The sequence below is a fragment of the Lytechinus variegatus genome, chromosome 16, assembly GCF_018143015.1.
Source record: "Lytechinus variegatus isolate NC3 chromosome 16, Lvar_3.0, whole genome shotgun sequence".
Lineage (NCBI taxonomy): Eukaryota > Metazoa > Echinodermata > Echinoidea > Temnopleuroida > Toxopneustidae > Lytechinus > Lytechinus variegatus.
Window position 1 is genome coordinate 17,834,959 of NC_054755.1, and position 113,065 is coordinate 17,948,023.

A 113,065-nucleotide genomic window follows, 5' to 3' on the forward strand; every position below is an offset into this window, starting at 1 on the left:
CACACTAGACAGTGCTGTTTAACAATGTATTCTACGCATTCTACGGATGTAAATAAAATGAAATATTCTATTTAAGTAAATTTAACATGAACTTAGTTTCTCAAATCTTATAACTAAGTGTGGAAAACGTACGTAGAATTACGACCCTCTTTCGGGATATCCCCTTTCTAAGGGGGGGGGGGTGCACTCTTAGAAAAGGGGCTCATAGGGCGTTCTATAGTTTGCGTTTCCCTTATATTTAAAACCTATAAAGGTTCCCTAAAAGATTCTAAATTTACCTAATACAGCCACTTAGGAAGACTTTCAGGAGCCGATTGCACGAAAGGGTCTTTCCAAGGACCGTCTTTTGTGTCGCCCATCTTTTATGATACGCTATAGGCGGGGTGTTTCTGAAATTTATGATAAAGAATAAGATTCGTTAGTTTGCTCTTAAATCAAATTTTATACAATTTCATGATATATCACATCATTTTATAAACAAATATTTTGTTTAATTTAACTGACGAATGAAATATGTAGGTAGATGATTATTTAAAATTTCGTTTCACATGGCGCATCATAAAAGATGGGCGACACGAAAGACAGTCCTTCCAAAGACCCTTTCGTGCAATCGGCTCCCGGTACTTTACAAAACCATTTAAGGTCCTTAGACATGAAAATAACCTTTTTGGTAATCTGTTTCCTCGAGGGTTCCAATATGGGACAAAAGGGTTCTAATTCGCACCTTTATTAATGTGGTTTGATTACCCTTCTATTCATTCGTTCATTAAACATGTAGTTACATAACATTTCATTAAAATGTCAAATGTCCTAAACATCATCATTGCAATTCAGCATATCAAGATTATTAACTTTAAATTTAATAAAAAGTGTTATGGACTGCTGAAAAATGGGGGAAATAGTTCATTGAAAATATTTATATCCATAGCTTCAGACAGATTGGATTGATTACTTATGAGATCATAATTTCAATTCTCCCAAGTCTCAGAAGTCCAGCGATCATCGAGCTAGGCCACGCCCACCTTATAAACACGCGAATTCAACATCCAGCGAAGAGGCATTATACCACCGCTCCGCGGCTGAATTTACGTGTGAAGTGTATGGCGTAGCTCAGGAAGCTAGCTCTGTGCGATTTTGTCATCCATTTGAGGAGCCCCTGATGCCTAGCGAGCCGGCCAGAAGTGCTCGGTTGGAACGCTAATGTTCGTTAGGCCTGTGCAGGCCACACTGAATAGATTCATCAGATAGGTTCTACAGTTTGTGTAGTATCATCTTCTTTTCTAAAAAGCAGTCCGTCATCGTTTTTGTGCTCTTTCATCGCCATCAATGAATCGGTTGTCGAGGGGCTGAGCGTGTGCCGCACGGGGATTTTACCCGGGAAGTTTGGTCGAAATTGTCGTCGAGAACACCCCGAGCGGGTGCAATATACCGGTGGAAAATGTCATATTTTAGTTCTTCGCTAAGAAGTCTATGGAGGTGGTAAGTACGCCATTTCGATTTTGCATCAATATTGAAGGAATTTTCAACGTAATATGTGCCAATTTACACCAAAATACAGTTTTACTATTTCGGATTCGGGATCGATCGTAAACTAAACTAAACAGTGAACTAAAGAATTGTTGAAAATTTTTAGCCCGCGCGAGCCTGGTTTGAAAGTCACTTCCAATTGCCTGGGTTTTCAAATAAAAGTTTGTATTACTGAAATACCGAAGTCGTGATTTTATTGGAGAGTTTATTCGATGCCTGATACTAAGTTAATTGATGGTCATGTTGAAAAGTCTACTGATGTAGATGGGTAGATATTTTGGGGCATTGATATCTGCACAATTAAACTTAATTCTCAAGTGCAATTAGACTAGAGTAATGTATTGAGAAACTATAATATCATGCTTTAATACTTCAGTACTCAGTTCTCTATAATCTTAACTAAGAAATGGTTGAAGATTCTTAAAAAAGGAGATTTTGCAGGAAAATTTTTGATGGCAAATGAATGAATTCAGTACCAATATATTGCTTTTCTATCATGTTTTATTAAAGTGGAGCAAAAAGAATAAAAGTGCTATTATATTTTAACTTTTTGTCAACAGGTCGGTGTGTGTATTATTCCTCCTAGTTATAGTTCAGTCTAGTATAGCACAAGAGGTGAGTCCATTTTTCTTACATTTCAACCAGAAAATTTCCTTAAAATATTTCACCATATGCATGCTAATTTGATAAGGGAGATTTGACAAGAGTATATAGTAAACAGAAAGGGGTCTGAAAGTGGTCTGAACCTAGACTACATGTGCTAATAAGCCCCGCCTACATGTGGGATGTGAATATGCAAATATGTTAATCTAGGTCGTTGTCAAGAGGATGGGCAGAATTGACAGCTATCTCCAGGGAGGGGTATGAATTATTCAGTGGACAAAACTTTAGGAACGCCCACATACCAGCTGATTTCATGCAAAGGAGTGGCTCTATGATGGTATGTGTGATATATCTATGCTGAATGGTTTTATCCCAGAATCAGATTGATGTAGAATTTAGTATTGTAATTTTAGCAGATTGTTACTGTAATGAAAAAGGTTGGAATCTTAATTCATTTGTTTATTTTTATTTCATTGTAATTATTTATTTTTTTAATTTATTTTTTATCAATATTATTATTACTATTATTATTTTTTTCTTGGGGGGGGGGGGGTAAATTTGGCTATTTATGTATATATTTTTTACACATAGGCCTAATTCACATTTCATTTGTTTAATGATAATGGATAGGCTGCTGACATTAAATATGATTATTAAAGGTTTATATTTTCTATTTATTGAAATTCATGAATGATTTTATCTATCCTCCTTCCCCAAACCGTTCCTTTACTGTAGTTTATGGCCTATGTATATGCAATATTATTATAAATTTCACCATTGTTATGTAGGCTATATGTACATTGATGAATACAACTATATACATATTCCATAGTTTTGTTGATAGAGGGATCAGTAATCATCCTTTTCCCCTTTTCATTGATTTTGAAAGAAAAAAGAAAACAGAGACAGTAGTTGAAAGAAGAAAAAGAAGAGGAAGAAGCTAGTAGGAGTTGGCATTTACATTTAGCTCCTGGGGAAGTATGAGTTGATTTACATAATGAGAGCAGGAAATCCAATTTTATCCCAGTGGCACTGCCCCTTGTCTTTTTGATAATCTCAGTAGTTTATTTATACCAAAGTGCTCATGTCCTGTGATTAGCACACACATGAATGAAGATCAAGATTAAGGTCCTGATGGTAACATTTGCATTGAGATCATTGTGTGTGTGAATCAGAACCTTTGTTCTGAGTCACGTGAAAGAGGTCCAGTTTATTAACACAGCTTCCCCTTTGCAGGTGACTAGGGCATGTTTCATAAAACTAAAGGATTAATGAGAAATGCTACAGTTTGATGACAACTTTTCTCTTGTCCAGTCGAATTGCACCATTTCAGTAGCTTGTAACTTTTTTTTCTGAAAAAATGTCTTGGGACAGGTTATTGTCATAAGCAAAACATGTATAAGGGATTATTTGTTCCTGTGGATGGTGAACAAAAAAAAATCTGAAACATTTAACAGCATTTTAAGACTTTTAAAGCATGTTCTAGCTTCTTCCCAAGAGTTTACTGCATGCAAATTAAAAATCAAAACACTACCGAAACAAAATTAGCCGCTCTTAACAAAAAAAGAAGGAAATTTTAAATTCCCATATATCTGGGTCGTTTTAAACCAAATTTGTACTAGCAGCTAGCAGGGAAGAGGGAGTCCCTGTTGCATAGTTCAAACTAGTCCACTTAATTTTGGCATTTTTGGCATTTTGAGGGGTCAAATTTAGGGGTCAAATTTAGAGGTCAGAGACTAATCAAACAGAAATATCCACCTGTGCTATATGTTTAAGGAGGATTAAAGGATTTAGCAGCCTGTAAAAATTGTTGGTATACAGATTTTTCCACAATAGGTGGTTTCAGACCGCCTCGAAGTTCGTCAGTTCCAGGTATCCTCTGATTGGGAAATTTACCCCGATCAGAAAATACCAGGTATTTTGGCAATGTGAAAGCAAACTACGCATAATTTCCCCGAAAGAAAATACCTGCTAAATAGTGGGTTCTATGCGAAATTACGAGAACTTTCGCGGGGATTTTTCCAAGGTCGCAGGTATTTTGGCAATGTGAAAGCAATTTACGGGAAATTTAGCGTAGCGTGTCGTTGGGGGTGGGAGCTATGGGTGGCTGCCGGGCTAGTGATGTTTAATCTCGCCTTGCCTGCTTATCAGACCATACTGTGCATGCTCATAACTTCGGGAACTTATCTTGAAGGTTATGTTTCGGGGCGGTGTGAATGCATTAATAATTAATGGGTATTTGTTAGCCTAAAAAAGTTTTCGTAATTTAATAGGGATTCTTGTGATCGAGGCGGTTTGAAACCAACTGACTGCCTTTTATCCAAGTGGGGAATGATATTGCACATTTTGCTATGATCTTTACAATTGTTCTTTTCAGCCTTTTTTGTATTTAACCTTTTCCTTGCTTTTTGAAAATGTTGGAGTGATTTCTATCCTTTTCTTCTCCTGTTTCTTAGATTTTTATTTTCACACATTACCAGAGTACTAGACCTGTATTCTTGGTACGTAGGAAAGTATAGGCCTAGATGTGGTATCATGTTATCGTGTATAATGATCTACAATCTGTACAATGATCTAATGTCATGGATTGTTCATAAGAGTAAATAGTGCACATAATAGCCCCAATCAATTTCCTCTTTCCATTTCCTGTAGCATCAATCTGTCATGAACTTGTGCATTGATTTCAAAGTTTGAAAGGTTACATTGTATTTGTACATTGTATTTTTTTGTAAGTTTATTGGGTGTATGCAAGTTTAGTGCTAAAATATCCATGTCTCATTGAACATGGAGGCAGTTTCAATTTATCGCCTTACCATGGATGAAATTAAAGAAATGTTTAGGCCTTCACTTTTTAAACAACATGCTTCATTTAATGTAGGAACCTAATTTTGTCAAAAGAATCTTTGAACCATACATTCGGCAAAACCTGCCCTCTTGTGCTTTTCAAAGTGAAGAATTCTCAGTAAGATTTTAACAAAACAGCACCTACTCATTTTGGTGATCTGGGGAGCGTTTCATCAATATTTTCATCCAAAAAGTTGTCAGATCTGACATCTTTCCTTGATTCCGATTGGCTGAGAGGCACTGTTCCTATGGTAACTGTCGGATAAACTGGTACTTGTCGGATAAAATGTCCGACAAGTCCTTTCATGAAACGCCCCCCTGGTTTAAGAATCCCATCAGAACTTCATTTTTCAAAATTGTTGCAGATTTGTCAAATATAGGGGACCTTTAAGTTGGGGGGTATAATTGCTCAATGGAAGTTGAGTGTCGGGTCCCACCTGTCTTGCTAATTATCAAATGACTAACGGACCACTCACTAATTGGTCAGCTTAACGGGAGTCGCCTTTGAAAGCTGATTTGTCTTCAAGTGTGATGGGCGAGATCGAGAAGATGAATAAACATGAAAATGAACATAAGCAGTTGAGAACAGTTGCTCCTTCTGAAAAATCATCTCCTTTTTTTAACACCTGTTTCAGTCGGCTCTAAGTCATTGACTACCAACTTCTGTAACTCCTATTTGTTTTGTACAGGGAGAGTCTGGTTCCAGTGGCCAGAGGGTTAAAGTTTCAACTAAATGTCACATGAAACACTTTGCCAAAGGTGCGAGTTTGCACCGCATTTTAAGTCCATGGTGATCAACTTTTGCCTGGGAATAATGTCTCTCATGGTTAAAGGGCTGAAAATTTGGCATGAACAGATAAAGTAAAACAAACACAAAAAACTGACAATTTCAATGATTAAAAGTATTGGACAAGGAATAACAATGACATTTTGAATTTTGCCAATATTTTTTTGTGAAATAGTTCTATGCTTGTCTTCATAAATACACAATGATCAAGCCGATTATGTCAATATCCCCACTTGTTATTTTGTAGACATATATCAAATTATATTCAAATTCAAATTTTGTCCACCATGATTTAAAAATATTGGATTGACTACAGATTGAATTTTGATATAGACATTACAAGGATACCGCACCTAATGCATATTTGTGAGGAAATAACTTTTTTTATACAAATTATTGCTTTTTTTATTTAATTATTTGTTATCAGATTGTGATGAAACTTTCAGCAATTTGCTCCTTGAATTTTACTCCATTTATTTAGATAGACCTAGTTATTTTCAGCCCACAGTACCCCCTCTTAAAAACTGCAGTACCCCACCCCTACCATATGGGAATTGTAGGCCCCTACATGTAGGTCATACCTACCAGTACAAATTCATGTGACACATTTGAGGAAGAGATTAAGCAGATTAGTTGAGACAAATACATTGACACTGACATGAAGTAATGAATGGATCCCCAGATTTCTATTATAAGCTTAACAAGCAGTCCTATAGAACAATGAACAAACAAGGGATATAACATTTTGGGGATACAAAGGACTTTGTTAAAGTTTGTTAAGAGCATAATTTGAGCTGGATTATATGTGTCCTGTGAGAACTAAAAAGGTTAGGCTTACAACATGCTATGTTGTTATCAAAGGCCTATAAATTTGTTTATGAGATTGTCCAATTGATTCATCTATTTGATTTTGTGATTTTGCCTACAGCATGATATGTTGTTATCAAAGGCCTATAATTTTTTGTTAGATTGTCCAGTTGATTCATCTATTTGATTTTGTGATTATGCTGACAACATGCTATGTTGTTATCAAAGTCCTATAAATTTGTTTATGAGATTGTCCAATTGATTCATCTATTTGATTTTGTGATTTTGCCTACAGCATGATATGTTGTTATCAAAGGCCTATATTTTTTGTTAGATTGTCCAGTTGATTCATCTATTTGATTTTGTGGTCTAGGTCTATTCGTAAAGTAGAGTTTGTGATTATTTCATGCTTTTTAACAGATATTTGGTACTATGTGAATGCTCATCATGGAATTCTCATCATCATGGAATTGACAAGATTTTTTGTAAAATTTCTTATTTTGTTTGTTTATTTATTAAATCATTTATTCATTCATTCATTCATTCTTTCATTAATTCATTAATTCATTCATTTATTTATTTATTTATCTATTTATTCATTCATTCATTTATTTATTCATTTATTATTTATTTGCGCTTTCTTTAAAAGACAGGGTTGTCCCATTCAAGCCACATGGCCTGCTTTACAAGGGGGCCCTGTCAAAATGTACATAAATAATAAACATAGACATATACAGAAATAAAAACAGTGAATGAGAATAAAGACGACCGTTTCTTTGAAAAGAAATGCAGGTAAAAAAAAAGAAAAAAAGAAAGAATCTCTTGAAAGTAGAAAATCCTTTAAACAGGGTCCATGCTTTGAGTAAGAGCATGGAAGAAAATATTCATTTTCCCTTTAGGATATTCATTAGGTGGTTTCAAACCGCCTCGATCACAAGAATCCCCGTTAAATTGCGAGAACTTTATTAGGCTAAAAATACCCATTAATTTGTTCCTGCATTCACACCGCCCTGAACCATACCCTTCGGGATAAGTTCCTGAAGTTACGAGCATGCGCAGTATGGTCTGATAAACAGACAAGGCACGAGATTCAAAAGCACTAGCCCAGCAGTCACCCACAGCTCCCGCGCCCAATGACACGCTGGGCTAAAAGTTCCCGTAATTTGCTTTCACATCGCCAAAATACCTGCGACCTTGGAAAAATCCCCGCGAAAGTTCTCGTAATTTCGCCAAGTACCTACTATTTAGAGGGTATTTTCTTTCGGGGAAATTACGTGTAGTTTGCTTTCACATTACCAAAATACCTGGTATTATCTGATAGGGGTAAATTTCCCGATCAGAGAATACTTGGAACTGACGAACTTCGAGGCGGTCTGAAACCACCTATTTATTGCAGAGTGTAGACTGTGCTTCATGCTCTTGACGTTTGTCAACAAATGGGCAATTTCAGGACCACTGCCACTCACTCCTTCCCTGGTAAAAACAAAGAATTATTAAAAGACTAAATGTCCCCCTGCAGTTACAGACACCCACAAACCACAAACCACAAAGATCTCCTGGAAAGAAGGATAGTCTTCAGTGATCATTTCATTGTCCTCTAATGCTCTGGAGTCCTGATTTAACTTAAAGATCAAGTCCACCCCACGAAAAATGTTGTTTTGAATAAATACAGAAAAATCAAACCAGCATAACGCTGAAAATTTCATCAAAATCAGATGTAAAATAACAAAGTTATGACATTTTAAAGATTCGCTTATTTCTCACTAAACCTATATGCACTACTCAGTGATATGCAAATGAGAGAGTTGATGATGTCACTCACTATTTCTTTTGTTTCTTATAGTTTGAATTATACAACATTAATTTTTTTACAGATTTGACAACAAGAACCAACTTGACCGAACCATATGTTATTAAACAATGCTCATTCCACGTGTTCAGGGAGGAATTAATCACTGTTTCACTTGACAATGAGGAGGATTGAGGAATATTTTATATTTCATTACATGAAATACAAAAGAAAAAGTGAGTGGATGACGTTATCAGTCTACTCATTTGCTAGTGACCAGGATGTGCATATAATTGTTTTGTGAAATTTAGCAAAACTTTAAAATTTCATAACTTTCTCATTTTACATCTGATTTTGATGAATTTTTTAGTGTTAAGCTTGTTGGATCTTTCTCATTTTATTCAAAATAAACTTTGCGTTTGGATGGACTTGTCCTTTAAACTGTGGATTGAAAGGCAAAGTCCACCCCCCCTGGCCCCCCATCATGTAATCAAATAGGCCTAAATAAAGAAAAATCAAATATGCATTATGCTGAGAATTTTATCAAAACTGGATATAGAATAGGAAGGTTATGACATTTTAGTGGTTTATTAATTGAAATTTCACATTAGATTTTCAGATTTTGATTTTCAGTTTTTCGATGTTTGAATTTGAATGCTCAATGAAGGAAATCATAAGAGTTTTTTGTTTTTTCAAAGCATAACATCTATAGGCCCTTTCTTGAAACCTGTTGACTGCTTAGTACTACTGTACTATAAAGGCCTACTTCTTTATCACTGAAGAATACAGGGATGCATTGGTCTACACTCGTTGGTTAACCTACATTACATCCAACGTCTCTTGTGTATTCACCCGATAGCTACTCTGTATGTCTGGTGGTATGTTCCCATGCCAAACTTTCATTTCATAAACTAGAGCACAGATGCAGAAAGCCTTGAACATTCTCATGTCAAACATACTATGGCAACATCGCAGATGCGCATGAAATCACATTGAAAGTGCAGCCAACATTATTCACCCTCCCATTTCGGGGCCTGATCTAATCTCCATATATCCGCACATGGTGAACTTTGTCCTCACCTCCTCCAGGTAATAGAATCTGACATGGTGGAGGTCAGAGGTCGCATTCTTCTGTAAGAGCTCCATTAGGGCGTGTCCCCTGTCAGAAACCGGTGTCTGAGACTGGCTTGACAATCAGTGCATGGACCTTCTAGGGCATAAACCCTCCAAAATCTGAGATTGATGTGTAACAAGTGTGCAATAGATTTAGCAGGGAACTCAAGGAATTAGGCAAACTACCCTATGATATGTAATATTTTTTATCATTTCTTATCAAGATGACAGTTTATTCAACAGAAGACATTGGTCATGTCCAGTGTCCAGCTTTTCTATGGCCCTCAAAAATTAAGATTAAGTACTTACTAAAGTTCAAGGATCTTACCAAAATAACTTACCCTGAGGTAGGGATTTTGCCGACCTCAGGTTATTATATGAAAGAGTAATTTCCATGTTGTTCTACAAAGTACAAGAATGAAATTGTTCAAGCAAGATAGGATATGGGTAGGCCTTTAAATTTTATTGGCTGAATAAAATTCCCCGTCCACAATATTGCTATTCAAAAAAATATAATACAACAAGTTCTCAAAATTTTAGGCTTTTGAATGATTTTCTTGAATACACACAAATGACATCTTGCATGATTTTCACAAAGTCCGATAGGCTTTCACAGACATCTGTTCAAATCCAATGGTCCCATAATATCCAATAGTTGCTTTCAGACTGACTCGATCAACAAAATACCTGTATCTAGATACGTTTTTAATAGAACTTTTTCAGGCCTCAAAATACCAGATACCCTAATCATTGTCTGCTTTCACACCTATCCAAATAGGATACTTTTGAGATAGATTCTGGAGGTGTGAACATGCATGTTATGGTCTGAGCATGTCTGATAGTAGCTCTGTGGTCTGAGTAGCCGACAAGGCCCTTGATTCAAAATCGTCAGCTCCACAAGCTTGCAACCCAAGCACTGCAACGTGTCCGCAACTAACCTCAATGGGATTTGAAAGATCTCATTCAATGAGGCAAGAAAGTTAGATATATCCCTGCAAATTTTATACTTTTTTAGCAGGTATTCCCTTCCCTTCCAATCCGATGGGGTAATCATTTGATATAAGGCATTTTTCTATTGGTGACAGAGTGCTGTGCACACACTACTCTTTCCCGAATTTTCAAGTTAAATTGCTTTCTCGCTGGCACATATTTCTGATTTCTTCTGGATCCAGTAACTCAAACATAAGCGATTACCCCGGTAATCATACTCTTTATTTTCACATTTGATTGTACATTGTAGTCAATGCAATTAATAGTAAAATCTGTTCTACAATGATTGCTACGCTTTCCCAATCAGAGAATACCTGGTATTTTGGGTTTTTTTTAGTCAGTCTGAAAGCATCTATGGTGACAGTAGGCTATGAACAACTACGATTTTGAAACTCGAAATCATCGGCAGATTAGGTGGATAGTGCTCTAACCTTTCAATATTCTCATCGTACCCTCCCCCTCCTCCACAAGTATTTTTTCCTTTCAAAATTGAATTTATAATGTGAAAGCCGAATCAATTGGACAGTATTATCTTTGTGAACTGCTTATTAAAGGGGCACACTGGGCTGAAATTTTCACCAAAATCTGACTTCAAAAAATTGATTTAAAAAATTGTTGTGAAAATGTTAAATGTATATGCCAATCATAATGAATACCGTATTCATCAGATGGGCTAATGATGTCATGTTTCTACTTTCTTTCCTCTATGTTATTACATGAAATCATATATCATACATCATATGTGTATGATATGTCTCCCTTATAATGAAATAATTTGCAGCAATGACTATCCAATGCATTAAATCAATTGCCTATCTATTTTTCAAATCTTTGGTGGATTAAATTTGAATAAATATGATTTCATACGATAAAATACAAAAGAACAAACAAAAATGTGACAAATTTGTTTATTGAGAAGTCAGACATGATCTGTTTAATTGAAGTAATGCAAAGCTTTGAATTATCAGAATTTTGTTATTCCTTGTCTGATTTTGATCACATTTTCAGTGTTTTTTGGGGGGTGATTTTTTAAACATCTGTAACTTCAAATCACATTATTTTCACACTAGAGTACCCCTTTAAAGGAAAAAGGAACTCTTGGAATCTAGTTGAGCTGTGTAGAACAGAAAATTCAAATAAACAGATCAGAGAAAGACGAAAAAATGTGAGCATTAGATTGTTGAGATATCACTGATGTTATGGAGATCCTCTGATTGGCGATGCGACCAAGATTTATGAGGTCGCTATTGACAACTTCCCAATTACTTTTGTATTTCACTTAAATTGTCACTTTTATAATTTATATCAGGTTTTCCTTTTTATGATGGGACATGTTGAACAATTTTCACTATGACACCATTCTCTTTACCTTCATAAAACTAGTTTACTGGAAACAAGTTTCAAGTGTAGTAAGAACGGTCGAAGCGATCATGGAAGCAATCTTCCAAACCGGTTCAGAAAACCACCTCGCAATGTAGTTTTCAAGATCGCTTTGCCTCGTTAAACTGGTTCCAGCGTGAGGACACAACCGTTCTTCGGGAAGCGATCATCGCACATTTTGAGTGTGCTACTCCACACGACAGGTCTAGATTGCCTACACTGGGGTTTTGAATATCACACAAAACATATCATCCCACTGAGAGTTTTCCATAGCATTTTTATTCACAAAACTTTTCTCCAGAAATCCCACTGCTGCCACTATATTAATATTCATACAGTTAATCCCACTGCTTCCATCACATTTGAAATCGATACAACCAATCCCACTGCTGCCACCGCATTGAAATCGATACAATCATCCCACTGCTGCCACTCCTACCACCACATTGAAATCGATATAAATCAATGTGGCTGCTGCCACCGCATTGGGATTGATAATCAATCCCACTGCTGCTACCACATTGGTATGGGTACATCAATCCCACTGCTGCCACTGCATCGAAATTGATACAATCAATCCCACTGCTGCCACCGCATTGAAATCGATACAATCAATCACACTGCTGCCACCGCATTGAAATCGATACAATCAATCCCACTCCTACCACCACATTGAAATCGATACAATCAATCCTGCTGCTGCCTCGCATTGGGATTGATAATTAATCCCACTGCTGCTACCACATTGGAATGGGTACCACCAATTCCACTGCTACCACCACATTGAAATTGAAACGTCAGTCCCACTGCTGCCACCATATTGAAAATAAAATGCAGTCATGCCTCTTCTCATCATCATAAAACACATGTTCTATCAGAAATGTTTGAACATACATTTTCAGACTCTCAAGTTTCAAATTCAGTGAGTTGCTGTTATCTTCTGTTTGATTCATATGGTTATTGATATATCGTAATTGTCTGTTTTGTCCATCTTTATTCATGTCTGTATATGGATGTTTGCCCATGTAAGTTATTAGAACCTTTTCTTTCATAGTCAAGAAAAACCACAATCACGCAGTGTTGTTTTAACAGGAACTGAGCTGTTCCACAAGAGATATATAAATTAATTGTGGTTTAGAATAAACATTATATCCATTTTAGTTATTACGTTGAGCTTTAATTGTTTTTTTTTTGTTCTTGTATCTTCACAGAGACGATGTGATGAAACATGTAGACGGTGTAACTGCAAAGGAAGAAAAGGATCAAGGGTAAGTTGTTAGCCAAGTAAAGCAAATTTGTGTCCCCTGTTGTATTTTTTCTTTCAGTTCATGTATTTTAATCCGATCATTGCACCTCAGTGGTAACTGATATTATTTGTTCTTAATATGATAATGACATCTAGCACCCACAATAGTGTCATCTATTGCATTGAACATGCAGTAACACTAACAACAGATGTGTAGATACATGTAACTGCGTTGTTGCAGAACTATCATCAAGGAGAAATCATGTTCAGCTCCTCTGATTGGAAATGATTTATCTTCTTTTTCAATCGTGAGTGCTGCTTCAAGGTGCTGAAGATAAACTGAAGATCACGAGCAACAAGCAACATTGTTCAATTCTTATGAGGTTGTGAAAGGTGACCAAATAGAACGAAATGATTACTGCCAGATTAGTAATTTTGGAAATTGATGAATTTGTAAATTAATAATAATAATGATCTGCTTTTATATACCGCTTAATACATCGGAATGATGTCTCTATACTGTTACCCCGGTCATTGGATCCTGGCATGCCTGCATGCCGTGTATGCACTTTCTCCTCTCCCTGGGGAGCATTCCAACAAGAGTTCAAAGACCTAATTGCGAGGCATATTACATATGCTTTCGCATCCTACCGGGTACCCATTTATAACTCCTGGGTGGAGAGTGGCAAAGTGTGGATTAACGCCTTGCCAAAGGATGCTAGGCCATGGTGGGATTCGAATACAAGACCCTCTGATTGCAAGGGGAGAGTCAGAACAGCTAAGCCATGATGCTTCCACATACTCATGGGTTTATGATATCTGTCTCAAAAATGAGATTGTGCTTTTAGACGAGCACCATTTGCTTGTCTTTGTTGCATCCTTCTGTCTCACTACAAATCGTGGATATATGGACTGCTCAATATTGACAAATCAGTGGAAACCCACCCCCACCTGAAGAGTAAAGACCATTGCCAAAAAATAATTCCTTTTCATTCATAGGGTCTCCTTCACTAATCATCTGGTGATCAAGTTCATTCAGGAAAGTGGGCAGACGTCCAAGTTTAGAATCCATTCTCAAGACTTCTCTTAGGTGGGTGGTGGCAGATGAGTGGTAATAGGGTATCAGATTCACCTTTGACCAACAAAGTTCCCCCAAAATTTTGATGGCTTCAGTCCAAATGTCTAGAGAGCGTTGATTGTTTTGGAAGTGGTCTGCATATTTGCTCAATTTGTGGTTTGTCCAATTGAGGCAGACACTTAGCCAAGGCCAATTTCATGCTGGTTCTTAATTATTCATGAAAGAATCACTTGCAGATACTGCAAGTAGATGTTTTCTTTCACATAATAGAATCCTTGGATCGAGTTGAAATTAAATGTTGTAGTAGTTCTGTGGTTGGATGACACAAAAATTCAGAGATTGTTTTCAATCAAAGAGGAAGTCATTACATCACATATATATTTTTTGCAATTGGCCCACATTTGAACTGTGACTTGTGGTTGTGTCGGTCTCGACAGGAAGAGAGAGGAAGAAAAGGAGACTGGTTTGTTGCGACTGAGACCAGCAGCGGGGTTTGGCGACTGAGGTTGCAGCTGGTCTCACTAGTTATGGTCACTGTGGGAGTGTAATCAGGTGGTCACCTAGCATAGCTGGACCCTGACCCTGACCAACTCTGCCCTGTCTGGACTCCTGTACTCTCCTCAACTGACAAGTGCAATGGGAAGAGATACATCTTCTCTCAAATGTAAATTTTGTCAGGATGGATTTTAGAAACATTTGAGATTGCCGAACCTAAATATGAAGCTTTTAGTAACCCTACAAACAACAGAACTGATTGTAATATTAAACGTAGAACTATTAGTATGCATAGTCCTCTACAAAGATTGGATCTAGGGATTGTAACCTATTCCTCAGGTTTCTTTTATGCATATTATTCATTAGAAATTTACTTTAGAGGAGTAGGTATATGAAGTTTCATTATATTCTATTTCACTCATGCGTTGAGAATCAGGAGCTAGGCTGTCTTCTGAAGATGTGAAGTTCTTATTGTTTATTGAACAACTATGCTGTTAAAAGACAAACCATTAGAAAAAAATCAATCCCACTGCTGCCACCAAATTGAAATCAATAATTCAATCCTAGTGCTGCTTTTTCATTTGAATTTTTTCAAGAAATCTCACCAATGCAATAGAATTGATGAACCGAGTCTCACTGCTTCCACAACTTTTGAACTTCAACCATCAAACACTTTTTCCTTATCTTTTAACATTTCCCTGAATTTTTATATACATTTTATTTGAAAGATTATAGGTTATTGTGTGTTGGTGCTTTCTATACTTGTTTGCAATTAGGGCCTTGAAGAGAATTCTAATTTGACTGACTTATTGTTGGTTATTTAGTTTGGCAAGGAAGTTTCTAATGCCACTTGTCACAAGGAGAGTAAGAGAGAGCTGTTGAATTGTTAGTCAAAGAGGGACTATTGAGGTCATGGTGATCATAAAGAAGAATCTTTCTGTGAACTAAGCTGTATGAATTATGAGAATTGGTTTGTCTGGGCTGCATTTTGATTTTAGCCAGTCTGTAAAGTCATCTGGATTCTGAAATACTTTTGAAACAAATCAGACGTCATTCCAATTCACCTGAAGATGATCGACGATTCTGGTCTGATGCGGAAACCACAATTGACCACCAGCCCCATTCCATCGGAGTGTCACATCTGGTGGAAATATCATACATCACTGTCTTGTCTGCGTATTATAATCAAGATAAAATAACAGGTGTTAAATTGTTGTTTTGAACTTGATATCCCATTGGTTGTATAAGAGACAAAAAGGTCTCTGTTAGTCCAAGTCTGCTTTAGGAATCAAATCAGATCAGCATCTCCGACTGAAATTAGACAATATGTACAATGGGAGCAATTACTTAAGAGAAAAGGTTGATATGTCACACTGGACTTGGCTGAAACAACTTTAATATACAAGAATAATACTTAATAATAATAATAATAATAAATATTTATAACACTCTTTTCCCAAATGACCCAAAGCGCTCACAATTTCAATTAACATATTTATACAAACAAAAATCAGAATGATATATTATTATAATGAAGGCAATTGCCTAGAACAAGAGAGTTTTAAGGGACTTCTTAAAGGACTTGATTGTTGGGAATTGTCTTATTGCGAGAGGGAGCTTGTTCCATTCCATTCAGGATGCAATGGTGAATGTCTGTTTTCTTTTTGATGGATATGTTAATTTAAGTGGGTCTTCAGAGGATCTAATTCTTCTACCTGGGACATAAATTTCTAAACAATCAGACAAGTATTTTGGGGCTTGGTTATAGAGTGATTTGTATACAAGGAGTAGTAACTTAAAAATAATATGTTGTCTAATTGGGAGCCATTGTAAATTATATAACAGGGGTTCAGGAGGTGTGTCACGGCGGACTTCGAAAATAATACGGGCAGCCCCATTCTGGAGGTGCTGGAGACGATTGATGTGAGCCAATGGTATTGAAGGAAGAATATGCACTAGTCTATATTTGGTAGACACCAACAGTTCCCACCGTGCCAGGAAATTGTCTCAAATTTTGGGTTTAAGGTGCATTAAGGAAGAATCCTGGTATGTGACATGATGCTGAATGCTGATCAATGTATTAAAGGAGAATGAAACCATTGGAACAAGATAGCTTGTGTGAAAACAAAAAAATCAAAGAAACAGATCAACAAAAGTTTGAGAAAAATCGGACGAATAATGAGAAAGTTATGAGCATTTGAATATTGCGATCACTATTGCTATGGAGATAGCAAATTGGCAATGCGACAAAGATGTGTGATGTCACTTGTGAACAACTCTCCCCATTACTTTAGTACATATTTCATTTGAATTGCCTCTTTTATCACATCTATCCATAGATCATGTGTTCTTTCTACATGAGGGCATGTAATACATATTTTTTAAGAATACATCATGGATAAAGAGTTTGTATCATCATAAGAAAAAGCAAAAAGAGACATTTTGAGGGTATTTTAGAGTCCACCAAAGGGAAAGTTATTCATCAGTGACATCACACATCCTTGTCGCATTGCCAATGGGAGGATCTCCATAGCATTAGTGATTGCAATATTCAAATGCTCATAACTTTCTCATTATTTGTCCGATATTTCTCAAACTTTCTTTATTCTTATTCTTTGATTTTTCTGTTTCTACACACGCCTATTTGTTCCAAAGGTTTCATTCCCCTTTAAACTCAGCATTCTCCTCCCTGATTACTGATACTGACTTCACTTGGCACCATTGTTTTCTTCTTCATCTATCAAACACCTTAATACTTCTTAAATGCTCTTATTCATCTAAGCATTTAATACTTCTATTTATTCAAGCACTTCATACTTATATAGTAGTTGATTTTTTCTGATGATTCAGCCACAATCTGAATCCAAAGATGTCAGATTACTTGACCCAAGACCAGAAAGTTTGGTATCAAGTTGTGTGAACTCGACCTCCTTCTGTCAAAAGCAGAAACCAAGTCCGTTTATGATCTCTAAACCATTTTGTAAACACTCAACTGCCAGACCATATGGTCAGTTATTGTCTGATATCATGTCCTTTGAGGGAGCTGTATTTAGTACCCTGTTCGATCCAAATTTCAGAGAATTTCTAAGAACGTTTGATATGAACATTCCAACTGATGCAATCTTAGTAATCACAATTCAGAATAGTGGAAGGACAATTGAAGATAAAATTCAGTCTAGGACGAGCCTCGCTGTTAGAAACAAAGTTTATTCAAGATCATAATGACGTCATCATCTGCTTCGACTTGTACTTCATTTGTACTTTACTTAAACCACAGGGCTTGTGGCATACCAAAATTAAAATCTATTATTCCTTACGTTTTGCCGAACTTCAAAATAAAGTAATTTTACTTCTTGGAACTTACACATTAATGCAAAGTGCAATTTATTGAAAATTTTTGTTATATTTCATTGCATGGAGTGTGCTGGGCTTAAAGCGACCTTTCATTAACAAATCATGGGGAAATCAAGGCTAATTTCAGAACGTAGAAGGGATTCAAGTCTTTAATAATAATTATACTTGCTTATAGTTTACTCTGTCAGAAGTCTCTAAGCTCTCTACAGTATATGGAACCAATTGGTTTTACATTAATGTTTTTTTCTACTGAAAATACAAGTTATTCACTGCAACAACATAAAAAACATGCAAAACTGGGAATGGGTTTAAACAATTATCAGGGAATTTTTAAACTTCATCAGGGAAAAATCAGGGAATGTTGTTTTCTTGAAAAGCTGGGAACCCTGGGATGCAAACATAAAACAGTTGGAAATATTGCGTGACTTCTGCTTAAAAAAAGTACGATGGCCAGTTGATCTTTATAAAAAAACAGGAATGCATGAAAGTGACCTGTAATCCCATGTTCCTTGACAAAATATTGTGGTTCGAATATTGTAAAGACTAGCGGAAATCTATTTGTTATCATTCTATTGGGTACATGATCAAAATGTTGCATAAGGAATCAGTGATTTTATAGGTCTGTATTTGAACTTTTTTCAAAGTGGCTGTAGGACTGTATTCTTGGATGTTCAAAAGGAGGCTCTAAACTCATGAGTTAAAAGTGGAAGTTGACCTGATGATAAGTTGGGTTTAGTGAAAGGAGAAGCATTACAGAACATATTGGTGAACTTTTCATAAAAAATTCATATGCAAGCAGCAAGCACCTCTCCTAGATATGTGACAAAATTCCAGATAAATTCCAGTTTGTTTGTGGAACATGATAATGACATGACGATTCATAGAAAAGGGTTTGAAATGATGTGTCTCCACCCACCCCCATGCAAAATAATCACTTAATTATTTTGGAAGAAAATGGCATTTTATAAACTTGATATCACATGACATATAGAGGAGGTACTCATCTGTGATGTCACAAAATGAAAATTTCAAACGTCAGGACTACAATTTTTTTTACCAATTTTTATCAAACCTCCAATTTTTTTCTCTAATTTGCTTTTATTAAAACCACTATGTCATCAATGCCACGAGGGTGAACCTAGGATTCCATGACATTTGCTCTGGCGACAATTGCTCCGCTCTAAATTCCATACACTAAATCAAATACCCAACTTCAACCCTGGGTTTAAAGATAAATTCCAGTTTTGGTAATGATCTCAAAATGACTTTTTACAGAATCTAATATAATGACCACCCAAGTGTCTGTTTGTATGAATAAAAAGTATGTGCCAAAGGATTCTGGAAGAAATTGTGTAATTGCTGAGAAATGGGCAAAATAAGCGCGGATTCGGTCACTTCCGTTGGGTCTTTATTCCAGCAATAATAATGCACTGTCCCACGTGTGCCTATCTGTGTTGGTGATCTTCAGTGGGAACATTTTTCAGCGTAGATTTCAAGATTTCACAAAGTTCAGTTTATGTAACTTTACCAGATCTAGATCCTCGATACACTGACAATTAAGCCTGGTTTTACAGACTTTCTCATGAAATCAGTGTTTACTGCAACTACTGGCATTTCTCTTTAACACTATAAAACCTATCCCTAAACCTAACATAAACCCTATTGCAAGTCTAAACCTAACCCTACATTTTAGACAAAATTAAGCCCGGAGCAATTGTCACAGGACACATTTCGTCAAACCTAACCTCCCCTAGATGTCTGTTGGTTACTGTTTTTTCTGAACAGTCCGTCTTGTGTTTTGGGATTGGGTAAAATTAATTTGAAAATGACAAATGCAAGGTTTCTCAATAGTTCACAGTCCTGTAACATTCATCTTAACATTAGGAGAATCTGCCTTCCAGACAATCAGCAGTCAGATGACATTGATTGGAATTTTCAATCACTGAATTTCGCCTTCAGGTATTAGATAGACATTGCATTCAGGGTTTTAGCCTTGCTATTGGCATACCCATATGAAGTATTTCCACACTACTTCCAGTTTATATAATTATAAAGTTTTAATGAAGAAACAGATTCTTGATCTGCTATGCCAGCTGAAGGTCGTCAGACGTTACCATATTTTTCGGTATGATTTTATCTTGTTTTAATTGATTGCCTTTAGGTTGTTTTCTTGGCAAGACATGATCTAAAGCCTAGTTTAACCAGGATGTACATGTTATGTCTAAAATCAAGTCGATATGACCTGCAATAACCTTATGTTGCTATGTCATTAAGAGATGCTATATATTAATCCAGTTTACATGTTTAAAACATAATCATTATGAGCTAGATCAAGTAGGGAGTAAAATGAATGGTAAAAGAGAAAGACTTTGTATCATAATGGTAGAACATTTGGAAATTATGTATTTATAATTTTGATGACAACATAAATGATTTTGGTACGATTTTAAAATGTAGGAAAATGTGTTAAATCTGCCTGTTTTGGTTTTCACTTTTTCAGCAAATTTTCCATAGCATTAACTCTAGTAAATGCTATGGAAAGTTTGTTCTACGACATGGCTTAGAACAATTGTTTTTGATGTGTTGGCCTACCAGAACCAGACTGACCTTTATGTAATGATAGTAATTATAAAGCTCTTAATACTTTGTGTTTCTAAGCACTTTTATTACCCCGGTCATCGGATATTTCCATGCCCGCAAACCGTGTATGCACTTTCTCCAATCCCTGGGGAGCATTCAAACAAGAGGTTAAGACTCAATTGCTGAAATACTACATAGGCTTTCACATCTTACTTGAGAGTGGCAAAGTGTGGATTGAGGCCTTGCCAAAAGACCCTAGGCTGCGGTGGGATGTGAACACACAAAAACCGTCTGTAATGAATAGTGATATTCATATTCATGTTGAGTTTTGGCTGATTCAGGGAATAACTTGAAATGATGTATGTGGTTAGAATTTATTAGCAGCCACTACTAGCATGCTACTAGGAAGGAGTTTTCTTGCGCCTCACCGCTGGTAGAAGGGCAAGCAGTAGGGCTACTTCCTTGACAACCACTCAAAAGTAGTTTTGTAATGGATGGAAAGAATACCACAACAGATGGGATGTCTTTCACCAGGTCTCCTTGTTTGCGGTCTTTGTAGGGGTTTCTATCCAGTTTCAGTCCTCCATGACATTGATGTTGTTTTTGAGAGACAAACAAGAAGATGGACCAGTGTGGCCCACCGTCATAGGTGGGTTTCCATTAGCCTTGACTTTCCTGAAACTAAGAGTTTCAGGAAAGTTCTTAGCCCAAGGTACAGTAACCTACTTGAGAATAGAAACGTGAGTCTTTAGAATCCCTTTTCATGAATAATCCACATTTTTAGCACTGCGTTCAGGAGTAGGCCTACTTGATCAAATTTTGAATAAAAAGTTGGTATGAACGAGCCCTGATTTAGCCTTTTGACAATGCTTCATTACTTGACTATATTCCTGGTCAAGTAGTGGCTGAGACGAGTCTGGTGATCGACAAAGAGTGTTGGCGAGACCCGGTTGAATGTGCGATCGAGCAAAGTCGCGAGGCATTTCTGATTCTGGCAGAGATGTGAAGGTATGATTATTCATGAGCATGTTGATGTGCCAAAACTGCCAATCCTCAAGTCTGTCAAATGCTAATGACGTCATCTGGTATGTTCGCTTCTGTTGTACAGGGTTCATTGATGCGATATGCTTGCAGATCAGCCGCTACCTCTCAGGTAGTGCTCATGAGTCGGAAATAATGGCTTAAAACATAAGAAATCCAAGGTAGGTTCCCAGTGGCTCTGTATATGGCAGAGTTCTCCTTCACCCGAGACTTTCTGTATTAGTCTTTTTTCAGTCGGTAGACATTTGATATGAACAACAGACAGGAGCCTTGATTAAAGGCTAGATGGATGGTAGTTCCTCTTGTAAAGAGGAGTTGGTTTGAAAAAACTGTTCTGATGGAAACTGCCCCCAGTCTCATGTCTACCTCTATGGGAGGTAAGCAGGGCCTTGTTTAGATTGACCTTTGACCTTGGTAGTAAATCGAGAGTGGAGTAAACCACAAGACCTCCTTTACATCTTTGTATTGTCATGTCTCTCATCCCTGTCATTATACCATGGATCTTTAATAGCTCCATTATCATACATCAAAGGTCATGAACTGACGTTCATACTACTTGTTTCATAAATGCAATATAGGACAATAAGAAACAAAATAGGAATGGGAATGATATGTAATTACAAAAAATAGATTTCATTTCATTTTTACTGAAATAGGATGTTATTGTCTGTATCTGGAAAAAAACCATGATCTATCATCCTTTTTAATGTTGGTCTCGAGAGAATTCAAAGAGAGTGGGTCTAGAGAGAATTCAAATTCCATAATCTAAGAGATCATTATGATGACATACTTCAAGAATATCTGAAAACAAATATCAAGGCACAATGACGAGCAGTTTAATATTCAGAAACTTCAACAGGTAATTCCCCCTTTCCACTTACAACATCCCTTCAAGGTCTTGGGGATTTGGTAATAAGGATGGTATAAGAATATTGGTAAGCAACTAAGCATGTCGTGAAGTACGAATTTACATATTGCTCATCATTAATTTTAAGCAAAACAAAATAAATATAGTGGCATGGAGAGGCAGAATTTGTTCCCCTTTGAGATGTGGATTGTGGTTTGGTTTAGTGGGCATGCCAGGATCTGAAAACTAAGTAAAGCGTTAAGCACATTATAAAATGTTACTATTGTTTTTATTATTTCAGGCGAAGTGTCTTCAAGTCTTAATCTTAAGCACACCCCATCTTGTCTTTTTCAGTGAAATAAAATGTGTTTTTTTAATTTGATTACCAAATATTCTCAATTTTGGAAAAACTAGTATGTTAGGGATTGCCTAGTAGCTCCTCGACAGTAGCGATTCTCAATTCTGGATGAATAATACGTAAAGGGATTGCCTAGTACTGGTAGCACCAAGACAGTGGTGAGACTATGGTTCTCTTACTTGTGCTGTCATACTGGGCAGGCAGTCTGTGTGGTAGCTGTTGAGGGGTGATGGCATCCCTACGGATTGGATACCAAATGGACAATGATGACAGAGATCTACCAATTGAGGAAATCCCTGACATATTATTTTCTTACTTCTGTAGATTGCCGCTTTCAAACTTCCGATGTCATGGCAAGTTGAGACAGATTACTTTTGAGAAGTTATTTGTTGCAACGACTCACAAAATATCACAGTGAAGTAAACTGAAAAAAGCTAAACAGCTGCTTAAATTTTAAATTTCAGCCTGTCACTGTAAAAACAAGTTGTTTAAACTTTTGTACGATTGTTAAAACTTAAAAAAAATATTTTTAAAACATTTTAAAACAACTTTTAAAGAACTGAATAATATTTGTTAGAGCGAATGGGCGTGAACAACATGCTAAAATTTTTAAACAGTGTTTTTTACAGTGTATTGGCTCTGCACTTCATCAATCATAAACTAGAGTGGTTTACATAGGAAAACAAGTAGACCCCTTTCTCAGAAAGGATCATGGAATCAAGTCTTAAATCTTGATGATTATTTTTGTTTTGTTGACATTGCACATTCTCATTTATTATTCATCTTTGACTGATAAAAAGGAATCTGTATAAATATAAAATGATTAGACCACCTTCATGCAGATGTTCAGAATGTCATATTTGCTGTTGTAGCATCACCACACATGGCTTAGTTACACTCTCATTACAACTACAGGATTGTCCTAGTGTATGTCTTAATATATTTGTAGTATTTCTAGAGCTCCCTGGAGAATCAATGGCGTCTATTTGGAAAAATGAAAATAAAAACAGAAAAATAAAATTTTCTACTGTCTACAGTCATGCTCTTTCCCCAAACGGAATATTTTCATGACATGTATTTATTTGCTAGCCTCTATTTTTCTGTTTTTACTCTCTTTTTGCTATGTATTTATCTATGTAATTCAATGCGAGATGTTTCTTCATCCCACTTCTCCCTGTCTATGAAAGTCTAATCAAAGTAGACCCCCACAGAGAGAATGTCAAGTCAAACTCGTCTTGAATTCATTCATGTTACAAGAACAGTCAGGCTTTCATGAGTTTCTCCAGCATACCAACACGACCTGACCCTCTCTGGAGGTCAGAGGTGAAATATTCAGGGCTAGATTGTTAGAATAGCAGGTTCCTGGACTGGTGAATTACTCCATTGTTCAGAAGTTTTTTTGGTGATTTACATGTGCTTGTAACAGTACAGCAATCTCTTTGGAGGTGTGGACTCCGGTATAGATTGTAAACAGACTTTCTCTATCATTATTTATATATTTATGCCACCATCCACCATAGGTGGTTGGTGACTTGGTTTTGGAGTGGACGTTCATCCATCCATTTTTGGATTCCTACTAAAGAACAGTGTCAGTGTTGGAGATATCAACTTCAAACTTGGTCCAAGTATGCATGTAGGAGTGGCTTGTCAAAAGCCTGTGCCACTCAAATCGCAGTGGTCATTATAATACCCGAAAATATCTTGATCTCAGTGATAACTGAATAACAGTTTTAGGTTTCAACTTCAAACTTGGTTGAGGAGTTTTGGAGAGATGATGATCTAATAAGATTTTAGGGTCATGTGGGCATGCATGTAGGTGAAAAGGTCTCAAGAGGTCATATACATTGTAATATACCTATCTCTTCATTTAGTAAAAAAAAATAGTGATTAACTTCAACCTTGATTCATGTATAGGCAACTGCTGGCTGAACAATGATCTGATTATATTTGTGGGTCATTAAGTCACTTGCCAGAAGTTAATATGTCATTAATGTGTGCAGTCAAGTATCCATCTACTTTTAAATGAATGTTAGGAATTAACTGTTTTCCTTAGAAGTATTACTGTAAGTTGACAAGATAGGCCTATTAAGCAGGTGATATTCACCCTCATACCTGCACACACTCTTCTTCCTCACATTTCATACCCCACACCACCATACCTGCACACACACACACACTTCTTCCCCATTCTTCTTCCCCCACGTGCTGATACCTTCACACACACTTCTTCCCACACTTCATACCCCACACCACCTTACCTGCACACACACACTTCTTCCCACACTTCATACCCCACACCCCCTCATACCTGCACACACACTTCTTTCCCACACTTCATACCCCACACCCCCTCATACCTGCACACACACTTCTTTCCCACACTTCATACCCCACACCATCATACCTGCACACACACTTGTTTCCACACTTCATACCCCACACCCTCACACACACTTCTTCCCCACACTTCATACCCCACACCCTCATACCTGGACACACACTTCTTACCTCACACTTCAAACCCCACACCCTCATACTCGCACGCACCCTCATAGCCACACTCACCCAAACCCCACAACCTCATACCCGCACTCGCACCCACACCCAAACCCCACACCATCATATCCTCACTCACATTGCACACCCACACTTACAAACAAACCCACACCCTCACGCTCACCCGCACAAGGTAGAACACAAACCTATACTATTCCAAGTCTCACAAAAGTTGGGAACTTTGGGATGTGTTGGTCTCTACTGTCTTGCTCTTTGTGCGCTGATGTTGCACATTCGTACAATTAAATTAAACAATCATAATAATTAAATTTCTCCCGTACCTTCAAATTAGAGAAGCTAAGAAAAGTAAATTGTTCTTGTATATTATTTATACAGTAATCATGAGTATCAATGGTGCCATATGAAAATCTTGAATGAAAGAAAATTAAAAAGAAACAAATGTTATTATTATCCCCCAAAACTAATTCAGCGTGTGAAGAGCTAGACATGAAAATTCACTACCATTGGATGGATTAGGCCTAACAACTCATATGTAAAGAAATTTGGATTAAATATAGAAAACAGATTGGGAAGTGATCTTGACTTTTCTGAAACAAGTGAGTGTACTTTTTTTCTGGCAGTCATTTGCTCAGAATAGAAATTTATGCATTGTTGGTTTTATACATTCAACAAAATCTGTAAAGATCTCTTGTCATCCGGAGTTCATGACCAGAATGCTAACTGCAGGAGGTGATAGGTAGGCCTACATTAGGTTGGTTGAAAACATTTGTTTCCTTAAAGGGGACTGAAACCTTTGGAATAAGTAGGCTTGTGTCAAAATACAAAAATAAAAGAATAAGAACAAAGAAAGTTTGAGGAAAATCGGACAAATAATGAGAAAGTTATGAATGAGCATTTGAATATTGCAATCACTAATGCTATGGAGATCCTCCAATTGGCAATGCAACAAGGATGTGTGATGTCACATGTCAACAACTTTCCCTTTGATAGACTGTAAATACCCTCAAAATGTCTCTTTCTGCTTCTTCTTATGGTGATACAAACTTTATCCACTTAAAATCTGTATTACATGCCCTCCTATAAAAAGAAAACATGATCTACTCATAGATGTGATAAAAAGTATACTAAAATAATGGGAAAATTTGTTCACAAGTGACATCACACATCTTTGTTGCATTGCCAATGTGTGGATATTTATAGCATTAGTGATTGCAATATTCAAATACTCATGACTTTCTTATTATTTGTCCGATTTTTTCTCAAACTTTCATTGATCTGTTTCTTTGATTTTTCTGTTTACACACAAGCTATCTTGTTCCAAAGGTTTCATTCTCCTTTTTAAAGGAAGCAGAAATGTAAAAAAGGTAATGAAAGTTATGGAAAGGCATCTCGTTTGGTTCAGGTTCATGCAAAACTTTAATTAAATTAACTAAAATTATGCAACACAACAATGAAGTTGTCATTGTGTCTGGCTATGTCAACCTCAAAACAATCCTCAATACAGCTTTCTTGTGACATTTCCAATATCTTTAAAAGATTAATAAGATATCAATTTGGGATCGGGAAGCAGATTTAATTTGGTCTGCGTACTGATACTATCTAGTTTGTTAGAGGAGATATTAAAATTAAAAAACAAAATCCAAACCAAATCCCCCCCCTAAAAAAAATATTGACTACATTGCACTTCTTTTAACCTCGGAACTTGTCAAGCACACCTAAAAACTAAAGAACTTTTGAACAGGGAATGAAGACTAGATCCGTCTTATGGGGCAGGTTGGGAGTGGCATGTCATCACGCACTGAAACCAACCCTGTTTTGTTATGGTATCCCACTGGCAATGGTACAGTGGCACACCCAATAATAACTTAAAGGTATTATTTAACTTTGTGAGCAGCCGATTTAAAAAATTCTCAATCCAAGATGAAACATGTGTACAAGTGCATGTATTAGAACTAATAAACCCTGAAAACAACCATTATTGAGAATGAAAAGCTAAAACTAAGGGGCAAACCCCGATTTTGTAAATAGGCGTCTTATAGACACCTAAATAGTACACATAAGTGTACGGGATGAAATTAAGATGGTGTTTCCGGTCACTTTATATTTCAATTTTTTAAGCACTAAATAATCATTTTCGAACGCAATTTTTTCTGGGCTTCATTTTTGGAACAAATCACAGACACAGGTGACAAGAGTGACCCTCTAGCTCAGATTTTTTAAAAGTCAAACCAATGTTAACCAATCACTTTAAAGGTAGTGTATGGGTCATGTCTCTGTGATTGCTCTGTACAGACTAGATAAACATACAATTGATGTTGAAAATTGACCATATCTTTTTGTAAATGGTTTGCCATAAAAGTGTAAAACCACTGAAGTCTAATTGTAAAACTGATATATCTTTCACTTAATGGTGCCAAGGACGGGAGCTGTCCTTGAAAAGTATTTATTGTTCTTTGATGTAATTCTACTTGGTTGATTGTTTGATTTTGTTTTAAATGTCGGGGGATATTGAATTTGCAAATTTTAAAATATAATAACATAGCTTATATTTGACATATTTTGGAATTTCCTCATGTCATATGGAAATAATGTTCTGGAATAGGCCTACATGTAGTCTTTTAGCAATCATGGAATTGATTTTGTAAAACAATTAAGACTTGAATAGGTGGTACTTACAAAAAGAGATTCAGCCTTTCTGTCTAGCTAAGTTGAATCCACATGTAAGAATAAAGCCTTCCTATTTGGTTTCAATTTCGTGATTGCTTGTCATTGAAACTGTGTGGTAAAAAATTTGCCTAGATATTTCAATTCTAATGAAAATGGGAACATCTTTGTAGGGGGTTCTTTTTGTGGTATTTCTTTTGATGATGATGGGACAACGCCACAACAACAAACATCTCATGTTCCGTTGCATTTTCCCTAAAAATCCCAACTTTTTCTTTAAATTACTACGTGTAAGTGAGATGTGTGGGTGGAGGAACCCTCAAATGTTGATCATTCTCAGACGTTTTCATCATTTTACAGACTTAGAAAGCATGAGTCATTGTTTGGTTCTATTAAAATGGAACAGTTTGAACATGATCTTATGTCTCCTCTCAAAGGAAATTCCCTGGAATGTCAGTCACGCAGGTCCTATATTAGCCAATTTTGTGGGGGGGGGGGTGGATGCTGAAAAGGTAACAGGTGATTGTAAAAAAAATGCATCCATTAAACTTGTGAAAAAAAGTAAAGCCAAGTTGGACAGGAAACAATGAAAGGTCAATATAATGCAGATGGAGCGTTGTGGCCCAGTGGATTAGTCTCCCGACTTTGAAACAGAGGGTCGTGGGTGCAAATCCCAGCCACATTTTGGCATAAATTCCTTCGGCAAGAAATTTATCCACATTGTACTGCACTCGACCCAGGTGAGGTGAATGTGTACTTGTAGGATTTATTCTTTGAATGCTTTAGCGCCTATTTAATATGGCGGCTCAGCGACAGTCGGGGGTGATAATATGATACCAAGTATCAAAGCGTAGGCCTACTTGTTTAAGAGATGTGATGATGAAGATGGGGGATCTTTTTTATATTGTTTTCTTTATGTGGCAGTTATTTTGCAGTAACAAAGAAATACGAAAAAGGGATTGAGGTTGATATAAGCAGTGTTAGCTCCATGGGACAATATTGAACAGGGAAGCACCACATAACTTATCCACTCATTCACGTACAGATTTCACATTAGTTTCAATGGGCCACACTTCCTATAAACTTTTCATGCCCTTTACAGTACTTACTACCTGTACATACATGTAGATAGTATGAATAGAAAAAAAGTTTAAATAATCAGGTGATTGTATCCAAGAGAGATAATGTAAAGTGGGTCACAAAGTTGATAAAGGACAGACCCTATAATTGACCAGTAATGATACAGGAAATCATTAACGAGTATTAGCGTAGGTCAAGCTGACCATATTATTCTAACCTGGGTATTGTTAGGCAGTATACATTTGTTTGATAAAGTATCCAAGGAACATGCAGTTGAACTTCATCATAAAAGTTTAACAATCAAATAATAGATGTCTTTCCCTAAATAAATATAAGGTCTAGTAAATTAAATGACTGGACAATAATCTCGGTTGAGTTGACAACGTCAATATTAAATTGGATTACGCTGATATTCCCTTCAGAAACCAGTTTTCGATAAACCGACAAGATGAACAAAAGTAAACAAAATGAGGTAAAAAAAAACCCGCCTTCTCCCCTTCTTGACCACCACCCCTTGTTGAAACTTAAAGGACAAGTCCACTCCAACAAAAAATTGATTGAATGAAAAGAGAAAAATCAAACAAACATAACACTGAAACTTTCATCAAAATCAAATGTAAAATAAGAAAGTTATGGCATTTTAAAGTTTTGCTTAATTTCACAAAATAGTTATATGCAGATCCTGGTTGGAATGCAAATGAGGAGACTGATGAACATCATCCACTCACCATTTCTTTTGCATTTCATTATATGAAATAGGGAATATTCTATTTTTCTCCTCCTTGTCAAGTGAACAACAATTAATTCTTCCCTGAACATGTGGAATGAGCATTGTTTCATACTATATGATTCAGTCAAGTTGGTCCTTTTTGTCAAATCTATAAAAAAAATGAAAAATTGTAAAATACAAACAATAAAAAACAAAAGACGTACTGAGTGAGGGTCCTGAGGGACATCATCAACTTTCTCATTTGAGTTGTGCATATCACTGTTTTGTTAAAAATAAGCAAAACTTTTAAATGTCATAATTTTCTTATATAACATCCGATTTTGATGAAATTTTCAGCGTTTGCTAGTTTGATTTTTCTCTATTTATTCAAATCAACATTTTTCTGGGGTGGACTTGACCTTTAAAATAGTTCATCACCTGTCCTTAAATATCTCCATGATAAAACACTGTATACCTGAACTTTTTATGACCAGTTTAGCAGTGAGAGTAATAAATCTTTGAGAAAATAATCATACTTGTATTCCCTTAATTTCTATGAGGAAAAAAAAAAGCAGATCGGGGTCACAGAATATGGAAATTTATGGCATGCCAAATTGTAGATGATTAAAAATCAGGGTTTGGTCATTTGAAATATGGAATTCCTTTTGGAACTATCAAGTCTATATTTTTTAATAGTCCATTTCAACTCCTAATCCCCTGGCTAATATTGGCATATTGCAGAAAGATTACAGGTAGGCTCATATTATTTTGCATATAATTCTAATATTAATATACCAACTCACGTAGGATTTTGTCCAAGAGGGATGTTTGATATTTGATTGAACAGGCAAGTTTGAATTGAAAGCGAATGATCAAGTGTATTCTCTGCACAGCAAAATTTGGTTGTGAATATCCATTAAAAGAAAAACAGGAACAAAAAGTAAGAAAAGATTGTTTATGAGGCCGTTCTCATTACGCTTTCTAAAACTAATTTACTGAAAGCCGATTCAGGAAACCAGTTTGGAAGGTCGCTATGCTAGCGTTCCCATTTGATCACACAAAGTGGTTTTCAAAATCAATTCACGTAAAGCGCTCTTGTTGCTATGGAAACGCTCTCAGTAGGGTGACACGTTTCGCGCGAAATCCGAAACCGCAGCATAGGCATTCTACACCTGTCGTGTGGAGTAGCGCGCTCGAAATGTGCGAAGATCGCACAAGAACGGTTGTGTCCTCACTTACACTAAAACCAGTTTAACGAGGCAAAGCGATCTTGAAAACTACATCGCAAGGTGGTTTTCCAAACTGGTTTGGAAGATCGCTTCCAAGACCACTTTGATCGTTCTCACTATGCGTTAAACTAGTTTCCACTAAATTGGTTTCCACTAAACTAGTTTTAGGAACGTAGTGAGAACAGCCAGTAAGACACTTTCATAGAGGATCTACATCTATCAATATTTCACTTAATTTCACACCCAGATGGTCCAATTCAATTTGTTTGTATTCACCAATTAGTCTAATCGCTTCTTAGCCCATCAGTCATTTTGACTAATTTTAATTCCTATTTAGGCTATACCCATTTAGTCTAATATCCACCTGTTATTAGGCAATTCCAAAAAAGCAAACTGTACGAAGTGGGAAAAGACCATCCTAGGCATTAGACCTAGGCCTATATCACTATGACGGACTAAGGCTGCGTTTATGCGACCTCGACCCAGAATCATGATTTGAATCACCATTTGAATCATGATTCAAAACAGCAGCATGAATCACGATCCGACAGAATCAGCGTTTATACGACCATCTTTCTAACGCTGTTTCTCCCTGAATTCGGGCCGATCCAGTGCGCATCACAGTGCGCAGTTTGACCCAGGAAGTATAGGTCAACATTTTCGCACGTGTTTCTAACTTCACGTCGGCTGCTAGATTTTTGCTAACGCGTGATCGTTTGTGCAAGTGCAACGCTTACTCGGCTTCCGAAAAATAAATCTTTTACTTCCAGAATTTCGCGTATTGTACCTCGTATTGTTTTTGATCGGGAACCAGAAGGGGTCATCATCCTCCCTCCCACCTCCCGATCGATTTTTCTTGTCTATGATGGTCCTGTACTGGGCACGAATTCTGTTAATTTTGTCTCGACAGGCAGTGCCACATCTCCGTTGAAATCCCTCCCTCGCAAGCGCCGCTGAAAGGGATCGTCTTATTTCTGTGAATCCCGGTAAGGGTTGCTTGTGCTTCAGGCTGAGCCCAAAGCACAAGCAGAGCCCTGAGTTCATCGTCAGTCCAATTTGTGCCTTTGGAACTTGAAGAAATGATGGATGAAAACAATGAAATATACAAATGACGCTACAGTACAACCCTGGGGGTACAATACACAGAATGATAATTCCTAAATGCTGGCAATACTGCTACACGAAAATTAACCTGCACGAAACACAGCGCGCGCCTTTGAGTCAAACCCGGAAGAAGCACGACACAATGACGTCATAGAATCATGATTCAAATCACGATATCGTTCATACGACCTTTTTCGTTCGTGATTCTACAGAAACGTCTTTCCAAACGCCCCTTTTTTCGTGTTTCATGTTTGTGATTCTAATCATGATTATATTCAATTTCGACTAAACGCAATCGTGATTCTGCAGAATCGTGATTTGAATCATGATTCTAATGATGATTCTAGGGTAAAAAAGTGTCGAATAAACGCACCCTTAGTCAGCATTTGACCAAGTGGAAATTGGGCCAAGTTGATAGTAGACCAAATGTGTTTATCCCAATGATGTTAGATAATTGAATCCTCTTTCGATGTGAATGCCCATGGCTTCTGGTGAGGAATCATACTTTTGTTTGTCTGTTTACATGTATTGTTTGCCATGTTTTGATGTTTTCGCATCCATGTGTTTCATGTATATTTGTACTGCTGGTGGAAAGCACATTTCCATGAACTTGGACTACGATGAATATGAACTTATAATAAACTTATATAGACCAACAAATTGTAGTTGCACAGCAGTTTACCAAGTTTCAACCAAATTGTTGATTATTACTGTCTTTTAATATTATACGAGCTCAATGATAAATACTGAAAAGTAAGAAAATAAACACATACTTTCGGTCCCTATCGATGACATGGTGTATACATGTGTAAGACTCCTGATACCGTCTACCTATTCGCTTTAGGGAGAGGAAGGAGGCAAGGTGGAGGTCATAGGACCACCTACGCGGATAGCTACAGTTGGTACCTAATTATTATAACAATCACAGTGGAAGCCAATAGGTCAATAACCTCACCAATTATTCCATTTCTAAGTGATCCGCTCCATTTATTTGTTTGGACGTCAGATACAGTTGTTATAGACTGCATGCTTCTGATCTTGTTTGGAAGTTTCACAAAGATACATGTAGATGGAAAATGTGGAGTGAATTATTTTCCTTTATTTCTGGAGAACTATTATGTTGATTGTATTTGTATTTTTCCCAAGTAGCTGGATTGAATTTGTGGGACACGGTGCCCTTGATTAGAACCAAATCTATAACAGCTAGTCACCTGCATATAAAATCACCTTTTTTCTCTCTTTTGGGTGATCTTTTTATAGGACTAGGCCCTAAAGATTTCACAGTTATCAAGACTTCATTGAAAAGAATGCTCTAGTTGTAGCTAAAGAAATATAAATAAGCTATTGAAGGATGTAGGCCTACCATTGACTTTCCGCAGAAAAAGAATTGGTGGGAGAAAAAAAGTGAAAATATGAGATTGACAAATTGCCTGCCTTGTTAGAATGACTGGAGTATGATCAGAAAGATTTCCTGTATAATCTTGAGTCAAGGGTTGTTTTTTCTCCCTCTCTCACCTGTTTTAGGATTTATTTTTGAAGATAGAATGTGGGCGATGTAGGCTCATATGGCTAATATTTTTTTTTATTCTGTTAAATCTAAAAGAGTTGCTTATTCATTTGTTGTAAAATCTTTTCATCTGATAATACATACTTCATTCAGGGATGGAGTGCCTTTTGAAGCAGATGTTTCGTAGATAGCTGGCATCCATTTATCATCCATATGGAACTTTTAGCTAATTTTGGGACAGGTTTTACATATTAAATGGTCTATACATTTTGTAGTTATGGCAATTTTATTTTGTATATATAGAGCTTTTTAATAGGAAAGTATTTGTTTTTTATTGTTGGTTAATTTGCCAAAGACAACTACGGCACCATGATTTTTTTTCAGCTAAGTCAGCTCTTCCTAGTGTCATTTTTGACAGGATACAGCCACTCTGTTATTTCACCTGTCTCGTTCAAATCTATTGGCACGAGAGGAAAAGACTCAAAGCTAAAACGATTGTACAGATCATCTGAACAGCCTTCTATCTTTGTTGTGATTGACAGAGGACTAATTTTTATGTGTTGGTGTTTTTGTCTAGTTTGATCACATCGGCCTCCTTTTCATTTTCAGCCTTGGTGTGGTCACTGTGATGAGTTTTCAGTGTACAAGGTCCTTTTTTTTTTTGGGGGGGGGTGTCTATTGGGTGCCATGTAAAAATGGCAGAGGTAAAAATGGCAAAGGTAGTGATAGCAGAGGTATTAATGGCAAAGGTAAAAATGGCAGAGGTAAAAATAGCAAAGGTAGTATAGCAGAGGTATTAATGGGAGAGGTAAAAATGGGAGTGGTAAAAATGGCAGAGGTAATAATTGTAGAGGTAAAAATAGCAAAGGTAGTAATGGCAGAGGTATTAATGACAGAGGTAAAAATGGCAGAGGTAATAATGGCCGAGGTAAAAATGGCAGAGGTAAAAATGGCAGAGGTATTAATGGCAGAGGTAAAAATGACGGAGTTAAAACTGGCAGATCAAGGTGAAGGTGGCAGGGGCAAAGTGACAGAGGTAAAGATCATGACATGCTAAAAAAATCTTTCAGGAGCAGATGTGAAATTATATTTATGTTGATATACTGATAAGGTACAACAAAAAATTTTCATTTTTATTTTATTACTCCATGTATGGGAAAAATTGCTCGCAAATGACGTCACCGTTGAAATATAAACTTCGAATAGCTTTTTAAATCTTTTATGGATTCCCTAAACCCTCACCAATATTTATGCCTCTGCCGTTATTACCTCTGCCATTTTCCCCTATACAGAAATTTAAGCGTGCCGCATGCTAGTAACTAGCATGCGACTAGCAGGGCGCTCGCTTAATAAGCAAGTGCACGCTAGCGAACAGTCCCTGCTCGCTAAAAGATCGCGTAACTATTACTCTGCACGCATATTACACGCTTATTAAGCTAGCCGCATGCTAGTTACTAGCATGCCGCAAGCTTGTGCAAGCTTGTTGCACGCTTGCCGCAAGCTTGAAAATTTCTGTGGGGGTTTACCGCTGCCATTTATAGCTCTGCCATTTTTACCGCTGCCATTTATACCTATGCCATTTTTACCCTTGCCATTTTTACCTCTGCAATTTTTACCTTTGACATTTTTACCTCTGCCATTTTTACACCATACCGTCTATTGTTAAATGTCGGACAGTTGCATAGAAAGTGAATTTATTAGCAAGATGAGTAATCATTATGTCAGATTGGCCCTGTATTCTCAACATTTTTCTCTTTTCTTTACACTATCAAATACCCTTTCACCAGCTCCATGCTATAGCCCTAAGTTGCACAATTTTATTGATATACATGTACAATATTAAAGATGAAAACTACAACATCATGTTTTCATGATTGAAGTCAAAGTATTAACACATTGCATCCATAAATCCTGTGGATTGATTAACTGATATTTATTGTCACTCCATACCCATTCACTTTATTTGACTTGTACAAGAATGATGGTTAATTTTGTGTTTCTCTGATCTGGGATCAGTGATGTCTGTCTCTATGTTTCTTAATATTGATAAATATTTATTTCATTCACAAATGAGAAATATATAGATCTAAATGAGGTTGTACCGTCACTTTTACACGTACATACAGCTTTTAAATGTTGAACCTTTTCTGCACCACGTTTTACCCTTGGGGACAATTTATTTGAATATATACCCATCCACTTTGTTACTGAGGTCGCTCTCTCCTCAAAAATATTGTCTCTGAGGTTCAGAGGGGATTGACCTTCAGCCATCCATGTTTTTCTGTCGCATGGGGGAATAGTTTGAACATGGGGTTCGTTGATCGGATACAAAGCTTTTCGGGACCAAACAGGCAAACTGTCATTTACCCTATAGGCCCACAACATTGTTATATCTCTTGCTTAATGTAGCCATTGACAGATGGATAGATGCAATGCTTGTCTTTAAAAGGTATCAGTATGGATCTTCAAGAAATTAAACATGAGACAAATCTCCATTCAGAGCAGTGTAACTTATACCTCTGTCAAATTTACTCTATGGTGGCCGTACGGCTAGTCGAAAACAGTCGTTTTTTTTTTCATTTTTTGCAATAGCTTTACATAGGTGGTTTCAATAAAAATGAATAAAAACCGATGTTTTCGACTCGCCATACAGCCGCCTTATAGTAAATGTGACCATGTGACCGAATTATTTTCTTGGCCATACATGTATAACTGAATAGAGAGTGTTGGCATTAATACCTCAGTCATATTTACTCTACGGCGGCTGTACGGCGAGCCAAAACAGCCGTTTTTTTAAAGTAGTTCAGACCACCGAAATGTAGCTGGTACAAAAAAGTTAAAACGACTGTTTTCGTCTTGCCGTACGGCCTCCGTAGAGCAAATGTGACCGAGGTATTACGGGGAGATTCTCTACAGTGCATCAATTCCTTTGAAAAATGCAATCGAAACCACAATGGAGAGCTGAGAGGCTTGTGTTGATGGTTTATGGACTGGGACAGCAGATCATCCAAAGATTATCACTGGATGGACATCCAATTGCAAATATGTCTCGTCCAGAGTCAAGAGATTCTGATGCTATCCCGGTCCACCAACTCTCCACAAAAGCTTCTGAGCTCTCCATTGTGATTAATTGATTGATTGAATTTATTTCTTCATTTCAAACAAATTGACAAAGTAAGTAGGAACAATACAGAATATGAATAACAGAAATGAAAAAAGGGAACTCACTGGAAAGCTTCGCTTGTTTATGTGAGTCCCCTGAAATAAATTAATTATATTTGTCTAAATGCAAAAAGTCTGGATTGGCTTCCAATGAGTCAGGTGTGCTGCTATGTCAGTGTAGCTTTGTCAAGCATACTTGAAGCATTCTGTAATAGGGAGAAATTACCATATTGGTCTAGAGAAATACAGAGGTATGAATGTAGAGTGTCGCCAACACTGTAATTCTGGTCTGGAGAACAGCACTGTTCTGACAAACGATCCTTTTGATACGATGTATCACAATGTTTCCACAGATCCAAAACAAATTTCCCAAAGTTGAGACATTTCCTGGAATTTACAATTTTGATTTTTAAAGAAAATCGGGCAATAATAGAGTGAGCCTAAATTTGGTCCACGGAATTAAGACATTTTTTGTTCTTGCCCTCTTTAGAAATAGGAATGAAATTATGAAATGCAGAGCATGAGTGAAAAATTTCGAGCTATGTCTGGAGGTAAATAATTCTTTAAATATAACATGAATATTAAAAGTTGATATGTTTCATTGTAATTTTTGGAATTTGCTGAATTCCCTGGAATTTTTTCATTTCTTGAACCTTTAGTGATGTATTATGTACATGTAGGCATGTCTTCCACCCACCCGACATGCAATGTACATGTATACTAGTACAGTGACTATGTGACTTCAGGCTTCATCTTCAGACCTTCAGATTTATTTATGTGGTTCTAGACTAGAGCAACATAAACAGAGGTTGGTCCTTGATAATATTAGTCTAACCCATGTAAAACAATCCAGCCCTTTTGCACTACCTTAATTCTGGATCCCCTGGGTATTTATGTGACTCATAAAGATGGATAAAAATGCCACAGTTTATTATAGTGGTTGAAACTATAAAGTAAAAATCTATAGAGATCTATGAGTTTTTAACTTCAGCCTTCACCCCCCCCCCCCTTGCAGAAAAAGGTTGACTTTGGTTTAGGTAATGTGAACTCAATGCTGGAACATGATGGTCAATAAGCCTTTGTGAAACTGGAAAGTGACACTGGATTTATGAGATTAAAATAGAATATTGAGCTCCTACATGTACATCTTTGACCACAACTATCATGATGTATTTTTTTCATCCAGGGCCCTCCAGGATTCTTAGGAAACAAGGGAAATCCAGGCCCACCTGGTCCAGATGGAGATCAAGGAGTTCCTGGTCTAAAGGGAGATTCAGGATTCCCAGGTGAACCAGGTGCTAGGGGACCCAAAGGAGATCCTGTAAGTACAGTCAAACCTAGGTTGTGTATAAAGTTACAGTAGGCGACTTTTACAAGCTAGAATCACAAACAAAAATCATAAATTCTTAAATCACGGTAACTGCGGAATCAGGGTTTGATGGACCCTTTATCCCTCACTTGAGACCTAGCCTGGGCCCAGTTGACCAGGAATTGTAGGTCAAACTTCAACACAGGTTTAGTTAGTTGCAAATGATATTCACTGTCAATTTTCAATACTTGTGCACCGCGACTGTGTGAAGTAAAAACGAAGAATACCACTGACATGAACACAGAAATAGGCCGACAAAACGTCATAGAAATCATTCAAATCGCGGTTACGTTTTTTCACCCTTTTTCGAATGTGAGTCTACAGAAATGACTTTCCACATGCCCTTTTTCTGTTTTTCATGTTTGTGACTTAAAACAGATTTACATTTACATTCGACTAAATGCAACCGTGATTCAGCAGGTCTAGATGTGTTTCAAATCATGATTCGAGGTTTAAAATGTGGCACGTAAAGGCAACAATAGAACAGTAAAGTATATTTAATGTGAAGAGTAAGTGAGTGTAACTGAAGGCAGTTACAGTCATTTTGTCAAGAATTTACAATCAAAATCATCTTTTAAGCTAGTGTTCAGGATGTAATCATAACTCTCAGACTTTTAAGTTAACACAAAATCGCCTGAAAGTGTTAATCCAGGAAACTGTTGACAATTCACTGGTCAATTTGAGATAAAACTGAGTATCAATCTTTAAACTTGTATCGATCTCATTCTTTGACTAATCTTATCTAATCAAACTAACCATAAATCCTTTTTTCTTTGACTGGATTTCAGGGTCCATTAGGTATACCAGGTTTTTCAGGTCATAAAGGCTACACAGGCACCCCAGGCCCACATGGTGTTCAAGGTACTCCGGGTATCCCAGGATGCAACGGCAGTCAGGTAAGGGTCGTTGTCGTACTCATCTACCTTTTGCCCTGTGAGAGCCCAGATTAAACATCATTTTACCTCAAAGTTGTATTTCTGCATCCTTCGGTATCCAACATTTTCTTTTGATTTAATTTTGGAGTCCTCAGTTTTTTTCATGGTGCAAAAAACTGAAGATGACCATGGAATTCACAGAATTTCATGGAAAAGCAATTTTTCAGCCCCCCCCCCAAAAAACACAAGTGAATTGCCCATATTACAGTGAAAATAATTAATAGTGAATCATAGTGAAGTGCAATAGAAACTGTGCATACAGATGTATGCGAAAATTCTACCTATTGAACTAGTTCACAGTGTTAAGCATATGTTTGCCTAGCTCTATCTGCATGGTGACTTATTTTTTCTGAGATTTTCATTATTTGCATATAATTAGGATTGGAACTAGCCCAACTTAGTTCTCTATTTATTATTTTGCTTTATTTTCTTGAAAATGAAATCTATCTCGTGTGACATGTCTAAAGAAAACAGAAATTCATGATATGTATTTGAATTACTGAGTTTTTAACGCTGTTTGATGGTAGTCAATCAGATGTGGGATGAGAAACAAATTCCACTAACGGGCACTGTCACATGGTATTAGAGTATTCTTTCATCTACTCAATATTTATGATAACCAATGTCTACATGTAATAAATGTCTATAGCTACTAAAATCTTTCAATTGGTTGAGTTAAATCCTTATTAGTATAAACCAGTGAAATATAGATCACATATATTCACTCTAGGTTGAATCCACTCAATGATTTAGTGATCTTCGACCAAGAGGAGTGACAATCGAGTGAAAAGTCACTCCTGTATCACCTCATTTATGTTGGGTCAGGAAGTCTATGACGAGGAGACTCTAGTCTAACTAGGGCAGTCGGAACAATCATTTTTTTGGTGGTTATATAATAACTTGTTTAATTCTCCAATATCCTTTTCCCCTTCCTCTGTTAAATTTCTCCCCAAAGTATTATGTAATGTCATCAGTAAAGCACGTCCCTATTTCCCCTTTCAGTCATTCATTAAATAGATTGCTCCCATATTCATTTGCATAAAGGTCAAATGTTTTGCCTTCATGAACTCTGTCATTCGGTAAAATACTTTTTAGCCACTGGTGGATCCAGTATATATCACTTCACATAATCAAAATAATACATGTATTTTGAACTAAATGTCCTTACATTTTGGGTGAAAAACTTTTATTTTTTTTTTGCTTGTCAAATTTTCAGGCCCTGGTTCCCCCATCCTCTGGGGACAGATTTTTTTTTTCATTTCATTTATTGATTTCTGCAACACTTTTTCATAAACACATTAACAAAGAAAATACAATAATAATACACATATAACTGACAAGCAAAACATAGAAAAAAATGCATTTTCTATTAAAAATTGACCCCCAAAATGCATCAGCTGAGACATAATCAATATGATATAATTGCCCTTTCAAATCCCACCAAATGACTTCCTTTGTAAAACTAAGTCAGGCCTATCAATTATTCATCTTCTATTTTAAAACTTTAATCTTTATCATCAAATGATGATGAATTCAAATTGGATAGATTACACAGGGTACGTAACCTCTGGCATAATACTTTGTCAACGAAGAGCATAAAATAAGTTTGTACACATCTCATGAAACTCCAACAGCTCTTCGATATAGGCGGCAAAATGAAATGTAAATTAAACCCTTCCCATTTAAACCACAAACTCGTTCATTTAGGCCTAGATTCTTTTGTAAGAGTTCATCATGCTCATTATTTATCATCTCTGAGCATTCTCTGCCGTCAAATAATAAATAACGGAATTAAAAATTGAGTTGAATGCATTATGTAAGGCATATATATATTGTTCGGTGAAATGGAGAGCTCAGATTAAAGAAACAACATAGAAATTATAACATTTTCAAATTGACTTGCTATTCTCATTCCCACCTCCCCTTAACAAGATGACACACACGTGACAGTCATCATTTGTAAGTGTGTGCTTCTGTTCACTTAATTATTTCATTTACACCACCTATAGCTCCCCCCCCCCATAGTTTATTTAGGAGGGGTGCATGGAGAGGAAAGGGGGGGGGGGTAACAAATTCAATTAGAAGGGATGCTAATAAGAGGAGATCAAGCAAAAAGATGTAACTTCTATAATAATGTCCCCTTCAAGAGTGGATTCCTCTTAGTGGTATAAATGATAATATTAATGGATATAATTACAAAAAAATGTATAATTATGGATGGCTTATTAGTTTTTACTGTTATTCACTTTGGGAATTAAAAATTCAACCATGAATATAACAATCACTGTTGATCATTAACCCACAATGCTAATTAATTAGGAGGAGCATAGGCATATGTAGCTTTCTATTGTTAAACCAAATTAAAAACAACATGGTTTAATGGGGAAGTTCACCCTGAAGAAAAGTTAGTGGTAAAAATAGCAGAAAAAAGAAGAAACATCTTGGTGAAGTTTTGAGGAAAATCTGTTAAAGATTATCAAGAAAGTTATTGGAATTTTAAGTTTTGGATTCGTTACATCATAAACAAGCAGCTGCCCCTATAACTTATGTAATATAAAATGCATTAATTTCATTTTTTAATGGTTCCTGATGACTTATTTTTGTTTGCTTTTTCATGATTGGGCCTAACATGATTTGTCCATTGATAAACAAAAGAAAAAATAAAACCCATTTTCAATTTGTTGAGAAATGACATTTCATAGATTTTTTACCATTCGCTATGAAGGAATGCTGCTCGCATATGACGTCACAAATCAAAATAATTAAAATTCTAATAACTTTGTAATTCTTTGGTAGATTTTTCTCAAATGTTTGTCAATATATTTTTATTATTTTTTCTGCAATTTTTACAATAAACTAATTGTCAGGGTAAACTTCCCTTTTAACTCAGCTGCCCATAGTTGAAACCACAGGGTTTTTTAAAAGAGAAATACAGCTTAACTCAGTACACCGTTTTGTAAATACATGCCAAGGCAATGGCTTGAGCTTCTCAAGACCTCTGCTCCTTCTATCTGCAATTCCATGTGCATAACCCATTGGCCATTGCACCAATGTGAAGTTGACTGCACAGATGCATCGGCAAACTGCAGTGTGAAAATCCAGATGACAATCATTAATTACACAGTTGATAGCATGACCTCATACTGCAGGCATTCTATCTAATTGGGCCCCTTCCCCTACTTAACCGCACTGTATTTATATAGACATACGATCAAGGCCATTTTCTTCTTAGCGTGTAATGCCGCAAGGATACATACTATGACCTGTCATGTTTAAAGCAAGGGACAGTAACCTCTTCTGCATGATTCCTTCAAGTCATAATGTATTTCTAGAATCTGCTCATGGATGTTCGAATCTGTTCAATCGATTCAGTTAGGTTTATTCATGATACAAATTGAACTTTAATTTCTTGAGTCATTGGGCAACTTTGTACAAAATGATGAGGAAAAAAAGGAAGAATGAAAAATATAAGAGAAGTGTAGCCTATATGAAAGTCTGTAATCCTATATTACCTGTTTTATTCAACTGAAAAAAACGACATAGATCACCTTTTTTCATAGCTTTCCTTGTCCTCCCCCTTCATAAAAAACCCACTCGCCGTTCCTGTCTTTTTTGCAAAATTATGATTTTATTATTCCTAATGCAATGTTGAACTCCAAAATGAAATAAGTTTACTTCTTCACCTTCACATTTAATGCGATTTATTAGAAAATCATGTTGCATGGATCGCAGGGCTTTAGTTATGAGATATTTGCCATTGACAAAAAGATTGGGTGATATAGTGCCCTTCATGTACATTACATTACTACACCCCCACATCTCAGTTGAGCCAATATTTACAATGAAGATAGTGGTTGCCCCCCTCCCGCCCTTCCGGATTATATCAATTGCATATTTCATAAGGGGGTGTCTCCGTTACCTTTAAATCTAAGCATGCACAAGGCGGTAATACTATCACTCTTCGCCCGGTGATAGTTTATACTATTCCCCATGACATACAATCACCTGTAATCTCAATCAGGAAAGGCATTTGTTATCTGTACTGTAATATACATTATATCTCTGTATATATCTATACATCACCACAGCACTGTCAGGTTTTTTTTTATTTGCATATTTTTGAAACCCAGTGGAGATACACACTGACATGTACACTTGAATTTCTAATGGGGCATTGCAAGATACTTATGTTCAGTTCCAAATCAAGGTATTGATTCCTTCTGATTTACATGTAATGCATATTTAAACGGGAATGAAACCTTTGGAAGAAATTGGCTTGTGTAGAAACAGAAAAATCAAAGAATAAGAATAAAGAAAGTTTGAGAAAAATCAGACAAATAGTGAGAAAGTTATGAGCATTTGAATATTGTGCAATGCTATGGAGATCCTCACATTGGCAATGCGACAAGGATGTGTGATGTCACTGATGAACAACTTTCCCTTTGGTGGACTATAAAATACCCGCAAAATGTCTCTTTTTGCTTTTTTTTATGATGATACAAACTCTTTATCCATGATGTATTCTTAAAAAATATGTATTACATGCCCTCATATATAGATAGATGTGATAAAAGAGGCAATTCTAGTGAAATATATACTAAAGTAATGGAAAGAGTTGTTCACAAGTAACATCACACATCTTTGTCGCATTGCCAATTTGCTATCTCCATAGCATTAGTGATCGCAATATTCAAATGCTCATAACTTTCTCATTATTTGTCTGATTTTTCTCAAACTTTCGTTGATCTGTTTCTTTTCTGTTTTGACACAAGCTATCTTGTTCCAATGGTTTCATTCTCCTTTAATTTAACATGCTACTGAACTTTCTTTCTACAGCCATTTTTGTTTGATTTTTGGACTTACCTGAGTATTGCATAATAATTGTTGGTTGAAAATTTGTAGCCAGGGGCATGGGCGGGAATCCCAGGGGGGACAGGGGGACGTGTCCCCCCTATTCAAAATAGAAGGGGGAAACAATATCAAATGTCCTCCTTACTATTTGTGGTCTTTTATGATGGTAAGAAATACATCATTCAAAATCAAAATAAAACCTTATTTTAGGACGAGATGACCTTCCTTTTGGGATTTTTTTTTTTTTTCGCTTGTCAAATTTTCAAGCCTCATGTCCTCCTAGCTTTTTGGATTTCTGCCCCTGGCCAGGGGTCAAAATATAGGCCTAAATGTTTAAAGATACATGTACACCAACAAATACAACAAAATCATAATCATGTGTGAAACTCAAATATTAAGCCAGATGCCATCTGTAAATGAGTATCGTGTCTGATATGTAATAGGGTGCTATATCCACAGTTCACTCATGATAGCTATCAACTTCCAAAATCCCATTTACATTTTTTCCTACCAGTACCATTTAACACATAGTACATTACATTGCGGAGCTACCAAATAGTACGGATTTCCGTATTTAGCACTGAAAAATGAGAAGAATACTGATGGTTTCTTGCAAAAAAATAATTTCTAAAGTTTCAGTTTTATGTGCAGTCCTATGTTATTTCTTTGAAAATACTGATTTCCTCGCCAAAATGCAGATTTTCAGCTTTAAAAATACTGAAATGTTCTTTTTCAAGTTGGTAGCTCCACATTTGTGTACAAGTTATGAATAGGATTTATTTGGTATGTACATATTCCAAATTTGTATTGTCCATGTTTGTTTGTTTTTTGTAAGATAACATTTTCCTAACATTTTTTTGCTCACTAAAATACAGATATTTATAAATACTTTTCTTTTGTTTTCATAGGGAGAACCAGGACCACAGGGTCCAGGACTGATTGGACCTCCAGGAGATAAGGTAAGTAAGGCCTAGACCAGGCCATGCCAGACCAAGACCCACTACTTATGACTTATCATCAATGGTAGCTTTGTCATTGATTGTAGTTGCCATTTAATCTTTGAATTAATGGGTTGGTCCAGGCTGAAAGTATTTATAGCTTAATAAATAGAGTAGAATTCACTTAGCAAAATGCCGAAAATTTCGTCAAAATCTGACATCAAACAGCAAAGTTATTGAATTTTAAAGTTTAGTAATATTTTGTAAAAACGGTCGTCATGAATATTCATTAGGTGGAATGATGATGTCACATCTCCACTTGTTCTTTTGTATTGTATTATATGAAATTAGGTTTATTCAAATTTTTTCCTCCAAGAACTAGAAAAATTGGATTGACAACTGATTTAGTGCATTAGATATTTATTGCTGCAACTTATTTCATCATAAGGGAGACACATTATTCACACAAGTAAGAAATAATGAAAAAAAATATGATTTTATGTAATAACATAAGAAAACAGAAAGTGGAGATGTGACATCATCAGCTCGCCTAATGAATATTCATGACGACTGTTTTCACAAAATATTTTTAAACTTCAATAATTTTATTATTTGTTATCCGATTTTGATGAAATTTTCAGCGTTTTTCTCAGTGAATTCTACTCTGTGAACTAAGATATAGATATTTTCAGCCTGGACCACCCGTTTAATTTGTTGTTGACCCATGTTGCAATGATAAGTCATTATCGTGTATTTATGATCGATTGCGAGTTTATGCAAACGGGTCCAGATCTGACCTAGATCCAAATCATTTAGAGGATCTTTTTATGGAAGGGGGGGGGGGATTAATTTGCAAGAAGATCTTGTTTTGAGGAAAAAAATCCTTTGCTATGAAAAATGGAAATTCCAAAATATTGAATATTGAAATATTGAATTGTTTGGCTGCGATATTGACACAATATGGTTGCATTGTTTCCTCTTTGTGAAATAATTACGTTTTGATAGTAACTAGGTCTTGTCATGATAGCAGCAACAACAATGCAATTTTGTTGATTTTGGGGGCGTTATACCTGTTGCAAGTTTACTGTCACAAAGTATTTTTTATAGAATATTGTATTGACGGGTGGGGAAGTTTTCTTTTTTTCTAACTAAAGGGGGCGCTCTTCCTCATATTTATCCAATGTTCCCCGACTGTGGAGAAATAATCTGCTAAGTGAAGATGAAGATTTTAAATGTCTCTTATCTTAATCATTAATGGTGAATTACTACATTTTGTCTCAGGTGAGGTCTGTTAAAATGTGAAAAATAATTTTGTGGTTAATGAAGTAATTGAATTGTACTTACAAATGAAGAGCATTTGGTCTCCTAAAGAACTTCTAAAGCGAGAAGAAAGAGTAAGGTTATTACTCCTACCGTTTGGGTTTTTTCTCACTGCTTATATATGCTTTTCACACTGTACTTTTTGTCCTAAATTGGTGGGGCTAAGGGGGGGGTCTTAGCCCCACCAATTTCCCGGGGTTAAGCTTAGCCCACTTCGTTTTCACACTACGTTTTAGCAAAGTGGGCTAGCACGGTAAATAGTACGGTATTATCTGGCCCTGCAAAAAAGCAGGGTTAGCCGGCTTATTGTGGTGCTAGCACCACAATTGCGGTGCTAAGAGATGCAGTGTGAAAACAAAACAGGGCTAAGGAAAGTGGGGCTAAGCATTAACCAATCACAGAAGTCGAATTGCACGTTAATCACGCTCTGTATGGTAAAATCATCAGTATTCATGAGCTGAGGGATAGTCCGGGGTTAAGGCATTAACCACGGTTGAGCAGATAGTATGGGGTTAAGAAAGACAGTGTGAATCGAAAAAAAGATAGTATGGGGTTAAGGATAGTCCAGGGTTAAGGATAGTATGGGGTTAAGGAAATGCAATGTGAAAAGCATAATAGAGTGCAGCATTGTTTTAAATTTATAGGCCCGTATTCTGAAGTCGGGTTTAACTAAAACTCGGGTTTAAAGTTGTGGTTTGAGTATGGGAAGCCAAAAGTATAAAATTCCTTTTTAGTTGAATGTTTCTTATTTTTACTGTGTTCTTTCCTGATTCATCAATGGTGAATAAAGTCCGACCTCTCTTATCTGGATCTCTCTATTATCCGGACGCACACTTGCCAAGATTTTTTTTTTCAATTCAATCTAGTACGTGAGGAAATGAGATTTCAGTCTAAACTTAATTCTATATGCAAACTCACTTTGATTACATATATTTTCCCAATATAGTCTACATACAACAACATTATTTTTCGTGAAAATATCTCACCCAAATCACCAAGAGAACTTAGGCAGGATAATTTTCCAGTATATTAGGTCGCAGTGCAAGCATTTCATTACGTTCTCTTTTTGTTTCCCAAGAAAAACAACACATGTCACGTTAGCTTTCATGTTTGAGCCTACAGTTAGTATAACAATGGCTGACATTGTGAAGCTGCGATGATCTAATTGTAAAACTTTGTTTCATTGAGTCATTCTCTTTCTTTCGAGGTATGCTTGATGTATACCTCAACCATTTTAGGAGGTAAATTATTATCCAGCAGTTTTGGTCATCGATCAATTTCATTTCCTTAAAAATATGGCCTATATTTGCTCTGACACTGCAGTGAATACTGTCTGTACGTGCGCCCACTAATGTATCATTTTAGCCAGTATCTTTGTATTTTTTTTTATTGGAACATCATTCTCAAGCTCATAGAGCTTAAGATGCTCCAATCATATATATATAAGCATCTTGGTTTTCCACGTATTGGCAATAATAAGACATCAGGAATGCGAAACAAATTCACGAGTAATGCAGTTTTTGCAATGCCAACAATAAGGTTCTTTATTCACTCTCCAAATTTTCGGTAGACCTCTACCTTCTTCAGGGAAGATTCGTGAATTGTGACAAGTTTGAATGACAGTTTTTTTTTATTAAAGCGTGCGCGATCTCAGCGGGACTAGGGTAACTGCTGCTAGGTGCGCACAATGCTGTTATGAATGTATATTGCGCGCTTTTGGGTAAAAGTCCACAGGTCTGACTGTACAATCATCTATTTATACTTCCTAGACAATTATGAATGATTTGAGAGCCAAATAAGCTGAAGTATGATATCTCCACTGTTATACCCTTTTTACACAGGCTAAAATTTCCTTAACCCTGTACTATAGGTGGGGCTAAATGGCAATTTAGCCCCACCTATAGTACGGGGTTAAGCTTAGTCCACTTTCTTTTTACACAGCATTTTTGTAAAGTGGGCTAACCCCACCTATAGTACGGGATTATTTGGCCCTGCAAAAAAGCAGGGTTAAGATCGCATGTGTAAAACGAAAGTGGGCTAAGCTTAACCCCGTACTATAGGTGGGGCTAAATGGCAATTTGGCCCCACCTATAGTACGGGGTTAAGGAAATTGTAGCGTGTGTAAAAAGTGTACGAGTGAAGTACTTGTACTACGAATAATCGACAAAAACCACTAGTCCGGGGTTAGCGAGTTTCGTGTGTGAAAAGCAAGCATTTCTTATCCGGGGTTAGCAATAACAATTTGGCATGTGTGAAAAGGAAAAAAATAGTACGGGGTTAAGGATAGTACGGGGTTAGCGATAGTCCGGGGTTAAGAAAATCCTGTGTAAAAAGGGCATTAGTGATTCATGTAACAATTGAGTTTCAGTTACACCTGCTATCAGAATACGGGCCCTAATGTTTATTCTGTTTTCTTGGTTCTTAGGGTTTGCCTGGATTCGAAGGAAGGCCTGGCATCCCGGGTCTGTTCACACCGTCACCCAGAGGGGATCCTGGTGAAGACGGTCTACCTGGCCAAGATGGTAGACGTGTAAGTATATGAACACTCCTTAATATGTAAATAGCTTAAAGGACATTCTCCTTAAGATGGTACAGTTATGTCCTTCATCACATTCAGATCAAACCAGGGAAGAAAGTACACAGGGGTGCTCAGGACGATTAAGCCCCTGAAATGTTCCAAAGAGCCCTGGAACTTCCCCACTCACTGCAATGTTAAAGCTTATCCGATAAAGCAGATTTAGGCAGTAAGTAGTGAAAATTAGCAAAAAATTCTTCTTTTTTTTGCCTCTATCAAACCCTCACAGACTGGTTTGGTTTATATCTTAATCTGTTCATTAACTCATGTGTAAAGGACAAGTCCACCCAAACAAAAAGTTGATTTGAATAAAATGAGAAAAATCTAACAAGCATAGCACTGAAAATTTCATCAAAATCGGATGTAAAATAAGAAAGTTTTGACATTTTAAAGTTTTGCTTAATTCAAAAAACATTTATATGCACATCCTGGTCAGTATGCAAATGAGGAGACTGATGACGTCATAAACTCACTATTTCTTTTGTATTTTATTATATGAAAAATGAAATATTCTGATTTTCCTCTTATTATCAAGTGAAACAACGATTAATTCTTCCCTGAACATGTGGAATTAGCATTGATTAATACTACAGGTAAATGGTTCAGTCAAGTTGGTCCTTATTGTCAAATCTGTAAAAACTGAAACATTCATTGTATAATTCAAACAATAAAAAACAAAAGAAATAGTGAGTGATGGACATCATCGACCAACTCATCTGCATGTCACTTTCTTATTCTACATCCAATTTGGATGAAATTTTCAGCGTTCTGCTAGTTTGATTTTTATCTATTTATTCAAATCAGCATTTTTCTGGGGTGGACTTGACCTTTAAGTGTTTGGTGGTGGCTTAAAGTTACTCTCAACTTACGAACTGCTTTATTAAACGGCCCCTGATTTTTGTTTCGCCTGCATAGCAGAGCGAGACTATAGGCGCCACTTTTCCGACGGCGGCGGCGTCAACCTAATCAACTTAAGGTTAAGTTTTTGAAATGACATCATAACTTAAAAAGTATATGGACCTAGTTCATGAAACTTGGATATAAGGTTAATCAAGTAATGCTGAACATCCTGCTTGGGTTGCAGGTGACATGACCAAGGTCAAAGGTCATTTAAGGTCATAGAACTTTGGCCAAGTTGGGGGTATTTGTTGAATTACCATCATAACATTGGAAATTTATGGATCTAGTTCATGAAACTTGGACATTAGGTTAATCAAGTACCACTGAATATCCTGTGCGAGTTTCAGGTCACATGACCATGGTCAATGGTCATTTAAGGTCAATGAACTTTGGCCGTGTTGGGGGTATTTGTTAAATTACCATCCTAACTCTGAAAGTTTATGGATCTAGTTCATAAAACTTGGGATATAAAAGTAATCAAGTATCACTGAACATCCCCTGTGAGTTTCAGGTCACAAAACCAAGGTCAAAGGTCAGTTAAGGTCAATAAACTTAGGCCATGTTGGGGTAATTGTTGAATTGCCATCATAACTTTGAAAGTTTATGGATAGAGTGAATGAAATGTGGACATGGGTGTAGTTGACAAGTCTTAAGTCACCGTTCAAATGTCATTTATGGTCAGTGAACGTCATAGGAATGGTGTTTTGTGAATGATTATTTTATAGTAGTTTTCAAAGTTAGCACTGCTGCTATATTAAATCGCGTAATGCTGGCGAGACTGCCAGAGGCGTTCCACTTGTTAAAGCAATTTCCTGCTAGACAGGATAGATTTATGTAAAAGATATAAGTAGCTTCTTAGTCACATTATCTATGAAGTTCATGGTTGCTTAACAGCTCTAGCATAATAACAGGCAGAATAACAAAACAAATCTGTGTGAGACAATGTTTGAATCTATAGCATGGTGTTGCGATAAGAGGTGTTGCTTTATTTGCCCAGTGATAGTTAACCCGGAAATAGATGTCAGGAATACTTCTATACTGTTATATCTCCCAACCAGGGCCCCCGTTTCATAAAAGTTACTCTTATAGGAACTGCCATGGTAACAATGCTCATTAAATTAAACTCAATGCATATCATTCAAAAGATCATTAAATTCTCTTTAAAATGATACCATGCTTGTTATGATCATGCCATCACAAAAAGAACAGGATTCAATAGTGTTGGATGAGGTCTGAATCGAAAAGCTGCAAAACGAGCAGAAATAGTCTTGAAGGGTCTATACAGAACACGATTTGTTTGTATGTGTCAGTAGAGATGAAAATCCATTCAAATCAAGCCCCTGCTTCTTCATTTGTTATGTTTTGTTGTGGTTTATGTAGTGATGGTTCTGTGAGATAACATGGTTTGAGTCGTGGTTTGAAATACCCATGTATGTTTGGTTGTTTGTTATGTGTTTGCTTGTGTTTGATTCCATGTTAATGTTGATGTTTTTAAAGGTGCATGAAAACAAAAGAAACCACTGAGAAACTTACTCATCACCACAGAAAAACAAGCACAGTGACTTTCAATATTGTATCATTTTGCAACTTTTGAATTTTGACCTTGCCCCACATTTCAAGGCACTGCACCTCTATGTAAAGCATAATCATATCACATAGGGTATCATTTTAAAGAAAATTATATTATCTATTAATTGGTATCAATCACACATTAATATTCATTGAAACAGAGGAGGAATTATCGATCAAAGTCAGATTTCCAAACTTTTTTTGAGGAGTTTATAAAGAATTTACAATGAAACAAAACAAACTTTGAAAGTGAATGCAAAATTGAAAAACATTAAAAGACCAATGCTTTTTTATTGCTGCTATTTCAATATTGTGGGGGGCAAATCCCTTTCACTTCGTCTTTTTTTCATTGCATCATGAAGTATATGATAATCATTTGATTTCTTCTCTTTAATCACAGGGTCCTGATGGTCGTCGAGGAAACCCGGGACCTAAAGGAGAGATGGGGGAAAAGGGACGACAGGTAGGTTAATGTATATGAGAGCTTCTGGGCGCCATTTTGAAACCAGTTACAATTCGTAATTCCGAAGGTTCGTAATTCCGAAACATGTAAATTGCTTATACCTTGATGTTTGTTAATCCGAAAACGTAAAAAGGTTTGTTAATCCGAACATTTGTGGCATTATTCCGAAGGTTTGATAATCTGAAAATGATATAAGGTTTGTTGTTCCGAAGGTTCATTTATCAGAAAACGAAACGAGGTTTGTTGTTCCGAAGGTTCGTTGGTCCGAAAGCGAAATAAGGTTCGTTAATCATTTTGTTTTCGGACTAACAAACCCTCGGAATTACGAACCTCATTTCGTTTTCGGATTAACGAACCTTCGGAATTTCATGTACGTACCTCATTTCGTTTTCCGACTAACGAACCTTCAGATTTAGGAACATTCGGAAATACAAACCTTCGCAATAACAAACCTTTGGAATATCCGAACCTTCGCAAAAACAAAGCTTTGGAATTACAAATATATGCGTTGAAACCTGCCAACCTTTATAAAAAAAAAAGAGTTTTATACCCCATTTAGAGATCTACCAAAAAGCAGATTGACCCAGGAGGTTACCTCAGGTAAAATGTAAAAGAGTGGGTGATGTCAGCAGGTCCCTCATTAGCATAATGACTAGGATGATTGAATAATTGTTCTGTAAGGCTAAGCAAAACTTTAGATATTTATGACTTTGTTTTACATCCAATTACATGAAAAATTCAGCATTATGTTAGTTCAATTTTTCTTTGTTATCCAAGACATCTTTTTAGGGGGGATGGCCTTCCCCATTTTAAAGGGATAATTTAAGGAAACCAAAACCCAAAAAGAGAAGCAATCTTATTGGAAAGAGAAAAATGAAAGGAACAATTATAAAAAATGTCATCAAAATCGCTTATGAAATAAGCAAGTTATGGACGTTTAAAAAGTCGCCTTGTACTTTCTATGGGGATCCTTAAATTGGCAAACATGCTTCAAAATGGCTGATTTTGTAGACAACTTGATCTCCTTTTGTTTTGTACACAAATCTTCAGATTTTCCTCTTTATTTTACATACTTCATATCATCTCCTCCTGACCTTGACATATGTGGTGTGAATTATATTTTCCCATGACATATGTTGTGCTCAGAAGGAGGCAAGATGTAATATGAAAGATATTGAGGAAAATCTGAAAAATTGTGTACAAAGCAAATGGAGAGTTTTTCACAAAATCAGCCATTTTGAAGCTCATTTGCCAATTTTAGGATCCCCATAGAAAGTACAACAAGAGTTTTCAAACTTCTATAACTTGTTTTTTCTATAACCGATTTTGATCAAACAAGTTGTAGATTGCCCCTCTCATTTTATTCTTTCTGATAGGATTGCTTCTCTTCTTGGGTTTTGGTTTCCTTTAAGCCTGGAATTTTACCAGGTCTCATGATTGTTATTCCAAAATGATTAACACCTTGCATCATGAAGTTATCTTTCAAGCTAAATATCTGGTTGCTCGGTCCAAACCAGTTCCACTCACTGTATTCTTTCTACCAGACATACTGGTGCTGATCACGCTTGCAGGCCTGCTCCTCTAGCGTCGCTCGTAATTGTTTTTTTTCCCATATTATAAAGCTACCCGTAAGAATTCAAATTGCACAAGCTTTGGAAAATATGGCAATATTTCATGGCCTTTTGCACGATTATTCTTGTCCATGTATAGAACCCAACCCAAGCACACTCCGAAAATATGCTTTCTTCCTTCATTGACTTCTCGGCTAAATGCCACTTCAAGTAAATGGCACCAGAAATAAGGTATAGAGAAGACTTATCATGTGGATGGAGTCACCCTTATTAAACTGGGGGGTCAAATTGACCCCCCCTCGACAAATTTCATCACTACGCCGTCGTGCAAAGTTTTTTGATCGTGCCGCTCACTTACTTTTTACTTTCAAGTCTTGCGCATCTTTTGAGACCAAAATTGTAACACCCGGGGTTCTGAAATTACGCAACATTTTGTAAGTGCATATCAGACCCGATATTGCTCAAAAACTTGATTCCTTGTAGAAAGTCAATACAAATTGTCTTTTTTAACCAAAAATCATAGATGTATGAGTATTTTTACTTTTGTTGGTTTAAATTGATTTATCTTATGCTATTTATGATTGCAGAAGGGTCCCCGACAAAGTTTGTTGGAAAAAACAATAAAAAACAAAGGTTTGGAAAAACAAAGAATAAAAAAGAATTTAAAAAACAATGAAATACATAAGAAATTAATTATATTTTGTGCAATTTTTTTGTAGATATTTGTTTGAAATGTAATAATTGATACTCCAACCAAAAATTAGCATTCTACTAGTTATATAAATTGAGTTCAAGGCAAAAACATTAAAAAAAACCCCAAAATTTGGGGCAAATTTCATACACTTATTTAATATAAAGAATTAATTTTTAAAAAATTTTACCATACAGTCTTGTATTTTACATCCGGCTCTACGTGCGTGCAAATTTTCGTGGCGATCGCGCGATCAGTGGCCGAGATCTGAGGGGGGGGGATCACCCCAGTATATACTGGTCTGAAATAGCCCAGTTAAGATAGGGTTAAAGGTATGGTCCAGGCTGAAAATATTTATATCTAAATAGAGTAAAATTCACAGAGCAAGATGCTGAAAATTTCATCAAATTCAGATCACAAATAATGAAGGTATTGAATTTTATAATTTATCAATATTTTGTGAAAACAGTTATATGCAGATCGTCAAGAATATTCATAAGGTGGGCTGATGATGTCACGTCCCCACTTTCCTTTTTGTTCTGTTATCACACGAAATCATAAATGTTTCATATTTTCATACATAAATGAAGTGTCTCTATTACCATGAAATAAGTTGTGGCAATAAAAAACTAATGCTTTTAATCAGTCCATTGGCTTTAGTTCTTGGTAGAAACTTTTTTGATAAATCTGATTTTATATGATAAAATACAAAAGAACAAGTGGGGATAAGACATCATCAGCCCACCTAATGAATATTCATAAAGACGTGTTTCACTGGAATAATGCAAACTTTTAGAATTCAATAACCTCGTGATTTGTTATCCACTTTCAATCGAATTTTCAGCATTTTGCTTTGTGAATTTTACTCTATTTATTGAGATATAAATATTTCCAGCCTGGACCGTCCCTATAATGATAATGCTGAAGTATAATTATGTCTCTTTTTTTTCAGGGTATGATTGGAGAATCAGGACAAAAGGGGGAACCTGCCATCTACACAGATGAGGCAAAGGGAGAGAAGGTATGTATAATGGTTGGCTTATTTTCAAAATGATAATGATAGTAGTAATAATAAGAACAATAATAATAATAATGATGATGATGATTTGATAATGATAGCAATAATGATAATGATAATGATTGAAGTGCAGGATTGAAATGAATCCAATGACCGGGGAAATAATATGCTGTAACATGCTTTGAGCCATTCTGGGAAAAGCACATAAAAACTGGCTATTATTATTATAATAATAATGTTAATAATTATAATAATAATAATAATAGTAATGATGATAATGATAATAATGATAATTAATAATGATAATAATAATAATGATAATTATTATAATGATGATGATGATGATGATGATAATGATAATAATGATTATAATAATGAAAATAATAATGTTAATGAAATCTAAGCTGAAAAAAATAATTGCACTTAAGATCACTAACTCAGGTAAGCATAAGTTGGGCAGCATATTATTATTGCTTGGAAAGAGCAATAGTTGACTGGGATGCCCTTCTCATTTTGTCAAATTTCATTTGAACTCTTTGTGGGGCAAAGGTTATCTAGGGGTCAAAGGTCAAATGATACATGTATGAGGTTATGTCCATTCTTTTTAAAAAAAAGTGTTTGGGCAATTTATTCTCATTTCTTTATTTCTACATCAGTTTTTATCACACTTGTTTCGAATGATCATTTGGTAGTACCACATGCATGTTGCTCGATCAGGATGATGGGGTCAAAGGTCATCTAACGGTCAGAAGATCAGACTCCATATCTTATTGATCGCGAAATTCAGGCGAGACTCTCGGTTAGTACACCACCTTGTCTAGATTGTTGCCACAATTGCCATTAATGTTCGACTTTCTTTCTCTAGGGTGATCAAGGAGAGCTGGGTCCTCCAGGTCCAAGATACTTTGAAACAAATCCTCCAGGCGATTCGGTCAAAGGACAAAAAGGAGAGAAAGGATATAAGGTAAAGACAATGTCAGTGTTGAATTTACTTTTTTTACTACTGAAATCTGCAACGGTTGGCTCTGTACTGGACAACATGGCTACAATAGGTGTATGTCGCTGGTTAAACCTTGAATTCTGCAATTCCCTGGAGGCACTGTATGGAATAAGTTACTAATAGGTAGTGGGTTGATCTCCTGTTTACTAGGTACCGAAATCTGCAATGGTTGGCTCTGTACTGGGCCCCATGGCTCCAATAGCTGTATGTCGCAGGTTAAAGAGCGCTGCTATTGACAAATCATGGGAAAATTGAATCATTACGAAATTTGCAAAAGGCCAATTGACCTGCATAATATCCTATAATCCGTCCGTCATGAGCGCCGTCGGACTAATGTGATAAAAGTATGGACAGCAAGAATTTGACTGAACTCACAGTTTACTTCTAGTTGGTTAGTCTACTATTTCTATCCTATAGACATGCTGGCGTCTCTTACATAACACCCCGGCATGCAGCTGAGTGAAAGACTAGAATTCCTCTGTTCTGAGATTAGCCTTAATTTCCCCTGTGATTTGTCACTGAAAGGTCGCTGTAAACCTAAAATTCTGCAATTCCCTGCAGGTGCTATAGGGAATAAGTTTCCAATAGATAGTGGGTTGATCTCCTGTTTACTAGGTAAAGACAACTTCAGTGTTGAATCTAAATTTGTTGACCTCTGAAATCTCCAATGATTGGCTCTGTACTGGACAACATGGTTCCAATAGGTGTATTGTCGCAGGTTAAACCTTGAATTCTTTAATTCCCTGTAGGTGCTGTATGGAATAAGTTTCCAATAGGTAGTGGGTTCATCTCCTGTTTACTAGAAATTTATGATCCCCGTACACAGCTATAAGCCCTCAATTTTTTATACAAGACAGATCTACAGATAAATCCTGATGATTAATGATGTTCTTGTAATTTACTGTAAAAGTGGAAAATTTCGCGGTGTGGACGTTTCCATGGATTTCACGGCAAGATCTGCTAGCGCAAAGTTATTAGCATCTATTTTGATGCAAGTTTTGAACCGCAGTTCAATTGAGTGTATCATTTTGGCAAAGAGACTGCATAGTATGACCTATAGAGGGTGACATTTAGGCAAGCAAGCTTGAGTTCCAAAATCATATGCATCGCGAGAATGTGTTCCAAAGCAATGCGATCATTTTTTCAACAGTCGCAGATTGGTATTTAAATCATGATTTTCGTTGAAATATGAATTGCTTTTGCTGTTTGATTGGTGAGTGTTTAGATCTGTATAGTTTTTAAGATGACGTTGGGTCGATCACCCAGGTTTGTTGATTGATCCCGTGCACTTTGAATAGCCACAATCCCCCCAGTCCTTACCCGGTGCTCGGCGGTCAACTAGGCCAGCAGCGCCTCTGTTATGCCTACCCCGATGTCCGCCCTGCAAAGAAAAGTTGTGTTAAATGTCACAAAAGCTCATGATTGGAACAATGCTGAATCAAGCCGCTTTAGAACTAGAATTATGATCAGAAAATAAAATTTTGTTGCTTATTAACCCTAACAGGACGGGGGGCTGATTCAGCCAACCCCCCTCAACATTTTTCGCGATAAATCCATCACTCGAAATGTTTTGACCGCGTTGCTCTATGACTTTTTACTTTCAAGTCTCGCGCAACTTTTGAGACCAAAATTGTGATTCCCAGGTATGCAGTTCCGAATTAAGCAACATTTCGTAAGTGCATGCAGACCCAAAATTAGTCAAAAACATGAATTTTTGTACAAATCCAATGCAAATAGTGATTTCAGCCAAAATTCATAAAATGTACCATCATATTGCCTTTTACTACTAAAATCAATTAAATTTACCTTGTTTATGGCCAAAATAAAGTCCCCGACAATTTCCTTTGAGAAGACAATAAAAAACAAAAAGTTTAAAAACAAAGAAATACATAAAAAATTTAGAAAACAATACAATACATAAAATAAATGTGATGTTGAAATTTTTGTGAAATAAATTTGATTAGATGCCTATCTAGAGTATGTGGAACAAAAATTAGCATTTTAGGGGCATTATTTTATTAATTAGAGCAAACTTATGATTTTATGCATAATTTGGCATAATTAATAATGAGCAATGAGATTTTTTGCAGAATTTGATATTATACTTTTGTAGATAATGCCATGGGTAATGTGTGTGCCAATTTCCGTCGGGATCGCGCCATCGAAGGCCGAGATCATAAGGGGGGCTGAATCAACCCCCCCCCCCCGAAACTGCTGACAGCCTCAGAAGTCATATAGCAGGGGTTCTCAAACTACGACCCACGGAGCTTCTCAATCTGGCCTGCGAGACTATGCTGGGGTTTTTCTTAATCACTTTTAAGTCACAATATGAAACATAGCTCAGTGTGATTACATTGTGTATCCATGTAGACATAACCATAATAAAAGTAATGGCAGTCAAACTAATTTGACTTTTAAACAAAGTTTAGTGGAGTCTCTTCTGTCTGTTTGATCTACTTTCTTATTAGATGATACCAGCGCTCTTCTCACCATGTTTGGATTTTCATACAGGTGCGAAAGTGCATTTTCCACAATGAACATTTTAAAGAGCTAACTCATACCAAAGTACCTTGACAGGGGCCGCCGAAAGGTTTTCAAAGTGGGGGGCTGGCCATGCAAAAAAATCACAATCATACGGTCGTTTTTACGTTTTTGTACACGGTTTTGGAAAAACCAGCTTTCGCGGCCCCTGCTTGACCAATTAACATTTGCACAAGTGCCTTCGTCTGGCAATTTCATATTTTATGCCAAGGTTCAAGCAACTTGATGCTGACAGACTGTCACTTTTCCCATATTGAAAGTGACATACTTGTTAGAGTCTACAAGAGACATGCTCTATTATTCATTCTACTTGGACTACAAAAAATATTGATTATTCAAGACTTTATCTGTCTCCCCAATACCAGGTATGTATATAGGTACAATCTAGATTCCTTTTAACAAAGTAATACAATTTTGTTATCATTTAATATTGACTCTCGCTGTATTTTGAAATCTTTTATAATTTTGCCTGCGTTCTATATGAAATTATAAATTATTGGATTAAATGCTCCCAAAATAAGGGCCAGATTGCACAAGAGAGCATCTAGGACCCCGACCGCAATGGTCTTTGCACTTCGCGCACATTTTTCTTTCTAAGTATTCACTTCACCCTGGCCCTTTCAGGTTTACTTGAAGTCTCATCTGGCCCTTTAAAGAAAAAGTTTTAAAAAACCCCTGTCATATAGCATAGTTTTGTCATGCAGTCTCTTCATGACTGCAATATGCAGGCGAGACAACGCTTGGTGTTTGCCTTGTTTTTTTAATGAATTGAAACCATGTCCACATTCAAGACCAAACCTTTGTAAGTGTTTTTATCTATTTTGTCAATTCCAATGACAGGGAGAGCCTGGACGCCAAGGCAATTTTGGAATGAGGGGTGAAACGGGAATGGTGGTGAGTATCTTTGATGATCTTTGGCTTATATTCTTAACTTTAATTTATGTACCGTATTCTTAAGTCAGGTTCAACTTTAATGGACCATGGTCTGACTCTGGGCTAAAATTATGGGAAGACAAAAGTGTCAAAAAGTTTTATGTTTCTTATGTTTACTGTGCTCTTTCCTGATTCCTCAATGGTGAAGACAATCATTCTACATGTATACTTCCTAGACAATTATGAATGATTTGAGAGCCAAATGAGCTGAAATATGATATATCTACTGTAAGTGATTTATGTAGCAATTGGCTAGCCATACTTAGACCACAACTTTAAACCTGAGTTTAAAGGATAGGTCCACCCCAACAAAAACGTATTTGAATAAAAAGAGAAAAAATCAACAAGCATAACACTGAAAATTTCATCAAATTCGGATGTAAAATAAGAAAGTTATGGCATTTTAAAGTTTCGCTTCATTTCACAAAACAGTAATATGCACATCTTGGTCGGTTTGCAAATGAGGAACTGATGACATCACTCTGTATTTCTTTTGTATTTTATTATATGAAATATGAAATATTTTTGTTTTCTCGTCATTGTCATGTGAAATGAAGTTTCATTCCTCCCTGAACACATGGAATTCCATTATTTTAACATTTTGTGCTTCAGGCAAGGAGGTCCTAATCGTCAAATTCTAAAAAATTGAAATATTGTATAATTCAAACATTAAAAAACAAAAGAAATAGTGAGTGACATCTTCGACTCTCTCATTTGGATGTAACTGGCCTTCAGAATAACGACTTCAGAATACGGGCCTATGTGTCTAAACTATTGAAAGCCAATGGTTGATTTCAAGTTAGGTGTTGACCTTTTGGTGTTGGTGTTAGGTCAATTTTTACACGATTATAACACCAAACATGAAATGAAGTTGGTCCCGAAAAGTCACTCACTAGTTGTTGAGATATCAATAATGTGATCTGGATCAGTTTTGCAAACTCTGAATAAGTTTTGGAGCAAGGAGAAGCAATCCAAATTTCAACACCAACACCAATGCCAACACCGGACTTGAAATCACCCAATGTCATATGTCAAGAAAGGCTTCAGAGGTAAAAGATTTCCTATCAAAAAGAGAAGAAGCAGAATACCAATTAAGACATCCAGTTTTCGGGAGCAATTCATGGATATGCAATATTATGATTATAAATTTGTTACAGATTTCATTACATTTTACAGCATGTCCGTGTTAAGTGCTTCCAACAAAAAAACGAAATTTGAGATTTATTGATGATTTATCATGCCTTAATTGCAAATATAATAAACAAATGACCTGTCATTGTAAAGTTTAGAATCTTCTCTTTCATTTGGAATAAGTTAAATTATTCCTCATTCATGCATGAGTGAGCAAAAAGCGGTCAAGAAATACATGTAAAAATGATCTGTTTATTTGAAATAAGGTTTGAATTTCAATAATTCATATAATGAAGAGGTTTCACAGTATAGCCTTCAGACTTACTCGACAATCCATTTTGTTGACGATCAGCCATGCATAAAGTCTTTTAATTGTGAGATAGCTTGGGTCTGTAACCCGTGAACTTGTTTGTTTCATGAAAGTACGGAAATACAAGCATTGTTTTGAAGAAAGATAACTTTGTTACTTCTCGACCTTTTTCTGCGATTTAGCTATCAAATTAAAGAGCAGATATTGAACTTTGTAGGCATGTGATTTTATTTCTGAAATTTTGATATCCTCGCCGAATGACTTTTTACTATCTTTTCTTCAAATTATTTTTACTCACTCATGCGTTAATGAGAAATCTTGAATGTTATACCAGCTTACAAAAGAGGTTCTAAGCTTTACAATGGTAGGGCATTTGTCTATTGATTTTGTGATTTAGTTATGATAAATCATCGCTGAATCTCGGTTTCATTTCTTGTGGAACGCATTTACATATAGAATGTTGGTGTCTAATTGATGAAAGTAAATCATCTGATAAGATTGTAGATTTGCCCAGCAAACACAATATGGCGTTCTTCTTTCCCCCATTAGCTACGTAAATGAAAATTTGTTTTGTATTCATCTGCAGGGTAATATTGGATTTCCCGGCGAATTTGGAGAAGGAGGAATACGTGGCATTGGTGGAGACAGGGTGAGTTCAATAATCATGATCGTGCCTACAAAGAGTTACGATTGATCCGATCAACCTCAAGTATATGGAAATCCATCAATGTCAAATTTTTCTTAATAGGAAATTTGCGCAATGTCTTTTAAAAACAAAGAGAAGCATACTGAACTGTCAAGTAAGCAGTGAGTGTATTGAATATACATCATTTCTAGAAAATATTTTGAACAAATTTTTTTACGTTGACGTTGCTGGCTTTCTATAGTTGCGATTAATCGGATTAATCTCAACTCTTTGTGTAAGGAGGGGACCTGATTTCAGGTTTTTCATGAAGTAATCCAGACTATATTTTGACTATATTTGGACGTAAATTGTAACTTCACACGCTTGCACCATGCATTAGGTGTTTAATACTCTTTCTTGCACGTGGTGTTGATTAGTATACAAATAGCGAATAGGCATGAGTGCGATGGTGCGAGATTTTGCATGAGGTGAAAGAAAGATGCTCTATTCAACGAGGCGTTAGCCAAGTTGAATAGAGTGTTTCTTTCACCGAATGCGAAATCTTGCACCATTGCATGAATAAGAATATTCGCTATTTGTGTTGTACAACGCCTCAGACTTTAGCGAAAATATCAGGGAAAAGGGAGTTCTTTCTTGCAGTATCTATGAAAAGGGAGCAAGAAAATTGAAAGCAAAAAGCAAATCCCACAAGCGCACATGACCTCGGGCAGCACTGCGCATGTAGCCAGCAAGCTATCCGCATATTTAACCTTCATTTACTGAGCGCAATGAATTGAATCGTATTGTGACGTCACCTCCCAAAGCCGTGCAACGGTACATTTTAGACGGTACATTTTGGATGGTACGTCTTGCATGCAACGGTACGAATGTTTGACATTCAGCCTCCCATTTGCTTGCGTACAACACGCTAAGTAGGCGTTGTACCAAATTGGGAATACGGTCATAGTGGCATGATGAATCGGGGCAGAGGCGCAATAGGAAAATTGCACTTATTGTGGAAGACGTGTGGTTATTGTGGTCCCTAGTCACGGAGCTGGGACATTGTGACCCATTTTGTGTTGAGTTAATCAATTAGAAAGCCTAATTCAGGTAATATCATCTGACTGATGACCTATCTTTACAGGGATCTCCTGGTTTCCCCGGTAACCCTGGTATTCAAGGTGACAGGGGAATGAAAGGAGCAGACGGACCTCAAGGAAATCAAGGATACGAAGGCTATCCGGTAAGAAAGTTTCCCTGACATTATGGTGGTCATAGGTGATTGTGAGAATGGAGATAATGATGGTGATGATGATGATGATGGATGATGATGATGGTGATGATGGTGATGATGGTAATGATGATGATGGTGATGATGATGGTGATGATGGTGATGATGGTGATGATGGTGATGATGGTAATGATGGTAATGATGATGATGGTGATGATGGTAATGATGATTTTTGGCGATGATGATGATGATGGTGATGATGATGATGATGGTGATGATGATGATGATGGATAATGATGATGATGATAATGGAGATGATGATGATGATGATGGAGATGATGATGATGATAATGGAGATGATGATGATGATGATAATGGAGATGATGATGATAGTGATGATGATGATAATGGAGATGATGGTGATGGTGGTGGAAGCATTGTTTGAGATTGTGATGATTATGATGATGACGATGGCTGCAGAAGAAGTTGTGTTTGTGATTTTGATGTTGATGATTATGATGATAATCCTGATGATGAAAGTAGTCTGAAGAAGTGTTTGTTGTATTTTGGGTGGTGGTTGTGTCTTTGTCAATCAAATGCTTATGATCATGGTGAGTGTGATGGTGATTGAGACAGCCATAGTTGGTAATACATGAAACCTGGGGCCCGTTGCATAAAAGTTTTTACCTGAGAAAACTCTGGTAAAATCTGAAAACTAAGGTTAGTCTGATTTCTGCCATTGAATTTAACACAGGGCAAAAACTCCGGTAAAAAACAACCAGAGTTTTCTCAGGTAAAAAAGTTTTATGCAACAGGCCCCTGATGATTGAGAGGATGTAACATCCAACATTTATAATTTTTCTTGTGAAACAGGGCCCCATAGGAGACTATGGAGAGGATGGTGATCCCGGTCCCATGCCTGAAGTGCCTGACATTGTAAGTATTATCGTTTCATCACCAATGGTTTAAGAGCAATGGGAAGTGAAAATAATAATAATAATAATGAAGCAATATTGACTGGCCTTGGGGCGATGCAACATATATCGTCTGAGTCATATACAAGGGCGATATCAATTTAGTGAGGGCCATATTTGTCCTTTCGCCCCCAGGCCAGTCAATATTGTTATTATTAACCAAATTAGATATCTAGACCAAATGTCGTGAAAATTTAGATATTTTAGAGTTTAAGAATGGGAATCTATTTGTCATGTTGAGCAGACTGGGCTTCTGAACTTTACCATCATAATTAAGATTTCATCGGTTTGTAAATGTGTTTTTCTTTTCTTTTTTTTAACAAGTGCACACCTAGTTACCAATAATGCATATAGCATTTCCATTTATTTGAAAGCAAGATAAAAGAGCATTATAGATTAAATGCGTTGCTCATGGGCATATAGGTGCCGCGGCCGGGGATCGAACCCCCGAAATAGATGTGCTAGCTGGATCAAAATGTATTCAAGTTTTTTGCTAAGAAGTGAAATATTTGAATACATGTAAGTTCAACAACCGGAATAAGTAGTGTAAGATCAGAATGAAATGATGGATAGTATATGTATTTTTGGAATGAAGGTACTGTTTATTTATTTTGTTCCAGTGTGATTCCTTTAAAGGGGAAGTTCACCCTGAAGAAAACTTTGTAGCAAAAATAGCAGAAAAATAGTAAAAGATATTGGTGAAGGTTTGAGGAAAATCCGTTAAAGAGTAAGAAAGTTATTAGAGTTCAAAGTTTTGGATTTGTGACGTCATAAATGAGCAGCTGCCCCATGTGTTATGTAATATAGAATGCATGAATTTCAAATTTTGCATGGTTCCTGATGACTTAATTTTGTTTTCTATTCATGGTCGGGTGTGAAATGATTTGTCTATTGATAGACAAAAGGTACAGTGAAAACCATTTTCAATTTTCTGAGAAAATGACATTTCATTGATTTTTTACCATTCGCTATGTAGGAATGCTGCTCGCATATGACGTCACAAATCAAATGATTGAAATTCTAATAACTTTTTAATTATTTGATGAATTTTCTCAAACCTTCAGCAATGTTTTTTATGATTTTTTTCTACTATTTTTACAATAAAGTTTTTGTCAGGGTAAACTTTCCCTTTAAGTTAACTGGAATTAAGGTGTTTTGTTACAGTGCATTTGGTTATAAAGCTATTCACCTGCACGCAACTATTTTGCATTATACATTTATTGTGTATTCTGTATAATGTATTGAGTATTCATCAGTGAGTGATCAGGATAGACCAAGAGGTTGTTTTAGTAGAACGATTTATTCTGATCTTTATTAGCCGATAGCTGTTGGTCCTCCGGGGGATCCAGGACCACCTGGTAACCCAGGACCTCGGGGCTTTCAAGGGCTAGATGGGAACTTTGGAGATCAGGGGCAGCCTGGTTACCCTGGACCTATGGGAGTTCCAGGGCCACGAGGCCAAGAAGGAATTCCAGGAGATGGACGAGACGGGGAAAAAGGAGAACAAGGAGTACCAGGTAAGTTGGTTTGATTTAGAACAGTTCCATGGACCTGGACTAATGGATGGGCTAGGGCCATTAGGTCTCCAATGATCCCAGGAAATTGTAGAAATAGGGAGCAGGGAGAAAAAAAGAGTAACAATTTTATTTTATTAAGATGTAGTTACGTGAGCCAGGACTAATGGGTGGGCCAGTGCCATTAGGTCTCCGAGATGGTAGAATAGGCAGCAGGGAGAACAAGGAGAACCAGATAATTTCATTGCATTAAGAACAGATACATGGGCCTAGACTAATTGGCGGTCTAGGGCCATTAGGTCTCCAATAATTTTGGAAGATTGAGGAAAGACCAGGGAAGCAGATTAGTCCAACAAGAAGAAGAATACACTACAGTGAAAATTTGTCTCAGATTTTACTAATTTCAATAACGCCGCCTCTTCCTTCAAATCTTAATTAAAGACTTATCTTTTCCAGCTATTGTGTGAAAAATATGAGACATATTGTGGAGCTGGGGCCTTTGAATTCTTTTTACAGATAGATGATGCTATCCAAATTCTGTTCGTCGTTATCTTCATCCTGTTTTCTTTCTTATTTGTGCTGTGTCTTCATAGGTATCCCAGGTTTCCAGGGTGACGTCGGTGACCAGGGACCAGATGGGAACCGAGGAGAGCCTGGCGAGAAGGGCCAAATGGGAGAGTCTATCCCTGGACCACCTGGTATGGATGGGTCAAGAGGACGGCCTGGTCTGAGGGGTGTCAAAGGAGCCCGGGGACCACCCGGAAGGGAAGGTAAGTGCCTTGATTCTTCACAATACTCCCCCCCCCCTCTGTCGCATACGTGGGCTGTAGAATACAGAATTCGTTTACGTTATAGATTGGTTTTGATTTCATATATTGTACCTTTTCTTTGATATATTGAGTTAAAATATGTTATATTTTGGTCTATTTTTTATTCATTTCATCATTTATTTTTATATTCATATAAAACACATTATTACAATATCGATTTAATGTATGCAATTATATACATATTCACACAAGTGAAATACAGAAGTTACAAAATGCCAGACAGTCTTTCAATTAAAAAAAAACATTTTATTACATACGAAATTATCTAGTAGAAGATGACAAAAAAGGAAACTAAATAAGGCCTTGCAGCCCTGTAAAGTTAGTTCCCTTGTATATGCTGTTGAGACATCATCCCTGTGCCCCCTTGATCTACCACAAGACAACAGAAAAATGGTATATTATGGGCTCATAATTTGGCATGCCCTGCCCTAATCCCACCTTATGATGGAAACTATATCTTTGCATTTTGCTGCACTCGCCCCAGGTGAGGTTAATGGGTAAAGGTAGGAAGTAATTCCTTAAAAAGCTGTGTGTGCTATAAACGCCCATCTTAGCTGGGTAATATAGGAGCGCCTTGAGCACCTAACAAGGTGGATATGTGCGCAATATAAATACCCTATGTTATTTATTATCATTTTTTTCATTATAAAATGATTTAGCTTGATTTAAATTGTAATTGAATTTGATGATCTTAAATTTTCAGGACCCGCTGGACCAGCGAGGGCTGGTAATCTGAGTTTTCAAGGAATTCCAGGAGATCCAGGAAATCCTGGATTGAAGGGGTACAAAGGTCTTATAGGACCCCCAGGAAGGGACGGCCGTCCAGGAGGGCAGGGTGAGTAAGAAAAAGAGATTAATGATATGTTACCAGCCATCAGTTGTTTAAATGAACCAAACATTTTCAGGGGGCTAGATACGGTATATTGGGCAAAATTTATTAAAATTTGGGGAAAGCAAATTTTGTCATTTTTATCACAAATTTTGTGATAGATTTTGACATCCATATATGTATGTAATATTTTTCAGAAAATAATATCGTATTTTACTCTTCTCTTTTTCCTTTTCTCTTTTTTTTATATGCCCGTCCTAGACGGGACGTATTATGGTATCACGACCGGTGTCCGTCTGTCCGTCTGTCTGTCTGTCCGTCAACTTTTCCTTGTAAACGCGATAACTTCATTTTAACTTAAACCTAGGCTCATATAATTTGGTTTGTATGATACCAGCATGGATTCCAGGAAGCCTACTGATTTTGGGGTCAAAAGGCAAAGGTTTAGGTCACATATTTTCATCTTTTATCTTTTATTTATCTTTGAACTTTCAACTTTATTGAAAGAACACCTTTTGGCCCCGTGGGGGCAAATAAAGGCTTAGACATATTACATGTACATGTATATTAAGGTTTGACACATTTACAATTATTATACAGGAAATAAAATAAATACAGGTGCCATTACTTCGTGGGCAGTGATTTACAAATGTATCAGCTGGCAGAAGGGAAAGTTTGCAGAAATTCTATTACTGAGATGAAAGCATTTTCCTGAATGGGTACAGAATAAAAAAGTTTAATATCTGGGATGCTATTCTGAAAACGTTCTTATCTTTGTTATCTTTTTCTTATCCCATTGATATATGAAGGCACTATAATCATCGCAAATCGGTATTCTGAAAATCTTTTTAATGCGTTTGTATCTCTGTAAGGACTGCCCTTTTTTTATCCTGGGTCAGACTGGCAATATAACTATTTTTCCCGTGTAGCTTTGCCCCTCGTGGAAAATAGCAATTGCAAGTCCAACCTTGGATAAATCCCACTATACTTTCTCAAAGCCTGATATATTTTTATGTTATACCAGTGGCTGTCAATTTTGAGCAAGAAAGAACGAGGCCATCATGACTTGTAATAACCCTGTAGCTATTGTAAATATTATCCTAAATATCATGAGAGATAAGAAAGATACAAGGTAAGAATGTTCTCAGAATACCATTTATCCACATTCTGTTCTTATCTTTTAGTGCGCGTTGGTAATGTATGCGTGAGTTATAAATTTACCTGCTCAGCATTGGCTGTAAAGCAAGAAAGATAAGGTAAGAACGTTTTCACAATAACCAATTTGAGATCTTGACGTAGATAAGAATGTTTTCTGAATACCACCCTTGGATGCCTTTTGTAATGGTCTAAAATAATTTTTTATTTTTCATCCTTTCTTTATAGGTCAGCTTGGAGGTATTTGCCCCTTCTGTCCCCCAGGGGTCAAAGGTTATCAGGGAGACCAGGGCTTTCCTGGAGATCCTGGTCCTCCAGGGCGGGACGGGGCTCCAGGTGTGGAAGGACTCAAAGGATATGCCGGTGAAGTTGGTTTCCCAGGCTTGGATGGAATCAACGGAAACCCTGTGAGTATATACAGTTTCATAAAACTTGTTATAATAACAAATCGTAACAACAGTTAAAAGCTACTAAAATCCTTGAATCTAATTGGCTGATAGTAATTGTGTTTGAGAAATTGTGCATTTGTTATTACTTGTTTTTTCGTTATATAGTGCCAATTCTGTGTTCTTTGGCAAGCATTATAAACTTCACAATCCACATTCTTCGATTATGTGTTCGCAATATGTAATAAAAAACAATTGTAAATGGTGAATAGATTCAAAATCTTTACTTTCTTTACGATGTAAAACATTGTTTGCCTTCATCAATTTAATGTAACATGTTGATGTTATGTTAATAGATAGTTTCTTTCAACCTTTGTGCAAAATGGAAAGAACCTTTAAAAATTGAAAAAAGAAATCATGCAAAAACACCATTAAAATTACCAAAATAATCTCCAAATCATATCATACTGTTTTGAAATGAATTTAAAATGTTTATTTTAGTAGTAAATAATTCTCATTTGAATGAAAATGATGTGAAACTATAATATTTCCATCCAAAAGATATAAGATTTACACTTGCAAAGTCTCGATCTAACACCAATGTGAGTATGTGGAGACATATAATGGTTTGGTCTTTGGGTCGTTCTACTGACATTTACATCCTGTCGTTAAAAAATACGAATGAATATGATTACCTGTCAATAGTTTTCTATTTTGTGACAGTTCATTAATGAAATAAGTTGCCCAAATAAAAACGCTTTTCAAAAACATTACTTGAAATCAACTTTTTTTCATGCGAGCAGCTATCTTGGAATCTGACATCTTACCATTCAACGTCAAACTTTCCTTCAAGAACTGGAGCGTTCTTTTTCTGTTTGGCTTATAATATCAAAGAATTGAAACGTTTACAAAACAAAAATTTGTTAATTTTTGTGCTTGTGTTAAGGGTCATTCTAATGGTCAGTTTTAAATGTTTTGATTTTAGTAACTAACATAATTTTCTGTTGTTGCACAGGGTCCATTTGGTCCGAGTGGATTTGATGGAATTCCAGGACCTAAGGGTGAAAAAGGCAGAAGAGGAGTTAACACCAGAGGTATATTACCTATATATGTAAATTTATATATATTTGTAAAAGAGACAAAGAGGTAATGCATTGCAGTTCCAACAAAGCTTATTTCCAAGTCCAAATTTTCGACGCAAACCTCACGTCTTCATCAACTCACAGTGACAAGATATTGAAATAATAGATGCATTCATGATTATTGTAGTCATTTAAACGTTCAGGTTAAAAAAGCGTCATCATCATAATAATAAGCATACCTAAGGCACAGGCTGTAAACGTTATTGCGTAAGTGAGGACATTGTTATATCATAATCACGTAATAGTGATGCAACCACAATCATGAATATGCATGAAAAGAATAAGATAATCGATAAAGGCCTATTATGAAACTAATGCACGATAAAAGGAGGTGACAATGAACTCTGCAGAGCTGCCAAGTAGTACGGATTTTCAGTATTTAGTACTGAAAAATGAGAAGAATACTGATGGTTTTATGCAAAATACTGATTTCTCAAGTTTCATTGTTATGTGTTGTCCTATGGTATTTCTTTGCAAATACTGATTTCCTCGCCAAAATACTGATTTTCAGCTTTAAAAATACTGAAATATTCTTGTTCAGGTTGGCAGCTCTGCCTCTGTTTATATGTGTGTAATTGGGAAGAAAAAGTGCAAAAGAGTGAATGTTTGCCTAAGATGGTACCTGATTGCTTATGCTGCTTATTCTTAAAGTGAATTGAAATAAAGAAATTATAAAAATGATGAACATGGATTGTATGAAATAACTGTACTTATTTTTGATATTGTCAGGCTGTCGAGCCATGCAGGTGTGTTTGTGAAGCTAAATCTTACAATGAATAGATATATATATATATATATATATATGAAAAGTCAGTGAGATTACCGTCCTTTTGTTTGAAATTGTCAGGTCGTCAAGGAGATAAAGGAGTTCGAGGACCAAAAGGAGCGACCGGAATACCTGGAGTTATGGGAGATCAGATCCGAACAGTGCCTTTGGGCGTTAATCTGACTGTGAGTCTCTGTCCATTGCTAAGAATGATAATGATGTTCTAAACTTTCTGAAATCCTGAAATCTAAGTTGAAAAACAATCGCACTCTAGACCGCCGACACAGAAAAGCACATGTAGGACAGTGTATTATTATTTGCTTAGAAAAATACTGGACATATGACTTGAATCTCATGCCTTTTTATCTAATGTCCCAGCAATTACACAATTTGTTCAAGAATCGTTTGGAATATATTTTTTCATTTATGCCACCAGACACTTGGGTGGTCATGTTATTGGATTCTCAAGGGTGTGAAAGTTCAGATTTTTAGCTGATTTCACCCTTTTTTTTCAGGTTATTTTGGGCTTTCCACTGTACAAAAAGTATGGGAGCTCTCTCTATTACAGACTTTTTCAACACTCTTCAGTTTTTTTGTAAGATCTTTTTATTTGTGAACACACACCCTTGGATTCTGTACAAAACCCACTTTGAAAAATCATGACACCAACTGGCATTTCAATGTTTCCTTGTCTTTGGTATACCAGGGGCAACCAGGCGATCAAGGTCCACAAGGTCCAAGAGGCAGAGACGGTCTTCCAGGACAGTTAGGGTACCAAGGAGATCCTGGCTTTCAAACAACTGGTCCAAAAGGTGACAGGGGCAGACCAGGAGATCCTGGACCACCTGGTGAAGATGGACCAAAGGGGTACCCAGGACCTAATGGTGAGGACGGACCCCTAGCTTTTGCTTAAAATTTAGTGATTGATTATATGGCAGAATTTCATGGGTGATTGCATTGGACATTGTGGGTTTTCATCTTAGATACAACCATATGATATTGTGTAACTATTCTGTGTAACTAGGCCATGTGCCCTGTGTCAAGAAAAACACAAAATTACAAAGTCTCATATTAAAGAATGTTTGTAGCCTTGGTATGTATTAACTAATATTGATTGTATTCGACTATTGTTCTAACATTCCAATCTTATTAGTGTGCCGAAGTGGCATTTATATTAGTCATGTATTTTATTGTTTGATTCTTTGTGATGATTTGAATTTGATTGTTGACTGGATTAAGTCCCTCCTGTCAATAGTGTTGAATTTTCCTTCTTAGTGAAGGCATTTCAAACACATACCTTTTAGATCATTTGATCATATATCAGAGGGGGATTTATTCCCATATTTCTACCAGTTCATGAAATAAGGGATAAATTGTTTGCTTTAGCAGAAGTTAAAGGGGAAAGGGGAAGTTTACCTGTACTGAAAATTTATTGTATAAATAGCAGAAAAAATATTGTTTAAATATTGTCGAGGTTTTAGAAATATCCTTCAAAGACTTTTTAAAAAGTTATTGAAATTTTAATTATTTGACTTGTGACATCATATGTTAGCGGCTTTCCTACATATCGCATGGTAAAAAAAATCAGTGAAATGTCATTTTCTCAGAAAATTGAAAGTGGTCTATACTGAACCTTCAGTATATCAATAGAAAAATAATTTCACTCCCGTTCCTATAAAATGAGAACAAAATAAGTCATCACGAACCATTAAATAAATTGTGAAATTTATGCATTTTATATTACATAACATATGGGGCTGCTGCTCATTTATGACGTCACAAATCAAACAATTAAATTCTAATAACAGTTCTTAATCTTTGATGGATTTTCCTCAAACCTTCACCAATATTTTCTTAATACATGCTTTAGTTGTGGCAGCAGTGGGATGTATTTTTCATCTAAAAGCGTAATTATGTTTCATCTGCTCATTTCAATGAATAGCAATTCCCCCACTTGAGCCTGATGGATTCCAACCAGGACGGTATGGAGACCCTGGACCTCGTGGACCAGACGGCCCTCCAGGCCGGCAAGGTTTTGATGGAGAGCCAGGACCACCCGGACTTCCAGGATTTGAGGGCTTCCCGGGTAACAGTGGAGATCCTGGTCCAGTAGGACGTTCAACATTTGGCCCTAAAGGTACGCATGAACTGTGTGTGGTCTCTCATTGACTGTGTAATATGAATACATAGTCTTAAAATAAACGTTTTCAGATATCTACTAATACTACAGAGAATAAATTGACCTATAATTGTATTTGTACAGAGAAACTAAAATGTCTGGAGAGGAAAAGTAATTGTTTTGCTACTTGATGACATAATTATTGCGGTATAAATGTATTGAGTAGTTGATTAGCATGTTATCATTCAAATGGGTCTATATTACTTGACTACACTAGCATTATGGGTCAGGAAACTGGCCAGGTATGAGTAGTTGAGGACTCGAGATGGTGCTATTGGTTTGTGTCTGCTTTAAGTTTGCTCATATCCATTGGTCATCCCTGCTAAAAAAAGTCATATAATCGCACATTTACATTTATTCATCTACTATCGGGACTATTTCTGGTATTTCTTCCTCTTCCTCCTCTTCCTACATGTACTTCCATTTTCTTTATCTTCTTCTAGAAGGACCATATCTTTAAATGACGCACCCTCTCTACCATAATCAACCAAACTTATTTGTATGTAGGTGTAATTGCTGAAAGGATCCAACAATACAATAACTCATTTCAATACATCACCATATTATGTTCTTTGTCTTGCTTTACTAGTTCATGCTCCTTCGATAATATTTACAACTGAAAAATCCCAAACAGACAATCCTATCCTGGGCTGAATAATATAAGGCATGAAGTTTAATTAGTTCGGGCATTAAACATTCTTTAACCTTCTGAACCATTTGAAGTTTACACCAGCAGGGCAGAAGACTGCAATTTGCCAGCGTGCTGCTTACAATGAAAAATAAACCTCATTCCCCAACACTTAATAACAAACATATCAACACCTTTCGCAGAAGAGAAACTATATCAAGACCTCTTTCACACTAGAATATTAAACCTCATTTTCTACATTAATTCCATTTCACCATCTGTCACCACCAATGGCGCAAAGGAAAGTTCTTGATTTCTCTATTATATCTCTTTCCTAATCTGTATCATTTTAAGAGAGGCACAATAGTAAATGCAATTCGAATTCGGCTTTGACTTTCTTCCTGCTCTTCTTTTTCTTCTTTATCTACCTCTTCCTCTTCCATTTCATCTTCGTTTTATAAGATAATGCAAGGAATATCCTTCCTGTTCAGGTTTGCTTAATAAATCCCACTCACATGATGTTTCAAAAATTCATTTATTTAAGATTTACAAGATTTTCTTTAATTTTGTGGCCCAGTGGATTAGTCTTCCGACTTTGAAACAGAGGGCTGTGGGTTCGAATCCCAGCCATGGCGTAATTTCCTTCAGCAAAAAACTGATCCACAATGTGCTGCACTCAACCCAGGTGAGGTAAATGGGTACCGGTAGGAAGTAATTCCTCAAGAAGCTGTGTGCGCTGTGAACGCCTAGCTTAGCCGGGTAATATAGGAGCGCCTAGATTACCTAACAAGGTGGATATGTGCGCAATAATAAATATCTTGTATTATTATAACTACAAGTTATTGAGCTACCTTCAGTTTAGATTTAATTGTGATATAACTTCAGTTGATGAATATTAACTGAATTACTTTCATTTGTTTTTTTACTCTTTGTTAATTGATGTGTATCAGGATTCCCGGGTATACGAGGAGACAAAGGACAGGAAGGACCCATCGGACAGATCGGAGACATTGGCCCACCAGGAGTGCCGGGAGCCTACGGGCAGTATGGTCCTAAGGGAGCTCCTGGAGATGCAGGACCCGATGGGTTCTCTGGAACGTCGGGTCCCCAGGGTCTTCCGGGCCCTCCCGGGGTGGCGGGAATACAAGGAGAGAAAGGTCTACCAGGTTCACCAGGTATTTACTAATGAATGCCAGTCGCATCCGACTTCTGTAACTCCTATTTGTTTTGTACAGGGACAGTCTGGTTCCAGTGGCCAGAGGGTTTAAGTTACAACTAAACGTAACATGAAACACTTTGCCAAAGGTGCCAGTTTGCACCGTATTATAAGTCCATGGTGATCAATTTTTGCCTGGGAATAATACCTCTCATGATTAAAGGCTGAAAATTTAGCATGAACAAAAAAAGAAACATCAGATAAACAAAACACTGACAATTTCATTAATATTAATAATATCTCCACTTATTATTTTGTATACAATTACATATATATTCAAATTTTGTCCACCATGAATGAAAGATATTGGATTGACTACTGCTGATTGAATTTTAATATAGACTTTACAAGGATACACACATGCACCTAATGCATATTCTTGAGGAAATAATTGTTTTCACAAATTATTGCTTTTTTTTTTTTTTTACATTCAATAACTTCATTATTTGTTATCCGTATTTGTTCCTCTTTTTTTGCTATAAATACACCAATACTTTTTTATATGATTTGTTACTTTTTTTTAAATTTCTGATCATGGAGTATGTATTATACAGAGCGTGTGACACTAGCGCTGATCCGACAGTCCCAGACCTGTAAAAATCACTATCAGGCTAGTAACCTGTTGCATGAAAAGAACAAGTAAATTCTTGCCTACCAGCACATGTTCAAAATGGTGAATTTTCAGGTTTTCAAGTAAAGTCATTTCACATGTTTTTTCACCAATCTCACTACAAAAGGCTTGCGATTGTTACATTGAGACAAATGTTTAAAAATACTCTTTTTTTTGTCAATTTTTTTTCCCTTAAAGATAAATTCCAGTTTTGGTAACGATCTCAAAATGACTTTTTACAGAATCTAATATAATGACCACCCAAGTGTCTGTTTGTATGAATAAAAAATATGTGCCAAAGGATTCTGGGAGAAATTATGTGAATGGTGAGAAATAAGCAAAATAAGCACTGATTCGGTCACTTCCGTCGGGTCTTTATTCCAGCAATAATAATACACTGTCCCACGTATGCCTATTTGTGTTGGTGATCTTCAGTGTGAACGTTTTTCAGCGTAGATTTCAAGATTTCACAAAGTTCAGTTTATGTAACTGTACCAGATCTAGATCCTCGGTGATATTCTGACGATTAGGCCTGGTTTTACAGACTTTCTCATGAAATCAGCGTTTACTGCAACTACTGGCATTTCTCTTTAATAGAAAACTTTTTTTGGTTGTAGAAGGTTGGCAGGTCTGTGTATTGATCTCAGAATTGGTTTGAACAGAATCCAGTAGAAAATGACCACCAATGTACGTATGATGGAATGATTAATGAAATGAAAAATATGTGCCAAATAGCTCTGGAAGAAAATGTGTAATCACTGAGAAGTGAGCAAATCAATCCATCAAAATATGCTTTCCTTTGTTAGTGGTCTTCAGGGTTTTTCAGTCAAGATTTCATGATTTAACAATATAAATCTGTGATGATATGGAGACAACTAACCTTGATTTGAAAGACCACATGAAATACTTGTTTGCTGCCATTGTCATCTATTACCACTAGTAAAAATGATAATATATAGCATTTATGAGGTGCTCATTTTGTTGCACATTTGTTTAGTACCGATTGCAAGCTCGAAAGTTTTTTTTGTCATGTATTTTGATGATGAAGTGCTGCATGTCTGGATTGGATTGCACCTATTTTCATGAGAAAAATTATTATTGAGAATTGTAACATGTACAAAATTTTTAACAGATTATGTATTATGAAAAGAAACTTTACACAATTTATTTGATGGAAATTTATATTTACAGAGAGTTAAATTGAGTTTGTTTTTCTCAAAGTGGATTTCACACATTTACTTGGCAATTCAAGAATAAGTGTATAATTTACCCCATTATACTGGCTTATAGCTTATATTGTTAAGAGTGTCCACAGCATCCTAGGGTGTTGTTATTTTTTGTGGGAGGGTTCATCCTTCCTCAACCAGAGCTGCCAACTGTTAAGAAAAAGTCATAATTTTTATAATTTTCATTTCAAATTGACATTATTACACTTTTTTTACCTTTATTATGACACTTTTGAGATAGAATAGGTATGTACATTTGATACACACATAATAATACATTGCACATTGGTGAAATTTACTTGACTGACTATGCCAGCTAGTTCCTCACAAAAGCTCTGTAGCACCCTGGATGAATATTCCTGACAACCATCCTGTAGCGTTGACAACACTTGGCATTTAAATGTGAATTGCACATCTGTAATTTGTGTATTACATGTATTACCTCTTTTAAGAAATTTGTAATACCACGGAACACATATAAAATTATGACTTATCTCAGAATTTTGAGCTACTGGATTACTACTTTTTTCTTACAAAGGTTGGTAGCTCTGCTTAACACCTCCAAATGTTTTTCTAGTTAACGGTACACTCTCAGGCCTGCCACCTACTCCTTTTTAAAAGGAGTACTCCTTTTTTCTATTTTGAAATTTTCAATATACATTAGATCACATAAGTAAAGAAAAGAACTATGTACAGTCATGAAAAAATTATGTACAGTCATTTATGGGAAATATGCTGTGACTCCTATTTTTCAAATAAATCACTCCTATCATGTATGTTTAAGGTTGGTAGACCTGCTAACTATCATTAAAGAGAAATTCCAGTAGTTGTAGTAAACACTGATTTCATGAGAAAGTATGTAAAACAAGGCTAAATTGTCAGTATATCATTGAGGATCTAGATCTGGTTCAGTATCATTAACTGAACTTTGTGAATCTTGAAATCTACGCTGAAAAATGTTCACACCGAAGATCCCCAACACAGATAAGCGCACGTGGGACAATGTATAATTATTGCTTAGGGCGTCGGGCCCGACGCTCTACCCGAATCCTGTGCTTATTTGCTGATTTCTCAGCAATTACACAATTTCTTCCAGAATCCTTTGGCACCTGCGGTTAACTTATACAAACAGACACTTTGGTGGTCATTTCATTGGATTCTGTACGAACTCATTATGATAACGTTACCAAAACTAGCATTTACCTTTAACTCTATTTCCATTGTAATTTCTAGGTCAAGTGTTTACTGCTCATGCCTATTTGACTTCCTATATTACTATTATTTTACAGGTATGTCTGGTTTCCCTGGTTTTGATGGACAGCCTGGTGAACGAGGAGATTACGGACCAGATGGAGTCCCTGGAACTCGTGGTGAGAGGGGAGAAAACACCCAAGGTCCCATCGGGTTCCCTGGTGGACCAGGTCCCGATGGCAGGACGGGTCGCAAAGGTAATTTCTTTTTCTATCTGCAAAGCAGCTTTCTGCTGCATCAGCGCCAGCTAGTATGTAACTTATTACGTCTATCGAGGAAGTCGTTTACGGCACACCTTACCGTAAACCCCTGCCGTGATCATACCACCATGAAAATCTTCAAACATTATCTAATTACATCTAAGTTAATGAGTCATAGTGGCTGGCCCTATAGATGACAGAAGTTACTCTTGGGTCCTTTGGTTGAAGTGGAGCTGATTGCCGAGCAGAGATTCAAACCACAACCTCACAGTCATGAGTCCAATGCTCTAACTACTTGACCAAAAGGCGTCTGGAATTATTACATATAATCATTAATCCTGTAACCCATAGAGGCAGGCTTATACTAATCAGTCAGGTCGTGCGTGCAAAATCACTCGGGTTTTGGATTTCGATGTGATTTTTTTCTAACAGTGTCTTTGATGGGACAAACACACTGGGAAAATAAAATGAAGTTGAAATTCAAGTTTTGTCTCAAACCGGCAAATGCCTTCAATAAAATGTACTGGATTGCTGTTTTAACATAACAAACAAGCAAATTTTGACTACTGTTTTAACATAATCACATTCCACATATTAAACCTGATTTCTGTTGAAAATAGTGTACATCCCACATCGTTATCTCCCATCTACTCCAACATGTACTTATCTATCCACACAGTCGATTTTGATTGTGAGGTGCTGAACTGAAGTTATTGGTCACAAACACACTGTACTGAAGGACAGGAAGAGATGTTTGTGGGGATCGAGACTTTTCCAAATACTGGGGCCAGTATTATGCATTGTTTACCCATCTTGGAGTTCACTATGGAATTTGTAAACAAAAAGGGTCTGTTGTATAATGTAATGAATGAGTTGTTGTGGAGCGTCGTGGCCCAGTGGATTAGTCTCCGGACTTTTAAACAGAGGGTCGTGGGTTCAAATCCCAGCCATGGCATAATTTCCTGCAGGAAGGAATTCATCCACAGTGTGCTGCACACGACCCAGGTGAGGTAAATGGGTATCGGCAGGAAGTGAGTCCTCAAAAAGCTGAGTGCACCTGAATAGGTAGCCTAGCTTAGCTGGGTAATAATAATAGCAGGGCGCGCTGGGAGAACAGTTTTTGGAACTGAAGTGGCTACCCTGGGTAAATATACGATTATCATTATTATTGTTGTTATTGTTATTCTTACAGGTCAGCCTGGGCCAGCAGGTCTAAAGGGAGAACAAGGTTTCACAGGAGGTTTTGGCCTTCGTGGAGATTTAGGAGAGCCAGGAGCACCAGGACTTCCAGGAAGGAAGGGATTCAATGCATATGATGGCAGGCCTGGAAGACCAGGTCCTCCAGGACTCCAAGGTCCTCGTGGTAAGTAGTCCTCTAAGATGTTGTCCTTTGGGTGAACTTGTATTGTCATTCTTTCGAACCATAAATATGCTGAATCCAAAGACATATAATTGGAGACCAGGTCCTCATGGAATGAAGTCCTCAAGGATGCTTGCTGTCCTTTGAGTGGACTTGTATTGTTGCGTTCTTGAGAACCATAATTATTCTGAATCCAAACATACTGTAGATGATAGGAAGACCAGGTCGTCCAGGACTCCAAGGTCCTAGTGGTAAGTAGTCCTAGCTCTAGGATGCTGTCCTTTGGGTGGAATTGTGTTGTTACAATCTTGAGAACCATCCAAACATAGATAATGGGGAGTGAGGCCAGGTCCCTCAGGACTCCATGGTCCTCTGGGTGAGTAGTGTTCTGTAGTGTTGTATTTTGGGTGAACTTGTATCTTTGCTTTGTTTACAAACACAAGTATTCTGAATCCAAACATAGATAATTGGAAGACCAGGTCCTCTGGGGCTCAAATGTTCTCATGGTAAGTAGTCCTCTATAGAGTTGTCTTTTGGATCTTTAAATCATTTGAATCTCTGTCATAATTTTCTTTTTTTTTTTTCATTATTAGTGGCAGCAGTGGTATATGAATTGATGTCATTTACAAGTAAATGACCAGGGTCCTTTTACACAGACGTAAGCAATTTAATTGATAGTCTTGATTCTGGTATATTTAGATTGCAAGTCAACATTGTGGTCCATTATTAACTGTTTATTGTGGAAGCATCATGATGTAGCTGTTCTGTCTCTCACCTTGTAATCAGAGGGACGTGCATTAGAATCCCACCATGGCCTAGCATCCTTTGGCAAGTCGTCGATCCAAACTTTGCCACTTTCACCAGGGTGCTAATTGGGTACTGGTAGGAAACAACAGTCATTGTAATTAGTTAAGCAAGTATGCACCTAACAGGCTGCTGAAAAGCTATGAATCCAGTCACCGGGAAATGATAATTGTGAAGCGTTTTAAGCACTCTTAGATTGATATCGCGCTATGTGAAAGCCAGTTATTAATAATTATTGACTTTTCATCAATGTTTTATTTTGGACCTTTAGGTGAGATTGGAGATGCAGGACCAAGCGGAGTGAATGGTCCTCCCGGACCACCAGGAATCATTGGAGTAAGAGGTCTACCTGGAGACGCTGGAGATATAGGACCAAGTGGATTCCCAGGATTTCAAGGAAGACCAGGACAGAATGGTAAGACCAGAAACAAGTTTGGACCAGCGGATGCAATTCTATCCGTTATATCACCTGTCTTTAGAATGTAAAATTTTCAATGTGATAGATTTTGTTGATCATTTTAGTATTTCCTCTTGGACTGGTGTATTCAAGAAAGGAGCTGAACATTTTCTCAATCAAGCATTCAAAACCCAGCTGGAAATGCCACATTTTACATGCACTTTTTATTTCATAATTCAGTGATATCCAATTGATGAAATACATGTATTGTAGGTTAACTATTTTGTTTCTATTTTCTGCCAGAATTATGACGTTTTCCGCAAGAAATGAAAATACTTGGAACTATAACTGAAATGATCAAGTAGATAATACATAATGTTTTTTGTGATCATACCAGGAATGTTTGGAAATCGAGGACCGAGGGGATTTCCCGGAGAACCCGGTGATCCAGGTTTCCCAGGATTCCAAGGAATGCAAGGTGTCCCCGGATTTGATGGAAACCCTGGACCAGAGGGGAACATCGGAAACCCTGGTAAGCACCCTTAGATCTGGGTCCCGTCTTACAAAGAGTTGCAATTGATTCAAAAGTAGATTTTGTCTGGAAGATCGTGGTCGACTGGATAACGCACCTGCCTGGTAACGCTAGGGTCGGTGGTTCAAACCTCACTTGACTCTCTTTTATTTTTCTCAACGGTTTTTCCATGAGGGCTCGCATGCCTCTGGGCAATAGTACTGAATTTTACTTTTGCGAGCCCTGGCCCATGGAAAAAACGTTTTCTTACTCTTTTCTTTTTCATTTCTACTTTATCTATATTTAATTATTCAATTTCAAATTGTATTTATGTATTACATTGTACAATTTTTGTGTTTTTATGGCCAAATAAATAATAATAATAATAATAATCAACCTCATCCCTCTGAGAATCATCAATGTCATTCTGGAAATTTGGACGATGTTCTTTTGTAAACAAAGAGGAGCATACTGAAATGTTTAGAAAAGTTAAGAAAATGATGAATGTATGAATATGCATGTCTAGAAAAGATCTTGAACAAACCTGCATTTATAAGTTTGCATTATTGATCTTCCATAGTCGAGGTTGATCTAAATTAAAAGTAGGCTTCCCATGAATCTACTTAAGTTGTAAAGCATCAGATTTTCTGACACCTAAGTTGAATTGCTACTCTATGCTATTCCGATATTACCGGTTCATTGGGATGGTGTATTGCAACTTTGGTGTTAATATACTTTGGAAATGGTAGCTTCACTTGCAATGAGTGCTACACTGTATGACAGCTAGGATGTGAGGATTATGTGTTCTTTGGTGTATTTAGGGAATTCAATAAATCTGATTTGAGAATCATAAGTGAAATTATAGAGCTGATTAGTGGATACCCGTTGGCCAATTCACCAGATTTGAATATTGGTAATTTATTATTGATTTAAGTGGATTAACTTAGATTAATTGGTACTTTAAATTACTGATCATTAACTTGTCCCTAATTAAGTTTTGTTGTAAAGTTCGGTTGGTGAGCTGAATATGGCTTGAGTAGCGATGGTTTGAGTACCTGCTACTACTCAAACCATCGCTACTCAAGCCGTATTCAGCTCATCTCATCTGGTTTACCGTCCTTTTCAGGACTTCACTCATTTTCAAGAAAATAATGCTTCTATTTTTCTCTTTGCATCCTATCTCGTCCTTACATTGTACTTTTTCTGCCTCTTATTTCCTTCCCTTCATATCACACATGGTGAGCTGTAAACCTTCTCCACGTTAAAAACTCTACCATGTAAACCTACAAAGATCATCAAATTTACTCTTTTTCCCCCGATATCCAGGTCCAAGTGGTCGAGTGGGAGAACCTGGTAATCCTGGACCTGATGGGTTTTCAGGAGGACCAGGTCTGCAAGGAGAAATTGGAGAGAGGGGCCAGATGGGTGGTAATGGATACCTAGGACCTCCTGGATCTGACGGAGATCCAGGACCTAGAGGAGACCTCGGAACACCAGGCTTACCTGTAAGTTATTGGAATGTTCTAATGGAACCGTTTTATAGTTCTCTAGCTTCTTCTGCTCAGGGTTTTGATATCTTTAAAGAAAAAAAATTAAATGATAACCCCGAAAAGAGATTTTTCTTTCTGCGAGTTTGATTTTGTTCTCTGAGTGGCGCTGTGCATTACTGTTGATTTCTACCTGTAGGTGCTGCTCAGACCAAGTAAAATGTGGAATTAGTTTGAAAATCAACCATTATTATGGTACATTCCACCATTCCAATGGCACTTGCACTAGCAAACTCCTGTTTGTTTGATTGGGGATGATAGACATATGTCGGAAATTTATGAGTGAATTCTCAGAAAACATGTTTCCATGGTAGTTACCAAAAGTGTCATTTCTTTATGAAATGGACACGAGAGTGGTAATTTCTCTGGATTTACTTCTGTACCAAACTTAATCTCTAATATCTTATTTTGCAGGGAAACCCTGGTCTTGTTGGACTTCCTGGCAGACGAGGAGAAACTGGTCCAGATGGCCCAGTAGGTATGTAAATCTGAGTCTTTTCAGGGAAGTTTCTTTTTCATAACATCGCTTTAGCTGCAACCTAATCACGATGTGCTAAAACGTTTGCTTAAAGTTGTTCCTTATACTATAGCGGTGTTACTATATTTGAAGTACCTCAAAATTCATGGTATATATATATATAGTTTGGACTGAAATGCATTTACTCAGTTAAAATGTGAGGCTGCAATGGCTGCATATTTCAACTTTGTTTAAATGCAAAGTCAATGAAACTTTACAATATGAGTTGTTGGCAGTGATAAAGATACACACTACTATCTTGGGTACTAAATTGACAGCCTATTTTACAAAGATTTACGGTTGATTCAAATCACTATGACAAAGAGTTACGGTAGAATTGAATTAAACTCAAACGTGGATTGAATCAAGATCAATCTCAAATTCAATTTTAATGTGAATTAATCGTGTGTGATGGGCCAAAATCCATATTGATTCAGATGCTTATATGAACCATTAAGCCAGACAGGGGATGGGTTTTTTTTAATGTGCATGAACTTTTGTTGTGTTAGTTTTACAAACTTAAGGTGAAGGGGCCCCCGCTGCACATTGAACAACTGGCACAGTTTCTGATTCTTGATATTTTTCAAAAAGGTGTACCTGGATCTCCTGGAGTCAATTGCTTACCAGATAGATCAGTTTCTAATCCTTGATGATATTCTTTTAACATGTCAACCTAGACCTGGAATCAAAGGCTACCCAGGAAGCCCAGAACGTTGGGTTTTTCTGATCTTTGATGATATTCTTCAAACAGGTCAATCTGGAATCAATTGCTATCCAGGAAGATCAGTTTATAATCCTTGATGATATTCTTTTAACAGGTCAACCTAGACCTGGAATCAAGGGCTAGCCAGGAAGCCCAGAACGTTGAGTTTCTGATCTTTGATGATATTCTTCGAACAGGTCAACCTGGAGTCAATTGCTAACCAGAAAGATCAGTTTCTAATCCTTGATAATATTCTTTTAACTGGTCAACCTACACCTGGAATCAGGGGCTACCCAGGAAGCCCAGAACGTTGGTTTTCTGATCTTTGATGATATTCTTCGAACAGGTCAACCTGGAATTAATTGCTATCCAGAAAGATCAGTTTCTAATCCTTGATGATATTCTTTTAACAGGTCAACCTAGACCTGGAACCTGGGGCTACCCAGGAAGCCCAGAACATTAAGTTTCTGATCCTTCATGATATTCTTTTAACAGGACAACCTGGACCTCCTGGAATCAAGGGCTACCCTGGAAACCCAGGACGTAATGGTTTCTCAGGTCTTCCTGGACAGAAGGGAGAGAAAGGAGATGAACCAGACGTTGTACCTCCAGAAGTGCTTGTCGGAGAAAAGGGATTCCAAGGAGAGCCTGGACCAAGTGGACTGATAGGTAAGTCATTTGTCCTAAGCCTGGGGCACACCACACCATCCTTTACAATCCAATTTTCAAAGAAATTGTGAAAGCATTTTATATGAATATTCCTCCCTATCTAATCTTAAAAATCAAAGTATCAAATACCGATATGAATGCTTAAATCAAAATTCAAGTCTACTTCAAGCCTCACTGAATTACCATAAATGAAATTCGATTCCAAGTAGATCTTCATGGGCTGTAATGACATCATGGACTGTGACTTGAAATCAATTTAGACTTAGTTGTACTTGTGCATGTTCTTTGCTTGCAGCAAAACAGAATTCTGATTTGTTTTTCAAGCATTACGCCCTACTTCAAATAATATCTCTTTACTTCTTGGAACTGTGATATTTAGTACACAATGTAGCTTTTATAAAAGTCTTGTCTTATTCAGATCTTACAGTAAGTCAGTTGCACCGTCGGGGTCTTTTGGAAGGGACTCAGACTCCGACCGTGGAAGATAATGTTTGTGTGAAAGGAGGAAAGGCAGAAAAACAGATTAGTGAAAATATAAAAATATACAATAACTGTAACTTTTTAATTCTGTAACTACCAAGGAGATCTTGACTGTGATTGGCTTCGGAGTCCTGTCAAGCATTTACCGTTGCCATTATGCCAAAGTTACAATAGTTGTAACCCAACAACTTACATGTAGTGGCTAGATTGTGACAAGCAGTGAGGACAACTCCCACTCATCATGTAATTAATCATCAATTAGTTGAATTGTTAACTGAGGACATTGAAAATGTTTGCATTGGAGACATTCTATACAACAAACATGGTGAAAGCATACCAGGAAAGTTTAAGCTCTGTCTGATTCATGAAGTGCCATTTGTACACTTAGGCACATTTGGAGTAAAGCTGATTTCTAATTCTATCCCAAATTTGAATCTTGCCTCATTTGGTTGTCTCACCGTGATAAGATAAGGCTGATAAAGTGGATGATGATTGTGATAATGATGATGGTGATAATGATCTGACAACCATGATTGTGATATATCATGATCATGCAAGTATCTGTGCAAATTAGAAAAACCCATGAACAGATTCAAGAATGCTTCTTTACAAAATGTACGTAATCATTCTGGGTAATAATTCCTCTCTTAAATCAAATCCTTTGTTTGTATGTTGGTCAGTGATATACAGTTTCTTACAAAAATAGATTTTTGTAGGCATATATTCTTTATTTATCATGTTACAGGGCAAGTGGGAGAGCCTGGCCCGCCAGGAGAGAAAGGATTCCCCGGTCGGAGAGGACTGGCTGGTGAAGATGGCCCTCCTGGGCCAGAAGGAGAACCGGGATTACCAGGTAAAATTCATTTTTATTTATTTCAATTCATTTCGTTCCATTACATTTCAATTCAATTTGATTTATTTTATTTCATTTCATTGCATTCCAATTCATTTCATTGCCTTTCAATTCATTTATTTCATGTCAATGTAATTCTTTTCCAATTTGTTCTGATTCATTTTAATGCAATTCATTTCATATCAATTTATTTCAGATTTATTACATTTTAATTCATTTCATATCAATGTATTTCAAATTAATTACATTTCAAATTAATTACATTTCAAATTCATTACATTTCAATTCATTTCGATTCACTCCCAATCATTTCAGTTCACTCTTGGTGATTCAATAATAAGTTTCCTTTCTGAATAAGGTGACAATGCATCAAGAACCTTGGAATGTGTAATCTGTATCTTAAGGTGGTTTAAAACAGCCTCGATCATGAGAATCCCTGTTAAATTACGAGAACATTTTTAAGCTAAGAAATACCCATTAATTATTCCTGCATTCACATCGCCCTGAAACATACCCTTCGGGATAAGTTCCTGAAGTTACAAGCATGCGCAGTATGATCTGATAAGCAGGCAAGGTGTGAGATTCAAAATCACTCAGCAGGGCACCAACGGCGCCCGTGCCCAATTACACACTGTGCTAAAAGTTCCTTCAAATTGCTTTCACATTGCTAAAATACCTGCGACCTTGGAAAAATTACGAAAGTTCTCGTAATTTTGACAAGTACCTAATGTTTAGTGCTTATTTTCTTTCTGGGAGCTTACGTGTAATTTGCCAATATTACCTGGTATTTTCTGATCAGGGTAAACTTTCTGATGAGAAAATACCTAGAACTGATGAACTTTGAGGCGGTCTGAAACGACCTAGCATCTCCTACTGTTGACTGGTGATAAAGCAATCAAGTTGGAATAGAGATTTAAATAAGGTTGTTTTTTTTCATCTCTCCTACGAAGTGCACTATTTTCATGAATAACCCCATTGTCTTTCTATTTGAATATTTTGTTTCATTCTTAGGGCTAGTTGGATTCCGAGGTGCGCCAGGCGAAGACGGACCAAAAGGAGGACCAGGCCTCATTGGCGAACAAGGTAGGCTGTGTGTAATATAGTTTTGGGGCCATGAGGTCAATGGTCAAGGTCACAGGTCATTTTTTTTTTGGTGCTATTTAGAAATTTAATCATCATTTTTGGGGAGTGTTGTGGGTATCGAACAGTGTAAAGTGTCATGGGCCAGAGAGGCTCACAGAAAATAACTATTTAAATGATTATTATATAATCTCATTTTCAAACATGGCTAGCGTATGCACGCATGAATCATAATCTGATATGTTTTTATGCTTCGGGGTCAAAGGTCACATGTTATTATATATGGCTTGTAAAATGGCTTGTAATATCTTTAGGAGTGTTTGTGGATACACTTTGAACCTGGCACATTCATGTATCAGGAAGTGAAAATGATCTCGGGGGTTTTGAGTGATTCGGGGTCACAGTTCAAAGGTCATAGAGGTATAAATGTACCTGTATTCTCTCAATAAATCCTTAACTGTATGAGGGATACATCCAACATTGAATCATGCATGCATACACTTGTGATTAGATAAAATGATACTGTAGATTATCTTAATGTATCAGTAGTCAACTCATACCAGCTGGAACCAGAGGATCCCTGTGCGAAGGCAACGGGAATCTCACAATTCAGTAGTCAGGGAGTTATTGTAATTAAAGTATTATTCAGATATGGCAAATGAAAAAGCATGAATTTTAACTGTTGGCATTTATATTCCAATCCAGTGCTCATGTAATAGTATAGTGCTATGTAATCTCCTTGCTTTTGTGTTTTTTTTTGTTTTCAGGCGAAGCAGGGTTGAAAGGTTTCCCAGGTTATGATGGTATCCCAGGTCAGAAGGGTAACCCAGGACGTAACGGCTTCCCAGGATTCCCCGGTGAACCAGGAGACGCAGGAGAGAAAGGAACCCCGGGTAAGCATTGTAGTATTTCATGAAGAGTTTGTTTTTTCAATGCTTTTCACCGACCAATGTGCTCTCAGCCAATCAGGTGCAAGAATTTCAGTAGCTTATAACATTTATCTGGGAAAAACCATTGACATTTTGCTTCATGAAACCATCCTTGGGACTAATCCAAGTTAAATTCTATTTGCCGAGGACCAACTAGCTTGTTGATTCTTAATCCCCTTATTTCATTAGCAACTTTTATTCTTAAAGGGATGGTCTGAGCTGAAAATATTGATATCTGAATGATTAGAGTAAATTCTCAGAGCAAAATGCCGAAAATTTGATCATAATGGATAACAAATAACAAAGATATTGAATTTTAATTCAATGTGATTCGATTTGCTTTGCTTGTATTTGATTTGATTTGAATTAATTTGATATAATTATTTTTTACATTTTTATTCTTATTTTTTTATTTATTTATTTTTTCAAGTTTTTTTTTTAATTTCCCTCTGATAGGGCATATATTTGCATAGTACATTTTACCAATGATATAATTGACATAATACCAAGCATATCATACACAGATAGCATGATTTTGAGCAAAGTATAGGCCTACAGGGCGTTTCAAACAAAAGTCAAGCGATTCCTAGAGTGGTCATGTCCTACACCCATCCGTTCCTCCGCCGACACATGCATTCTTATTTTGATTTCATTTCTATTTTTACTTTTGTTTTAACTCTGATATGATTTGATTTATTTATTGTGATATTGATTTATGAAACAGGTTCTCGTGGCTTGAAGGGATACCCTGGTCTGAAGGGAAACCAAGGATTGCCCGCTCCAGAGGGAGGCACTGGAGCACCAGGAACCCCAGGGACACCAGGAGGGCCAGGAGATATAGGTAAGGTCTTTGCTCCTTTCTTCATGGCATGCTACATGGTTTTATACGCCCGTACTACGAGACATTATTTTCAGCTATGTACATTTTATATTGTAACATCTTAAATGAATAAATGGAATTGAATTTAATTGATTTGAACTATCCCACACAGCCAGAATCTATCTCTTACCACTAAGAACTATCCTCCATTCACATATTTGCCAAATATCATAAAGATCAACCCAACATATACAGACCTATCGCTTTCATTAAAAAAGAATTGTGCCCTGCTCACAAAACTTTTCCACATAACAAAGAGCTATCCTCTATTCATATAACTATCCCATACTGTCAAGAACCATGCCCCTCTCACAGAATAATTCTACCAGTGTCTGAAAGATATTTCTCTCATTTGCAAAACTATCCATTATCTCAAAGAAATACATGTATAACACATCAAAAAGAACTATCCCCTTTTTGAAAGAATTATGACATAGGCACAGAACTATCCCACACCTCAAAGATTTATGCATTATTTTTCAGAACTACTCCCGACTTACAGAAATGTTCCATGTCTCCAAGATCTATTCTTCACTTTTCCAGAATTGTCCCATATCTCACAGAACTATGCCATCACAAAATAACTATGCCCTGCTGAGAGAATTACCCAGTATCTCAGTTATACCGGACTGAAAAAGAAACCCTCCAAAAAAAAGAAAAACAGAATGAATAGAAAATAATGAATGGATGGATGGATGATTAAATAAATAAATATCTTCTCTTGTCTATTTCTCTCTTTGTGCATCTCTCTCTCTCTGTCTCTATTTTCACCCCTCTCGTCCTTGTACATGTATATCTTGTCTTTCTATGTGTTTTCTTGTCTATCTCTCTCTCTCTCTCTATCTTTCTCTTCCACTCTCCTCAGGAATACCTGGTAGGCCTGGAGGTCCAGGTCCTGTAGGTTTTGCAGGATTGAAGGGAGAACCTGGTGAGCCTGGTCCAATGGGTCCCAGACCAAGAGATCCTGAACCCGGTCCTCAAGGAATGCAAGGAGTTCCAGGAATACCTGGATTAAGAGGTTAGTCTCAACATCGCAGAGGGGGTGGTTTCACAGAGGATAAAGTGTGACAAAGAGCCATGCTTAAATGTTTTTTTTTTGTATTTATGTTTTTATTAAAAATCAGATCAAAGTAAAATATTTACAGTTATTCATTGAGGTTATAACAATCGCTCATAATCTCATTTACAAGTTTTGCAAGAAAAAGGCAGAAAATAAGATTTCAACAAACAATCTGTTTTCAGTACCTATGTAAACTTATAAAAACCAGGGTTCATATGCATAAATTATTTTAAGTTTCAGCTTTCTAGCAAAATCAATAGGTCGAATAAAGGATAGTCGATATTACACTCTGGACATTACAATGTGTTTTAAAAAAAACAGACTTCATACTAAATGACCATGTGCAACGTGTGAAACAGTACGAATGTTGGACATTCAGCCTCCCATTTGATCGCGTGCAACAAGCAAAGTTGGCATTGTACAATAATGATGTTTCTGTTCAGATTGCCTTTGTCATCCAATTTTTGTTAACACATTATTGAAAGACATTTTTGAACAAGTGCAAAAAACAGTTTCCATAAACCACAGCCAGAGATGATTAAGTATCTGGGGCAAAACGGGTGCTCAGTGGGTTCTAAACAATGCCAGCCGTAACTTGAAGCTTGGTCGAGCGGACTTGATGAGTCAACCTTTTGGTGGGATCATTTCTTGACAGGTTACAAAGGATTTGCTGGACCGTACGGAGATGCTGGTTCTATTGGGGATCAAGGAGAAAAGGGAAGACCAGGAAACTTTGGACTAAAAGGAGCTCCAGGACCACCAGGTTAGTGCTAGGTGCCCAAGGCTTACTGAAATTGTAAGGTGTAGTATGTTCCACAGAAGAGAGATGATGATCGTGATGGTGATGATGGTGATGGTGATGATAATGATAATGATGATGATGATGATGATGATGATGGTGACGATGGTGATGATGACAATGGGGTTGATGATGGTGATGGTGATGACCATGATGATGACCATGGCGGCAGCAAGGGAGACGACGAATATTATGAGAGGATAATGATGATGAGGATGTAGTAGTCATCATCATCATCGCCTTTGCTGCATTATGCCCGGTTGACACTTGCACGCATTCTTGTTCCCGCATAGTTTGCGCATGGGCACGCACTCATGCGGGCCAATGCGCGAGATTTGCATTGCAGCTTGCGGATAGGTGCGTGCCAGTGCGTGAAAAGTGTGTCAAAATTTTCAACATGTTGAAAATTTTGACACGCATTACAAATTCGTGAACTGTTCGTGAACTATGTGTAACTGTGCGCAACATAGTTTTTCCACTGCTTACCACTTCATGTCATTGAAATAGAAATTTCATGGCGCAGAGAATAGTAGGCATACTCCCGGGGTAATGGCACGCAGTTTACGACTAGTTCACGACAGGTCGCGCATACTTTGCGCATAGGTCAAGCATACTTCACGCGTAGTTCACAAATGATATGCTCAAAATTGTGAGTGCAGACCACGTGATCAGTATGAGTCGTCCTAATCAACGAACGTAGAGGGTGTCAACACAAGAACTTTGAATATTTAAATTTGCGCTAGATACGTCACAGAATAGGGGGTCGATAACGTTTGCTGAAAGCACGTCGGGACAGTGCGTGAACTATGCGCAAACACTGGGTGAACTATGCGCGAACTATGCGCAAACAATGTGCAAACATGTCGTGAATGTGTCGGGACATTGTGTGAACTGATGTAGCCAAGTCGTGCCATAAAGTGTCCCGCATTGGCACGCATCAATGCGGGGCAATGCGGGCACCACAATGCGTGCAAGTGTCAACCGGGCATTACTATATCATTAATAGTTTATCATCACCATCTTTCAATTTTGAAAATGACAGGTCAGCCAGGATTCAATGGAGATAAGGGAGACAGAGGAGATCCTGGTATTGCTGTCAAGGGTGTGAAAGGTGACCCAGGTGATCCAGGCTACGAAGGCTTCCCTGGAAGGATGGGTCTACCCGGCATAGATGGGCCAGAAGGACCTCTTGGTAAATATCGGACCATCCACCCTAAAATAAACTTTAAGTCACCCAAAACAAATTTTTAGATTTTCTCTTAGTTTGAAAAGGCATATCCGAAACCTTAGAAGGATATACAACTTGTCAAATTGATAAACAAAAAAAAAACGTCACAAATACTTGATTGAATGCAGAAGAAATTCAGTGAGGGTTTTATAAAAAAACAAGGTTTGAAATCTGGGTACATTTGAGCATGAGAAGTGCGCAATCTCGGTGAATCTTTCAAACAATCTGCAAATAAATCATAGAGTACTGAAGTGTGACATCACCTTTTCATTTTGAGTGGGGTGGGGAGTAATTCAGTAGTTTGTTGACTTGACATATTTGAGTAGCCCATGATTATAAACAATCCACCCACAAATTTAGACTTAATAAGATTCAATATGGACCGAGGTATAGGCGAATGAATGCCATAGGTTTGCTCATATAGATCTATTTTTTAATATACCGTAGGCCTCTATATAAATCTATTTCCTGATATGTTAGTCCTACCATTCAAATGATTCAACTGTTTGACTATATTTGTTTGTTTTTGTCTGTATGTAGGACCTAAAGGAAGGCCAGGTCCGTTTGGAGATTTTGGTCCGTCTGGTCTACCAGGGCGCAACGGACAGCCTGGAGCACCCGGTTTCCCAGGAGACCCAGGAGAGAACGGTTATGGAGGTAGAGTATTTCTTGAAATATTTCCACTGTCGTGATCATTAGGATAAGATGATAAATTGCTGCTGGGGCTCCAAGTATCTCAAAGAGTCAAATATTTAAGAGTTCAGGGGCTCGTTGCAGAAAGACAAAAATATCAGGAAAAGTCCTGCATTCAGGCAGTCAGACATTACCTTTAGTAGAATTGCCTTGTTTGTCAAAAGTAATTGCATTTATTTCTGGACTTGTTTGGCTTCTTTGTCAAACTTACAATTTTAGAGCACGGTTGGAAGGAAATAGCATTTACTATTGCACATCTGACCGGTTTATAATATGTTCATATCTACCCCTGATAGTTATCTTGGAAGAAGACCAGACCGATCTGTAAAGAATCTTGATCTAATTGCTCATGTAGTGTTTTATCTTTTTCCTTCTCAATTTATGATCGAGAGCAACATTTGCTATGCGTTTTAAAGAGGTGATGCAGGATAAACTCAGTGGCCCATATTCTGGTTTAAACACAGGTTTAAAGTTGTGGTTTCAGTATGGGAAGCCAAAAGTATCATAATTTTAATTAAGTTGTATGTTTCTTATGTTTACTGTGCTCTTTCCTGATTTATCGATCATGAAGACAATCATTTATTAATACTTCCGAGACAATTATGAATGATTTGAGAGCCAAATGAGCTGAAGTATGATATTTCTGCTGTTAGTGATTTATGTAACAAGTGGCTATCCATACTTAAACCACAACTTTTAACCTGAGTTTAAGTAAAACCTCCTATCAGAATACGTGCCTATAAGACTTGATAATCTGTATGAATGTAGCATTTATATTTCATATGATAATTATGTAGATAGGCCTACATAAGTTATTTATCACCTGGGCTACTCATTCTAGGTGTCTTCACTTCTACTGTGATGAGTTCTGTTCAGAATCTTCAACTGATTCTAGTCTTAATCAATTCCTTATATCTTCCTTACAGGACGTCCTGGAACACCTGGTCCTAAGGGAATGGAAGGAAACATTGGTGTTGTGCCCCACCGAGGTCATTTCATCACCCGCCACAGTCAATCCAGGAATGTCCCCAACTGTCCCGCGGGCACCGTGGAGCTCTGGAGAGGCTTCAGTATCCTATTCTCCATGGGTAATGGACACTCTCACCATCAGGATCTAGGTAAGTCTATCAGGCTTGAAGAGATAGAGGACAACTGAACCCCATTCCAGAGGTTAAATGATTTGACTATCCAGAGAGAATTTACGCACTAAAATCTCCAATGCTTGGATATGTGTGGAAGAGCCGTGGTGTAGTGGTTCTGACTCTCGCCTTGTAAACAGAAGGTCGTGTGTTCGAATCCCACTGCAGTCTAGCGTCCTTTGGCAAGGCGCTAATCAACACTTTGGCACTCTTGACCCAGGTGCTAAAGGGGTAATCCGTAGGATGCAAAAGATATTGTATGTTTTGATTTGTGTGGGAAGGAAATGAATCCAATGACCAGGGTAATGATATGCTGTAACGTGCTTTGAGTCATTCTGAGTCATTCTGGGAAAAGCGCTTTATGAAAATTGGCTATTATTATTATATCAGAAATAAAGAGCTAGCCTGTTTAAGATGATGAGTGGAGAGAGGATTATTAGGATATGCAAGTCATAATCTCAGGGCTCCTAATCATGAGATAATTGTGTGTGTGGAGGGGGTTAATGCACAAATTTGTTTATTGGATAACCTTTGAATGTTATATTTCACTTACATGTCTTAATGCAAAGTATTGTAGAACAAGTATGGTATCAAAAACTGACACCAACACTGACCCCAAAACTGACACCAACAGCAACACCCCAAAACAGACTCAACAGCAACACTGTCACAGACATATACAAAAAGACGGACACCAATATTGGCACCAACAGTAACACTTCCACAGACCTCGGCATCATACTTTAAATCATCCAATGACTCCACATGAATAAAGTGATGCATTTTTCATCCATTCATTTTCAGGTGATGCTGGTTCTTGCTTGCAACGCTTCAGCACCATGCCTTTCCTCTTCTGCAACTTCAACAACGTCTGCAACTATGCCAACCGCAACGACCGTTCCTTCTGGCTCACGACCAACGAGCCGCTTCCCATGATGCCTGTAATGAACCAGGCCATCGACCCTTACATCAGTCGGTGCACGGTGTGCGAGGCTCCTACTCAATCCATTGCGGTTCACAGTCAGTCGCAGGAGATACCGCAATGTCCTGGAGGCTGGAGGAGCCTCTGGACTGGGTACAGTTTCTCTATGGTAAGTTGAGTTGCCAGTGGGTTGTCCATTATTTGGTTACCTGAAGCAGCATCACCCACCAGCTTTGGGACTCTCGGCAAAGATGCCAGAATGTTCTCAGTAGACATTTTGGGGGGAGGTGGGGGGGGGGGGCTTCTAAAGCTTTGTTTGGCTGGAATATTCCGGCACCACTGAATCTTTGTACACTGTATCTGCTTTCAAAGGTGATGCACATACCACAATGTCAGCATTTTTCTGGGCAGCGCATATCCCAGAATTCATTCTATATCAAACAGCAGCTAAAAGAATTATTTGATTCATAAATCTTACAATTCACATGTTTAGGATATATTATTTGTATACCATGTAACACTTGATCATTTTCTCTTCTCTGACAACAGTACACAGCAGCTTCTGAAGGAGGCGGCCAAGGCCTTGAATCGGTCGGCTCCTGCCTGGAGAACTTCCGTGCCACGCCTTTCATCGAGTGCAATGGCAGAGGTAACTGTCACTTCTTCTCAAACAAATACAGCTTCTGGTTAACGGTCATCGATGAGGAAGACCAGTTTGCCATTCCCAGGAAACGTACCATCAAATCGGGCCAGCTCCAGTCTGTCGTCGGCCGCTGCAGAGTGTGCCTTAAAATCAACTAAATTGGTCTCTTTCTACAATACTCCAGTCAAATAATAAAGAACATCTCCTGGCATGCAGACTCAGAAACATTTATTGAAGTTTATACCAAGGACTAACATCAGGGAATTACCATTCTTTGGAAGCAAGTGAAAACGTGATTTTTTTTTATTCAAAAGCGTATTATTTAAGTATCGACTGAGGGCTAATATCTAGGAAAGACACTTTGTTGGAAACGAGTAAAGAAAGGTTAAGGTCTGTCAATCTAGAGACAATTATTCAAATTTGACCAATTTGATCATCAGGGAAAGGCTATTCAATTGAAACATGTATACTTCAATGAGTGTTAGAACTTTGTGTACTCAAATGAAGGCGGTTAGGACCAGAGCTGTGGATGTTTTTTGTCAGAAATTCAGTTAGGTCTGAAATTCTTGAGGTACAATGACAAGGTAAAGACAGAAGATTTTGTTTTTGAATTGAGCATCATTCAGTCACAGAAGGTGGGGACCATTCCTCAGATACCTCTTTTGGTGTAGAGAAATGATGGAAGCTTTGTCAGTGATGTTAGAACACTCTCATCGGACAAAGCTATGGAAGTTTGAACCATGATTGACACACAAAAGATGGACCTTCCAAAGCTTTTGTCTGGTTAGAACTGTCTGGCACCACTGAGTTTGATGATGTTATTAAGAAAAGTCGATCAATGACAACGTCTGCATGGTTTGGTTAAGCACTGTGTGACTTCATGAAGCACCATAGAATCTCCCGAAGACAGCTGCAACTGCTGATCTTGTGAAAGCTCGCCCGTCCAGAACGAAAGGCCACACACAACGTGGGTGGTGTGTCACAAAGCATAAGATTGATTGAAGATGATCATAACTATGGCATTCTATACTTACCCTTTCTGATTTTTCATACCAATCATTCAAGGGATGAGAGAGTTATCATAAATCTGCAAAACGTATGCTTTTCTCTACAATTGCGAACAGTTCTGAATGAAAGTTTGGCCTGTACATCTATGACCATGAGAAGCCTTTCAGTAAATGGAGAGATTGATAAGAGAAACAAAACAACCAGAGGCATGTATGACCTGCCATAGTTTTGATCATTTTAAGCCTTTGCGGAATCCACTACGTACCATCAGGGACATGTTAATGATGTAAATTGTGCCTTATTTATAACGTTAATAACTTAAGCTGGTACTTTCTTCATTCTAACAAGCTTTTAAAGTGAACGTGAATTTGTACCATTGCTTTTAAAGGTCATTATTGTATGCTACATGTGCATTTAGTATGTGATAGTAACAATGGCAAATACTGATGGAATCTTTAGCTAATGCTGTATCATTATATAAATATTTACAATTTAGATTATTGTAACATAAAGATTTTACTAGTGTTTAAAACCGATTTGAAGAAGATACTGCCATGTATCGAAAATGGAAATTTTAGGGGTTTATTCAGGTTTTAAACAATAACATGAACTTGTTATACAATATTTCAAACAATTGATTGTCAACATTGCATTTCATAAGTATGGAATAATTTCAATATCATACTTTTGTAATTATGTGATGAAATTTACATACTGGTATGTAAATAATTCTGCTCACTCAAATTTCACTATTCAACATCATTTCAGCTTGTAGATAAGATTCACTATATTAAAGCATCATTTGTAATTTCTCATAAACTCTCTTGGGTTTGTAAACTTATAGTGTGTGCTTTTTCAGCTTGCCAACACCTGTGATAGATTAAGGGGATTTTGTTCTTAACAAATTTTTGTTGTTTTTATTTTTGAAAACCCTTTTGTTATGCAAATGACTGACACTAATGAAAAATAAACATTTGTGTGCTAGATAGAATGGAGGAATGCCGATAGTGTATTTATTGATAGATCCTTATGTACAATCCGTAGGTACAGATTTAACTTGTAATAGGAAGATCATTCATATGGCATCCTTTATTATATGTCATTATAAGGTGGACTGCAAGAGCAAAGGAATTAGGAAATGTCCAAATTATTTTAACATGCTGACAACTCAATTTCGCCTCATTTTTGCCATATTAATTACCATGAACTGGATGATTAAATTGTAATAACTATGGAATCATGGGTAAAAATTAATTTATCTTTAGAAACCATGTTTTTGTGCCAACTGCTTGTCAAATTACATGTATTAATATGTTGAACTATGCAACTATGTTTTCACACAGGTGCTGCAAATGAAGTGTGTATTTTTTTTTATAGATGACGACAAATCTGGTGCTAACAATATTCATGTGATATATTCTGTATAAACGTTCTCCTCACAGACTTTCATGACATTTTGTGATTTTTAAGGCAAAGTTTGGATGAATTTTAACTCAAACCAATGTAGAATGCATTTTAAAACAGTGTCTTGTCGTATAGTGTGTTTTCTAGTTTGAGCAAAGATGAGTTTTTAATTCGTACATGGATAGAGTGCTTGTATAATAATTCTTTGTAGCTTCAGTCATATCCACCTACATGTATTATATGAATATATTTATGAATCATTTACAAAATCGTTGCTATAGTTAGAAAAACAACATCCACATAGCCCATTTTGATATGATTAAAAATCGCTGTTAGATGTGATACTTGCTATCTAGATTTTTTTTTCAGTACTTTCATATTTTTACCCTATCAAGAAACGCTCCCCAAAACATACATGTATACAGACATTATTTAATAGGTAAATACATATGCTTGTGTGGTAGGCTATATAAAAGCGCCAGGAATTCTAATTGCTTTTGTTATCTTTCATTTGGCCAGGCAATGATTCATGGGTCGGGATATAAGTTATTGCTGTTTTTTTTTTAATCCCAGTTTAATGTAATATTGTCATTTATTGCATCGGATACAATTAAAAGTAAATGACAAACCAAATGTAGTCTCATGTGTCTTTAGTTTTGCATAGTGCTATGTATTTTGTCATGTTAATAGAAAAGGAATGATATTCATGGGTTACTTGGGTTGGGCTTTTTCTTTTGTCTTGAAGTCCAGCAAACCTTTTAGAACAGTTTATTAGCCTTACATGTAGTTGAAACGTGCAGAAAAAAATTAGAGGTTAATCCATCCAAACTTGGTTGTTGATATGTAAAAAAAATGTTTAAAAGACGTTTCTGATGGACAGTTTTAAGCTAATTTATCAAATGCAATGTTTATTGTGTACCTAAGGGGTCCTGCAAGGTCCAACAGAGGAGATAGGATTACAGAGAAAGAAAAAGTTAGCATGAGAGGCAAAGCTGTCAACTAATATGTTTTAACAATATGTAGTATGTTTTTCATAGTAAAATGTGACAAAATATGATTTTTTATTGCAATTTGTTTTGGTTAAATTTGATTGCCATGCTTCATATGTGTAATTTTTCATTTTTGTACCAATATATGTTTTTTCCCTTCTAAATATGATTCAAGTATGGATTAGCATGTTTTTTGGTCAACAGAGGTTGGCAGCTCTGGAGAGAGAGAGAGGGGGGGGGCATAGGGGAGAGCAGAGGAGGGAGAAAGGAGAGAAGGAAAAAAGAGCAAAAAGATAAAGGAATCCTACCTAGGCAGATTTTTTTTCTTATTCAAAGGAAATTCAGACAAGTAGGTAAAATTTTAAATATTAGAACGTGGAAATAGTGGACTAACAAAAGAAAGTTGTAAATATCTTATTTATAACGATAATTGTAATCACTGGAATATATTGAGACATAAATTGGCTGTATTGATGATGTCATTGCCATGTGGGGGAGAGACTGCTATATATTTTTTCCAATACACATAATGGGTCAGATGCCTTATATTTTGCAAGTTTATACTTAAAATGTTTTGTTTTTCTTTCAGTACGGTTACGATATAAAATAATGTGCTATCTGCATTTTATTATGATTATTTAACTGCCCTAGGGGAATAAGGACTTGGGAGAAACCTCATTTCTCTAATAAATGAGTGCATTGTTGTGATTTGTATTCCCATACAAATAATGACATGAAGACAAATTGTTAAGGTTCCATAACACAAGTTGACTAATCCTTTATTTGATAGCTCCGGATAGTGCCGCGCCTTACCTCGCATGCAAAGAGGTGTACATACGCGCAGTATATGTAAACATAACTCATCTCATTACATCTCCCTTCTTTTAACAATAATATCATGTTCATCTTTAAATTGTTTAACAGTTTCAAAAACATTTTGAAATGATTTATTTTGGTTACTTAATTTCTTCTCACTTGCAAAAGCTTCAAAGGCATGCACTTTCCTATTCATTTGCAATATCATATGTCATATATTTTCACAAAACTTTTCACAAAACAAAAACAATAACAAGAGCTGTACATATGCTCAATCCTTCAACAATTGAAATTCTCTCTTCTCATCAATGTTTAAAAGAAAAAAAAATCCTAACACAATGCCAATAATTTCGGCATTTATTTATTTTTTTTTTTTACTATGAAATATAAACAAAAGTTTAAACTCTTTCAGCATACTTGTTTTGCTTTGTAGTGCGTCGATCCACATATAAATTTTAACGTTAACTGTTTGCAAAAATTTCCAGTTCTTAGTCATCTGAATCATCGTACATATTAATAACATGTAACAAATTTTTAGCACTTATAACTTTGCTTGCGTAAACATATTTACATATAATACATTTAAGGGTCAAAACGTTCAGGTCTGTGCACATGACGACCTGATCTAGTGATATATGTGTTCTGGGATTGTTTGCCGTTTTTTCTGACATGTGTCTCTTGAGTTTGTTTGTCACTGAACTTTTGTGAATTGAGTGTATCACTACTTGTTTCAGTATTGTCATGATCAAGCTGTGGATTGATCTGTTCTGTTTCATGTTGGGTTTCATGTTTTTCTCTGGTCTCCCGGATATGCCTACGGGTGCGGCGAAGAGTTTGACCACTAGGTGTTCGTACTTCATAGGATTTAGGTTCAGGTCTCTTGTTAAGGATTGTTCCTTTATCCCATTTTCCACTCTCCTGATTTTGCACTCGAACCTGTTGTCCCTGATGTAGTGGTGGAAGGGAACGTGTGTTCCTGTCATAGTAGGTCTTCTGCTGATCTTGTCTTGCTTGGAGGCGTTCTTTGACAGCGTCTCTGTTAGGGTCGTGGTTTCTGATCCTAGTTGGAAGATCTGATTGTATCTTTCTACCTAACAGTATTTCTGCTGGTGATGGTAGGTGATGGTCAATGGGAGTGGCTCTCAAGTATTGCAAGGCTTTGTTGATGTCCTGCTTGGCTTGCTTTGCTTTCATCATTGTCGTCTTGATGGTCTTGACTTGTCGTTCAATGTAACCATTGGACTGGGGGTATCTTGGACTTGAGGTTATGTGAGTGAACCTCCATTCTTCAGCGAAGGTCTTGAACTGTGCGCTACTGTATTGTGGGCCATTGTCACTCAATACCTTTTCAGGTGTGCCTTGTTCTGAAAATATTTCTTTGATCAATTCGATGACATTGGCACTTGTTGTATGTTGGAGTTTCTTCACGATTGGATACTTCGAGTAGACGTCCGCAACCAACAGATACTCCTTCCCATCTAGGTGGAATAGATCAGTTGCGATGACTTGCCAAGGTCTTGTCGGGATGTCATGGGGATGTAGTGGTTCTGGTGTTTGTGACTTTCCATATTCCTGGCATATTGGACATGACATCACTCTCTCTTCAATGTCTGAATTTATGCCATGCCAGTAGATGGAATTTTTGGCTAGTAGCTGGCTTTTTATCACTCCTTGGTGTGCTTCGTGTAGTTTGTTTAGGAACTCTTGTGTTAAGGCTTTTGGAATGAACACTCTTGATCCCTTGAGCAACACACCATCTTCAATGGACAATTCATCTCGGTATGCCCAGTACTTCCTCAGTGGTTGTGATACATCACGTCGATCTCCAGGCCAACCTTGAAGGATGACATCTCTCAATGCGCACAACTCGTCATCTTGGGCTGTTGCATTTCGAACTTGCTGAATCTTCCCTTCAGAAAACATGACATGGTCGATGCGCACTGGTGTTTCTATAGTCGGACCTGGTAGGGGATTGAGTCTGGACATTGCGTCTGATAACAACATCTCACGTCCAGGTTTGTACTTGATGATTACATCGTAACCTTGAAGGCGTAGAAGCATCCTCTGTAACCTTGGGGGAGCAGCTCCGAGGTTCTTTAGATGGATCATCTCAAGTGGTTTGTGGTCAGAAAGAATCTTGAATGGCTTGCCATACACGAATGTATGGAATTTCTCGCAAGCGAATATCACAGCGAGCATTTCCCTCTCAATGTTGGCATACCTTCTCTCTGTGTCAGTCAGTGACTTTGATGCAAAGGCTATGGGTCTGCCTTTTTGTGTCAAGGCAGCCCCGAGTCCTCTAGATGAAGCGTCAACTTCGATCACAACATCTTCATCAGGATTGAAGTATGCCAGAGTGACTTCATCACTAATCAGTTTCTTGATGGACTCGAATGCCTGTTGATGCGATGCTGTCCACGCAAAAATTGCATCCTTCTTCATCAACTCTCTAAGTGGAGCTGTTTGTGTTGCAAGGTTGGGGATAAATGGAGACATGTAGGTCACTATTCCGAGGAATTCTTGCAACTGCTTCGTACTTGCTGGTGCCTTGATGGCATCAATGGCTGTAGTCTTCCGAGGGTCTGGGTGAACACCATCCTTGTCAAAAATCAATCCAAAGAATCGGATCTGGTCCTTCTTGATTCTGCACTTCTCTATGTTGAATACTAGACCATGTTCCCTTGCTACTTGCATGAGATTGTGTAGATTCCGGTCGTGCTCTTCTGAGTTTGCTCCAATGACGGCGACGTCATCAGCTAGGCCTATTACCCCCGGACATTTCTCTAGTATCTGATCCATCTTCTGCTGGAATATATCCTGAGATACAGACAATCCAAACGGAAGTCTTTTGAATTTGTACCTGCCAAATGGACTGTTGAAGGTAGTGAGGGTACTTGACTCATCATCCAGCTTTACTGACCAGTATCCGTGCTTGGCATCGAGCGTTGAAAATACCTGAGCTCCAGCAAACTTGTGTTTTATCTCCTCTAGGTTAGGAATTGTGGTATGCGCTCGCTTGATTGCCTTGTTGAGGTCTTTGGGATCCAGACATACACGCCAACGTCCATTTGGTTTCTGAGCATAAACCAAACTCGATACCCAATCTGTTGGATCAAAAACAGGCTCTATCACACCTAGTTTCTCCATCTCGTCCAATTCTTGTTTTATCTCATCTTTGATATGTATTGGACATCTTCTTGCAGGGTGAATGACAGGCTGTACATCTTTATCAATGACTATGTGGTATTCTCCACTGAACTGTCCTATGCCTTCAAAACGATCAGGGTAGAGTTTTCTCAACTGCTCCTTGTCTGTGATAGTGCAGTCTGAGGACTCCTTCACCTCACAGTTCATTTTCACAAGACCCAACTTCAGCGATAATGGCAATCCGCCTAGGGCTGGTCCATTAGCATCCACCACATAGAATCCCGCGTCAATCTTCTTGTTGCCTCGCATGCATGTGATTGTGTGGATTCCGAACGATGGTATGACCTTCTGGCCATATCCTGTGACTATTGTCTTTGTCTTCTTGAGCATCCCAGGTAGTGGTCGGCCATCTTTGTCCACTCGGTCTGCGTACATTAGCTTATACAAGCGTAGAGGTAGGAGGTTTCCTTGGGCTCCTGTATCCACTTTAACCTTTAGGACTGCTGGTTTCTTTGGCTTAAGCATGATATCGATGTCTGCAAAAGCTTCATCCTGCTCAATGTAATCGATGGAAATTGTCTCAAATCTGCATATTTCAACCTCCTCATCTGGATTATCATCTTCTTGCATTTCATGGACCTGCTTTGATGAATGGCGACTTTGGTATTTCTTTGGTCTCATCTCATGCTTCTCACTTTGCTGCTTCTTCTGATATGGTTTCCCTGAGGTGGTTTTCTTTCCTTGGGAGGATTTCCTGCAACACTTCTGCCAGTGGTTCTGCCCTCCACATCCGTGACATTGGGTACCATATGCTGGGCACTGCTTACTTGGATGAGATCTACCACAGTTTTGGCATTTCTTCTGCCACTTATTTTCGGTGTGTGTTTTCTTTCGAACTGCGTCCATGTTCATCTTGTGGTTTCCAACAGCCTTCATCATGCTCATGTGGCTTTCTGTTGCTTCATGTGTCCTAGCCGTGTCAAGTGCTGCATCCAGCTTGAGTGTCTCGTCCTTTCCTAAGAGTCTCTCTTGAACTTTGACATGCTTGGTACCAATGATGAGTTGTTCTATGACACGTTCTTCCATTTCAGCATCTGTAAACTTGCACTTCCTTGCTTGAAGTTTACACCTGGCCACAAAGTCATCAACTGTCTCATGTTGATCTTGTCTGAACTTCTGGAGGTTGAATCTACTCACACGGAAGTTTGATTTAGGCTCAAAGTGTTTGGAGAAAGCTTCGAAAATCTCATCCGGCGTCTTGAATTCTTTAGCCCAGGACTTATATACTTGTATCCCTTCTTGTCCTAGCCATAGGAGAGTATAATTACATTTCTCATCATCAGATTTTTTAGATAATGGTCCCTTGAAAATTATCTCACAGTACTGTCTGAAATTGTTAAAAGATGATGGGGGGTCTTGGGATTTCCAATCCATACATGGTGGTGTGATACCTGTCATGTCCCCCATATTTGATTTATTATTTAATTTCTCTATTGTGCAGATGTTTGTGTACAGATCTGTTTGGTAAAACCTTGTGTTACACCTTAGATCTAAATCTAGAATCTATACATCAAATAATGGTCTTCATATAAAATAGAGAAACATGTAATAATTCATCATTCAAATTATACACAATATAATTTCAGGGAATTGACTTAAGTCTAACACATCAAGGATATCAATATCAATATTCAGTCTTCTCAATCTCAGTTTATCTTGATTCAATCAGCTGTTAGTGTCCTCAGTGTTCAATATAGATTCACAGTCTCAGTTTCTCATTTAAATAGATAGACTCTGATCTTGACATGTCCTTTCGCATACTCACTGACACGGTCACTTAGTCTTAGGATGGGGGGTCGGGTGTCCGGACACTATATTTTTGAAGCCTTCTTGTTTTGTCTTTGGATTACACTAAAAATATAAAATTCAATAGTTGCAATCATCATCTATTTTGTTCTCTATAATATTTTCTAACATTTTGTACTAAAAATTGATGAAACTTTGCTTGTATTTTTCCAAAGGACTTTCTAAAATTGATCGTCCGGACACACAACCTGTCCGGACACACAACAACTGGGTATACTTAGTTTGTCCTCTGTGAATTATCTTCTGAAGTTCTGGCAATCAACCACCCGATTTGTCTCTCAGTCTCAGCTGGGATTCAAAGTCATTGAACATTCTGATGCTCAGCATGCAGCCCGTGGAAACTTATGGAAAGTCTCTCCTTTGACAATAACTGCAGGCACTCTGTTTCATCTCAATTTCACCGGGATCCAGTTCAGCAAAATTTAGGTCGTTCCCAATCAAGAGACAGATAATGTAGACGTTATCACAAAAAGTCCCGTCCGGTTGTATTGTGACGTCAACAATCCTCATCAACATAATTTATGTCGCGATGCTTGACCAATCAATATCAGTCCGCGTCGATGTCATGGCAACCTGCGCTTGAAAAGTTCATGGGTGTGTGTACCATAACGTATCACCCCAAGCGCCGTAGTGGATTCGTCCGGTACACAACGGGAAAACTTCGGCACGGTGTCTCACTGGGCTTTCGCTCAAACAACCAGGCCGGTTCAGTCAATTCCGTCAATCACACGGCACAATATAAAACGTTTCCCATCTGATCATCAGGGTAGATATATCGAAACAAATCGATCCAGTCATTTCTATGATAGAAGTTCTGCACCGCTGCCACCATGTTGTGATTTGTATTCCCATACAAATAATGACATGAAGACAAATTGTTAAGGTTCCATAACACAAGTTGACTAATCCTTTATTTGATAGCTCCGGATAGTGCCGCGCCTTACCTCGCATGCAAAGAGGTGTACATACGCGCAGTATATGTAAACATAACTCATCTCATTACATGCATGGCATACAAGAAAGTTGTAATTTACACAAAAATAGGCAATTTGAAATGTGTCTGTCTAGTGGTCTTGTTTATAAAATGGCCATAATTTTCTTTACCTCGTCCATTTTTTGTCAAACTTTTACCATTTATTTTTCTCCCCTCTCACACTCACCATTTTATGACTGAAAAAGCAACAAAACTGTACCATGTTTTTTTGATTGCACAAAGCATTTTATCACCAGTAATTTGATCCTCACTTATGGTGTGAACCGGTGTGTTGGCTCAGTTGGTAGAGCGTCCGTCTCACAACCGTGAGGTTTGGGGTTCAAACCCCGGCCGCGTCAGACCAAAGGACGTTAAAAGATGGGAGTTGCTGCTATCCTGTTTGGCGTTCAACATTTAAAGGGATAGAGCCTCGTCGATCTGGCGCTGCACAGCTGCTGCCGGGCCCACGATCAATTGGGCAAAACAAATTTTCGGAGTATTTCATTTCTGGTGTCTATTTCAAACAATAAAATATGGATTTTAAGATTTTTTATAAAGATTTTTTATTAGTTTTGTGCATACCCCCCCCTTGTTCTCAAGACCCCAATGCCAAGTTACCGTAAATTCTATTTGCAGAGGACCATCTAGCTTGTTGATTCTTAATCCCCTTATTTCATTAGCAACTTTAATTCTCAAAGGGATGGTCCGGGCTGAAAATATATCTAAATAGAGTAAAATTTACAAAGCAAAATGCTGAAAATTTCATCAAAATCGGATAACAAATAAGGAAGTTATTGAGCAATATTTTGTGAAAAGTTATATGCACGTTGTCATGAATATTCATTAGGTGGGCTGATGTCACATCCCTACATTCCTTTTTCTTATGTTATCACATGAAATCATAATTGTTTATTTTTTTTCATACATGTCTAGATAATGTCTCCGTTATGATGAAGTACTGTTAGTTGCAGCAATAAGTAACTATTACACTTAAAGGAGAAGTTCACCCTGACAAAAAGTTTATTGTAAAAATAGCAGAAAAAAAATAAAAAATATTGCCGAAGGTTTGAGAAAAATTCATCAAATAAAAAGTTATTAGAATTTCAATTATTTGATTTGTGACGTCATATGCGAGCAGCATTCCTACATAGCGAATGGTAAAAAATCAACGAAATGTCATTTTCTCAGAAAATAAAAAAAAAATGGTTTTCACTGTAAATTTTGTATATCAATAGACAAATCATTTCACACCCGATCATGAAAAGAAAACAAAATTAAGTCATCAGGAACCATACAAAATTTGAAATTCATACATTTTATATTACATAACACATGGGGCAGCTGCTCATTTATGTTGTCACAAATCCAAAATTTTGAACTCTTAACAACTTTCTTACTCTTTAACGGATTTTCCTCAAACCTTCACCAATATTTTTTATTATTTTTTATGCTATTTTTACAACAAAGTTTTCTTCAGGGTGAACTTCCCCTTTAATCATTTGTAAATCCAACTGTTTTAGTACTTTGTAGAAAATTTTTGAATAAATCTTATTTCATATAATAAAATACACAAAAAAAAACAAATGGGGGTGTGACATCATCAGCCAACCTAATGAATATTCATGAAGACATGCCTAGAACTGTTTTACCGAAATAACGCAAATCTTATAAAATTAAATTAACTTCGTTATTTGTTATCTGATTTTGATCAAATACTCAGCATTTTGCTCTGAATTTTACTCTATTTATTGCAATAGAAATATCTTTGACCTGGAGCATACCCTTATGGGTATGGTTTAAGATTTTGAGATCAAACGGCCCTTCTCTTTCCAAATCTGAGTGCCGCCCCCCCCCCAAAAAAAAAAAACTTATACCATACCCCTTCCTTATCTTTTAAATTCTTTTAATTGAAATTCAATGGACAAGACACAAAATCAACACAAAAGACACATGGGGCATGTATGATATTAATGTAGAAATCATTCTTTTATCATTTATACACACTATACCATTTTAATTTATATGTTCATCACCAAAATCAACATATGTCTACAAATATAGAATGGATCCAAAGAACATACGTATCTCTCTCTCTCTCGCTCTTGAGCTCATAATATTATCCTTCCTAATATTTCTACACTACAAATATCTAAAAGATAAAATCCTCATTTCCCAGCTCTGGGGGTGTTTCTCAAAGATTTAAGGGCGACTAAAAGTCACATTTAAATTCTCAATCGCTTGCGGTATGTAACTGGTCTTGTCATGCTCAGGAAATACGCATTATAATAGTAATAGTTACATTCATATAGTGCTTAATACTTTGTGTTTTTAAGCGCTACACATTGTAATTCCTATTACCTCTGTCATCAGATCCTTGCATGCCCGCACATAATGTATGCACTCTCTCTCCACTCCCTAGGAAGCATTCCAACAAGAGTTTCAAGACCCAATACCAGGCATACTACATAGGCTTTTGCACTCTACCAGGTACCCATTTAACACCTGGGTGGAGAGTGGCTAAGTGTGGTTTAACGCCTTACCAAAGGATGCTAGGTTGTGGTGAGATTCAATCACATGAACCTCTGACTACATGTACAAGGCGAGAGTCAAAACCGCTGCACGACGCTTCCACACGACATAATCACATATTATTCAATGAGTGCGTGTTACATATGCATGTACGGGCATTTACGCATGACTTGAAGTCACACTCGCATCTTTATGAAACCACCCCTGGACCCTGTAACATGAAAAGATGCAATCAATCCTTACCATTAATCATAACATTGTTTGCCATAGACTTTACACTGTAAGGATTGATTGCATGTTTCTGTTACAAAGTCGTTACGTTAAAATTCAAATCTCCTCGTTTGCAAGGAGGGAATTCAGACTGCAGCAGAAATTGGATGATGATGATAATATATAATTAACAAGCTCGGGGAATCCCCCATACTTTTTGTTTACTATACATTTGTACAATACAACCTATAACTTGTTTAAGATTGACACATCTCTCCTTCTAAGCAAGCGTCGGTTTTAACCTCTTAAAATGAAAATTAATCAAGTTACGCTGAAGAGGCTATTTTATATTTTGGCATCCTGGATGCATGGTATCAACATAAATACATGAATCACATATCAATATATACCAACTTAATCTGATCAAATCAAAGAAAAATACATAATATTGTGACCCCATTAGATCCAAGTACTTGTTACAAGAAATTGATGATTGAACTCTAAAATGCATGAACACAAGCAAGACTTATTACTCCTACCTTTACCAAAGTTTCAGGCAGATTATCACGTGTTTTCATAAAGAATTGGACACCAATCTTGATATGTAATGTATCATAGAGCATAGAATAAGATTTTATGTCGAGTATACAAATAGCAAGCAGGCATGAGTGCGAGATTTCGCATGAGGTAAAAGAAAGATGCTCTACATGTATGGTCTATTCAACGAGGCGTTAGCCGAGTTGAATAGAGCGTCGCTTTCTTTCACTGAATGCGAGATCTTGCACCATTGCATGAATAATAATATTCGCTAAATTTGTGTTGTACAACGCCTCTGAATCTAGAGAAAGTATGAACAAAATCAAGTTTTTCCTTGCAGTAATCTATGAAAAGGGAGCGAAAATATTGAAAGCGAAAAGCAAAATCCCACAAGCGCACATGACCTTGGGCAGCGTTGCGCATTTAGCCAGCAGGCTTTTACGCTTATTGCACCATCATTTATTACTGAGCGCAATGAATGAAATTGTATTGTGACGTCACCTCCTAAGGCCATGCAGCGGTACATTTTAGATGGTACGTTGCGTGTGCAACGGTACGAATGTTAGACATTCAGCCTCCCATTTGCTTGCATACAACAAGCTAAGTAGGCTTTGTACAACAGAAATTATGTAAGACACTTGGAATCGCCTTATGGTGAAGTCATTATCTCGCTTCCTGTGGCCTGACAAGTTGCCCAAGCTAAGCAGGCTTTGATAAAGAATTTTTTCGCTGGTACACCGGGTTTGCTCCCCTAATAGACGTCTCCGTTACAGGCATAATGCTCTTCACAAAGTCTAAGGTCAGCAAATAATAATCAGCTCCCCATAAAAGCCGACATCCATCTGACCTTAATCTAAGTGCAACCTCAAAAAGTATGAAATAGAATAATGAAACCAATGTGATACCTCACTGCCATTTTCAGTAAGATATAATATAAATAATCAAAGGAACGAGCTGGTGCTTGTTAAATTCTTTTTCAGATGCGACTTGCTAAAAACAAATGATAATGAATTGAATGCAATGAATATATTATATATTTAAATTACTAATTCTTTTAAAGTGAGAGCAACAAGGGAGACAAACAAACGCAATATAGGAAGGGGGGCAGAGGGGTGATTGTGCCCTCCCCCATAATCTTTCATGTAGTTATAAAAAGACTAGGAGACAAGAGTGAGGAAAGAGAATGAAAAAGTTTATCAAAAACAGCAGTCTGTGTAAGTAACTCTATCGTATCTGTATAACAGGTCTGTTGGCTCAGTTGGTGGAGAGCCCCGGCCGCGACAGACCACAAGACGTAAAAAGATGGTGAATACTGCTATCCTGTTTGGTGTTCAACATTTAGAGGATAGAGCCTCGTCGATCTGGAACTGCACAGTGGCTGCCGGGCCCATGATCAATAGGGCAAAATGAATTTTTTGAAATATCTCTAAATTCTTAGATAATTTGTATTTCGAAAACAATAAAATGTGGATTTTTTTTCCAATTCAATTGAGAAAACTGTGATGTCCCCTTAAAATGATGTTGCCCAAGCCCCCTCTACTACCCCTCCCCCACAAAAATAAATCTCCTGACATTGCACCTGTCTGCATAGATGTACATTACATGTTGCTATGACTCCCAAAGCTCTCACAAGCTTTTCTGTTAAGAACAACAATAATGTGACAATGAATTATATACAGACCATCATCAAAGGCTGACGTAACTGAAAATTACTGACATGAACAAAAAATATTGCATGAAATATTAATAAAAAGTTAAAAAAACATTAATCCTTTTTTCACCGTGTACAAAACCCTTCACATATTTCACATTCGACATACATGTTAAGGCCACTGCACACCTTACAATTGGGCTGCAACTCGATTTTGGGATAAAACATGGTGAAATATGATGCAAATTTTGAAAAATGGAAAATCTTACTGTGTAATATATGTTCAAATAGATATTTTACGGGTCGTGTGGTCCAGTGGTTAGAGCATTGGACTCATAATCGCAAGGTTGTGAGTTCGAGTCCCAACTCTGCCATTGTCTCCACTTTGATAAAAAGGCCCAAGAGTGATATCTGTCGTCTATTACGTCAGCCACTATGACTGATTAACCTAGACGTAAAATGTTTCCAAGGTAATTGGTTATATACCAGCTTGGCGTTTACCAGCAGAAAATGCTGTCCTGCTGAGTTCCTACGGGAGTTACCACAAACAGAAACAGAAACAAATCTCTGAATATGCTACCGTTTTATTAGAAGAAAAGCGAATGGAATATCTTGTCATAATGACGTCATAGCAATCATGCGATTGGATTTGAAACCAATTTGGCTTTACTCCAAAATCAAGGCTTTTGATCATTCAAAGTTGTTGTATCAATTAGTATTCTTACATTAATTTGAACCTCAAGTTATAATATATTTTTCATTCACGTTTTCAGAAAATAAGCAAAATATGAACTGGAAAAGTCGTAAGGTGTGTGGAGGCCTTTAAATGGTCTAATGTTCACATAGACAAATGCAACGGGACAAATCGAGACCATTCAAAATAGATGAACATCACCAAACAACCCATGTTAAATATAATTCGCTGAGAACTGAATTCATGAGATTGAAACCTGACAACAAATGATATAACAACGTGCATGTACACATGTTAAACTCATATTGCTTACTCTCATTAAAGGACATTGGGTGATTTCAAGTTCAGTGTTGACCTTTTGGTGTTGGTGTTAGGTCGACTTTTACACACGAGTATAACACCAAACATAAAATGAAGATGGTCCTGAAAAGTGACTCACTAGTTTGTCAGATGTCAAGAATGTGATCTGGATCAGTTTCACAAACTCATAGGTTTTGGAGCTAATGGAAGCAATCCAAAATCCAACACCAACACCGATGCCAACAACCAACTTGAAATCACCCATTGTAAACACAAAGTTCAGCTGTGCTGGTACAATAATGAGAATACAGGATCTAAGAACTTGAGAAGAAGAGTACAAGTGACGCAGACCTGACAATTCACAAGAATGAACTACAAAAAAACAGATCTTGCCGTCACTGACACCAGCTTGGGAGATAGGGCAACAATTCTCATCCCAGGTTAAATCTGACTCAGTCTAATCTTTTAAGTCTATACAACCCCGTATATAGAAATCTGTTCAAAGTTCACTTATTTTTAATTACAAGAGGTATGTAATAGTAATCTAAAACACATGTTTTGCATAATCAATAGAAACAAATGTTTGGACATTTTTATGGAAGGTCGACTCGCGCAAGTTCACTTGTAGTGACATTTCAATCCCCCTTCCCTCTCATATGCACACTGTCGATGACATTAAACATAGAATCAATTACATTATGGAAGAACAGAAATATAATCATATAATAAATTGTACAGTAATGCTAATTGGAAAATCAGTAAAAATCAAGTATGATAAAGAAACAGAGAAGAGCATCTATAGAAAGAAAAATAATGAGTACAGATAACTGAGATAACAGACAAAAGATGAGAGAATGAGATGGAGAGAGAAAATGAGACGATGACACAATGAGTCAAGTGAATAAGGGAAAAAAAAAAAACTTGAAAATAGAATAATAATGTATAAAGATAGTAAAGGGTAAGAAATATAGGAAGAGAGAAAATAGTGTCTAGTAAGAATAGAAATCTATATAAAATTCACTTTGCCATACAGCCGACATGAAGGGACTCTGGTATCTGGCAGACTGTTGGATCATTTGGAAAAAAAAGTACACAGCCTTAACATCAAACTTACACGTACTAATAAATAAATTCTGATCCAAATATTCCAGCAGTCTTTTTATGAGGTGTGATTGATTCTGATTGATAACAAAGCAATGACAATTTCTAACTTTATAATATAATATGCAAGGTTCCGTTGGAAGCGCATAGAGACGGTGATGGTACGTGATATGCGCTTTACAAGAACTGAATATTTTATCATAATTTTCTACTATGTAGTTCCATACCAGAAAGATAACTTAATTTTGTAATTATCTGCATAATATTGACTGGCCATGAGGGGAACACCAAATATATTGCCCCCAACAGAATTACATTGGCCAAAGACTTCAGACGAGGGCTATTTATTTCTTTTAGGACGGTATATTTGATGCTCCTAGAAACGAGAGCCAGTCAATATCTTTACTATTATCCAAATCAGACCTCTAGAGCAAAAATCATGAAAATCAGAAAATGGAGATATTTCTTGCAAGAATAGGGTTCTGTTGGGTCATGTTTATAGGCTAGGCACTATGATGTACTTTTAATTATAAGATCGCATCATATCCAGCATTGTCTTTATTAAACGTATATATTGTTGATGTGTGGATCATTATGAAGCGTATATCTTTCTACCCATCCTCAAATGCCTGGGCTCCATAACACAAACATTAGCAATCAATCGCTAAATGAACTGACCAATCAAGATCAATGTTACATGCGCATTTGGTTTAAATTACTGGCCAGGGACCAATCGGAGCGGTTCTTTCATAGTTGCAATCCATCGCAAACCTTTGTGTTACGGAGCCCAGGATGTAAGACCATGGTAAATACAAAGGTATATTTTCCATCGTCTCTGCATGCAATTCTTGCAAGCAAATACAAGTAACATACCTGTCCCTTCCTGATATTCAGAAAATCTAGGGCAATAAATGACTAGCTCAGATGTAAATGACCAG

At 37.0% G+C, this 113,065-nt stretch overlaps 1 protein-coding gene across 1 annotated transcript; it reads left to right on the plus strand.

The window, feature by feature from the left end:
- The first annotated feature begins 1,046 nt into the window (after positions 1-1,046).
- LOC121429798 (collagen alpha-5(IV) chain-like) lies at positions 1,047-95,095 on the plus strand. The gene is made up of 41 exons (XM_041627031.1): positions 1,047-1,479; positions 2,088-2,142; positions 13,052-13,108; positions 37,998-38,132; positions 38,969-39,076; positions 44,875-44,925; positions 48,650-48,754; positions 51,669-51,731; positions 54,946-55,014; positions 55,877-55,975; positions 59,393-59,446; positions 61,513-61,575; positions 62,696-62,794; positions 63,656-63,718; positions 65,075-65,273; positions 65,864-66,040; positions 66,804-66,935; positions 68,313-68,491; positions 69,486-69,564; positions 70,460-70,563; positions 71,085-71,262; positions 72,321-72,515; positions 74,136-74,360; positions 77,527-77,685; positions 78,881-79,051; positions 80,124-80,267; positions 80,647-80,781; positions 82,087-82,265; positions 82,722-82,785; positions 84,023-84,196; positions 85,422-85,529; positions 86,541-86,612; positions 87,377-87,502; positions 88,263-88,379; positions 89,284-89,436; positions 90,134-90,241; positions 91,320-91,469; positions 92,046-92,162; positions 93,125-93,316; positions 94,142-94,428; positions 94,809-95,095. The coding sequence occupies exons 1-41, from the start codon at positions 1,439-1,441 to the stop codon at positions 95,058-95,060; spliced, it is 5,238 nt and encodes a 1,745-aa protein (XP_041482965.1). The 5' UTR covers positions 1,047-1,438; the 3' UTR covers positions 95,061-95,095.
- The last annotated feature ends 17,970 nt before the right edge of the window (positions 95,096-113,065 follow it).

Bases quoted from the DNA above. Each gene is read 5' to 3' on its own strand.
- LOC121429798 (XM_041627031.1), top strand. From the start codon at position 1,439: ATGTCATATTTTAGTTCTTCGCTAAGAAGTCTATGGAGGTG. The intron at 59,447-61,512 runs GTGAGTATCTTT...ATTCATCTGCAG, and splicing joins GGGGTGAAACGGGAATGGTG to GGTAATATTGGATTTCCCGG. The intron at 93,317-94,141 runs GTAAGTCTATCA...ATTCATTTTCAG, and splicing joins CTCTCACCATCAGGATCTAG to GTGATGCTGGTTCTTGCTTG.